General features: G+C 43.8%; 1 protein-coding gene and 1 non-coding gene across 2 annotated transcripts; both read right to left on the reverse strand.

Annotated features, from left to right (window-relative positions):
• Window positions 1-53,636: 53,636 nt before the first annotated feature.
• Window positions 53,637-117,289, reverse strand: EPM2A (EPM2A glucan phosphatase, laforin). The gene is made up of 4 exons (XM_090031466.1): window positions 116,457-117,289; window positions 94,206-94,380; window positions 57,930-58,171; window positions 53,637-55,536 (listed from the first exon to the last, which is right to left on the reverse strand). The coding sequence occupies exons 1-4, from the start codon at window positions 116,716-116,718 to the stop codon at window positions 55,262-55,264; spliced, it is 954 nt and encodes a 317-aa protein (XP_089887592.1). The 5' UTR covers window positions 116,719-117,289; the 3' UTR covers window positions 53,637-55,261.
• Window positions 60,643-60,725, reverse strand: TRNAL-UAA (transfer RNA leucine (anticodon UAA)). The gene has a single exon. It is a non-coding gene; the product is annotated as a tRNA-Leu (tRNA).
• Window positions 117,290-144,179: the final 26,890 nt, after the last annotated feature.

Consider the following 144,179-nt stretch of genomic DNA (forward strand, 5'->3'; position numbering starts at 1 on the left):
ACAGAAAGTTAAGTGCATGCTTTTGCTCAGTCAGGATTTGTATAGAAAAGCACAGAACAGAACAGAACATAATATACCATCAAAAATGCAATTGCAAAAAAATTAGTAATCAGATTATAGCACCTTTTAAAATAACTATCACTCTCAGCAGTACTTCACTACACTATCACTCCTTACTAGCATAATTAAATATTTTGCACCTGGAAAAACATTTTTACGTATATCTGAAAAAGTACAATATCATGATTTTTGGTTTCATTTGAGAAATGACATATTATCATTCACTCAAAGAGTGTTCACATTGTGGTTATATACACAAAGCGTACAAATTAAGATTGCATATATTTTGGATAGAATTTTTTCAGATTTCCAATCTACAATTTAATCTTAATGTCCAGTATAGCTTGCCTGAAACCTTTCAAGGGGCCTGCTTGTATAGGTGAGGATTTGTATCCTGTATGAGAATGTCGGGTCTGTTCTTAGACTCACAGAGCTGCTAAAGAAATAGTCCATCACACCAATGACACTTTCCCTTTGTCCACAAAACTCCCTGTGGGAATCTGGGAAAATTGCAGGGCAGTTTCTACTTAGTACTAATCCAGTTCAGGCTCTTGAAAGACTATCACATCTCATTGTAATTTACCTGTTTTACATATGGATGCAATTGCTTTTAGAACTGGAGATGGGATAGTCAAAATATGTGCTAAATTTAACAGTGCACAACTTTATTTACTTAATGGGTCTTAAAACAGCATATAGTATGGCTGATGTAGCACTTCTTTATCAGGTACTCTGAGAGAATTACACTGAGTAGTTATTTCTAAGATACAAATACTCACAATTTTTATATATGTATGTATGCACACACGTGTGTGTGTGTGCATGTACGTACACACACACACACACACATATACACATGCATACATGCATATACACACTTACAATTTAATACACACACACATTTCCAGGGAATTTGGAACAGCTTCTGATTCCATTTATTTGACAAATTAGACAGTGTTTCAGCCACTTTAGAGACAAAGTTAGGATGACAATGATTACTTTCCTGACAGCCTGTAATAGCTTCTTCTAAAGCCATCAGTGTATCAGGTAAATATGTACTTGAGTACATACAGTAATTTCAGCAATGCACATTATGTACTCCTTCACTTGAAAAAGGTCTAAGTTGGTTTGGTGCATCACGCCAATCAGTCTCGTAGGTAGAAATGCTGATTAAACTTCCTTAATGGTGTGCCTCCTGCCAGCCACACCACTATATTTTTAAACCTTAGCTATTGTAAAATACCAAGGAGTCTGTAAGTCATATTCTAGAGGAAATCACTTGTTTAGCAAGTTTATACAACTAAAAGCCCAATTGTGCCCTCAGTTCCAAAGGTGCAATTTCATTGACTTCATAGGAATTATAGTAATGTGACTGAAGGAAGGCCTTACCATAACTAACAGATTAATAGGCAAATAGAAGTGATGATCAACCTTTAATTGTATTGATCTCTTCAAATCAAAGCCCCCACATGATACAGTGAACTTGGAATTCCAAGAGCACAGATTTAGGTACAATATGGTAATCAATTTACCTGGAGAGAATTTTTTTTTAATTTGAAATTGATTTAAAATGGTATATTTATGAGCTAAGACAGTTCATGTCAAGGCTCTACTTACAGAGAATGCCTTAAATTGCTAATAAAATGGGTTTGTAATGGAAACAGAAGCAAAGTAAGCTTCAGTGGCATTACACTGATCACAATAAGCATAAAGATGTTAAAACATATTTGGAATTGAAAACAATGCAATTTTTTATTATTACTTATAAAATGTCCCTGCTGCTTCAAATTCTGAGATAGGTCAGCACCGTCCTTGGGTATGCTCCTGTAGGAGAAAATTTTATAATGATACATTTTAACTCTCTAAATTTAAATCTTATTAAAGCTTTCTGGAAGCTTTAGAAGATTGCCAGCAACATCATTTCAGCTTGGAATGACTACAGTCAGCAACACCTTCTTCACGCAACATATAATTTATTTGCTTCTGTTATGAAATGATGGGTATGTACAATCCTCTATTTTCAGAAGACTTAGAGTAAAAGTCTATATTCTTTCTGCCTCTGATGGCAGAAATGCTACATTGCATTTTATGCAGGATAGATAACTAAGAGTTAAATAGAAATTAAAAATAAATATAAATAATAATTAAACATGGGAAGAACCTGAGTCCATCTTCTTCCCCATTCACCAAAATTCAGATAAATTGAAAGCAATTCAGGAATCATATATTCTTAACCCATGACCTGCCATTAACTTTCTTTGTGAACACAGGCAGGTCATATCCCTGCTTTTTGCCTCTTCTTTCCCATCCCATTCTTTCTCTGTCCTTCCTATTAAGGTTGTAAGCCCATCAGGGAAGGAACTGTCATTTATTCTTTCCCTGGTACAATGGTACTGTAGTTTGATTTGGAATTACTGGGTGTGTCTACATGAGACACTTTACTCAAGATTAGAGCAAATTATGGCTTGCTGGGATAGCTTGCATGACTCGAGCACTGTCATGGATGGGTACAAACTACTCAGGAAGGACAGACAGGGGAGAAGAGGAGGAAGAGTTGCTCTGTAAGTAAAAGTCATATGATTGCTCAGAGCTCCAGTATGAAACTGGGGACAGACCTGTTGAAAGTCTCTGGGTTAGGGTCAGAGGAGAGAGCAACAAGGGTGATGTCATGGTGAGGGTCTTCTATAAATCACCAGACCAGGAGGAAGTGGTGGATGAGGCTTTCTTCAAACAGCTAGGGGAAGTGTCCCAATCACAAGTCCTGGTTCTCATGGGGTACTTCAGTCATCCTGACAACTGCTGGAAGCATTGGCAAGGAGTAGGGGGTGCATGTGGGTACACGTGGACCTCCTGAGATTGGCAGTGCACCTCCTGTGAAAAGCGCTGCTGACACTGCTGGTGGAGCCTGTGGGTGGTTGCTGCTCACCACCCCAACCCCCCCCCCCCCAGCAACAACACCATGAGTGGCATCTGTGGGGGGACCCCAATTGCTGACAATGCTGCCAACACTGTCAGTGGCATCCGTGGGTGGTTGCTGACCACCAATTGGTGCTTCCCACCCCCCTCCCCACCACCAACACTGCCACAGCCACCTGCGGGAACTCCCTGCTCACCACTGCCATGCCCTCATCACTGCCACTGCCACTGCCTGTGGGCAGTCGTCGTGTTCTCCCCAACCTCTGGGGGCATACAGCATTCATGGCTGGAAGGGCAATACAGCAGCATGCAGGCAATCCAGGAAGTTTTTAGAGAGTATTGTGGACAACTTCCTGGTGCAGGTGCTGCAGCTGCTAACTATTGACCATACTCTTCCTGATCTGCTGCTCACAAACAGGGAAGAATTGGTGGGGACTGTGGTACTGGATGGCAACTTGAGCAGCAGTGATCACAAGATGATTGAGTTCAGGATCCTGAGGAAAGGAAGGATGGAGAGCAGCAGAGTAAGGATCCTGGACTTCAGAAAAGCAGACTTTGAATTGCTCAGAGAACTGAGGGGTGGGATCCCCTGGGAAGCCAGACTGAGGGGGAGAGGAGTCCAGAAAAGTTGGCTGTACTTGACAGAAGCCTTACTGAGAGTGCAGGAACAGACCATCCCAATGCACAGGAAGACTAGCAAGTGTGGCAGAAAACTAGCTTGGCTTAGCAGGGAACTCTTCAGTAAGCTCAGTCACAAAAAGGAAGCTTATACAAAGGTCAAATAACTAGGGAAGAGTATAAGAGCATTGCTTGGGCATGCAGGGAAGAAGTGGACATGCAGGGGTGAAGTCAGGAAGGCCAAAGGGCAACTGAAGTTGCAGGTAGCAAAGGAAGTGAAGAGTAACAAGAAGGGTTTCTACAATTATGTTGGTGGAAAGAGTAGAATGAGGGGAAGTGTAGGTCCCCTACTGAATGGGGGAGGCAACCTTGTGACAGAGGATGCAGAAAAAGCTGAAGTGCTCAGTGCCTTCTTCATTTCAATCTTCACAAGCAAGGTTGGCTCCCAGACTACTGCACCAGGCAGCAAAGTTTCGGGAGGAGGTGAGCAACTAACAGTGGCAAAAAAAAACACATTAGGGACTATTTAGAAAAGCTGGACATATTCAAGTCCATGGGACTGGACAGGTTCCATCCAAGGGTGCTGAGGGACTTGGCTGATGTGACTGCAGAGTCACTGGCCATCAGTTTCAAAAACTCATGGTGATTGTGGGAGGTGCTAGATGATTGAAAAAGGACAAATGTAGCGCCCATATTTAAGAAAGGGGGAAAAGGAGGATCCAGGGAACTACAGAGCAGTCAGCCTCACCTCAGTCCCTACAAAAACCTTGGAACAGATCCTCAAGGAATCCATTTCTAAGTACTTGGAAGAGAAGAAGGTGATTAGGAACAGTCAGCATGGATTTACCGGGGCAAGTCATACCTAACCAACTTGACTGCCTCCAATGATAAGGCGACTGGCTCTGTGGATGTAGGGAGATTGGTGGATGTGGTGTACCTTGATTTTAGCAAGGCTTTTGATACGGTCTCCCACAACATTCCCACAGCTAAGGAAATAGCCCAGAAGACTGGACTGTAAGGCGGATAGAAAACTGACTGAGCCATCAGGTTCAGAGAGTAATAATGAATGGCTCAATGTCTAGTTTCATAGATTTCACAGACATTTGGGCTGGAAGGGACCCCAGAGGATCATCGAGTCCAGCCCCCTGCCCCAGGGGCAAGAAGTCAGCAGGGATCATAGGATCTCAGCAAAATAAGCATCCAAATGTGTCTTGAAGGTGTTCAAAGTGGGTGCTTGAACCACCTCTGGTGGCAGTCTACTCCAAACCTTGGAGGTCAGACAGTGAAGAAGTTCTTTCCTATGTCCACCCTGAATCAGTCGCGGCAGAGTTTGTGACTATTCAATCTCATCATCCCTTGGGGTGCTCTGGTGAACAGACAATCCCTCAGAATCTAATGAGCACCCCTGATAAATTTATAGGTGGCCACCAGATTACCCCTGAGCCTGCACTTTTACAGGCTGAAAAGCCCCATGGCTCTCAGCCTCTCATCATAAGGTTTGTTTTCCTGACCTCTGATCATGCAGCTGGTACCAAGTGGAGTGCCCCAGGAGTTGGTCCTGAGGCTGGTTTTGTTCAATACCTTCATCAGCAACCTAAAAGATGGTCCTGGGGCCAGTACTGTTCAATATCTTCATCAATGCAGATAGCATAGAGTGCACCTTCAGCAAGTTTGCAGATGACACCAAGCTGGGGGAGTAGTTGATAGCTGGAGGGTAGGGTCAGGATTCAGAGTGACATAGACACTTGGAGGACTGGGTCAAAAGGAATCTCATGAGGTTCAACAACGAGATATGCAAAGTCCTGCACTTGGGATGGAACAATCCCATGCACCAGTACTTGCTGCGGGCTGACTTGCTAGCCAGCAGATCTGCAGAAAAGGACCTGGGGGTTACAGTGGACAATGAGGTGAATATGAGGGTGCACTCAGGCTAGAAGCCAGGGGGCACTAGAGCACAGCTCACTGGCTGTATGTTTATTTCCTCTTCCTGCTATGATTCTATGACATACCGATCTGAATAATGTTTAAATGCCTGTATTTAATAAGGATGACCTGGGAGATATATTGGTCCTGAATGTGCTTTCACTTGCATTGTGAGCAGCTGAAGACACCACAGTTTCATCAATGTAAAACAGGTAGAAATATTCAGGCTCACATGGTCCACCATTATACTGTTCTAGCTGTCAATCAGTTAATGGTATCACCTACATTCTCTGTGTTCCATGTAAAAGACTGTCCTGAAAACTTTGTATTCTAACAGGCCAGAATGATCCAGAAGGGAGTAAAATCCTCATACCTCATCCATTGAAATCTAGTCCATTATTTTTAAAAATAACTGAAAATTGCTCCCTGAGTTGTCCTGATGAGTTCTGTGCTGTACTAATTAATTTTTCTGACATATACATATTTTTAAATATGGTATTTCCTTTCTTGCTCTGTAAAGGGCTCCATCAATAGACAAAATGGACAAACTGACTATTCATGGAGAATTTCAAAGATTTCAGGTTTTCATTTCAGGCCGTTTCTGGCATAGCACTCTGAATGGATTTTCAAGTAGCTCTTGCTTGATTTGTTAATAGAAGGATTCTAAAATAGCCTGAATATTTTTCCCTTGAATTTTTTTGAAGGATGCAAAGGACAAAGTGGCTTGCTCTCATTTATTTCCTTTTCTAAGGAAAACCACATTCTCTTGTAGCAGGAAGTCAAGCTCCCCTACCCTTCCCTGCCCCTCCCCAATCGTTCTTTGTCTTGTTTCAAAGCTGATTGTTTATTTCTGCCAATTTGTAATTGCACAGAAAGGTTGATGCCTGTGAATGTGAAAGGAGGTTTTCTATCATTATGTCTAATGGCTGTTCTGCTCGGTTTGTGATTATTCATTTACGTCTGATGTTTGCTGCTCTTGGCGGCAGTAACTAGAAGACTTGCAGCAGCTCAATGTTGTTTCCTATATGTCTTTCACAGAATCATTACTTTCCTGTTCCAGAAAAACATCAACATCTTAATGCAATTTGTTCCTCTGATTAATGAGAGGAGTAAATCCATCCATTTTTTTTATTTTGCACTCTCTGTATTCAATAAGCTACAGTTGTATATATCCAAGACTATATGAATTGATAATATGCCTTGAAATTTTCATCCTTATGCTAAAAAAAGAGAGAGTGACAGTTATTGCCTGGCTACTCTTCTCTTTTTTACCCTTGCACCTTCAAACAAAAGACAAAATGTGAGGAAAAGAAGAGTTGTGTGACAGCAGAATATCTTTTGGCCAAGTGATGTTGCTATTTTTGTGTTCCTGCCGTGCCCCATTGCTTTGCAACTGTTCTCTGACTGCTGTAGATAAGGGTTCTGTCACCACGGCAAATGAAGGAGGACACCTTTCATGAAGAGTGAGATTGTGACTAAACCGTATTTGTAAACCACTGCCATCCATTTCAGAAGCTAGAGACTAAAACTCACATTTTTTAATTCCCTGCTGAAATCCTACTTAATCAAATATCCTCTTCTTATCAAGAAAAAGCGTTAGATTAATGCTTGGAAGATGTCTGTGTAAATGTAAATGAAGCTAAAAATCATACTTATAATATATGGCTGCAATTCCATTGACTGCAGAGGAGATGTCTATATTTTCTAAAGGGGCTCAGTTTGGTTCATTTGGTTGAGTACAATTGAAAGATATTTGATCTCATTATAACTCCTATCCTGCCATCCTGCATATTTTAGTAATAGATTCTGTGGATGATGGATGGCATTTTGTCTTGGTTTTAGTGAAGATTTTCATATTAAAAAGGAAAAGTTCATCTATATGATCAAAGATTAAGCCTTTTCCTTGAATTTATTGTAGGAAGAACTTAACTGTCCCTTGCTGAATAAATAATGATTCAATACATCTTAATCAGAGTGTATGTCCTTTAGGGATTGAAGGTCTTATGAAGCTTCACCTAAAGCCCATTTATAATTTCTGTTTGACAAAGTTCAACACTTATGCAGTATGATCAAAAATACACAATTATTTTGTCATCTTCTCCCACCAACTCACACAGAAAAGAACATTGCTGACCCAATTTTCACCTTAAGATGCATATCAGACATATGATTCCCTATAGCAATTACTCGTTGTTTCCCTCCTTTCTTGCATGTTTTAGTGAGGCACATACTAACTGCTGATCGATGCAAATGCTCTTATACTATTTTCCTTTTAAATTTGTCTCTGGCTTAGTACCTTTATCCACAATTTTCCATCATGTTGGAAGCAATTGCCAATTTAGTACAAATATCATTGAGAGAAAGTTTCTTAAAGTCCAGTTCTTGAACGGTGACTCAATCTTCCAGGTTCAGTGTGCTCCACCTGAAGAATTTTAATTTTCTTCTCTAAGAAATTAATATATAAATTAATTGATCTGTCCATTCTTACTGAGTGGAGAATAATTAATCCCCCAAAGTAAACCTATGCATTTTTCCATAATATTAGGAGATTTTAGCAGATCTTCTCCTTTATTACAGTAAGTTTTATTATGAGATTGTTTATAGGCAGATAATATCAACATGCCGTTAATACAGTCAAAGTATACTGAATCCCAAATATTGCAATGCAAACCCATTACTCAGGAGACTTAAATCTCTGACATACTGTCAATTCAGTCAATGTTAGGGCATATGGTATCGAACAGAGGAAACTAGAAAGTTTGGTACTGGATGAATTTCAAAGTTTTGTCAAATGTAGAAATATTCTGTGTCACAGATCATTATACTCACGCTATCAACAAGAGCAGTATCTCTTTTCAAGTCTTAAATATGATTAGTACTAGAGACCAGAAAATGTTTCTATCTGATGTCAGTCAGTATATTGGTAAGCCAAGACCTCTCAAGCAGAAATCTCAAAGGCCTTAGGCAAGATGCAAATCATGAACAGTCTGAATTGAAGTTCAACCCATCTTTCTGTGCTCTCCTACCGTTTCTCTCCCCTCCCACCTCTGTTTTATAATGACATAGCACCCAGGTATCTCAGAAGGCTGCACTGTGGCCAGATAAGTGCTTTGGCATGCACATATGTATATATGGATTGATTTGATTTTTATGCTGCCTTTCCCAGAAAAGGATTAGGCCAGTTTATAATAGAAACCAAACAAATGAAGAAACAGAATAAAACACTAAAATAAAAAGATACAACAAAACAAGCCACGAGCCCTAAAATTCAAAAGCAATCTATCCCACTGACTCTATGGAGAGGGTCCCCCCCCTACCCAACCTAACCTTGCCTCCAAACCACATTCAATATCTTCATAAAGGAAAACAAAAATCCCTGGTTCCCTCCACACCCCATATTCCTCCCATCCCTATCCACTCCTATTCCGTCCTGTGCCTCATACTCAGGGTAGTTTTTCTTACCCTCACAAAGCGCATCCAGATGAGCTTGCATGTGCCTCTTGCCACATCTCAAAGCAGTTTGAGATGTGGCAAGAGGCATGCTAGGAACAAAAAATGGTGCTTACGCTGAATAACTACAGCGCAGGCTCAACTTTTGATATCTGGATATCCAGGTATCCAAAAAAAAAAAAAACAGAAAAAAGTGGGGCAGGGCAAGGGTTCATGGAGGCAGGATCCAGCCTGGCATGATAGGTGGTCCCCATGAGTGGCACGATTCCCCTGGCATGATAGGTGGTCCCCATGAGTGGCACGATCCCCCTGAGTGACAGCCCAAGCGGCCTGGAGCTGCCTGAAGGCACACAGTCCTGCACTGAGCAGGGCCAGACCTGTGCGACATGGCACAGGCAGCGTCAGGTGCCAGGTGGCCAGAGCCGAGCCATGCAGCCCCATGGCACACAGCAGCGGGGGAGCTGTGCCTGGAGGGCCCAAAATGCCCTAATGGCTGCTGCTGCTGCAGGTTAGCTGTGGGCCATGCAGAAGGGCTGCGGACCATGAGGGCCCTGTGGGGGGCCATGTGAGCCCTGCAGGGGGGACATGTGGGCCCTGCAGGGGGGACATGAGAGCCATGTGGGGGGGGCTCATGAGGGTCCTGTGGGGGGGCATAAGGGCCCTGTGGAGAGGGCATATGCGACCTGCAGGGGGGGCAGTCTGTGGCCCTGCAGGGGGGAGCTGTGAGCAGTCCATGTGCTGTGTGGGGGGACTGTGCCCTGTGGGAGGGCATGGGACCCACCCCTCCTGGGAAGCCCCCCCCCACACAGTCTCCCCACAATTCCCCCACACCTACCCACAAACTCCATATCCCCCCACACCCACCCGCACACTCACCCACATCCCCCCCATCCCTTCCTACCCCCGCCTGCAAACCACACATCCTCCCATCAGAGGAGATTTGGCCTGATTCAGCGGTCAAATCTCTGAATCTGAATTGAAATGGGAGAACCATTAAAAGGTCTGAATCAAATTGGAAGCCTCCAAATCAATTTGGTGAGGTTAGGTGCCAATTTGGAGATTTGGCCATAGACTAAACAGGCAGCAGTCCTCAACCACGCTGGACTCTTTGAATTGATGCCAGAACTTCAGATCCAATTCAGCTGAATCAAACTGCGACAGTGACTAAAATCACTGAAGTATCCCTGAACTGCTTGCCAAGGCAGCTTTTTATACCGCTGGGGCCAGCACTGAAATTTTATTGCATAAAAAGATGATATTATTAATAATAAATCAGATCAAACAAAATTCTTCAGCCATGAAAACTCAACTGGGCCCCCATGTTTTATAATATATTAGGGATGATTTAGGTATAATTAAATCAGCTCTTTACTGATACAGGTGAATAAATAAAAACGCCCACAACAGATTCCGTCTAAACAAACTAAGACTTGGATTTATGTACCAAGGTGAAGGGGTCCTGTCTTGAAATATTAACAGATAATCCCTTCCACAATTTAAAATGGACTTGGTTTTATATGGAAGAAAGAACAGTCTGAAATTTTAATCTATATTCCAAAAAGTGTCCTTTCCAAATGTATCCTGTGCAGTGGAGAAAGTTATGAAGGCATCTCAAATTCTACTTGCCAATGACAAACCAAGATGGTGACTGTCTATTGCCATACAACAATTTATGGAAATTTTGCAGAGGTTGATAGTTATCCTTGGTATATCCCTGACCCAGTCCAAATTTCAGTAATTCTGTTCTGCCCACAACGCCTTCTAAGGTTTCAAATTAAATTAGCACCTTTAATCTCTCCTAAATTGCAGTTTGCTATGAAACTACTGCATTCTCCCTACCCCACCCCTATTGCATATTGTTTATATTTCTGTTGTGGAAGACATAATAATCCTTATTCTTATTATCATCCACACAGCCTGCACAATTAACTGTTTAATAATATTCTAGTTTTGCTTTTCTCTGACATTTTATACTGCTGGGGCCAGCACAGGTGGCAAACACATGGACCAGTACAGGTGCTGGCCCCAGGCTCTAGCTCCCCCTGGCTGCAGATCCAGTAGGAGCCAGGCAGGGTTATTTTGCCCCAAGTGGCACAACTTGCCCCACACCAAAGTGCATGTCCAGGCATGTGCACTAAGGCAAAAATTCCCAGCTCAAATTTGTACAACTCCTATGTGAGCTGCTGCAAGTGCACGTGCCTGCACGTGTGGACATGTCCACAATGTCTGTTCCAAGGCAGGAGATGCTGGGAAAATCACAGAAGAGTAGCCAAAGAGAAAACACAATTAGCAGGTGCTTCATATAGATAGGGATCTATCCTATTTGTGATTTTGCAGTTTTCATGGAAACTAAAAAAAGCAGTTTCCATGAGCTCCATAAAAATGGTGATCCCCATTATTCTGGCAGTGAAATCACCAGGAAGAAAAACAACTTAATAAAAATAAAATGCTGGCTCCCCAGTGGGAGCCAGACGTCCTCAAGGCCACTTCAATCCAGCCTTACAGCCCACAGGGCAGGGGGAGAGCCACCAGCATGAAATGGTGCAGCAAAGATAGCAGCCATCTCCCCCCACACCCTTCACTGCTGATTGGCTGAAATAACCGCCTGTTGTGCAGCCCCTCCTGTTTCTGCTAATCAGCAGCAAAGAGTGGGACTGCATGATGAGCAGCCCACTTGGCTAATCCGTGACAAGCAGTGGGGCTGCCAGGACCCCTTGGCCAGTCGGGGAAGGCCGCTGTGAAAAGACCGCAAAAATTTTACTGTGTGCTGTGAGTGGCTTGCAATTTCCCCTCACCTCTGCAGGAATGAAGTAGATCCCTACATATAGGAGGATGGCTCTCCCACCTTCTAGCCTACTGACCTAGTGGCTAGGGCACCTATGCAGGGAACAAGAGAATCAGGCTGTAAGCTCCCCTCATGCCAGGGGTGGAGGCAGTTCCCAGCAAAGTGCTCTAACTAACTGTTTATGGGAAAGGCTCCTCATAAAGCTGACCCACTGGGCACCCAGAAGAGGAAGGTATGTGAGACCAGAAGTATAGCAAACTAATGTCTTCTTAGTCTATATGAGCTGTAACTAGAGATCACCAGACTGAAATTGTCCTGAGAGTGAGTATCACGTACTGAGGTCTAACATCCAGCTACGGCTGCATGGTCATATGATTGTACTCAACAAAGTTAAAATAGAGCCTTACCCTTTTCTTCCCCCACATTGTTGTGATGTTTAGCCTAAAAGAGAGTTGTTCCCTAGAGGAACAAACACTGCAAAGACAGGGAAGGCAAAAAAACAAAGAGGTGATGGCTCAGAGACATGGTAGCTACGCTGGATTCTGGCTGCCATTTCCAATGGCTTTTGTGCATCTTATTTCTAATATTTATTGGACAAAGAGCAGGATGGCCAAGGCCAAAACTCCAGGCCCTCTCTCCTGTATGGCAGTCTCTATCCCATTGAAACATCAGTGTCCCATCTATCTTTCTCTTCTGACTGGAGAGTTCTCTGTGCCAAGTCTAAATCATGGCCTGGTGGTTAGATCTTTTTGCTGGAAATTGGGAAATATGAATTCCAGCCCCCTTTGGCTAATAGGGACATATAACTCTCTGCTCCCTTGGCAAGTGCCCCAACCACTAGGTTATTGGGCACCTCCTCCAACCAAGAGGCTTGTGGCACCTCCTCATCTGGTGCCAAACATCTAATAATTGTGCTTTTTCTGCCACATAAGATGCAAGACTTATGCACTGTTATGTATGTACTGAGACGGTTCTATTTCACTTAGCGGGTACCTGTACATGTGCAGGGAGGCTCCTCCGATGCACTCCAGTGGATTTACAGCACATTGGAGCAAACTCATTTGATCACCAGGAAAAAAAACAACATACTGAAAATAAAATGCTGGATCCCCAGTGGGAACCAGACTTAATTAATTGAGTCTGCTGGAGTGTGCTAATTAGCACACCCCAGCAGCCTCTGTGTCATGTATCAGTGTTTTTGTGCTTCAAAATGGCGGTGGGGGTGCTTTAACTAAAGGTAGTTTGATGCGCTTTAGTTAAAGTGCCTCTGCTGCTATTTTGAAGTGTGGGGATGCTGACACATAAGATGCCATAGGCATTTTAATTAGAGCGGATCTTGAAGCTGTTCTACTGAAGCACTCCCTCCACCCTTGAAGTACATGTAAAAACTCTGTAAGTGGCCAGAGAGGAGATTTCTGAGCATACTCAAAATGGAAATGCAGGAAGGAGAGAGTAGCTATCATTGTGACTAATGTGAAGAAAATTACCCAATCCTCCCTTTGTATCCTGCCCCTGATGAGGAGGACAAGAGGACAAACAATGACATTAAACTTTCAGACAAATGAAAGGGAATCATGCTTCTGAGTCCAACCTGTGGGATTTACTGGTGTGAGAGGTCAGAATCTACCAATTGTGATTGACTTTTAAAAGAGATGAATCAAGTTTCATGTGATTATTAACCACCTTTTACAGCATAGCATGCTGACATAATAAGGGCAATTGAATATCATGCTTCGGGGTGTTAGCTAATTGCCTGCAGGGTTCTGGAAGGAAATTTCTCCCCCATACAGTATAGAGCATAATTGGATAGGTAATAGGCATTATGGGAGCATTCCACCTTCCATCTCAAAATTCACTTCAGAAGGCAAAATCTCATGCTAGATGAGCGAATGATCTAGTATAGTAAGTCCTCGGTTCTTTTATCACTATGGTGGACAACCAGGAAGAAGCAGAACATACTGCTATTGTAGAAAATTATTTCTCAAGTAACTTGGGTTGCCATTTTTTTTAACCTGAGATGCCAGAGTGGGTCCCAAAAGGCTTAGAATGTCGATTGCTATGGCAACATACATATAAACCATTGTTCAGCCACAGATGAATATGTACTTATGCTCAAAGGGGATCCAGAGTGAATACTTTGTATTTTAAAAGCACAATATCCCACTGATCCCTTTAATCTTCTTTCTGCAATACTGAGTTTAAGGTAATGGAGAGGCACAGTGTGAGCTCAATTAATTTAAAATGTTGTCAATGTAATTGGGCAGGATGACCTATATTAGTCCATCAAAGAGAACTTCACATTTTAAAGTTACTAACTCAAGTTTACAGTCAGCCAAATACAAATAACTGAGTAGCATTTAGTAACTGATATTAAGTAATAAACAGTGTTTCTACATAATTATTTCTGATACTTATCAGCAAATTACTTCATCATGATTTATTAGGGGTTTGTTTATTACAATGAATAACATGTCTCTGGTTAGACTCTGCAGAAAACTGAGTCAACTGAAAATAATTATTCTCTCGTTACAAGTAGCTTAAAAACACAGAAATAAAGTGTCACAGGGCGGGGCGCAGGGGCGGCCGTGATCCCTCTGGTGCCCCTACCGTGCCTAGTAGGGCGACTCAGCACCCTCTGTCTCTCCCGCCACGTCTTTGATCTTAAATGGTTCCTTATGGGAGGCTGCCTACTTGTCCTCTTGGACACGGTGCCCAAGTGTCTCCCGTCCCCTGTCCTGGGTGTACCACCCTGGTGCGCCCCAGCTTTATGGGCCACATGTGCCTCCAACCTCCCCTTTAGCACGCCCCAAGCCTCACAGCTGTACCGGATGTTCTTGTGTCGTGTGCTTGCCCCTCCCGGGCTTCTGTTCCCCTCTTGCCCTTCCTGGGCCTCTCTCCTATAAACTCCCTCTCGGAGTTTTTCCCAATACAAGCACCTGTCTCCCGGGGCCTCTCCGATATATGCACCCCTCTCTGGGCCAGTCAACCGTACATGCAGCCCTGCCCGGGCTTCTGCCCGCGCGCTCAGCCCTGTACGGCTTCTAATCACGTGTTCAGCCCTATCCAGGCTCCTAGTCGCGCGTTTGTCTCTGTTGGGTCCCTATCTGCACATCTGCCCCTCTCCAGGCTTACTCTCACGTGCCTGCCCCTCTCCAGGACTTCTACCACGTGCCTGCCCTTCTCCGGGACTTTTGTGCCGGTAGGAGACCAGTCGCTCACTCTGGAGCCTCTTGTCCTGATCTGCCCTCTCTGGGGCCTGTGCCGTGCTTCCCTGCCCTCTCTGGGGCTTCCCAAGTTTGGGCTTAGGCGGCCTTAGCCCTGCCTGGCCCCCAGACCCACTTTCTCAGGCCTACCTCGTGCATCTCCCGCACTCAGGGCTCAGGTGGCCCATAGCTGTGCCGGGCCCCCTAACCCTTTTCTGGGTCATACGCCCTACTGGGCAAACACCGCCCTCATGGGCTGGGTCTCTACACCCCACACACCATGCCTCTCCAGCGCCCGCTCGCCGTGCCAACTATGGCGGCAATTGCTGTGTCGCCCTGGCACCACTTGCTGTGCCCTTACTGGGCACCAGAAACCCCCAGATTATTGGGGAGCTCCTGTGAGGCCTCCTCACACCCCTACAGCCTCACCCAGTCCTCCAGTATTCACACAAACAGCCCTACCGCAAAGCAAAGCTACCAGCCCACTGGCTCTAACTCAAAACAAGCCTACCGGCTATAACATAAGGGTCCAGGCCCAAACTGGCCCTCTTGCAAAGACGTCTCAATCAGGGTTCTCTTCACCCCCACCATGGTGCGGTCTCTTAGGTGCTCAGGCAGCACCGCTCGTCTCCGCTCTGCTGGGCTCTTCTGCAAAGCTCCTGCACCTCAGGCTACCAGAAGGGAACTGCTGCTAGGCTTTGGCTGTTTATAAAGGCCTAGCCCTGCCCCTTTCCGGTCATATGACCGGCCTGGTTGCTCCGGCAACCAACACCTGTGCTGCCTTAGGGAGCTTCAGCAGCCCTTATTCCTAACGTCAGTAGCAGGCACCCTAGTGCCCTGCTACACAAAAAATAAACCAAAAAAGCCCTTCTTAACCACCCAGTGCTAAATGTTACACCAAAATGTCTCACCCCTTCCACCTCAGCATAGGGGTGCTTCATAGAGTCAGTAAAGTTCAAATGATAAATAGTACACCTGAAAGGCCAGCCATATAAATGACCTGCTTGCTTTCCTCATCAGTGAAAAATTGACCTGTCCTCTGTTAACATTAAACTTTGATTCTTCAAACTTTGTATTTCTAGCTATTTTTTCTGTATGTGTCAGCTAGTTGGGATTCAAATCTTCCATATTTTTTTTACCAGGCATTCATTCCTATCCTTGTAAATGGAATCATATTCTCTATTCAGAGTCAGAAAAATCTGTGGTACAGAAAATTAAGAGTTCATTAAGCACAGAATGCTGCCATATCCAAGGCATCTACTTTTTAGCCCAGCCCCAGTCAGATGCTGGAGGGACTTGCAGTAATTACTGAGCAAGTGCTGCATTTCTTTCTGATCTGTTGTTAAACCAAGGCCTGAGAACATATTGTTATCCTGCTTTTGGAAATACCATTCTTGATATCAACTGTTATAAATTTGCTGCATTCTAACTCATTATGGTTACTTATCATCCCGTACCAATCCCATGAGAATAAATAATACCTACTGCTACCATTCCACTGTATCTTGGCCAGACACTAGTTTGAAGTAATGTATTTTTCATACCTTATTGATGGCTACAGAATGGTATTTAAAGGTTTGCTATTGGGAATTGGCTTGTCGGTAAAGTAGATTGCATTAGAACAATAGTCTAGGGGAATGGCAAGGGTTAATTGATTTCTAAAAGCCTGTTTGTAACAAAGTTTCCTTCAAGGTCCACTGTGTCTGAACTGAGAAAACACATAGGGTGGGAAATTGAAGACATGTACTACTCTGTTTCATAACATGAACAGTGTACCCAAACAGAGATAAGGGACTCTGCATCATTGGTACCGGGTCACAGTGCCCAACCACAGAGCCATTGGGATTTTCAGTTTTGGTGAACAGACCAACGTAGAAGACCCAGTAAATAACCATGTTAAGATATGTGCATGTGATGGGTTTGTTGAAACAAAGGAATATGCTGACAGAACAGAATGTAGACAGTATAATGACCATAGGGAAACCAGTCAATGATGCATGAAGATGAAGAGTCATCAGAGGGGAGAAAGAATACAAAAGAAGGGATTTCAGATCAACAAAGGGTCCCTGAGAGGGAAACCCAAGGCTACCATGGACAGAAGGCACACCACCATCCCATCTCACCTACCCCACGGAGGGTAGGGAGTAGGAGAGGAGCCTTGGCCCTTGACCACCAGGATGCTGATATTTGATATTCAAGAGATAACTCCAGGGTGAAGATCATGTGCTGGCCAGACATACCTTCCGTCTGTGACAGCTCTATGATTGGTAGGTATACAATTGTTTGCATTATTCTTATCTGCTATCACCGTGTATCAATAAAATTTACCTATTATTAAATGCAGAGGTTGTGATCAGTCTGAGGGTTTGGGTCCACCAAGAACAAGGTATCTGGGTCATAAATCCAGTGCCAACACATTACATTTTTTTATACTGGCCCAATTTTTCAGAAATGTTGACTGATTTGGGGTATCTACGCACATTCCTACCATGGTAATTAGCCTTAGCAGTGGTGTGAAAAAGTGGAAGATAAATGGCAAACCCTCACACCAAGGTCACTTTAAACAATCCAGAGAAGAATTGCTTGTGAAATAATTGGGGATAAAACTACAAGTGTGAAAGTAAAACTGCAAGGGTGAAGGTGTTGTAAGCCTATAGCACATAAGAGAGTAGCTGTTTGCTCAGTTGCATAACTAAGGTGGGGAGAAACTGGGGCAGTAGCTCTGGGTGCTGCTTTTGTGGGAGTGGAGGGTACAAAAATTGGTGCAACCACTATGACAGCTGATTGCACTGCTGTACCCAGCACTGCCCTGGGCTTCACAAGAGTCCAGAGAGTAGAGCTGCCAAACTACTTCTCTGTGTTTGCTCAAGGCAACCAAGCTATTATATTACTTGTTCAACTGCCCCCTTGAGACACTGAAATAGCCTATTACATAGAGTAAGCAAGAGAAAACTGCACATTTGTCCACTCAAGATCCCAGGGGTAACATATTTTGGTGTACAAAACCAGTATAAGTTACACTGGTGTGCATGTGTGATTTGTCACAGTCCTAACTTAAAATACCTAGGGCTTGAATTTGAGAGAGGTGGAAAACCCAAGTCATTTTGATGTGAAGTGGAAATGTTGAGTTCAACTGCTCTGAAATTCAGTGCTCAATAGTTACCTACGGAGTAACAAAAAATTGAAATGTCCAGAAATTAGTGAACACCTTTGCAAATGTTAGCCATAGTGGGCACTTGTACATGTGATGAAAAATGCCCTTTTGTGTGACTTAATGGCATTACACTTTACACATACACAATTTTTTTGAGATTTAAATTAGTTTATGTCATCATAAATTAATCCCCATCCTGATGTAGGTTAGTTTGCAACAATGCTACTTGGAATGGTGCAGCCATTAATCTGTCATGTGTACATGGTAATTCACTGAATGACAAGTGGTGACGCCTTTTGTCCATCGGGTGTTGCTACAATTTTTGTATAGTAAGCCCCTTTGTCCACCAACTGTCACTACAATTTGCAGGTATTTGTATGTAATGAATGTTTTAAGACACCCTTGGCAGGCCAGGGGGGAGCCCTGTTGAATGCAGCTGACTGGCACCAAAACTTGCAACATTTGCAGAGCATAGCTCTTATGTTCCCAGAAGAAATCCCCAGACTTTGCCAGGCAACGCCCATGAGGAACCCTTGCTCCCCTCCACCCTGCACCTCTAATACATCTCTTTTCAGCTGGCTGCAGCATGATTGTCCCTCAAATGCCATTAATTCATACAGTGGTTTTACATAAACCTGACAAGTGGAGTTCTGTGAACGTTAAGCATGCCCACTATAGATTTCATAGATTTCATAGACATTAGGGCTGGAAGAGACCTCAGAAGAACATTGAGTCTAGCCCTCGACCCCAGGAGCAGGAAGTCAGCTAGGGTCAAAGGATCCTGCAAAATAAGCATCCAAAAGTTTCTCAGAAGAGTCCATGAATAGCGGGTGAGTTCTGTCAGCTATGTTTGAATTGCTCAGCAGTTCAGACCATGTCCTGCTGGGAATGGTGTCTTGACACATGGGTCACTGGGTAGCCTGCTGTTGTGCCAATGCTTGACAGGGAGCCTGTGGGACCCATCAAGGGCCTAACTCTCAGTACATGGCTCATTGGGTAGTCTGCTACTGTGCCATGGCATACACATGGCTAAAAGACCTAGCCTGGCTAAAAGACATCCAGAACAAGTGTGCCTATAAAATACAAAGTTACCCCGGTGCAGACCCCTCCCCCTCTCCCTGCCTTGACCTGCCTGGGGCCAGTATGTCCAATATCCAAACTTTGCCAAGTAACAACAGGGTGGAAGGGGGATGAACTTCCAGTGTCCCTGTCACATCAAGATGTATAAATTGAGCACACAGCTCCCAGGGGTACCCCTTATTGGTCCAAGATGTCTGATGTTTGGGGGAAAGCAGGGTGGACTGGGGCATGTAGCTCTAGGTCCAGTTGGACCTTCGCTGAAACAAAGAGATTTGTGTGGGGGACCCTGAGGTCATGCACCAGTTTGCCTGCAGCCCACAGGCCAACTGGCACATCTATATTGTTGCTGCCAAGAGAATGGGCAAGTGGGAGTACAACAGGATAGCAATCCCATACCATGTCAAGGCAAAGATGCTGCAGGCTGATTTCCACAGAGATGTCACCAGAGCACAGTGGCAGGGCACCCTACTGCATGATGTGGCCCATTACAGATACCTCCAGCCACCAATGGAGGTACTGGATCATTGTGAAATCACAGAGACAGAGACCTCTGGGGTGTCCTTGCCTGCTGAGACATCACCAATCACTGCTGTGACTCGTAAGGGCTCCAGAGGAGAAGGTAATGCCAGGGTCCCAGTCATATCACCTGCCACTTCCGAGGGGGGTAATAGTCCATGCAGCTCGACCTCCACGACCAGTGTGTGAAGCCTTGGGGACCCTTTAAGTCACCTGTCACCTGAACTGACAGCTGCAATTAGGCTGTGCTGTGAGCTGAAGGGGAGGAAGGGGATAGTGTAGGACAATGCTTTGAAGACTCTGGGAGTGAGTGGGTAATGCAGGTAGATACAGGGCAATGCACAGCATGGAGGCACGTTGGTGGCCAAAGCAGGTGGGCACTTGTTTGCAGCCACTCAGGGCCTGCTATCACCCATGGCCAGGCACCCCTTCTTGGTCATTTTGGGCTGACTGCTTCTTATCCCCTCTCAAGATTCACTGAGTGCATCTTTTTAGAGTGCTGAGCTTCCTTAATTCACTCAATTTCTTGATTTTCAGCTCTGCTTGTAACACTGCCACCAAGGACATGCAGGCTACCAAAGCAGGCTGCCACCAACACGCATGGATGGATTGTGAACGCCCTCAGGAACTATGAGCACTGGCTGCATGAGATGGTGAGTCAGATCTGTCTGCTATGGATGGATTCATGGCCATCCAGCATGATAGGAATCAGTCCATGTCCAGGAGCATTCCCAGATCCTGGAGAACTAGCAAATAATGGCCAAGTTCCTTGCAACAATTCAATGCCTGCCAGTCTTTGGCCCTGCTCCTGCCCGGAGGAGAGACAAGCTGGTATGGGTCTGTGCTCTGCCATCCACCAGTTCACAGTCAAGCTTGGAAAGTCCACCTTAAAGCTAGAAATGGTTATTGTTTAGATTGATTTTTTTTCACAAATCTTGCATCATTCTGGTAGTAAAAAGAAATGTCTCTCTTGTAGTAATTAACATTATCTTAAAAGCTGATCTGTGGTTTGTTTAATTTTGGTTAATATCTGGTTTGTAAATAAAGGTTTCTATTTGCTTTGTTCAATTCTTCACTTCATAGATTTCATAGACATCAGGGCTGGAAGGGACCTCGGGAGATCATCGAGTCCAGCCCCCTGCCCAAAGGGCAGGAAGTCAGCTGGGGTCATAGGATCCCTGGGTGTAAGAAGGGAAGTGTAGAAGGATGGGAAAGGGGGTTTGCTGGCTTGTAGAGTGAGGGGATTGCATGAGCTGCTGCTGGGTACACCTGTCTTTCAATAACGGCAATTAGCAGTTAGTCAAGCCTGCCTGCCTGGTTTTGAATTTGCTTTGTTCTCCTCCATTGCCAATCACCAGCTGTACTCCTGATCCCTGAGAAGCTGCATGAACTCAGAGGAAATATTATATGCATTGAGCGGCACCCACCGAATTACTGCTCCCCACATTAACAAAATTCTGGGACAAGCCACCACCACTCAGCCTTGGTTTGGCTGCTGTGCCTTTTTCTGGTCACAATAATAAAAGCCTGGGCCTTGACAGCCCCCACCCACTACAAGCTACCCTTTGGGTAGGGTGGCTGGGGACACTGAGAAGCTGCATGTGCTCAGAGGAAATATTATGGGCACTGTGCAGCACCCCCAATTACTGCTCAGCACCATACCCCATGGTACCCACATTCTGGGCAAACAACCCCCTCCCCCCATCTGTCCAGATGTGGGTGTGTCCCCTTTTATTAGAGCAATGTGTCTGAAACAAGCCTTGTGGCAGCCTGTATGCTCCACAATAGTTGCAAGACCAGAGGGGAGGTTTTCACAGAGTCCTGGTCTGACAAAGTGTGGAAGGCAGCAGCCAGACACAGACATAGGCAGGCAGGTCATGGTGTCACCCACGATCCGCATGCAAGTGATGGTTAGAGAGCCGTTGTGTGGAATTGCCTGACAGCACACATTCTGGCTGCTGTAAATGGCGAGGGTGTTCTGGAGGCTACTGATCGATCAGTGCAGAATGCAAAAGCGTTCAGCAGGTACCATTGAATGTTTCTGTAGCTAAAATTTAAAAAATAACAAAATAAAAATTTAGTGCAGCACTTCTGTCTGTCTCATGAGTACATTGTCTCTAGTGGGGGATTGGTTCAAGGGCTGAAATCTACAGGATTTCCTTCAGAGAGGGCTGAAGTTTACAGGTTTTTCTTTGCTTTGTGTGCATGGTGGGGGGAGGGAGTGAAATACAGCAAGGACATTAAAATGCATTACCTACTTCTGGTCATGTTAACTCAACACCCAATATGCAGGCAGAGAAATAAGAAATTCATGGAGTGCTGATTCATGCACATGTAAGTGCTCAGAGAATTTCAGCACCATGTTCGGAGAGGGGGGAGATGATAATGAAGTGACTCTGTGCTCCTGTCTCCTGGGGGGTGGGGGAGATGTTCAGTCAGAAGGCCAGGACCTCATATTAGCTTGTGGGGGAGCTGGGATGATTGGTATGTGGATTTGAATTTGGTGACCAGAGCACGGGGTACAACCTAATGAAACTGGGACTTGTGGGGCTATGGGAACAGAGACCTAAACACAGATGTGGTGATCAGTGTCTGGGGATGGAAGGGAAACATTGAATGAAACAATAATCCCCAACCCCCAATTTGGGTGCAGAAGGGCAGGCTGCAGACGTATTCCAGGATTGGGACCCCTGCGAGATAATGCAGAGAGCACATTATCGGAGCTCCAATTAGTGCACCACAACACTCCATATGCACATGCAGATATATATAAGAAATTCATGGGGTACAGATTTGTGTGAATATTATAAATGTTTGGAGAATTTCAGCGCCCTATTCATAGTGTTGGCACTGGATTTATGATCCAGATACCTTGTTCTGGGTGGACCCAAACCCCTCAGATCGACCATGACCTTTCCATTCAATAATAGGTGAATTTTATTGATACACAGTGATAGCAGATAAGAATGCAAACAATTCTTTATCTACCAGTCCTTGACCTGTCATCAGAGGGAAGGTACATCTGGACAGTATGTAAGCTTCACCCTGAGGTTCTCTCTTGATGTCAGCAGCGTGGAGGTCAGAGGCCAAGGCCCACCTCCCCACCATGGGGTGGGTGAGACAGGCTGGTGGTATGTCCTCTGTCCCTGGTGGCCTCATGTTCCCCTCTTGGGGACCCTTTGCTATTCTATAATCCCTCCTTTTGCATCTTTTTCCCTCGTCATCTGTGGGCATCGCTGATTGGTCTTTCTGTGATTGTCATATTGTCCATGTTCTGTTGTATCAGGATATTCCTTTGTTTCACAAACCCACAACATGCACACAACCTAATTTGGGCTACCAGTCTTCTCTTAATGTGGTCCGGTCCCCCAAAACTAGAAACTGCAAGGGCCCTGCAGTTATCTTATGGAACAGTGTAGTACCTGGCTTCAATTCCCAGCCTATGTGTCTGCTCAGTGCTTGCCTGTATCAGACACAGTGGGACTTGAAGAAACTTTGTCACAGACAGACTTTTTAGAAATCAGTTAACCCTTGCTGTTGCCCTGGGCCATTATTCGAATGCATATCTACTTTACCTATAAGTTAATTCCCAAAAGCAAACCTCTAAATACCATTTTCTAGCCATTGGTAGCGGTGGTTATTTGAGTGAAATAAAAACAAACCAACAGATTTACACATGAAATAAAGTTTACTTGTTGACATAAAGATAGTAAAATAAAAAAATAAGATACAAATAAAAATAAAGATAGGAATGACAAGAATAAGCACAAAATAAGAATAAAAAATAAAAATATTGGTGTACAAAATTAAAGAATTAAAATGTGTAAAATATGTGTAAAATTAAATTAATGTAATTACACTTCATTCAATTAATGAAAGTAATTAAATCACAACACTTTTGGTCATTTGTACATATCAGCGAGTTGTGAGCTTTAAACATCACTGCTCTGTAGAGGGGATTAGCAATGTGCCACGCCCCTTGTTGTAATTTAGTACAAAGAGATCAGTGGGGTGCACTGTTATGTGGCACCCCCTGCAGTAATTTACTATGACTAGCGCACTGTGCATTTCGTGAAATTTAAGACCTATAACATGTAAACAGTGATAGAAAAATAAAAACATTATTGCAATTCAGGGGGCATAGAATCCAACCCTGAAGGACTAAACCTTCAACACGTGTACAAGGGCACAGTGTTCCTACTCACTTACACCCAAGTAAGTGACAAGTCCCCCCTTTGTAAGGGCTCTTAAAGTACAAACAATGAGCAAAGGATGAAACAAAGAATGCTGTTCTCACGTTGCAACTTTAGCTCCATATTAGTTTTAAACTCCAGTTTTATCTAATTTCCCCCTCAAGTTTCCACTGAGTTATTGTTTACTTCTCTTCTTAACTTTAGGGTAGCATTGCAACACACTGGGAGTATCTACACATGCACCTTAATGTGCATAAACATATTTTAAGATGCATTAAAGTGTCACAGAAAATGTGTGCTTTCACTAATACACATTAAAATAGGCTACTGTGCCTTTTTTAGTACCTCACAATGGAGGTACTAAATTTAATGTGAATCAGCAAAAGCTTATTAATGAACATGTAGATGTGCCCACTGTTAACAAGTTGCCATTTTCTACTCTTGAACTTTCTAGTGGTTGCACTTCAGTACTGGCTGAAATGATTCTTATAAACAGACCAGGTAGATAGTGAAACGCTGTGGGTCCTTTGGGATGACAGGTGCTGCAGAGATATAGGCTGTTACCCTCTAAAATGGAAAAATGGATTGACAGCCTGCTGAAAGGAGGGAAAACTGACAGAGGGAAGTATAGCCCTCTGCCAGTGTATATCTAACAGACTGTGTTGGCTTCATTTTGGAGAGAAACAACCCCCAACTAATGTAAGGAGTGTCACCTTCATCAGCATTTGGTCCCATTTTCTTCCAAATAAGTGATAGTAGAGAATCTATATTAGAAACACATCCAAAATAAGCAAATTATCTTCTATAAGAGACAAAGGCTCCCTTCAAGGGCTCACAATGAAGTATTTAAAAGTTTTCATTTGCCACTTTAAATTGGAATCAAGCTTTTCAAAAAACCTCAGCCAGTGTAGCATAGCATTTAGTCTGACACCAGTAAAACTGCAAGATTCCCCAAATCAGAGAAAGACGTAGCATGGGTACATTGCAGGAGAGAGCGAGAGAGAGAGAGAGAGAATGCGGGGAAATCAAGTTAATTTGCAAGAAATGTTAAGAGTAATGAATTAAAGAATATGAATGCTCTAATGGCAGTTCTTCTGGGACACTCACTTGTGCATACAAGTCCGTAAGGAAGGATGATTCTGATATGCATTTCAACATTAAACCCCTATTTTAAAAAAAGGTTTGTTATTTCTTTCCTTGTGAATTTCTTACTCCTGGTAGTGAACTGTTCTTATAAACAGCTTTGCCAAAGTCAAAAGGAACTAACTAAGTAAATACCTGCTCACTTGTCAGGTTTACAATCTTGCCCTTTCTGTACACATTACAGCAAGACTCTCCAGTCAGCCAAGCTGACATTCTTCTACAACTGACTCCTAAGTGATACATGTAAAGGGCAGTGCTCCCAGGATTGATATACTGATGAGCAAGTAGTGAGAATAACAACATTGTGGGATGTGTGGACACCAGTTCTATCTTTTCACAATGCATAGCCTTAACCCATGAAATGACCATTCAGACCTATGTAGTGTGTTCAAACAGTACACCTTAATAGGCCTCACAAACTCCCATACTTTCTTGCATAGCACATCTCTAGATAAGACACACAAATTGTTTTGTGAAGGCAGAATGAAGGAAAAAAAGATTTTTCCAGAGCCATGGCTGAATTCGGGCCACCTGGAGCAGGGTCAGAGTTTACTTATCAGTGCGTTACTTGTCCTCCCTTTCTTGCTCAGCCAAAAGCTAGAAATATAATCCTCACAGCTGCTAAATTGGCAGCAGTTTTTAGCCACTTAATATAAACTGCCAATTTGGCAGCGGCTGTGAGAGGGTTACGCCTTTAGCTTTTGACTGCACAGCAGACTCCATGCCTTTTCCATGTGGTCAAAAGCCAGCTCCCAGCAGCCACTGCAGTGTCTCCATTCCTCCATTCTGGTCCACCCATTCTCCATCAGCTTCTTCACTGAAAAGGCTCACTCCAATTTTGTAGGGTTCATTTTGGGGGGGGGAAGTGCATGTGGTATAAAAGCAAATATGGTATTTTTATTTGTAACACCTGGGAACACCAGTCATAGATAAAAATCCCTAGTCATAGACAAAAAGCATTTTACTAGGTGCTTTATAGACACAAAGGAAAAGGTTGATCCCAGCCCCCAGAACTAAATGCATTTACCTTCTCTGAAGTGCACATTGTTATCCCCATTTACAGATAGAGAAATTAAAGTACAAGGGAATGTATCACCATGTAGTTGTGTCACATGGAAGGAGAATGATCTTGAGAAGCACAGAGAAAGGAATCTTCTCCTGGACTGGAGCAGCTTCAAGGCTATTTAGACCCATCCAAACACAGAAAGGAACAACTTAGGAAGTTAGTTCTCCATGAGGTGCGTCTACAAGCACTCCTGACTGTGCAGTACTTGCCAGTCCCGGCAGCGCAAGGGTTATTTTCAAACCTACTGTGCAGTAGTGGTGGTGTCATGGTTAGTGCCCACTGACGTATAGACGTGCCCATAGCAGTTGATCCTTCAACCTCACCCACCTATTACTTATGTATTCAGAGATCCTGCAGGTCTTCGTGCGGCAACATTCAAGCAGCAGGCCTTCCAGGTGAGTCTCTCTGAAGCCTGCCTACAACACAACAGTTTCACAGTTCTTTCTTTGCAAAATACTGCTTGGGGTTACCACAGAGAGCAGGGCTCTTTTCAAGGTTTACATTCAAATGATTTAGCTGAGGGGAAGATTATGAGGATTTATAAAATATTGTAGACTGGGAATGTGCCATCACATTAGGAAAATGAAAAGACAAACTAGGGGCTTTGTTACACATTCATTTTAAGCAACTCCTGGAGCTCTTAACCCTTGGATTGTCCACACATTAACGCATGAGACTAGTTTTAGGAACCCGTTCAATAACTTAAAGCTACGCCACTCCAGGGCAGGTTTATCTGTGATCCATGTTAGCCAAATCATGTTACACTAACCTGTGGCCACTCTAGGCTACACATCAGTATAACACCTAAACCACCCCCCTCCCCTGCTAGTGCAGATCAGGCTTACCATCCCCCACCACCATCCTCCACCAGACTGGATTGGACCACTGTCTCCTGCTCCCCCAGCCCCCCAGATCCCCACTCACACCTCCCACCCCGCTTCCGCAGCCCTGGACTTGCCTGTTGCTGCCAGCATTATCCCAGGGGGCCAGGCAGGGAAGGAGAATCTGCCTGCCCAGCTGCTGCTGCTGCCAGCACTGCTGCTACTGGAATCACCACTGCTAACCAGGGGTGACAGCCAGGCAGCCAGTTCCCCTTCCCTACCTGGTCCCCAAGGACAGAGCTGGCAGCAACAAGTAATTTAGGGGACACAAGGTGCTCAGGTGAGCCATAAGTGCCAGGGGAGATGGGGAGAGCCTTGGAGCACGAGAGGAACCCCAAGGGGCAGGAAGGAGACACAGAGGTGAGGGGGGAGCAAGGGGGAGCCCAGAATGGGAGGGGAAGGCAGATGGGGGGCATATTGCCTTTCAGTCCTCAAGATCCCAGCTGGCCTAAACATGTGACTGATCCAAACTCAAGCACGCATCAACATTTGAGAAGCTTAATGTGGAATGTGTAACAGTGCCCTAGGAGAACACATACCTGGAATTAAGAAATATTTCTACTTGGAAGACAAAGAAACACAGCAGCCAGTTACAAAATGGCTTCTTGAAAGCTGCAAGTGCTACTCTTTCCCAAATTTAAATGGGAAGCCCCTGGAAAGGAATGCTGGGAAAATGCTTATGATAAGGCAAACCCACACTGAAGAAAAGTTGTAATGTTAAAAGAATACGACTTAGTAGGCACATCTACACTTGATGCTAAATCGCCATAGCAATGCACTATGGCGAAGTAGCATCCACAGGCAAAAACTATGATGTTACCGCTGTGTTGCTGTAGTGATGCACTCCTTCAGTATAGGACACTGCTACAGCCTCGTAGCAGCTAACAATAACCATGTGCCATGGTAACAAAGAGCCCGGGGCTCCCTGTTACTTTAAGATAAAGGCAGTCCAGCCAGGGAGCTCTGCAGGCTAGGCAGAGTATAGCAGCTGCAGGTTGCTGGGGCAACAAGCTATTGAGCTATTAGGAGGGACCTGCAGATGGTCAGCTGACTAGATGTAGGCAGGGCCCTGGGAGCTTATAAACCCAAGGCTGAGGCTGGCTTGGGGGAGTCTCTCCCTGGTTGCTACCAGGGGAGGTCCCCTTTTTCCGGGGGAGCCACCCGGGGATGCTGGGCTGATCATTTGCAGCCTACAGGAACTGGGAGGCTCAGGGAACTTGCAAGATACTGTCGCAGGGCACTAAGGTGCCTGGTCCTTTAAGGACTGAAACTGCCTAGGGAGAGAGCCCTAGCAGTCACTCAGGAACCTCTCAGCTGCAAGTTACCATGGCAGCAGGAATGAGAGAATTAGCCTGCACCTGCTGGTGGTCGGCTGACTGAAAGAGGCAGGGCCTGGGGCATATATAAACCCCAGGGCTGGGACCAGGGAGTGAGTTCTCTGCCAGCAGCCAAGAGGGAAGGAGCTTTCCTAGAGGAAGCTAAGTGAAGAGGCTTGATTGCCCATCTCGTATTTCTGGTAAGATTAAGGGACTTCGGGAGCTCACCAGACCCTGGCCTACAAGACATGTCGTACTGGGGGAAGGGTCATTCATTTAAAGGGACAGAGCACACCCTGAGCTGTTTGCATTATGTTATAGGCCAGGGGCTCATATTTTGATTTCTGTTTGTAAATTTGAGGATTGGGTTGAGGCTATTGGGGAAGGAGGAGGCCTCATTGTGGGCCCACTACAATGTGGAAACCCCAGCGCCAGTGTGGGCACAGTATCCGCAGTGCACAGACCCCAGAACCAGTGTGGGTGCAGTGACAAAGGGGGTAAGCGGACCCCAGCATTGAAGGGCACAGAGAGAGAGAGACAGGGCTGCAGAGAGCCCAGCACTGACCAGAGGCCAAGTGAAACTAAGGCCTCAGAGGGACACTGTGTGAATGCCATCTGTGAGGCCTGGGGCATGGTAAAGGGGCAGTTTGGAGCTACACATCTAGCTCATAAGGCTGAGGGTGTCCTAAGAGGCATCCATTTTTGGAGCAGGACCCAGAAGGGGTCTGAGAACCCACAGGGTTCAGTGGGGTCCATCAGGACCATGTCTAACAATACAAACTCGAGAAGCAGCCTCCCCATCTACTATAGTTACAGCAAGACGTGGCAGAAGAGAAAGAGGGTGCCCATGGGACAGGATTGGCATGGTCAAGGAGCTCTAGGGGTATCATGGCCATCCCGGGGGGCCCCATTCCATGACATGTACCCTGGCTAGGAGGTACACTATACAAGGGGTAAAGGTTTACCCCCTTAAAGGTACAGAGGGCTGCTACTTTGTTATTATTAAGGGGTAGGCTCAAGGCTCAAGCAGTTATTGAGTCCAGAACAAGCAGAGTTGGAAAGGTGCAGCCAGACATGAGCCAGGGGCCTGGTGACAGAATGGACAAGCAAAAGCTAGAGCCCCAAAGCCAGGCCTAATTCAGTAGACCCAGGCTAGAAGGCCTAGCAAGATTAAAGGGGCAGAGGCTGAGGAGGCTGAAACCCCACACGGGGAACAACATTTCAGTAACACCTGCAAGGCATGGAGTATGGTAAAGGGGATGATTTGGAGCCATGCAGTTGGCCCTTAAGGCTTTGGGTGTCTTGCTGGGCACGGCGGATTAGAGTGAAGCCCAGTGAGTGGCCTGGGTGCAGCAGAGACCAACGGGGTCCAGTGGGAATGAGTCCTAGCAAAGACCTGTTGGCAGCCTCCTTATATTATAAATTTATATTATAAATAACACCAAGGCATGGCAGGAGAGACAGGAAGGTGCCCTAGGGACAGAGTAGGGCATGGTTGTGAAGGCCACCCCTGAGACCCCAACATGTTACAGCCACACACAGAGTACAGTACAGGCTGTTACTGCACTGTCATTGAGTACTTCTAAAAGGAAGTACTAAATGACTGAAAAGTAACAATGGTGCCATAGGGGTAGGGGCATGTGTAGATGCACCCTGTGTTGTGGGAATAGGATGTTTCCTAACTTCTTAGCCCCATCCCACTATCTCATGAATAACTTTCCAGCATGCAAGATAGCCAGGGGTCCTGATTTTCTGTTTAAAAATCACAAATTCTCTGCTTAAAACCCCCTACATCTGTTTTTCTATTATTAATATGAAACTCATATGAATTCCATATTATATATGCAGGTATCAGTTGAACATGATATTTTATTGATATATTTACAATTTTAAAGCAATTTGGAAGCCTACCAGTGCCTCAATCACTGTAATAAAATAAATTATAAATACCTATACATGTTGGTGTTGGATTTTGGGATTTTTCCCAAAATCCCAGGTCTGTAATCCTCTACCCCCTGTAACAGCACCTAAGCCCCCATGGTACTGCAGCAGAGCAGAGCATGGAGCCCGGCTCCCTCTCCCCCATGGGTGGCATGGCTGGAGCAGAGCCTATTGGTGGGGTGCATGCAAGCTGTCCACTGCAGGTTTGGGGCTTCCTGCCCTGCTGACCTCCCTTGGGGCCTCTGCAGACCAGTGGGTGGGACCCGGCAGAGCAAAGCAGGACTGGGCAGGGAAGCTTGGTACCACCACTAGGAGCTCCATGTCACCATAGCAAGGCACCCCCTTCCTGTCCAGCAGCAGCAAGGGGCACAACTCCATGCTCCCATCCTCACTACTGCTGGGCAGGCAGGAGGCACTTTGCTAGGGTGGCATGGGGCTTGTGGTGGTGGCCTCAAGCTTTCCTGCCCTGCTCTGCCTTGCCGCACTGGGTCCTACCTGCTGGGTCACAGAGGCCCCAGAGGAGCCCACCTCCCTGTGCATAAATCTGGAAGGCATGTGCCCCCATGCCTGGGCATAGTGGTGGACCGATGGAGGAGTGGGAGGGTGCCATGACCCCTGGGTGCCAGCCTTGCGGGGACGGGGGGCAGCCACATCCTTCAGAGTTCTTATCACATGACATGACCAAGGCTGGCCTGTCCTATCTGCAAAACCTGCAGCTGCAGGGGCCCCCGCAGAGCCCGTGGTGGTGGCAGCTGCATTTGTTGTGTAATCCACCAGCCCAGCCCATGGGCTGGATGTTTAGTTAGCTGTTCCAGCTGGAAATTCTGGCTGCCACCCCTCTCCCCATGTCCAGTGTGCCAGGACTTTCATTTCCTTCTCGGCCAAAGCAAACAGGTAACCAAACAGGGCTGGGGCAGGAGACTTTAAGAATTGCTATGAGAAGGACAGAGGGGTGGGGGGAGTGCAAATGCAAGCATTAGACCCCGGGTGCTGGAGACCCATGGTACGTCACTGCCTGGGCAGCAGCCCCAGCCCTAGCCCTGCCCAGTCCTCCCTGCCTCCCTCCCTCACTATGGGGGGCCTCGATTCTGCACCCCCCGCCAGACCTACTTGTGGGGAGCAGCTCTCTAGGCTGCCTGGCAGCTATGTGCACGTGTACGTATGCACATACACATGATGCCCCCTGCTGATCACCTTTCTCCGGCTTCTGCCAGCCTGCAAGGGGAAACCCACTGTTTCCTGCATTTTTCTCCTTTAAAAAAGAAAATCCATGTTTTTCTCCTTAAATTGAGACGATCCGAGTTTTACCACATTTTTCTGTGGCAAACAGAAAACCTGGATCCATGAAGATAACCATGAGCAACAATTTTGCTTTCCATATCAAAGATAGAGAACTTTCATGTTTGAATCTGACAAGGATCCAAGCACCAGAGCTCATGCACTCTTTCTGGTATGTAGAGGCAAATGTGCTCACCTTGTTTGAATGAAGTTGCAAGCACGCAGGTGTCCCTATAGCACCCCTCCACTTTTTGTTCTTGTTTTCTCCATCTTGTTTCATTCCAGCTTTTTTCCCTTTGTCCCCCGTTTTCAGTGGAGCACAATTAAATTGCCAACTTTTGCTTTGCTTCTCTGCTTCCTACAGAGCCATTCAGCATGGGATGCAGGGGCTTTATATATTGCCCTCTGAAACATCACTAGGGTGTATGCCTAGCATTGGTTTATACTGCGATATACCAACCTCATTTTCTACACTTTTCAACACCTTACTTTTATGAGAAGGTTAATGCATTTTAGCCTTAATTTGTCTCTCTTTTTGCTCCAGCCATAGCTATTGCAGCTGACATTTCTAAAAGCTCTCTTTAATGCTAATCCCTGCTGGCTGAGTCTGTAGAATGTCATGATGAGTAATGGTTTCTGTGCACTGACATTGCTCCAATTTTCTCCTCTTTCTTCTCTCCAAGGGGAAGTATGCACAGTGTAAGAGGCTGAGACTTCCACGGCCCAAAATACTGCAGCAGTAGGCACTCAAGAGCCTGGGACTAAAGTCTATAAAGATTGCCTAAAACTCTGAGATGAAGATCAGGTATCTGCCTAGCAGGTGCCATCAAATCAACTCCTGTACCACAATGGAACTTTCTAGCATATGAGTCAGAGTTCATTCATGCAGGAGACAAGAGTTTTTTTCAGGGGCCGATCTGATACTTTGAAATGAAGTCCCACTGGAATTAAAGACCCTCACAAATCTTGACATACATTTTTCAATGGAGTACTATGTCCTGATTTTTTTTTCTGGTTCCACATATTAAGGATTTAGTTTCTGGCTTTGTGCCTGTGAGATGTTTATGACAGATGTCATAATGCAGCTCATATCCCAAGAGTATACACCACATAGCAAATATAAGGGAGAGTTTCCCTCCTACACTTCTATTCCCACTTGCTTATAAAACTTCTCATTCAGGCAGATGCCTTCTAGATTTCTAGATTCAGTCAGATTGCTTTGTGCCTACAGAAGAATTCATTTTATTTTAAGACAGATTGGCCACATCTACACGAGCAGTGGACCACACAGTAACCAGCATTACTGCACAGTAGTATCCCTGCATGGTTTTTTACAGATACTACTGCACATTGTTACTACTGCACAGTACCGTCATGTCACAGTTAGTGCCCACCAACACTACTGAACAGTAGCAACTTGTGTAGACACACACATTAAAAATAGTTCAGCTGTTTGGGAAAAGAAGGAAATGGAAAAAATGCCTCCCTCCAGTTATAAACTAAACTTACACATTTTCTCTGTTCAAAAATAAAACTTGGAACTTGTTTTGAACAGCTCATGGAGTAAAAATGATTCAAGTGTGTAGGGATAGGGAGGAGTAGAAGTATCTTATCAGCTAAAGAAATAACCCTGACCAGAGAAGAGTAGGATTTTAGATATGTCCTTGTCTTTAGTGTTTTCTATTTGGTGGCCCTGGACAGCTCCCCAGTCAGCATTCAGGCTTATTCCAAGTCCCGCTATGAAACACTTGCCTTTCTCAGGGTGTTGTGCAGATATACTACCGAGGGCTCTGCACTCCTTGTCAGAAAAAGTGCCTGATATTTAGGCTAAGTACAGACAGTCATAAAGCCTGAGGCTGAATCAATTCAGTCTTCACAGGTTAGTCTAAGCTACATAGATTGAATCGATAAGCAAATGAACAAACATTCACTTTTGATTCCAGAAATGCAGCCACGTGTCTGCAGTGGACCAGACCAGAAGCTAGGGGGAGCTAGAACATGCCTCCCTGCTCAGCTGGAGCAGACAGGTTGGGCCAAGGCTAGTCTACCCACCCTGTGAAGGTGGGGATTGCAGGGGAGGTACAAAGCATCTTGGGATGCTGGGGGATTGTGAGTTAACTTGAATCTTGAAAGGATCTGAGCCAGAAGTTCAATAAACTGTTTTAAACTAAATCAGTTAAGTCTGATACATCCAGGTTTATCTTAACTGGTTCTGGCTAATTTTGAAAGTGGTTTGTGTGCACTGAACTTCTGTTGTGTTACAGATTTGAACTGACTTCCGATCACTTATACAGGTTTATGTGTAATTTCTGTCCCTAGCTTTAGAGGCTACAGTACCAAACATGTAGGTGGCCTGAGACCTTTATTTGTTTAACCCCTACCCACTGAATTGAGGCATAAAAACAAAGATAATGTAATTATTTCCAGATCCATATTTTATCTAAGAATAAAAAACTAAACAGTAGGACTGGAAGGGACCTCTCGAGGTTTTACAGTTTCATAGTGCTTAGGGTCAGAAGGGACCTAAACAGATCATCAGGTCTGACTCCCCTGTCCCAGGCAGGAATGGGCACTGCGGTCATATAACCCCAGCCAAATCATATCACCCCAGCCAAATATCTGTCCAGCCTCCTCTTGAAGACTCCCAAGGTAGGAGAGAGCACCACCTCACTTGGGAGCCTATTCCAGAGCCTGGCAGCTCTGACTGCAAAGTATTGTCTCCTGATGTCCAGCCTGAACCTTCTGTGTAACAATTTGTGGATGTTATTCCTAGTAACCCCGGGTGGTGCCCGGGGGAACAGAGCCTCCCCCAATTCTCGCTGGTTCCCTCTGGTGAGTTCGTAAACAGCCGCCAGATCCCCTCTCAGCCTTCTCTTGTGGAGACTGAATAGGTTCAGGCCCTTTAGCCTCTCCTCGTAGGGCCTGCCCTGGTGCCCCTTGACCATATGAGTGGCCCTTTTCTGGACCCTTTCAGTGCTAGCCCAGAACTGGACACAGTACTCCAACTGCAGCCTGACCAATGCTGCATAGAGGGGAAGATTGACCTCCCTGGACCTGCTTGTGATGTATCTGTAGATGCATGACAGGGTGGGGTTAGCATTACTGACTGCTTCCTCGCATTGGCAGCTCATGTTCATCCTGGAGTCAACAATGACTCCAAGATCCCTTTCTGCCACCATGTTAACTAGAAAGGTGTTTCCCAGCCTATAGGTGTATTGCTGGTTCCTTCTCCCTAGATGCAGCACCTTGTACTTCTCTGCATTGAACTTCATCCTATTCTCATCCACCCACCTCTGCAACCTGTCTAGATCTAGCTGGATTCTGTCCCTTCCCTCCAGTGTGCCTACCTTGTCCCACAACTTGGTGTCGTCAGCAAATTTGGACAGCTTGCATTCCACACCCACATCCAGATTGCTGATAAAGATGTTGAACAGTACAGGCCCCAGGACTGAGCCCTGGGGGACTCCAGTGCCCACATCCCTCCAGGTTGAAAATGACCTGTCCACCATTACTCTCTGGGTACGACCATCTAGCCAATTTGCCACCCATCTGACTGTGTAGGCATCAATCCCACAGTCACCTAGTTTTTTTAAGAGAATGTGGTGGGAAACCATGTCAAATGCCTTCTTAAAGTCCAGGAAGATGACATCCACCCTGACACCTTCATCCAGGGACTTTGTGACCTGATCATAAAAAGAAACCAGGTTAATCAGGCAGGATCTGCCCTCAGTGAACCCATGTTGGTTGCCCCTGAGCATTACCTCCTCTGCTGGGCTCTGCTCATTGATAATTTTCTCAAAGGTCTTCCCAAGGACTGAGGTAAGACTGTTTAAAAGCTGACCTTCCTTTACATGGTTTCAGCTGTGTGCAATGGAAGCCTTTACATAGAGGTTTTTTTTACTTGGTGATCCACATTATCAAGAACCAGGTACCTAGGTTTAGGTCATCTAGCCCAACCCCTTTCCTGAGGCAGAATCATCTCTATCCAAACCATCCCAGACAAATCCTTCTCTAACCTGTGACTAAAACTATACAATCAACTCTGTCACACAACCACAAGGCATAGCATCATTACCTGCCAAAGGTAAAGTAGGGAGACAATGGTGCTCGGTGACTTGCTGCTGCAGAGTTGTTAAAATGCATAAGAGATTGAGGAAGAGGGCCATGCTACAACTACATATGAAGGCAAAACCCCCCATGGTCCATACCAATCTGACTGTAACAAGGTCTCTGTCGGGAGCCCTGTTACTTTTGGACAAATACCTGGGGGCCATTAATGACGACACCCAGGCAAGTGGGGGGAAATTTTCCACCTAACTCAGGACTGACCACCAGATTTAGCTCCCAGGGATAAAATCAGAGGCAGGACCTGGGGAGAATGCCTTTGGGCATGAGAAGGATGGTAGGATGGTGTGGGTCAGGCACTCACCCAAAGACGTAGTTGCAGCGGTGAGTCCAAAGGGGCTGAGGCTCCTTGCCATGGTCTGGGGAGAAATCCTGTGATCAAAGGAGGACCCCAGCTTGGGAGAGACTAGGATTGGCTGCAAAAAACAACCAGGGACATTCCCAACTCCGAGGAGGGAAGCAGGAAGCAGGGTGCAACGAGCGGAGCTGCAAACCGATTGATTACCAGCAGGGAGCGGTAGCGCGAGTAGAGAAGAAGAGAAAACCATGGAAAGTCTCGGTAAAACGAGGGAGGCTGAGCACAGGCTGTGCTGACCAGCCCCAGAAAACTTGTTAGAGTAACCAAGAAAAGGGATTGCCAGGGTTTTATGCCAGCAACAGAGTAAAGAGACTGTAGCCGCACTTGCTAATGAGTTAATTAGCACCACAGAGTACCGGCAGGGACTTACCTTAAGGTCCTTGAGGGCGAGGATCATCTCCAGAACTGACGATCCATTCTGAGAGAAAGTTGAGGAGGCTGTTGTCTGCAACGCAGGCTGCTGTAAAAGAAAAGAGAATTAAAAATCCATGGCGTGACTTAACGTGTCTGGGGAAGTCATTCTGTGAATACCGACTAACATCATACCAATCTCTTTTCTCCCCTCAGAGTCATGGCAGGTGACTACAAGAAGAAATGGGTGGTATTATGCAATCCGGACAACACTGACCACGAGGTAAAATTCCTTCCTGACCCCAGTGTGGCAACTGGTCTGACCCTGAGCAGAGAAGAAGCCTTATGGTGTGCACTCTGTATCACAGGCACACCACTGGGGCTCCTGCGGGTGACACCAGAACGTGGAGGGCTCTGATAAAAATATCAATGTTTTGGAATATACTGGAGACTCATGAGCTTATTCTTTAAAGCTTTACTCCACTACCTCTAGAAATATGTATTCTCAATACAATATAAATATACAATACACAGGCCTGTGTCTATAGCATTGGAGTAAACTCACATTAATACTGAAGTTACTGAGTTTTGTTCCTTTACCTGTAAATTTAATCACTTACAAAAGCTATTTACTGTGTCCAGTATTTCCCCACCCACAGACCTTTCTGTGGTAGGCAGCTATGCAGAATTGTTCACATGTCCCCTTGCTTTCGCTGATCAAGAGCAGCAGAGAAATGAAAATCAGAAAGAGATAAGCAAATGTTAGAATTAATGGCCTGTGGGAACGATGGCTGTCTCTTTAGGCACACACATTTATATTTTATACCTTAATATACTGTGGCAAGAGAGGCTATTGAGGTACTGCACAGCAAATATGCATGAGGAACATATTGCTCTTAAAGCAAGGAAAAGGTTATGGGAATGGAGCTATTGTATGCTTTCCCCACTGGCAGGAGAATAATGAACGGGAACAGGAATAAACCTTGTTTCACAGTTTAGTTTCCCTTTCTGTGGCCCTTATCAGCCAAAGCATTTGCAAATGTGCTTAACTAAGTATGTGCTGAAATCCCATTTACTTCAGTGGGACTTCAGCAAAAACATAAATATTTAGCTGAGCAGGGATGGACTTCAGCACATGCTTAAAGTGAACTGCTCCGCAGAGTCAGAGCCTAAGGGAGGTCAGTCTTATTACTCCCACACATAAATGCAATGGCTGAGAAATAAAAAATGAAGCCCCAAAAACCTGTTCCCAGCTCAAGTAGCTAAGCTGTGCTAAGCACAGAGAGTAGAAAGAGAATAGTTTTCTCATCAGGTAGTGGAAAGCTGAGTAAAAAGAAAAGAAAAGAATAAATTCAAGCTGTTATTGATTGCCCCTATTCTGCTACACTCCGTTGTACCATTATCTACTCCTGTCCACCAGCTGCAGTCTAGCATTACAAGGAAAAAAGTTTTTCTTTCGCCCTATTCCCTTTACAATCTCTTATTCTCAACTCAGGACAAACCAAAGGCAGCGCACTGAATGTGGGGTGTATGGAACGACCTCCACACAACTGGTGCGTTATTCAGTTCTGGCACATGCCTAATACAGAAGCACGCTTGCCTAATGGTTGTGCAGGGTTAATTGATCTGATTTTCTGAAATGGTGAGTAGGTTTTAAATAAAGGACAGAACAGATTTAAATACTGATCTATCTGCCTCATGAACTGTTCCACCTAATTGTGGGCAATGCGATCAAGTCACTCATGGTGTGAAGACTTAAGCATGCTGCGTTAATGGCATCATTGCTGGCAACCACCATAAAAGTTCAGTGAAAAATGAGTTAGCATAAACCCCGATCAAAGTGCAGTAATAATTAACGGTAATCAGGGAAAAGCTCAAGCAAATCCTTACCAAAAGTAACGTATAATAGAGCGGCCACACATGACTAGGCACCATTCGATCTGTCTCATGAACTGTTCCACCCAACTGACGGCAATGCAATGAAGTCACTCATAGTGTGCAGACATGAGCATGTGGTGTTTTTGGTGTCTCTGCTGAAGACAGCCAGGAAAGTTCAGAGAAGAAGCTTTAGTATAAAGCTTCAGGCACAGGAAATTTCCATCCATTGGGTGTCTAGCATGCAGGGACAGGTGGTTCAATGACTGCAGTACTTCAGAATTTGGTTTTGTTTCTTTGGCAGGGATGCCAAACTCACTTGGTCCCCCAGGTTGGATCTGAAGTCTGGGGTTCCTTGTGGACCTACTTCAGGGAGGCGTGGAATTAATGCAGCCATCATTTACATTGCTGCTGCTGAAATGTGTCCCCACAGGGGTCTATGCCCCAGAATTCAATGGCAGCCCCTTTCCCTGCTCATCCTGTCTCCAAATTCAGGCAAAGGAAATTTCCATCACTCGGGTATCTGGCATGTAGGCACAAAGGGATATATGACTGCAGGACTGCAGGATCCCTGAGGGCTGGATCACAGGGCCCCATGAGCCAGATCCAGCCTGTGAGCCATTTCTCTGACATCCCTGATCTAAGTGAAGCTATCCACAGACTCTTTGCTTACTGAAAGATCCTGCAATGCTCTCCAAAGCCACAGGATCCACTTGCTGTAACTGGGAGAAACACCTGATTATGCAAAGGTGGTTATTCAAAGGTAGCTATTATTGGCAAATACAAAGACATTAATGCAGACCGTACCATCAAAGGCTGGAAAAACTGAAGGACAAATTAATGCCAAACTGTAGCTGACACTCAAATCCCTTCAGAGATGTAGGCACATTGCCTAGATAGTTGTGTGGCCACAGTTAGTTTGCATGTCTGTCAGATAAATCGGTGATCCAGATGCACTTGGAATCATTACGTGGATTTGTGACTCTCCCTAAAGGATTTTGAAGCCATAAAGGAATAGATTGCAAGGAGGCAGCACTCAGCTGTGGCAGATATAATCTTGCTTTGGTATTTTTCAAAATCCGGAATAAGCCCTTATTGTCCATTGGCTGCCTGGGATAATTCAAGAGAGACTTTAGGGGAATATAAAAGCACACAAGGGAAGGAATCTTTCTCAGAGTATCTGTGTTGCATGGGCTTGTCTCAAGTGTGAGGGAAAGCAAAAGAAGTCATCAAACCAGAGAAAATGCATGCACATGTACATATAATACAGCAGAGGCATTACATACTTAACAACTGCAGCCTCTGTGTAAAGGTTGCCTAATGATCCTGCCAACAGGCAGTGTGATAGTTTGAGTTTTAAGCTATTTAAGTGTCAATTAAGCACCTGGAGCTCATCCTTTTCATTTTCAAAATGCTCTGTCAATCTCTGAATCTTTGCTTGGTCAGCAGGTTTTCCTCCTCTTCCTGTGATTTGTCCCTTTTGGGCTGGTGCATGCATTCAACACCTGCAACTTATGAATATGGATGTTTCGCCAATGCTGTTAAAAAGCTGAGTACAGATTTCACATGGCGCACAAGAAAATAAGTAAGAGAACAAAACTTCAGCTGCTTGTAACCACTTGTGTCTCCTCCCTCCAAAATAAGCTTCTTCATCTGATCATTTGTAATAGGGATTGTTTTTTATAGTGGGATGATGACTTCAACAGCAGTGTCCTGGGTGTGTTACTAAGTGCTTGACCTCATGGCCCTTGCACAGGAGATTCTGAGAGAAGAGGCATACACATTTAGAAGTTATTTCATCTAAAGGTAAAGTTGTGATCAATTCAGCAACACATAGGTGATGTTAAACTTGATGTCCATCAGACTATCCTCACACTTTAGGCTTAGGGTAGCCATCGTAAAAGACAGTCTGGTTGTCCTTTGTCCTCTATTGATACAAAACCCAGCGCCTTTATGTCCTCTATTTTTCTCTTTAAGGCGTTGGGTTTCATATCAATAGAGGACAGAGGACAAGAGCAGCAGAAAATGAGAGTGTCCTCCATGATGGCCACCCTATTAAGCTCATTGTGTGCTGAAGTGCTTTGCTGAGTCAGGTGCCAGCTGAAAGACCTATAAGAAAAACAGAATTTTAAACAAGAAATAGCTGAAAAGCTTACCATCCTTCTCCACCCATCGCCAGAAAAAATACGTTTTTTTCAGTTTGAATGCTCCCTATTACCTTTCTTCTTATTGCCTATTACTTTTCTCACTGAAGTTGATTTCCTAGGATACTGCCAATTGATTTTGATATGGTGAACTCAGTGGCTTGACAGCAGCCCAGAAAGATGCAGATTTGGGAAACACTTTGGGAAGCAGCTTTTGACAATATTTCCCTGGGCTTCAAACTGGAGGGTGTGGGGGAGAGGAGAGCTGTGACGACAAGGGAAGAGAATATGGTAGCTATACACAATGAGCCGCAGAAACATCAATATAAATCGAGAATAGCTCCATTAAAAGTAGTTGAAATGACTGTCGTCACTAAAGAATTCTGGAATCCAGAAGACCAATATTTGACCCTATATTTGGCCTTTAATCCGGTAGCCTTTGGACCCGCAGTAATGTTGGGTACGATTCATAAATGCAGAATAAGAAACCAATTCACAAGCAAAATAAAATTCTCGATTTTAGTTTCATAAGCAGAAACATATGAATGTCTTGGCTCAGCATTTTCCAAAGCATATTCAGGTCATGTTCTCAGTAATCAAGAGAGGACTAATCCAATTTTTCTCTGCAATAATTATCACAGCAGATTTTGTTGAATAGCTTGTCAGGCTTCGGCTTTTTGTAGATGTTTTATTTTGTTTTTCTGAAGTCTTGATTGTGGCATTTCCTCAAAAACTTAGTCCCTGCTTGCATGTCTACCAAACATGAGACTAGACAGCAGTGAATGGCTGACACTAAGAAGGCAGTGAAATGAGCCTTTCAAAGCAAAAAGAAATAATCATAACCTGAATGTTGAGGTCACACGGCTCTCAGGAGATGGAGCCATCTGTCATCCCATCCTCTCGTACTTTCACCCAGCTCAGCTTCATTTAGACCTGTCCTCCTGATTTCCTTAGCTCTGCATGGGTTCTCTGGCTTCTGCCTGATTACTCTATTTCGCCACCCTTATCCTCCTTTCCCTCCTCCTTGTTCTTTCCATGTGACCTGGCACCACCAAAAAGCTATTCAGCCATTTGTTCTGCCCCATCTAACTGGAACATTCAAATCCCATTTTCTCTTACTCTGGCTTTCCAGCCTTCTTTAATACAGGCCTGCCTCTCATATTGAAAATGTCCTGCGGTGCTTTGTGTAACAAATAAATTATTTTACAAATGCGATGCCACTTCCTAGTTGTTTTCCATAGCAGTCATGTACATTACAGAGCGGGGTTCACATTCTGAATTAGGTCACAGGTGACTTGTAGTGGCAAACTTGGAAACATGTTTTTGGAGAGGCGAGAGAGGGCTTCTGTGACAGCTGAATCAATCATTTAGAACCTCAAAATAATTTGCCTAATTCTAATTGCCGAAGTAGATGGCACAGAGACGGGTCTTCAATGGAGCGCACACTACTGCTGCAGGGGGTGACACTGAGCTGAGAAGGTCCTCTTCCTATCCAGATATAAAATTATCATTTTAGAGACAAGGTACCGCAGGCACAGCCCGGTGAAGGGGTCTCACCAAGTTTACTCATCAAGCCAGTGACATAAGTGGGAGCAGAAGCCAAGTCTTTTATTTCCTACTCTGCTTCTCTTATTTAATTAACTTAATTCCTTGGCCCTGAGGTGGCACGACATTAGCGGTGTCCTTGTCTCTACTGCTCTGTTTGTGGTCCACTAAGTTTTAGAGGGTGCTTTGTGACTGTGGTGTGCAAGAACAGATATTCTTGTGGACCCTTCTGGATAAATGGTTATCTGTGAGTGTGGGGGACAATCTTCACAATCATATACTTCAGTTTACCAGATCATACAGGACACTTCCAAGCTTTTACAAATAACAGCTTTATGGCATCCCTTCTTCTCTGAAGGCAGCTAGCAATGCTGAACAGCAGATAATGCCGGCACCACTTCAAAAATGATCTAACGTGTAATTCACTGACTTTGAAGCCACTGTTGAGACAGCTGCATTCTCCATTCCTAGAGCTCCAGCACCATACACTGACCTCCTCTTTCCCAAATGTAGCTGAGAGGCTGTGATGTCGTGGTATTGTATTATACAGCCATTTCCGGGTGACAACAAAGACTCCATTAAGCCTCTCTTAGTTCTGTTTTGCCAATTGGGGCAATTTAGAATGTGATTTTTATTCGAACCTACCTACTCCAAAACAGAGCCTCACACATCCAAACTTATCCCCCTTGCTGAAGATTGACTTTTATTACCAAAAATAACTATAATGAAATCCATTATTATGCTAGGAATCCATTTTAGTGTAGCACCACATGTTGAAGTGTACAAAGTGTAATTATATTTCCAAAAAGTTATGTCTAAAGCCTGAGTCTTCTTCAAATTTACCGCTCTGGACTTTCCCTCCATTCAGTTACAATATTGCTCCCAAACGTTTGTCCTAAACATTTTGATGGTGTTGCCTTAAATTACCAATTTTAATAGCTATATTTTATCCTGCTATAGTGATTACTTTGGCTAGTTTGAAATGAGTTCGTTGCTATCATATTTTGAAATAATATTTTCATTGGCTATTACACACATTTATATTATGTGCCTTATAGGTTTCCTTTTCTCAGCTACAATCTACATATTCATTTTTTATCTCGCTGTTTACATTTTTTTATTGGCTTTTTAGTGATCACATTCATTTTTCAACATTTGATTTGTTGCAATAACATTGGGCTTTCTTCCCAAATCAAACATGGCTACTTCTCTTGGATGGCTGCCTGACTGTTAATTATTTCACTACTGAAATTGTATTACCATCAAATAAACCTGTTTTTTCTACAAGAATGGCTCAGAACTTACTTATAATGACATTAGGTAAAGCCCATTGAAAGCCAGCCTAGTGTTAGAAAATTTACTTGGCAGCTTTTCCACATTTTTTCATCATGTCACCTAAATCAAGAAGGATGTGTCATTTAATTTCTTCCAGTCCATGAATAAATAGTCCTTCTCTTTTCCAATGTGTGAATATAATACGATGATAATGTCAGCACTGAAGTAATCAGCCTTTTCAAAGCAGAGGATTTACTCTGCAATCTTTATGAAAGTCTCCCAGCTAAAAAGAAGAATTACAGAGTTCATACTCATGTTCATAATGTTGTCCTTACTTTATAAGACAAATCTAGTCTAACATGGTTTAATGCAGACCACTTCACACACGTACAAGACGTTTTATAAAGTTAATTAGTTTCTCTTTACTTATGTGATGACTTATAGCTACACATTTTCCTAAACTAGTAAAGATCAGATTAAAGCACCAAGGACTAACACGATGAAATAGGGGGAAAAGACAGCTAACTTCTCTGATGAAAATTTATAGTGAAGCAACAGTTAATTCAATGTTAACATGACTGAAGTGTCAATAACAGGGCTGGTGGTGAGTTAATTATATCACAGTTAGGCTTACACTACTACAAAGCATTATTATTCCTTTTAAAAATTTGCATCCCTTAGCTAAAATTAGCTCTGAACTATCTCTGCCAGTGGTGTTGTTCTGTTACTTATAGCAACAATAACAGGGTCAACCCTTTAATACATATTCTATTCAAAGCTATGGATACCAGAAACACTGCCTTTCCATGTAGATTACTACACCCAATAAACAACACGTAAATTCTAGGGCTGTGCGAAGCTTCAGGTGGTGATTCAGTTCAGAGGAGATTTGGTCTGATTCTGTGGCCAAATCTCTGAATCCAAATTGAATCAGGGGACCAATTTAAAGGTCCAAATCGATTCAAAGCTTTCAGAATCTTTGGAAAAGATTTGGTGCCATGAGCCCACCAACCCAAGCCGTTGATGTACTCCCCCAGTTTAGTGGTAAGCAGCTACTAAGTCCCCTCTCAGTCTTCTCTTTTTTAGGCTGAAGAGTCCCAGATCCCTCACCCGATTTTCTAGCCTGTCTAGGTCTGCCTGTATCTGTAGCTTATCTTCAAGCGTGACCATGAGCCCCCATAACTTGGTGTTGTCCATAAATGTGGCCACTGAGCTCTTCACTCCCACATCCAAATGACTGATAAAGATGTTGAAGAGTACTGGACCAAGCACCAACCCCTGTGGGACACCGCTGCCCACTTCTCACTAGGACGACACGCATCCGTTCAGTAGGACTCTCTGGGTCCTATCCCGCAGCCCATTTCCTAAGCACCTGACTGTCTCGGAGTCAAGCCTACAATCCTCCAATTTTCTCTCAAGGACATCATAGGATACCAGATAAAAGGCTTTTTGGAATTCAAGATATACAATTTCAACCTCCTCTCTCTTGTCCAGGCGGCAAGTTAACTGTCATAAAAGAAGATGAAATTGGTAAGGCAAGACCTGCTCGTGACAAAACCATGCTGGCTGTTGCTCAGAATCCTACCTTCTGCAAGCTTATTGCAGATAGACTCCTTGATGAATTTTTCCAGAATTTTCCCTGGGATTGAAGTTAGGCTAATTGGCCTATAGTTACCTGGGTCCTCCCTCCTGCCCTTTTTGAGGATGGGCACAACATTGGCCCTCTTCCAGTCCTCAGGGACTTCTTCAGAGCACCACGAATTTTGGAAGAGTTTCACCAGGGGTTCTGCAATGACTTTGGCCAGCTCCTTCAGCACTCTCAGATGAAGTTCATCTGGTCCTGCTGACTTATATATGTCAATTTTTTTTAATTGATCATACACCAGTTCTATGGCAATAGTAGGAAGGCAGTAATTCCTACCCTGCTCATTCTGCACCCTACCTGCCATGATTTTCTCCTTGGCCCGGTGAAACACTGAGGCAAAGTAGTCATTCAGGAGTTCAGTTTCCTCCCAAATGCTGGTAATCAGCTGTCCTGAGTTGTTGAGCTATGGCCCCACACTCCCATTTGTTTTTCCTGTTCCCTATGTACCTAGAGAAGGACTTCTTGTTGTCCTTGATTCTCATTGCTAATTTGAGTTCAGTCACTGCTTTAGCCTTTCTGATCTGTTCCCTACAAGTGCAGGCCATCATTGTATAGTCCTCTTTGGGGCCTGCCCTGAGCTTCCATTATTTATAAGCCTCTTTCTTCTTTCTTAAGAGGATCATGATTTCACTGTTTAGCCAAGGGGGCTTCCCAGCCTTTCTGTTTCCTTTTCTCCACATCGGAATGGACTTCCTTTCAAGGATCAAGGATCAACTTCAAGGATTGTGTCCTTAAGAAACAACCACTCTTCATGCACGCCTTTCACCTTTGGTCTTGATTCTGCAGCATTTCCCCTACTAGTGACCTGAGCTTGTTGAAATTTGCATTTTTGAAGTCCAAGACTTCAACTCTGCTATCAGAAGTCAGTCACCAGGTCGTCTCCTTTGGCCAGGATCAAGTCTAGCAAAGTGTTGCTTCTGGTTAGCTCATGCACCTCCTGAGTCACAAAAAGCTCCTTGACACAGGTCAGGAAGGAATGCGACTGATCTGATCCTGGATGAGTGTTTCTTCCAGGAGATGTCTGGATAATTGAAGTTGCCCATGATGACCATGTCTCATACATGTGTGGCCTCAGTCAGTTCTTGGGCAAGCTCTAGATTGACTTCCTCCCCCTGGTTTGGTAGTCTCTACTATACACCTACAGTTAGGTCTCTCTCGCCATGCCCCCTCACCCCGCACCCGCAGCTTGACCCAGAGAGTTTCAAGCTGTTCTTTTTTGGAGCTGATGTCAGCCACCAAGGAGGTGTTCTGCTCTTTCAGGTAGAGAGCAACACTTCCACCTTTCTTCTCTACCCAGTCCTTTCTATGCAGGGTATAGCCCTCTATGACTATGCTCCAGTCATGTGAGGAGTCTCACCAGGTCTCCGTGATCCTTACTAGATCATACTGTCCACTGGAGAGAAGGAGGGCTAGCTCCTCCTGCTTGCTCCCTATGCTCCTGGCATTGGTGTACAGGCATCTGAGTCCTCCTACCAAGACCCTCGGCTTCCTGGCATGCTGAAGTAGAACTGTTGCCTAAGCTCTGGCAAGAGTTGCTCTCCTAGTGTCCCTGTCTATGGAAATTTCTTGTATGTTGGTCTCAAGACAAACTCCTGTCAGTGTTTCCCCATCCCCCAGCAATCTTAGTTTAAAGCCCTATCTAGAAGATTGGCCATCCTGGCCGAGAAAAGGAACTTACCTCTCCACATGAGGTGGATACCATCTCTTCCCAGGAGTCCTCTCTCCCTGAAGTACACACTGTGGTTGAGGAAACCGAAGTCCTCTCAGTGACACCACTGTTGGAGTCATCGGTTGACATCCTCAAGGCATCCTTCCCTCCTGGGACCATGGACTGTAACTGGAGCACAGAAGAAAAGACTATTTGAGCTCCCGACCCCTTGAACCCAGCCCCCAGAGCCCTGTAGTCACTTATGACCCGGTCATAATTACTCCTGGCCATATCATTTGTTCCCACATGGATAAGGAGCAATGGGGTAGTAGTCAGAGGGCCAGCTGAGTCTGGGGAGCCTCTCCACAACATCTTCGATGCAAGCCCCAGGGAGGCAGTAGACCTCTTGGGCTAGGGGGTCCAGATGACAGATGGTTCCCTCAATTCCCTGCAGGAGGGAGTCCCCCCCACAACCTTATGCCTCCTCTTGGGGGATGCAGTTCACTGCTTACCTTTCTCCTCCTCTGGTGTCATCAGAGCCTCCTCATACATGGGGGTGGGAAACATACCTGTTGTGCAGTGCCAGGGGAGGGTCAGCCCTGATCCTGAGTTTCCTGGAGTGTGAAGTGACTGTCATCCAGTTAGCTTTGGGTGGGTCTTTGTGGTTAGCTTTGTTGGTGGCCACCATCTGTCTCCTTCTCTTCTTCCTACCTCTGGAGAAGGGCCTGGCAGTAGTCATCAATGAAGTTTTCATGGGCCCTGATGGTGTGGGGGTTTCAATTCAGCCTCAGGCTTTTTGACTGTACTTAGCCACTATCTCCAACTAATCTAGGGCACATCTACATGTGCAACTTAGGGTGAAGCAATAAACTCTGGCACACAGAGTTTATTGCTGCCAGGCATAGCATTTACACAAGCCAAGGACCGCAGCACATTGAGACAGGTTGTAAGCAGCACGCAGTCCCCCACACTGAAGCACCCTTGTGCCCCAGCCAACCAGGTCAGTGTCTATACGTGCATTGCTGTACACAAAAAAACTCTACAGCAGGATAGTACTTGTATTTACAAGTGCTACCCTGCTTCAGAGTTTATTAGTTTCTGGTTTATTAGTTAATAGGGTTGCACATATAGGTGGCAGAAGGTTGGGGCCTAATGGGGCTTAGCCCTCCCAAATGCAGGGCAGCGGTACGGCCTCAAGGCAGCCTGGCTAAGGGCTTCTGGCAGTTGTAGCAGGGGTGGGGAGGGAGTGGGGCTAGGGCTGAGGGGGGGACAGGCACTGCACAGCCAGTGAGTCATAGGACTGAGCCAAGAGTGGCTTGTTCTGGGGGTGCAGCTCTTGGCTGCATGGGGGGGCACACGCCCCCAGTTCTGTGTGAGGCAGAGTAGGCTGCTGCTGGGGGCTGGGGCCAAGGCTGCGGCAGTGGCATTGGAAGGCGGCTGGGGGGTGGGGGGTGCAGCCACTCCAAAATTCTCCATAGTCCACCTGATCCCCCTCCCAGTGCCACCGTCACCCACCCTGAGTGCAGCCCCACCCCCCCCACCAGGATCCAGGGGCACATGCCCCCCATGCCTCCCAGGACACATGCAGTGGCTGTCACCCACTCCCTGTGCCCTCGACATGAGCTGTGGCTTCATCCTGCACCCTGCTGTGACTTGTGGTGGGGCAGGTGCAGGGGTCCCAGGGGCTCTGCCCCCTCTGGCCCTAGAATAAATTATTAGAATCCAGTGTAGAATTACTCCTGCAAAACTCATAGGTAAAACGAGACTGGTGTATTACATTCATGTATGTCATGTCCCTACTTCTAGCACTTGGTAACTACTCAGCAGAAACAGGCTGTTTCTCACTCCCTGCCCACCAACTGGTAAGGTACTGTAATATGCCCACTGCAAGTGCTACCCAAGGAGAGCTGGTTCTCTGTCTGTTACTTACCTCAATATACAAAACTGATATGAGTTACACCAGGCCCTTTAGATGCAAACACATGACATGTTTTCAGTAGTGTAATCTGCTCTACACCAATGTAAAAATGGATCGTACTCAATATATACAACTGTACATCAGTGTAATATACTCTCTACCCTATACCTTCCAAGAAAACATAGGAACTATTTACTGATGGAAATTTCTAAGTTACATGGCTGCAGCTCCAGCCTATTTCAGATGACTATCCAAGGATTGTGCTTTGCTTAAGCTATTACAGGCTCCCCCATCATCTATCAGTGAGATGTTGTAGTAGTGACCTAGAGTCTGCAGTTCTACAATATTTTAGTTTTTTATCTATTCTGGATCCCTGTGGAATTTATATTAATGTATAAAAGAAAACAAACAGGCGTGTTGATTGTCCATACCCATGTTGGAAGAGATGCTCTCTCCAATTCTGCTCCAGTTCCATAGATGTGATTCTCTTTTAACTAATACTTTAGGCTGGGTTCATTTTCTTTTAAAAGGTTGAAATGTTCTTCCCAAATATGTACCTTCCCTGAAGTTATTTTGCTTTTAAATACACCTTCCTGGCTTCCCCTTGTATAGCTTCAGTGTTTCTTTTATCATCTGTATTTTTTTTAACTCAACACAAGTTTTGCAATATCTCACTACAATTTAGTGTGGATGAATAAAATGAGAAATGGGAAGAATTATGGCAAATTTCTCCCACTATATTGAATCATCAGTTTATTTTGATTGCCAAACAGTGAAATCTGTGTAATCCTATAACTCAGAGATGAAAAAGCCTATCATGGAAGGTAATATGGTCCATCCTCATGCTGGAGACAGATTATTCCCTACAGAACATTTTTTAGTGCATTGTGCAGTCTCCCTTCAGCAACTGGGCTTCCATTATCTCCCATGTGCAACTAATCCAGATGCATAACTCTCCCATTTCACAGCACCACCAAATTCAGAATGATGGATTAAATTAAGTCAGAGGAACCTCAGAGTTTATTTGGCCGCCTGATTCATCTCCATGAGTTTTCTCAGCTACCTCTAAAGCATGCCCAGGGACAGGGACTGTATCTTCAGGGTGTCTCTCTGTGTTCTCCTTCTATGGTGTTTAATTGGCAGATATGATAATAGACATAACCATTAATTACTTCAGTATTTGCATTCTATCAAATAGAGACTCCAAGCAAGACAAGGGTTTTTTGTGCTACGTAGTATACAAACGCAATGTGAACCCCAAAGAGTTTAAATAGAGACAAGTTAAGCAGACAAAGGACATGGAGGAACACAGGGTATAGCTACCCAATGTAATGCACTGCTATGTAGAGATATCTAATTTGCACTGGAAACACTATAGCTGCATTAGTAAAGAGCTCTACCCAAGCTAATACACTCTAATAATGCTACTTAGCAGAGCTAATTTGCCTGGGCAGAGTGCCACACACACAGATTTCTGGTTCTTCTAGAACCCAAGTTAACTTGGTCTGAGTTAGCTTGTGTGTATCTCTACTTAGCACAGCTAAGTAGGAGGACTATGCTGCACTGACATACCCAGAGAAGTGAAGTCTTTTTATCCATGATCATGCTGTAAGTTGACCCCAAACACAGGTCCTATATCCAACGGACAAGAGTGTCAAACTTGCAGACCAGATCCAAACCCACCTCTGGAAGCAGAGCTAGTTGTCAGGGAGCCACAGAGGTTAACACAGCCATTGCTGGCCTGCTGCCACCAAAACACACCCCTAACAGAGGATCTGTACACCAAAATTCAGTGGCAGGCTGCACCATGGCACACTCCACCCCTGAATTCTTCACCCCTCCAGAAGCCCTGAGGGGTGGATGACACAGCTCTGTAGGCCAAATGTGAACCTCAGGCCAGATGCTTGACACCCCTGCAGTAGACATCCCTGGTTTCTACCCCACCCAGTTTTGTTAGCTGTTGTATATTAGTATTTTCTCATCAGCTACATTCTGGTCACAGATTGAAATAACAAAGCTCAAGTTTTCAACATGATCCTACAGTATTAGGGATTGAATACCCATTACAAAAATGCTCAGGTGAGCTTAGAGCACCCGTCAGAAATAAGTATGCATAACTTAAAAATAACGTTGCGGTCCTGGTAGTAACCTGCAGTTATGAACAGCCCAGTTTCATTCAGACAATTTCATTTTTTCTTTAATTAAACTAAAAAATATATTTAAGAACTGTTTCCCCCCATCCCATGCAGAGCTCAAAGAATGCTCTATGTGCCAAATCTAATCACCCCCCATGCAATACCCCTCAAAAAGATACTTTCCAATGATGAGCCCTATGTGAGCTTGTGTCTCATTTGGGCATTCACTCAGTTTATTTTCTCCAATTTAAAATAACTATTTCTGTTTATCAACTCAACTTTCTTTTTAGGAATTATTCTGTTCTAAATATATGAGCCCCTTTAGAAATAGTCTATTGAAAGGAAATACATACAGATATTAACAACTGAAATATCCTCCTCCTTTTCACCCAAATTACATTAAATAGTCTAGTATGTGGAAATGGCTAATGATCCAATCAGCACAAGAACATGTTTCAAATTAGGATTTTAATAGATAAGCACTAGATGCAGACTTATCATGTAATTATGCAGCTGGAAAAATGGAATATTTTGAAATGATTGCTTTTTTTGTTGCTGTAGTCTCTTGCAGGAGGTTCTTTATCATTTAAATTTGTGGTGCTTACTAATTGCATTTGATAGGCAGGACGTTCAATTAATGTTACCTGATACGGTTGGTTTCAATAAGGATGGTGGAGATTGGAACGCTGGTGGCAACAGGAAAACCAAGCATTTTATGGACTTGAATAATGGGACCACAACCCACAGGAACCTTTATATATTTTACTTGTACATTCTTGGGAGGTCATTTTCGTCTATTTATTCATTTTATGGCATAGCCCTTATTGCTGTAAAATTTGAGGGCTTCCTATTTAAAAATACACTGATATTTACAAATACTATACTATCTAGAAGCAAACGTGTGTAGCACTACAGTTCACTTGCTATTTGCAGATGACATCCTTCAAATTCAGTATCATTTATGTTTTTGTCACACAAGGGATGGAACATAAATCCATCTGGGATCTGCCATATGTTAGACCACTGCTCCATTTAAAGCAGTATCCTGGCTCCAAAATTAGGAAATTCTTGATGAAGCATACACCAATACCACAATGACCCTACTTAACTGTGTACTGGAGTATAATTGGATATGTCAAACAGTGGAAACCCTGAAATATAAAATGTGTTGGCTTTAGCTTGCAGCAATTACAGCATAAACAGTGAAAACATTAGTTTTACTCAGCCCTCTGGGTATACTTCATGTTTTAAAAGCTTATGGGGTCAAAAGTCCTTGGACCAAACTAGAATTAGTTCTCTGGGGGCATGTCTCCATGTGCAATTAATGTGCCTGAATTTTCTGTGTAGAATTTTTTGCACCCCAACATGCATCTGAACGTGTGCCCATCAGGAGCAAATTTGCTCCCAACACGATTTCAATCCAGGGCTGCTCCTGCCCTGCTCCAACCTCCTGCAGCAGCCAGGGGGAGCCCCGGGCTCCCTTGGGTGCCAGACCCAACCTGGCAGGGGGCACAGGTGCTGGTCCTGATATCCATGAGGCAGGAAAGAGCTGTCCTGGCTACCAGGCAGCTGCCTCCCTGGCCTGTGGACATCAGGATAGGTCCCAATCTCCACAGGGCTGGGAGGCAGCTGCCTGACAACTGGGACAACTCTCCCTGCCCTGTGGAAATTGGGATGGGTCCTGATCTCCATGTGGCTGGCACACACCATCCTGCCAAGCTGGGACAGCTCTCCCTTCCCCTTGTGGCCTCAGGCTGATAGGCACCCAGCAATTTGCTCCTCATCAGGATCTACACATGCACTTTGGCACATTAGTTTAATGCACAGATTTCTAGTACCTGTATCTACAGGTACTAGGAAATGGTGCATTAGACTAATCTACTGCAAAGTAATTGTCATGCATGCTTAGATGGTAACACTTTACTGGCATTAGATTAGTCTACTGTGCAGTAAAGTGTCTCATGTAGATGCACCCTAGAATACTGAAGGTTACACTGTATACCAGGGGCAGGCAATCATTTTGCATGGAGGGCCACTTCCATAGAACCCTGATAGCCCATGCCCTGCATTCCTGCCACCCTGCTCTGGGGCCCACCAGCACTGGCCCCAAGGACACCTGCATAGGCCCCAGACGCCTAATCTCTTCCACTCCCCACAATCCCCCACCGCCACTTTCCCCACTTTTCTGCCCGCCCATTGGCCACTCCTTCCACTCCATGGCCATGCTCCTGGGTGCATGGCCATGACTGCAGAACTCAGCTGGAGCTGGCCTGGCCCTGAGGACGAGGGAAATCACCTGCGGTCCTCCCATGCCTCCCTGCCCCCTTTCCCCCACCATTCTTACCTGAATTTCCTGCTCCACTCCAGGCAGGCACAAACAGCCTCACAGTCCCAGGCCAGAAATGTCTGTTAGGCAGGGGCTTCTGGTTGCAGGGGGTGGGGGTGGGCAGGCCTTGCTGCTGCTGGGTCCTGCCATGGCTTCCCCTGGGCCCTATTACCCCTGCCTCCTGTCATCTCTGACAGGCAGCCAGGGGCAGATAAATATTAATTTTCTGAATGTTTGGGGGCCTTGTGGGTTGGATAGAATGGCTTGGTGTGCCAGGTTTGTCCCACAGGCTGTATTTTGCCCACCCCTGCTGTATACCCTTAAAAGGGAGTAAAGAAGGATGAAGGATCTTCAAAGTATAATGGCCCAGATAGGAATTATCAACATAATTCCTCTAGTTCACAAATTTCTGGAAACTAGAAACAAAAACAAGACTTGGTCTTTGCAGTATAGTTAACTTTTGAATGATGTTAACATACCAAAACACTTGCAGCTTTTCCCTTGCAGCCACAGGACACCAAGCACCATTGTCCTGGTTTACTTGTGGAAGATTAGGACCTTGTAACTGTGCAACAGAGTTGATTATTTAGTTTGAATAACAGGTTGGAAAAGGATGTGTATGGGATGGTTTGGAAAGGGATGAGCTTGCCTTCAGCATGGGGCTGCACTAGAAAGCCAGTGGAGGTCCCTTGAAGCCCTACTTTCCTATGATTCTAAGGTAATATGGGGCAAAAAACCCAAAACAAAACATGAGACAACACGCAGTGATAGACCTGGAATTGGGTTTTATTTAACAAATATTTTAGTTTTATTTACTTTTTAAACAGATGATTATTATTTCAGAACAGAAATAAAAAATAAAATGATGTTTGAACAATTATTTTAAATAATTTTCACTAGCATTTTCACACTTGGGAGTGTTTGGGTAGAAAGTAAAGGGAACAGGCTATGCCGGCCATTCTCCATGAACAATTCAGAGAATATAATAATGGCAATAGCAACAATAAGTCTCCAATGAAAGCTCACCATATCCTTATCATGAAGGACACATGCATTGGCTAAAACAAACTACACTGGCACCAAATAAATCTTCACATGGGCAAATAATTTGGCTACAAAAAAGAGAAAAAAAATTACCTAAATCACTGGCCTACAAAATTACTTTCTTTAATCATTGTGCATCTTTAATGAGGAACTTGGGCTGCTTCCCTTCTACTCCCTGCTCCTATCCACTTCAGATTCTCAGCAGACGAAATTCTCCAATCCCTTTGCTCAGGGTCATGAGCATCTGTACCTATTTTTGTCTGAGATGGGCTGGTTTGTGCTCTGAAGTCTATTAAGGCCACTTCTAGTTTACCAAAAACAGCAGTGTCTGAACAGCAATGGGAAGTCCTGTCTCCCACACAGACAAGATGCTCTTGCTGTTGCAGAACATCCAGACCAGGCCAGCCAGGACAATGAGAATGCCTATTACATCCGGCAAACTCTCTCTGGCTGTTATCATGGCAGCACAGACTGCAGAGAGCCTCACCAGACCAACTCCTATCACTTTAACTTAACCCATTATTAAGTTCTAAAAGATCAGGGCCTCGATCTGTTAGATATGGCACAGACAGTTGAGGACAAAATGAGTTCCTGACCTAGAGAACTCACAGTCTTGGATAACCTAATAAATAGTAGCGCCCTCTTGCAGTACAATAAGTCTGTATAGGTGAGTTTTTCTTCTTTTCTTTATGCTGAACACCAAAACATATACGTCACAATAAAGTGCAGCTGTAAAGTTTAGTAAATCATATTGATTATAAACCTAAAGAGAGAAAAAGCTATTTTTTTTCCTCAAAGTGAATTGTGTTTAGCTTTCTGTTTGTTACAGAAACCAAATTGAATAAATTCATTTTCTTTTGCACTTTGTTAAAAATACCATTTCATTATAAAGTCCTTGGTAAACACACCACTAAAGCACTTTGTAACAGAAATGGCTCAAACCTCCTAACTACCAACTCAAAGATCTCAAAATCACACAGTCCCCTTTTATTTATCTAGCACCTCTAAGAACCCCTGCCCTTCTCCTTATTGTTGTGCTGCCAACTCCTACAATTCTATCATGAGTCTTTCGATATTTGGTGTTTTTCTTATGGCTCCAACTCTTGAACCAGAATATCAGAATCTGAGCTTTCAGCTCCCACTGTTTCAGAGAAACCCTTAAAAACACACAAAAGCTTAAAAAAAATCTAGGGTGTCTCTGAATTTGCCTTCTATTGGATATCTTTATTTCTTTATATATGTCATGTTCTTGAAGACAAGTTTCTAATTTTGCAGCTCGTGAATTTTCAATGTTTGGGGTTGGCAATACTACTTCTCTTTCCTCCTCACCCCTGTCTGCTGTTCTACCCCTAAGGTTTGCATGAAGAACGAAGAGGTCCAAATTTCTGATAGAAATCATCTTCAGCACGAACCAGAGCTTCCTCATCTATGTAGACAGCTGGTCTTCTAGAGGCCACAAAGTACTGCACCTTTCTCAGGTTCCATCCCATCACATACTTTAACCAACCACAGATTGCAGCTGTGGACCTGCCAACGCCGGCATTGCAATGAACGTAGACAATATGTCCATTCTCTAGCAGCCCATGCAGAAGGCAGACAGCCTGAGGTAACATCTGAATTCTTCCTAAGATTAAAAAACAAGGTACAGTTCATATGCATTCAAGAAAGTTAGAACTGCTGTTAAAAGTACGTCTCAACAGCCTGTTTTACGTGAAATTAGACTGGCAGGCAAAGAGACATCTAGTAAAGCTTGTTTCCTTTTTTTTTCTTTGGTAGGGAAATATAATGATATATGTAGATGTTATGGACTGCCAGATAGCAAACACCTTTCTAGACAGCCAAGGGCCAACACTTTCAAGAGAATAATCTGAAGCATCTACACTGAGATACATTACAGATGCTTAATATTAGGTATGTGCTATGCTTTTTCTAAAAACTGGGCCCTCCTACTGGTTGTTCAGACAAAAATCACAAAACAATTTTGGAAATTTTGGCCTAGATGTGAAATTAGTAACAATTACTATCAATAATCATCAATTAACTGGTATTCATGTCAATGTTCCCAAATGCCCTTCCTCTCTAACCATCTGCTTACTCTTATGTTAGAGGTCCAGGTAATATGAAATTCATTTAAAGCTGGCCCTCATACCTTCTTGGAAAACAGACTATGATCTATCCTAAAATGAATATGGCAGGTTATATGTCATCCAATATGGACAGAAATTATGCAGCCATTGAATTCTGTATGACATCTTGTTTTGTTATTAAAGCTAGGGAGCCAGAAGTTTTGATATATCATGTCTCTGAAGCCACTCATATTCCCTTTAATTGCTTATTTCATTCACAGAACAAAGACAATAATAACAATAATAAATATTTTGCTAGCAGAATTATAAATATGTTTAACAAAAATAACACAGACAATTTAACATTCACTGATCCCAGAACTATAAAAGGAAAATAAGTATTAATTTGATTTGTGTTCTGATATGGTCATCTTGAATAACACATATGGTACAACACAGCTGATAAGATGGTAAATTAATTCACTGCCAAGAGATCCCCTATAGATGTTGTTATCAGTACAGTCATAGATGAACTATTGCCTTTAATGGGAACGTAGTGCCTCCTCCAAAAAATCAACTATCACTGAAATATAACTGTAGTCTTGCAAGTGACTGGAAAGAGCCATTTGCATTTTCAATTTAAAACTAAAGTACTGAAAATATATTTTGTATTTTGTGCAAAATACATTAAAAAGAGCATCTTTATAAATACATGCCTCTGTGGCATTTTTTTTCTTTTAGAAATCTGCAAATTAGCAGCTGCTATACATTAAACTGTCACTAAAAACCTCTCTACAAAAATGTTGTACACTGGAACATTCAGTACCAAGCCCTGCCCTCTATACCATGCATAATTTTGAACAGAGACAAAATGACATAATCAGACATCTTGCACTATGTATATGTGTTATGGCTTGATCATGCTCTTACTAAAATAAACAGCAAACCTCTCACTGCCTTAAACTGGCATAGGAGGAGGTCCTAGGTAGGTAATTAGCATTTTTAGAATCATGAGGTTGCCATGACCCATTTTCTCCAACTACTTTCATATGCTACTACCATGTTCCAAGGCTCTGTTTTGAGGGCTGCGATTCCTTTAGTTGTCCATCAAGTGACGGTGAACAATCTTTTCACCCTGAGGGTGAAGTATATCGTATCTCTGGAGTTCCCAGTCCCTATTACCCTTTCAAGTCAGGCTACAACAGAGCCTATTTAACCTATGGAACATCTGAGCAAAAAACAGTAGGTCAATTCATATGCTAGTTTCAAAGTTTTATCTTCAGGAAAGGTATCTAACCACAATTACAGTTCTCTACTTGTGGCTGCAACATTTCACTGTATAAAAATGCCCTACATATATTGGAATACCACTGATGTAAGGAAGCCCTGGAGTTTTCCAGCCTTTTGGTTAGAAATAAAATGTATCTAGTCATCTATTTTCACTGGTGAACCCAGGATTCTAAGCGGGAAAATACAAACCCTAATTTGTGTTATACTTTGGTGTCTTCTATTTATCCTAAATAAATTCAAAACTATTATACTTGACAGTCCAAGGAAGTAATGGACTGGCAGACAGCTGAAAAGAGACAGAGTGCCAGAACAGGATGTCTAGCATTGCCTCTCAGCAGGTGCAGCAATTTCAGCGTCCAGCTGCGTAAGCCAGCAACCACAAATGTGATGTGCATGTTTTCATGATACAGACTGAACTAAAGCTGAAAGAAAAGTTTCAAAGTGGTTACCAGTTTTTGCTGGGTTTAAATGGACACCCATACACACAGACACCATCAATAGTAGCTCAGAGGATCTCTCTGCATATGACAAATCACAACAAAATTACCATTACTACTGCTATGATCCTAATTAAAAACAAACTATTCATAAAAACCACATCAAAGAAAACATTTTATTGAAAAGCTTTGCTAATACTTTGCAATACCGCTTTGAGCATTACCTTCTGTACTCATGTCTGGAGTTGGCATCCAGACATATGCGAGCCCTTCCTCCTTATACAGTTTCATGAGGATTTCTGGACTCATGGGTTCTGGATAGCGGTTGCAGCCCCATGAATTCTGGTTGATATCCCATTCAGTCTGGAAATTCATTACAGCTGTAACACCCAGTTCATGTTTTAGCTTGATAGTCACATGCTCCACCTGCCGAGGGCAACTTCCCAGCCAGATGTTTGGCAGAATTCTAGCACAGAGAAAACATTGGAGTGCAGGTCATTAAAGTCTTTCAGCAAAAACCACACCCTCATTCTCATACAAAACACAAAATTTCTGTCAAATTAAGTGGCTCAAGATCCAACTAGAATTATCATATGAAACAGATTGTTAACAAACTCTTATGTCATACACTAAAAAGCTTCTAATTTCTTTATGGCATAAGCAGTAATGATGTATTCTGAAAACCAGATTATAAACCAAACACCAGAGCCAGATTTGCTTGGCTTGTGTAGATGGCAGCTTAACAAAATCATACCATAATTAATAGCAAAGGTACCAGTCATCAGCTCCTACAGTGGAAGCTAACAAGTACATAAAACCCACCATAAAACCCAGAAGACTCGCACAACCTTTGTGAGACTGAAAGGGAGACAACTGTGGAAAGCTACAGAAATAAACCACAAGCTATGGAACACTTGCTACTTTACAAATACTTTTGAAGTGAGCAAAACGAATCAGGCACCAGTTTAAACCAAATCAAACCTCTTGTGGTTTTCATAAAAGTCTGTATTTGAAACTCTGAACTCCAGACAGAGAGGGATGAAGCATATTTGGCCTCCTTGGAAACTAGAAAAAGCAGAAATATTGCAAGAAAACATGAGAGGTTTGAAGAATTTGGACGAACATCCACATTTTGGAGGATTACCCAAACCAAACCTTCAAACCTTTTGGGGTTTGCCCGCAACTAATTATCATGAAAACTACTAAATGCCTTGGCAGTCTTTGGTGCACAAACTGAAATAGCAAGCGCTTTATTCTGAGAAAGGATTTCTAATTTTCACACCCAAGTAACATGATTTTATTCACATTTTCACCATGCCTATGTAAGTGCAAACAATTAACTGTGCATATAACTAGTCTTGTACACACTGAACTATCAATTTTGCATCCGTAATCACAATAACCACAGATGTAAAATATGCAAACTGTGGCATATGTAAATTTGTGAATCAGAGAGTAGGCCAGCATCATGCCAGTGACAGTGAGAATACACCCTTCAAATATGAAATAAGTCACAGATTTTCTGAATTTTAATAATTTCCATACAGGCTGTGGAGCCCTTGCTTCTTCTGATACACACATTCATGTTCACATGAGTAGTCCAACTAAATTTTCATATGGATAGCCTCATCACATTCATTGAGGCTATCTCAGGGAGAAGTGCTTGCTAGCAGAGATAAAGATCTGCCAACCAGTACTTGATAGATTCATAGGTGCTAGGGTCAGAAGGGACCTCAACAGATCATCGAGTCTGACCGCTTGTCTAGGCAGGAAAGAGTCCTGGGGTCAGATGACCCCAGCCAGATTTCTATCCAGCCTTCTCTTAAAGACCCCCAAGGTAGGGGAGAGCACCACCTCCCTTGGAAGCCCATTCCAAATTTTGGCCAGCCTTACCGTGAAGAACTTTTTCCTGATGTCTAGCCTAAATCTATTGTCTGTCAGTTTGTGACCATTGTTCCTTGTTACCCCAAGAGGCACCCTGGTGAACCGAGCATCTCCAATATCTTGCTGCATGCCCCTAATGAATTTGTAGGTGGCCACGAGATCACCTCTCAGCCTTCTCTTGCAGAGGCTGAAGAGGTCCAGGTCCCTCAGTCTCTCCTCATAAGGCTTGGCCTGTGAACCCTTAACCATATAAATGGCCCTCCTCTGGACCCTCTCAAAGCTATCCACATCCTTCTTAAAGTATGGCGCCCAAAACTGGATGCAGTACTGCAACTGCGGTCTGACCAATGCCGCATAGAGGGGAAGTATCACCTCCTTGGATCTATTTGTCATGCATCTGCTAATGCACAATAAAACGCAGTTAGCTTTGTTGATGATTTTGTCACGCTGACAACTCATGTTCATCTTGGAGTCCACTATGACTCCGAGATCTCTTTCCGCTTGTGCTGCTGACGGGGTCATTTCCTAGCTAGTATGTGTGCTGAATACTTTTATGCCCTAGGTGCAGCACTCTGCACTTGTCCTCGTTGCACTGCATCCTATTGTGTTCTGCCCACGTTTCCAACCTGTCCAGGTCTGCCTGCAATTGTTCCCTACCCTCTGAAGTGTGCACTTCACCCCACAATTTAGTATCATCTGCAAACTTGGACAGAGTACACTTCGCACCCACATCCAAGTCACTGATGAAGATATTGAAGAGTACAGGTTCAAGGACCAAACCCTGCAGGCCCCCACTACCCACATCCTTCCAGGTCAATACCGACCCATCTACTACCACTCTCTGGGTGCAACCCCCCAAGCCAATTTGCCACCCACTGGACCATGTAAACATCTAAGTCACCGCCTCTTAATTTATTTATGAGAATGGGATGAGATACTGTATTGAAGGCCTTCCTAAAATCCAGGAAAACAACATCTACCTCTACTCCCGTGTCTAAGTGTTTTGTGACATGGTCATAAAACAAACCCAGATTAGTCAGGCAAAAAAACAACTACCAGGAGTGGGGTTTGAACCCACGCAGACATACATCCATTGGATCTTAAGTCCAACGCCTTAACCACTCGGCCATCCTGGTATGACTATATAGCACGCTCTAATGACTCAAATCCTTCAAACTACTCTTACAAGATTACTAGAACACAGAATTCAGTATCTCTGGGATTATACTCCTTGCATATTTATAAACAAGCCAGCTTGAGTCAAAAAAGGCTGACTGAGGGCAGCTTATGCAAAAAAGATAAGATTATAAAGACAGATAAAATAAAATACGTAATAGAACAAACTCCCCGAACAATGCCACAATTCATAACCCTGCTTGCTGAGGGTTCACCTAAATAAAAAAGTCCTGCAACTTCTGGATGATGCCCAGGCTTGGGCTCTGATGAATCACATGGAGAAAGGAGCTCCAGAGCTGAGCAGCAACTACTGAGACTAATCTCCCACGTTTTTGTCAAATGAATGTGGCATGCAGATTGTAGTAGGAGCAGGATGCTTTTGGCTGACCTTAGGGATTTCCATGGGACACAATGGAAAAAGGGGATCCCTTAGCTATGTAGGGCCAAGACCACATAAGAGTCCTGGGTGGAGACCACTTGAATTAGCCAGGTTACCTGGAACAAGTTCTTCTAGACAGCAGCACTTTACAGATGCAATGGCAGTGGGGAAGAAAAAATATTTTTAAATGCATTCCTGTAGTGACAGAAACACGAGGCTTCAGCTAAATGTACACCAGAGCTCAAGAACTAGCTGAATATGAAGATAAAGACCACAATTCCAAAATATGGGAAGTGCAGCAGGGGGCTATATCCCAGGTTTATAAATAACAGATGAACAGACCCACTTTGGGGCATATTTATTAGACAGCAACCAACCGTACCTTGAGGATTGTCAGCTCAAGTTATGACAGCAATTTCTATTCGTGTCACCACAGCTTGTTTGGCTAGACACAGTTCATTTGGTTCAGCCTTAATGAGACTGCTAAAGTGATCAGTATAACATGTCCTAGAATAGACAGTGATAGCTCTGCCTTCCCTCACTGGTGCAGGATGTTGATGGGTGTAACACAGGTCACCCAGTGCTCGCTAAACATAATCAAGCTTTAACACTGTAGCCCAAGGAAACTAACATTTATACCACAGAAAACTCATTTAATTTGTCACTAGTCTTAGTTCTACTGCCTGTTCTGCATACTCTATATTCTTTGACAACTAAGCAGAGAAAAGAAGAGGAGAAATGGGAAGCTCAGATTTTGAGGCCCTTCCTTTCTAAACCTACAGATTAAATTTATTTAGTTTTATACAAAATATCAATATGAAACCAAACCAACAGCTGTGCCCACAGACTCCCAGAAAAAAATCAAAATAAGGTACAGGTTTCCGTATTGTCAGTAGGTCAAGTCTGAGCCCGATTCTCAGGTATATTAAGAAATCTTGGTATTGTTCCCTACATGGATACCTGTCCTAAAGCTGGCAAAATCAGCCACAGTAGAACTCTTATTAATTTCAGGGGAATGCTTGAGTGACAAAGGCTTACTACAGGGACTGCTACACCCTACCATTTATACCATAAGGCAAATAGCCTAGAGAAGTGACATAGTCAGGACTTCCTTACATCCTTGTGACCTGCCACAATCATAAACCCTTAACGTCATTGGCAGCTGATATAAACTGAAAGTGGTAGCTCAGGCTCCCCTGGTCCAGTAGGCCTAGAGCATTTCCCGGATTGTCCCACAAGTGGAAGAGCAAAATAGTGGCTGAAAGACATCTTTATGAATCCCCTCTCTATTCTAAGTGGCATCGAGACCATGGACTGACATTATGCTTGGAGTGCAAAATATGTATTTGCTAAAAGTGAACGTACAGCCAATCAAGCATGTCAGAGGGGAAGCAACATGGACAAATGCTACCTCTTGGCAGCGAGATGATTTCTTAGTGAGTCTCCCTTGGGCCTACAGTTTCCACCTGAGTCCAGTGAACTAAATGCACAGTGCCTCCTTTAAACACCTGCACTGGCTTTGCAATGCTACAGCCCACTGCAAACCAGATGATTAACAGCACCCCTAGCGGCCTCCATTTTCCCCCTTCTTGCCTTTCATCTGACATAAACAATATAAGAAATATAAGTTATTTCTGTATGAGACTTTCTGCAGAGCTCTTCCTCCTCCAAGTATCTGGGCCAGAATTAGCTTATATGGCCCTGAACTCCACCCTTCTGGTTCTCTCCATCAGACACATGGGTTTCTCACTGGCCTCATCAGCAGGCTTACTGCTTTGCAGTCTGACTTCCCGCAGGCTGTGCTCTGCACTTTTTGTAGTCACTTAGCTCTGCTTCTTCTGTCTCTCCAGTAACAGGAGTTAGGGGGCCCTGTTACATGGAGGGCTTTGTGTCTTGTCTTCCACACCCTGCTCAGCTCCAGGGTGTTTCTGACTGACACCAAATTCTACTGCCCCAGGGAGGCAGAGCCAAGGGCACACATCACCATGCCAGATTGCTACTTGCTGCTGTCTCTATTTATGAGCAAGATAGACTTCTTCCTTATCTGCATGGAAACAGATTCCCAGGCACTCCCAGAGGGCTGCCCAATTTGAGTGGACTTGGGTGATTGTTTTGCTCATTCTCCAAACTGAATCAGACTAGCAGCTTCGCTCAGAACCAGACCTCTGCCATCGTTTAAAAAACACAGCATGAATCCATCCTGCAAAACTTCTGGCCATGCATTACAGGGCAACATCAGCCTCTCTGGCCCTACCTAAAACCTCAGAGCAAGAAGCTGTGAGCAGCTGATTCTGTGCATGGGTACTCAAATTGGCTGGGCACGATTCGAGGCTGCTGTAATGGTTAAAGGCCAAGGCTGGGGAGAAAGGACTAAATGCCTCTCCTGAGGCTAAGACTGTCAGAGCCCCATGGGGCATTGCTTACCAAAGGCTGTCACGGATGTCTCAGCCAGGTGCATATGTGCTTCACAGCACAAGTCCGGAGTGCTTTGACAGTGAAGCCTCAGCCAGGTCAGCAGCTCTGTCCCCCAGCAGTTTGGTGAGGCAGGTCAGGCACAGTGATAGTGCCCCCTGGAGAGTCCTGGATACTTCCTGCGCTACCTCATCTGCACAGGCCAAACTGGCTAGCAACAGACCAGAGGGGTTGTGGGCTTCCAAGTGGCAAAGGCAATGAGCTTCTCCATGGTCATGGATGTCCTTTTGCCAATGCCCTGTTACATGTGGGTGGGAGTCAGCTCAGTAGGTATCTCCAAGATGCTCAGGCACATTTTGAACTCCTGTTGCCACTGCTCATCATCCCAGGATGATTCACTCAGTGCTCACTTCATACACCCTAAAGTGCCAGCATATGGTCTGTAAGTGGGCCCAGCACTGTGGTGAGCATGGTGTCCAGTATGGCATTATTAATGTCAGCCATGTTGCTTGTTGCCAGGAACAGGGAATAGAGCTTGAGGATGTGTGTAGTAAGGGCCTCAGTCATACCTGTATGATTGTGCATGGCGCTGCACACTAGCCTGTGCAGGACCTGAACAAGCTTGCCAAAGAAGTAGCAGCAGGCCTTGATTCTCTGCAGGCAAGTATACAGCCCTCATGACTTGCTGGCACTGCTGGGTCATGAGCTAGAGGAGGCCTGGATCCATTCAGGAGGCTGCAGGGCTTTGGGAGTAGAAAAATGACCAATGGAGCTCTGGCACTCTCAACTGTCCTTGGAAACATCAGGACATGGGGACCCCTGCAAAGCACATTGGGATTTCAGCACTCTGCATCCCTAGCTCTAGAGCCTTAGCAGTACATATTCTGGCCGTGCTTTACAGCAGCACAGACAACCAGGCACTTGACCTCTTGCATACACTTGTCCTGTCATATTTTTTAGTGCTACAAACAGAAATTTTTAGTGCCTCAAATGCCTGTCCATGTTTTATTTATTAACAAAATTATGACAATGCCAATATATGTTTTTACAATGTATTCTGCCAGGAACTTAAGGCACTGTCTACAATAAGTTCTGGATCTTCTAGAATCCAAGTAATTCCACACTGCTGTTATAGGCTCATAACCTACAGCTGTCTTTGGCTCAGATGTCTCTCTAGGTCCTTATATCCAAGCTATGTTTAAATTTTCCCAGCTACTACCTTGAAATATGGCCTTCCCATTCTATCAGTCCAGCACACTCTTGTTCAAGCTGTCATCATCTCACATCTAGATTACTATTACATGACATTCTTGGTTTTGACAAATGAAAACTTGTCCCCTAATATCCATCCAGAAAGCTGCTGAAAACATTTTTCTAGTGCAGCATTTTAAAAATATCACAGCCTCTTTGCATTTCTTCTCTAGCTCCCCTTTCTCTATCACATAAAATATAAGCTACATTGCTTCCTCTCAAGGTCTTCATAGTCCCTTTCCTACTTTCACCTCTCATTTAATATTGAAAAGTTGACTTCAACTGTCAGTCAGCTCATAATACCAGCCTTCATCACCTTGTTAAAATTTCAAGCAAGTTCCTTTGTGCTTTTTTTCCTGCTGTCCCCGTAATTGGGAGAAGCTCCCAATAAACATCCATAAATCACTTCTTTACTCTCCTTTAAAACCCATCTTAAAATCTTGCCAAGATGCTTACAAAAACATTTGCAATGGTCAGGTTGCTAGTGTGCTGAGACCACTGCCTATGATTCTGACTAATGGTGTTTTATCATTCCCTTTATTCCCTGCTCTGATGATCTCTTCTATCTTTTACGTAGATGACAAGCTGTTTGGAGCAAGGACCATCTTTTTGTCCTGTGTTTGTAGCACAGTGGAGTTCTGGCCCACAACTAGGGCTCCTGAGCACTATAATGAAATGTTCTGACATTTAGTTAATTGTTCAGTTTTGTTTTTTTTTTTAATCATTGAATCTCACGCTATTTCTATTTATTGTGACTGGGTGAAAAGCAAAAACACAAAAAAGGACCAAAATGACAGGTGGCACCTACCATTACATGGCCCAGGTGACACTTGTGAATTGGGTCCTTGAGACCAACTCCATTATTTTTACCATTCATTTTGACAAGACCAGAATTTGCCTGCGAGTCTCCTGTACCATCTCTATTTCTCAGTGATAATTGTAGAGCTTTAGGCCATGAACCAGCATTCATTTCTAACGATGGAAATTTCCCAGTCTGGAGAAGAGGGGAGCCTGATGCTCCCCTTCTCTCCCAGACCAAGATTGGCAGGGGAGCATACAGGCATCCCTTCTTGTATAAGAGTTTCTCTCACGAAGGAAATCTTCCAGGTGTTAAATCTGGAAGATAATTCTCCTGCAGAAGGCACGTTTCCCCTGGGAGAAATTGAATGAATACCTGCATGTTCCTGGTGATTCTCCTGGTAGAAACATAATGCTTGTATGTGGCCTTAGAATCCAGTTCAGGTATTGCTTAATTGGGCTTAACTGTTCTTTTATAAGGAAGATAATTTGTTGTAGATATCAGCGCTGTACAATGAGGCAGAGTTGTTTTGTTTATATAACCAATTTATTTAAAATATCTAATTATGACAATGTTACTATTTGGTTCCTGTGTTTTCTTTTCGGCTTTATTTTCTCTTTACTTAATCAGGGGTTGGGGGTGGGCAGGAGGACGTTCAGTGAAAAATACAGCCACAGATGCTGATAAACAGTTTAGTAACTGTTTTCTAAAGACTTCCATATATTTATCCCACTAGTCTTAACAAGAGCATCATTACATGAGAGATTATGAAAATTAAAGAACTGGTAAAGTTATTTTAGTCTCATGATCTCTTGCTTTAGAAAATGAGCTGCTTGGCTTTATTTTTAATATGAACTCTCCTTCTCTTTGACAGTTGCCACTGTATGTCATGAGGTAATCAGATTTGGACTGGGTCAGTATTTGGTGAGCAAAACTTCATTTTTGCCTCTCTGAACTTATCATGTACAACTGCTTTGAGCTGGTCAAGAGTTTCTGTCTTCCAAACCTGAAGTGGTTGCTCTGCAGATTAATAGATCCTTATATATAGACTGAAAAAAAGGGAAAGAGGAAAATGTCACAGATAAGGGAGAAAATGTCATAGCTAAATGTAAAATTATTTCAACCATTACATTTTTCTCTCCCTACAAATATGTTGTTGAATCTGGCTGCTTTCAGTATAAATTAAGCCATGCCTACTTGGTAAAGTTATCATGAGGCCTGCAGTGAAGCCAAGCTGTTATTCATGGCTGCTTTGTAAATCAGAAGCTGCAAATCCAAATTTGTGAGGTGCTCTGGTCAGGTTAATTAGCATTGTTGCATGACAGAAGGTGCCCATATCATAATACTGATACTACACTGCTTCCTGAAGTACCGTGCAGTTGAGGGTACCACTGCTGGGCACAGTGGGCATTTCTACACATGCTCCAGGGTGATGGGGCAGGTGCTTAATTAGGATGTCTCTGAAAGCTACTATAATTATATAATTCTCGTGCATTCTCACACTGACTGTGTCCAGACTGTGGAATAAACTCCCTCCACAGGTGGTGCAGTCACCTACACTGGAGGTTTTCAAGAGGAGACTGGACAGTTACCTCACTGGGGTCACCTAACTCCAGCTGTTTTCCTGCCTGGAGTGGGGCGGCTAGACCCAATGATCTGCAAGGTCCCTTCCAGCCCCTAACAATCTATGAATTTATGAAATTCATTAATCACAGAATCATAAAAAAATTATGTTTGGAAGGGACTCAGGAGGCCATCTAGTCCAACCCCCTGCTCAAAACAGCACCAACCCTAACTAATGAATGTGAAGAACTCAGATCCTACAAGTGATGAGGGCTTAAAAGATATTTCTTAAACTTTACTCACCAGAAAACTTTATTGCCACTATCACTGCAAAGATTTTACAGATTTCATAGACATTAGGGCTGTAAGTATACCAGTTCTACCTTCCAAATGGGACCAGAGGAAGGCTTAACTGAGACCCTGTGGGTCAAACTTCAAGGAGGGCAGGGGGAGAGGGATCTGATGGCAGGGGTTTACTACAGGCCACCACACCAGGAGGAAGAGCTGGATCTGGAATTTTCCAGGCAGCTAGGGAAGGCTGTGTGTGCAAAGGATGTTGTGGTCATGGGTGATATGAATTACCCTGACATCAACTGGGAGGAGCAGTCAGCCAGGTCTAGCCACTCAAGAAGGTTCCTGACATGCGTACAGGACCTACACCTTGTGCAGGAGGTACTCGTCCCCATGAGGGAAAACGCCATACTGGATCTGGTGTTAGCCTCTGGGGACGACCTGGTGGGGGGTGTGCTAGTACAAGGGAGGCTAGGGGACAGTGATCATGAAATGATCCAGTTTGCTATTCAGAGAAAGGTGGGGAGGGTAACTAGCACAGCGCAAATGCTTGACTTTAGGAAAGCCAACTTTGATGTGCATAGGGCAGTAGTCAGGGAGGCACTTGGAGCCCAGGGGGTAGCTAGTATGGGGGTCCAGGAAAGGTGGTCCTTCCTCGAGGCTATCCTTGGGGCGCAGTAAGACGCAATTCCACTGCGCAGGAAGGTGGGAAAAGGGTCCAAGAAACCTTCATGGCTGAGCACGGCTATCCAGGCTGGCCTAAGGGCAAAGAAAAAAGTGTACTGGCAGTGGAAGCAGGGGGCAGGGACCAAGGAGGAGTACACTGCCCTGACCCAAGCTTGTAGGGATTTGGTAAGGAAGGCTAAAGATGTATCCAAGTCGGTGGGCCCAGATGACCTTCATCTGTGGGTGCTGAGGGAATTGGCTGGTGTCATAGCGGAGCCATTGGCACAGCTGTTTGAGAACTCCTGGTGCTCAAGAAGGGGAGGAAGAAAGAGCCTGGCAACTACAAGCCACTTAGCCTCGCTTCTATCCTGGGGAAGTTCTTTGAAAAAATTACCAAAGGCCACATTTGTAAGAGCCCTGCAGGGGAAGTGATGTTGAGGGGTAACCAGCACGGGTTTGTGCCAGGCCAATCCTGCCTGACTAACCTGGTCTCTTTCTATGACCAGGTAACAAAGAGCTTAAGATGGGAAGGAGGAAGTCAATGTCATCTTCTTGGACTTCCAGAAGGCCTTCGACACAGTGTCCCACCCAATTCTGGTGGGCAAGCTGAGGGACTGCGGCACTGACGAATGCACAGTCACATGGGTGGCAAACTGGTTCCAGGGGTGCACCCAGAGGGTGGTGGTGGATGGGTTGAAGTCAACCTGGGAGGGTGTGGGCAGCGGAGTCCCCCAGGGCTTGGTCCTTGGGCCAGTGCTGTTCAGCATCTTCATTAGTGACCTGGACGAGGGTGAGGAGAGCACCCTGTTCAAGTTCGCTGATGACACCAAGCTGTGGGGTAAAGTGAATACACTGGCAGGCAGGGACCACATCCAGGCATACCTGGATAGGTTGGAGAAGTGGGCGGATCTGAATAGGATGCGGTTCAACAAGGACAAGTGCAGGGTGCTGCACCTGGAGAGAGGAAACCAGCATTATGGTTATAGGTTAGGGGCTGACCCTCTCAGCAGCACAGAGGCAGAGAGGGATCTTGGAATCATGACTGACTCCAGGATGAATATGAGTCACCAATGCGATGAAGCAATAGGCAGAGCCAACCGCACCCTGTCATACATCAACAGGGGCATCACTAACAGGTCCAGAAAGGTCTTGCGCCCCCTCTATGCGGTGCTGGTCAGGCTGCAGCTGGAGTACTGTGTCCAGTTCTGGACACCGCACTTCAAGAGGGATGTGGAGAACCTGGAGAGGGTCCAGAGGAGGGCCACTCGTATGGTTGAGGGCCTCCGTGGCCAGCACTATGAGAAAAGGCTGAGGGACCTGAATCTCTTTCCAAGGTGGAGAAACTTGCATTTTTCAGTGTTAAACACCATCAGGTTCTCGTCCACCCATTTGCTGAGCCTGTCCAGGTCAGCCTGGATCACCCACCTGTGTTCTGGCGTGGATGCTTTGCCCCAAAGTTTGGTGTCATCGGTGAACTTGGCCAGTCCGCTTCTGACTCCAATGTCCACATCATTAATAAAGATGTTGAACAATATGGGTCCAAGGACAGAGCCTTGGGGAACCCCACTGGTCACAGGACACCATGATGAGTGACTTCCATCAATTACTACCCTTTGGGTCCGACCACGGAACCAATTTCCCAGCCAGTGGATTGTGGTGGACCCAAGGCCACAATTGGCCAATTTCGCCAAGAGGTGATCATGGGATACCAGATCAAAGGCTTTGTTGAAGTCAAGATATATGACATCAACCTCTTCTCCCTTGTCCAGGTGATAGGTCACCTGGTCGTAGAAGGAAATGAGATTGGTCAAGCAAGACCTACCTGCAACAAACCTGTGCTGGCTATCCCTTAGGATGTTGGCGTTCGCCAGTCCATTAAGAATGGCCTCTTTAATCAACTTTGATCTTCTTCAGCTGCACCCAGACCACAGGATTTTTACAGGTGATGATGCAAGAACCAGAAAGAGAACAGTTTGTATTTCACAACCCAGGTTGAGTTCTTAAGGCAAGTAGTTAATAGATCTGCTTTTTGACTTAAAAACTGAGACACCCAATGAGGACACATTGCTTCTAGTGAATAAACATGGCACCCTAGGAAATCACTCTTACAGTTTCTTTTCTAACTGTCACCACACTTTAATTATTTTAATGATGCAAATAAATATATATCATGCTTGAATGACTCTCCTCCAGGACTCTGAAGCCTTGATTAAATGTAGATGCAGCTGAAACAACAAATTTATTTAATTTAATCAATACATATGCAAATAGTCTTTTCACCCATAAGGACATAATGAGTCTGAAGCAGTAAAAGATTAGCATTCTGACACTATTTTTTAAGCTCAGATTGCAGTTTTCAAGCAAATTAAAAATGTCTTCCAAAGAGCCAGACACTTTGCCTTGAGATGCAAGGTCCTCACCTACAATACAAAACCAGTTTCAGTATTGGAAGCCTCAGAGAAAACATCTGACTCAAGCTCTCCAGGTGACACATTTTACTAGTTTACCTGTTATCACTCAGGAATGGTATTTCAGAAGGTCTGCTCGCACCCTTCATTGCCAACTTCAGTCAAGGAATAGTATGCTAGTAGAATAGGCTACTTTGCACATGGCATTTGCAATAGCCACTTCAACAAAACCATTTTTTCATATTGCAGATTTCATTTTCATCAAGGTCCAGTATATTAAACAATGGGAAATGGATTCTTTCATCAGTGCCAAATCAAAACATAAACTGAAGTTAAAATTTGCAAGTCATTTCACTTGGCTGCACTATACAATCTCCCATGGATCAAACTAAGAATATGAGGATGGTAAGAAGAATACTAATATAAACATATAAGCAATCAGAGTGATTCAGCTGAAGCAACAAACAAAGCAGTCCTCAAGCCAACCATATTTTCCCTCAAGGCTTTTATTTCCTGAGGGTCTAAGGATGCAGCAAGAAGAACAAAAATGTATTTTACATTCTCAAAAAAACCATATAACTAATCCAGTCTGAGTTACCAGCACAGTTCTATGGTGACTATACACTGGTCCCTCCACTTCTGACAAATACTACATGCAGGAGCCAGAGGTAAAGAAAAGAGAGGGTGCAACTTGGTCTCATTTACAAAAGGCTGCAGCACTCTGCTTCTGGCAAGTGCTTCGGTTCAGAGTGCATCTCTCATTCCTCCCCAGTGACAGCATGATTAAAGCCAAATCAGAAATTTTCTGGTGAAACAGTATTTTATTGGAAAAAAGCTGATTTATCTAAACTGAAAGTTTGTATAAGAACATACCAAATTCTAATTACATTTTAATTAGGAAAGGTTTTGTAGCTGTAGAAGGGAATTTCTGGTCAAGTCTTCTTGGGGAAGAGGACCAAAGGAGAAACCTGCCTGCTCACCATTTTCCCCTAGTTTCTCATTATTAAAAATAAATAAATAAATAAATAAATCCCTTGGGTTTTGTACTAATGTGGAATGAGATCTTTTGAAATCCTGTCTAGCTCTGGTTGATGCTCTTCCCTCTTCTCCCTACCTTCTACCTAGTGGCATTATACTTTCATAATGATACAACATTGAAAAGCAATGTTGCTACATCATGTTGACCCATAATTAACATCCTCAGTTAGTTGGCAGTGTTAACTATATTTACGGATGATCTTTTTTCAACCTCAGCAGGCTCTTAGGAATATTTCTGCCTTCCCCTGAGTATCTAACTGGACCTGTCATTTCTGGGTCTTCCCAGTTTCCTTCCACTGAAAATTTAGGGGGAAGTCACAGAATTAGTTTACTTGCTAGCATTTAAGCAGGGTTTTTGCACTGTACCATGATGCTGCTAACAATAAAAGAGGGAATTTTCTAAGCAACCTAGAAAAAATATTTAAGCAATAAACTTATATCCTTGGATAAATGTATAAACATAGGAAGGAAGGGGAATTTTCCAAAGAGCTCAGCTTTGACCTGTTTCCTTGAAGTCATAAGAAGTTAGGGATGGGGCCACAGGCAGGTGGGAAGCAGAGTCCAGAAGCAGGATGGGCAGGTGGGGCTGGGATGCGCAGTGGTGACAGTGCAGGGCTGGGGCCTGGGGCAGAGCTGTGGTGCACTCCCTGCACCTCCCTGTGACAGACACCGGTTCTGTGGGCAGTGGCTAGCCCCTGCCTGTGGAACTGACACCCACTGCAGGGATTGCTGCTCTGCTGCAGGCCCTGGACCCATGCTATTACCATCCTGTGATCCCAGTCCCAACCCCAGCCCTGCGTGTCCATTGTGCTCCTAGACGCTGCTCTCCGCCCATCTGTGGCCCCATCCCATCCATCCCATCCTGCCCATGGGATTCCCATGCTGGTCTCTCTGGAGACTCTGCCTGTCTACCCGCCCACTCCCTGGTGCCCCACATACATGCCATGGTCTAGGCTGCCCCGCACCTGGGCCGAGCAGGGCTGAGGGACCTATTGTGGGACAGACACAATCATTTGGTGGTCCCAATCCAGACGGTGTTGCCCACCTGAATCAGATCTATTACAACAATTTATCAACACTGATACCTGTGCATATACTGACTAATTCTACTAATGGACTTATTTCATATTTTCATTACAGTAGCTAAAATAATATGGACTGCTGAGTCTACTCAATACCTCTCCCAGTGTAAGGCCATCTGCTTTGTCCAGCTTAATTTTAAATGATCCAAATGATGTGGCTTCCACCGACTTTTTCTCCAGCAGTGCTTCAAGATTTAAGTCCATGTAGCTGAGACTGGATTGCCTCATATCAAACAGACTGACAACTATGACGACATCATGGTGGACCTGTCTTAGATATATTCTCTCTCCAGTCAAGAATTGAAGCCCACTGTCCTGTGGTCAGCTTTGAATGGCCAGTGCCTGCTATACCTGTGAAGGAATTCAGTTTCCAAACTTACATGTTAATATCCTTCACAAAAATGAGACAGCGAGAGAAAACGAACTGCAAGATGACACAATCCATAATCAAGTGCAACATAGAATTATCGAGGACATTCAAGACAAGAGAAGCTTGTTAAGAATTCTAGCAGTATCAAACACAGCTGGATGAATATGTAACACAATGGAATACGTTGCACAGATTAAATTCATTGTTGACAAATGAAGAACAAGAGATCTTGGGATAAATAGTCTGAAGAACTCATATATATCACTGTATGAGTGATAACTGGGTTCTAAGTTAACTATAATCAATCAGAAAAGAAAACCAATCCATCATTGTGCACTGCTCCATGAAAACATTATTCCATGAAGCAGTAAAAAAACATGCAGTAACATTATACTGTATGAAACACTGGATTAAAAGTAATACATTCCCCCCCCCTCAAATGCCATCACGTAAATCAATAATAAACTCACACCTTGAATCCTACAATCCAGTCTGGTCACCCTACTTTAATAAAAAAAAAAAAATCAGCAAAAATAGAACATGCCCAAGAACAAGAGACAAACATTATTAGGGTCATGAGAAGACTTCTTTATGAGAACAGACTGATAAACAAGACTATCTGAAAGAAAAGAAAGGACTACTTAAGGACAAGGAAGAGCAAACATGATAGAGGGATATAAAATTATGAGTGGCATAGGGTAGTTAAATCAGTTAATTCTATCCACACCTTCACAGTACGTGCACAAAAGGATATTTGATGAAAATGTGAAACTTACAGTCAAAAAATATCACCATGGCCAAGAACTTATTAAGGTTCAAAAAAGGATCAAGGATGTTTTATGACTGATGGGAGAATCCAGTTACGTTACATAAAATAAAAGTGTAAAAGATGTAAATAGCTATGCTTTAGGCACAAACCAACCATTAAGAGGAAGAATGGACAGGTTGTGACCCCCTTTTCCATTGTTGCTTCTTTATCTGAAGTATTAAGTACTTGCCATTAATGAATGAGTGCACACCCAACTAGAAAGATCCCTGAACCGATCTAGTAAAACATTTCCTGGTTCATTAAATTCACATTAAACAGATGAAAATAACATAAGGAAATAATTCCTTATATAATGAAACAGCGGTAGAACTGGTCAGGCCGCAGCTGGAGTACTGCGTCCAGTTCTGGGCGCCACACTTCAAGAGGGACGTGGACGATATGGAAAGAGTCCAGAGGAGGGCCACTCGTATGATCAGGGGTCAGCAGGGCAGGCCTTATGAGGACAGGCTACGGGACCTGAACCTGTTCAGCCTCCACAAGAGAAGGTTAAGGGGGGACCTTGTGGCCTGCTACAAACTGGTCAGGGGGGATCAGCGGGTATTGGGGGAGTCCCTGTTCCCCCGTGCGCTGCCAGGAGTGACCAGGAATAACGGTCACAAGCTGGCGGAGGGTAAGTTTAGATTAGATATTAGGAGGCGCTACTTCACAGTCAGGGCGGCTAGGGCCTGGAACCGGCTTCCAGGGGAAGTGGTGCAGGCTCCTAGCCTGGGGATTTTTAAAAGGAAGTTAGATGAGCACCTTGCCGGGGTCATCTGACCCCGGTGCTCTTTCCTGCCAAGGCAGGGGGTCGGACTAGATGATCTACCTAGGTCCCTTCCGACTCTAGCTACTATGAAACTATGAAACTATGGAGGATGAGGGCACAGATATTTTAAAGTGCATCTCAAGGCTTCTGAGTGACTGTAATATCAACAGCTTCCACTGGTGACTTCCTGGGAAGTCTTGCTGCTGAAACTTTGTTTGATCAAATCTTGTGATGAGACTTGACTTGATTATGACTGAGTGAATGTAGGCAGACGTACTGAACTACAGACAGCATGGGGAGAAGCACTAGTGACTGTAGAAACACAACAAGATTTGTCAGTAGGGCGGTCCATTCATTGAAAACCAAGATCTAATAATTAGGTTTGATAGCATCAATCTGATCAATAAAGACACATGAAATAGCCCTAGCTTGTCCAGAAGCAAACAGAAGGAGTTGATTAATGATATAACTGTATTCTGCTGGAATAAAACAGCTGCAAACTTTGTTAATACTAGTTGTGCTCCAGAGCAAAAGTTTACTATTCTCTAAAGGTCACAAGTATAAGTCAGTGTTTAGAAATTTGTTCTAGTTTGCTGCTGAAGCTGTATGGTTTATTTTTAAGTAAAGAATTCTACCTCAGGATTTTAATTGAGGAGAATTAAATAGACTACAATGTAGTTCCAATGTTCTTTTCCCCCTTCTCATTATACATGGCACTCTGATGGAAAGTAATTAAGCTCTGGCAAATTTTCTTCTTAGATGTAATTTGGACTACTTATCTGGGACTCTCACATGGGAGCAGACTTGGCATCTAAAAGGAAACACCTGTTTCTATCAGTGTAGAACAACACTTTGTCAGCTAAGCAATATGCAAAAATTTGTGAAACCTCTGAATGCTGGGTGCAATGCTTAATAAAGTCTTATTTATTCACTGTTCACAGATTTATTTATGAAATGTGGCATCAAACAGCCTAGTTTACTGATCTGCAGGGTGAACAAGCCATTAAGATTCAAGCTTAAGTTAATAATGCAGTAAAATGAAGGCAAGAACTAAGAAAGACAGTATTACACTGATAAGTGAAGTATGAGGCTATGCAGATATCAAGATGCTAAGCAACTCCAATAAGGACAAAGCACACTCAAATTCTATCGTTTTCAGGAGGGTAAAACAATGGGGTCTCCAAGCTGCAGCCTGCAGTGGAGTATAGAGATATTTGAGCTGGCTTTAAATCAATTAGCTTAGGTACACAGCTTGCCAGAACAGTATAATCTGCATTGCCTATAAACCGTATGCTAGAAAGTCCCAGAAACAGAAATAAAAATAGTTTATTAGATCCTTTGCCCTCTTAAATGGCAATAACAGGCCAAACTGATAGTCCCCACTAGTGCAATGATGTAAGATGGATGGAAAGCTGCCCACAGTGATTACGGATCCTCCTTTATGCATTCCCTGACACCCATATTGTACTCTGCTCACGGCTCTTCCATGAGTGGAGTGCAGTATGCTCCACTGATCCTCTATGGTTAAAATTACTTTCAAGGGGTAATTACTGCTGACATAAAATAAAGTAACTATTTTATGTCAGGGTCAGAATATGTCCCTGGCTTACTCCTAGAGAAGTGTAAAAGTCAAGTTAAGACAAAACTCTTCCTCTGAACCAGTCACAATTCAACTGAGCCCTAATAATTTTCTTGGTAAGACTTGCCACTGCTGAATTCAACGAAAATATTTCTGCTTTTGTTTGCAGTGCATTTGATTGTAAGTAAAAATACACCATCACACCTTTGTTTCCTCACTCCAACAGAAGCCTTAATGTCAATGTATTATGTTTTACATAAGCTCAGGTTATGGTCTTATGAAATATCAGCCATTCTTATAAAATGGTACACAGCTGAACAAAATACTTTGATTTTAGTTTTCTGCTCTGGGGATATTTTAACACAGCTAATCTTAGTTGAAAGTCTTTAGCTTTATGCCCATCCTAACCTGTGGAGAGCTAAGTGTTATCTTCACCACTCTGAATGTTAATCTCTCACTTGATATTCTATTTAGTATCTGTGCAACAAAGCTGAAACCAACTCTGTTCTACGTGGTTACTGTATTCTTGCCATTTTGTTTATACGCACTCTGCCACTATACAGGACTTGATGGCCAGCATTAGCCCTGCAAAATTCTGAGTCAAATTTTACTCTCAGACATGCATGCTCAACTGTCCACTGACACCTGAGGAGCTATCTGTATGCGGTATACAGAAGGCAGAATTTGGCTTTCTTTCCTTACCCCTTCACCAGTATAAATCAGGTTTAGCTCCTCTGGAACATGTGGCCTGTCACTGGTGATAAGCTAGCGTGAGGGGAAATTCAGGTCTTGTGGACTTATCCCGAAAGATCTCAGGAATTAGTTGTGAAGATAATTTCCACGAGCCAAGTGAGAAACTAATTCTTAAATGCTTTAATTACAGAACACTGCCTCATGCATCGGTTGCCAATGGTTACTTCCTACATATGTCTCTGTTAAATTGCCAGCGTTCCAATTTGTTTTGAATTAGAACTAATAATCATGGATGTGAAGAACAACAGGCTGCTAAACTAAGCCAGATAGTAATGAGCCATGAATCTCTTGGCAACAGGAACAAGGATTTCTAACGTTAAATGCTTAGGAAGAGGAGTGATACCACTGCTGGAACCTTTAAGTTAAAATGTCTGACAAAATTGGCGTTGGCCACTAGGGAATGAACTTTAAGTACTTAGCTCAGAAGACTCAGACACTGCAGGTGAATAGTTCTGATTTCATCCTTGTGGGTGAATGTATTTACCAGCAGTTGGTTAGACACCTAAACTACTCAAATAATAAGCTGCAACTGCTCAAAATACAACTGGTGTGATCCACTGGCAATGTGTTAGAAACAAGCACTTGAAGATAAAAAACATGCAGTTGGAAATTAACTTTGAAGGTTGGCTGTATAGGCCATTGGCTGTATATAAATATACAGCGACGGGTATTCCTGCTGGCCTGAGAGGGGCCAGATATCAAAGAGAAGGCATGTTCAGTATTGGTGGGTGAAAAGGATAGGAACAGATCACTCTATGCTGCTCAAATGCAAGACTCTTAGCAGTTTTAACACCTGCAAAGATTTAGACTTAAAATGCCATATCCATTTTCTTCAGTATAGAACAACAGTGTATTGTAAGGTTATTAGGAAACCCACAAACATGGTAAAGAACCGAAGATGGGAGCACCCTATATTTTAAATATTGATAAAGAAAACTGAAATAATTCATCTAACTGCAAGAAAGTATGTAAAGGTCCAAAATCATAACACGGAACCCCAAAGGAGTACAAGGAGACAAATCAAGGAGACAAAGGATTTGTGGACATTATAGTAATGATACATAAAAATGTCAGCAGGGCACTTCATTTCTATACAACATGCAGGAGTCCAGGATTGATGATAGTTATGTACTGCCAAAATTTTAGCAAGGAGCTGTATCCATTTATTCTACCTCAGACAAAAATATAAATATCACTTCACACTTGAAGAACCAAAAGGAATCCATTCTTCAACCTAGCATATCAGAGATGATCAGATACCCAACTAGTTATCTCATAGCCAAAGGCTAAAAAATATTCTAAAAGTCACTACTACCATCATCCTACCTGCTGGGTAGGGAAGATACCTACCAAAAGGAGCACTGAAGAGATATTAGATAGATTGTGAAGTAGAGCCTTTAAAAGATGCTAGATAGATTTTGAAGCACATCAGATTTTGGAGTACTGGACTGGGTTAGCTGTGGGTGAACTGATGGGTTTGAGCAGTGTTCCCCTTTCTATTGGAGGTGTACCCCTAGTGGGCTAGAGATGAAGAGAAGGGAAAATAAGGGCAAATCACTTCCACCTACTTCTAGAATGGTGGGCTTTGAGTAGAGAGCAGTATTTCCTTTCCAGTAGGATGTCTGCAGATTCTGGACTAGGTAGACTAGCAGGCAAGCAGGCAGCAGTGTGGAGAAGGGTGACCTGCACTCCCATTCCCATTCAGAGCAACAGGTGACTGCACAATCAGTACATCAACAGATTAGCCTGGTCTCCTCTTCTCTGGCACTTAAAGAATAGCAGGGGTGAGAATGTGACATGAATTCTTAGAGGAACTAAACAGATAGCACAGGAAGGTAGTCCTCCACATCAGTGGGAAGGCACAGACCTGGTCTGAGGGAGAACTAAGAGAGGTAACAGGCAGAGCAAAGAATGATGGTCACACAAGGGGCTTCTTTTTCCAGGGCTGCCCTCCATACTGTGGACTCTTGAGAAAGGTTTTGAGGTCAAGAGGGAAAAATAAATGGGTCAACTATAACTTTTAAAAGTTGACACACTGCAGGTGTTTTATGGGACCCCAAAGATTACCTAGAACTGGTGAGAGAGAATGGGTTGTCTACATTAAAAAACCTTTTACTTAGATTTACTTTTTTGCCTAAGACTGTAATTTTACCTGCTTTGAAATAGGAACCGCAGGCACTTTGATAAACGTATTAAAAGTGATCTATTGTTACTGTATTTTATGTAAGTACTTTCATATCCTCTGCTGATGCACTACTTTGTAACTGTAAAGCATAAGTCATCACACAGTAACAGATGTCCTTGCTTTCTACAGCACGAGTATATTAGGGATTTTTCCCCCTTTATCTCCCAAAATAGAACACCCCAATGTTACAGAAAATCCAGCAATACCTATATACTTTCTGTGCTAAAACAACAGGTAATAATGTGCTCAGGGTAAAATTTCTACAAATAAAAGAGCCCCTCACAAGACTTCCCACACTTCTTAAGCTTGGATGCTACATATTGTAAAGATACTGAAGTAAGTGCGGGATGTGTACCGCAGTGCACTTGTTACTATATCGTAACTTGAAAATGATCCTCTTATTATATCTATGCTGACAGTGCCTTAACTATAGTACATTGATATGCATGCAGCATCCACAAATAGACATGCAGTTATTTTTCCTGAACATGCTACTGAGAAGAAAAAAAACACAGTATTATTTCTAATTTATCACTGCAAAATATGGAAATAGGGGAGATCTAACAGTTCACAATAAAACAAAGTTATTTTGGAGAAGTCTATTTAAAGATAATGATTTTTACTTTAAATACTCCTCATATCTGATTGGTCTTGAAATGCGTTCTAAACTTTAATTAAGCCTTAAAACATTTCTTTAAAGTAGGCAAGCATACCCCAATTTGGCAGGTTGCTAAACTGAATCAAGGTGTGCAAATCAATTATTTTGGTCATTTTGTTTATTAAAAGGAACAAAAAGTTCATATTTAATAGTTCTCATCATTGTTACATAGCAGGTCAGCATTAGAATGGAAAAAGAAACTTCACTCTAGCTGCGTTATTCGGAGCGACCAAACTATAATCATGGTATTAAAGTAGACACTGGAAAATTTTCCTAAATAAAAGATCTTGCAGTATTTGGCTCAGAATCATCCAGTAATATTAGTTCAGAGTAGGATTTGTGCTCGACTCATCAGTTGCTGAACTCCTGTTATTATCTTCAGAAAATATTCTATTAAACCTCATAAATAGCCACTATCCTGCATTTTGCCAGGTTTATTGTGTGCTGTGGTGTCAGCAGGACACAACACATTACCTAGACATTGGAGTGACAGTGTTGAATTAACTACTGAAGAATGGCAAATTGGACAGATATAATGAAAAAGGAGAAAAACTATTTTGGCAACAAAATGGGTCCATCTAAAAACTTTGCAAACTCTGTCAACCATTAATTTTTTATGTCAAACCATTGTTAAGTGACAGGCATCACTATTAAGCTTTCCTTTTGGGGGAACGTTTTTTTCCCCCTTTCTTTTATTCCCATAGTTATCATGCATATGGCTTGCATTATATATTTGTAGTCTAATAAATATTAGATTTAATTTGCAATTTAATTTCCTTTGGACTTTTCTATGGCTTTGGACCATTGAACAATTGGAATAATGCTTCACAATTTTTCTAAGAATGCTTCACATTGATACCAATAGATTTCTAACCACATCTCTATTATGACGAATATTTTTTACAGTTGGGAAACAATTAAACCCCAGTAAAATAATGTCTAGACTCAATACGTGTTAAAAAGAAATTACATTACATTTTCTTTACTCTTTCATTTTTTTCCACTTATCTCAGTGTTCTTTGGGGACAGAGAAGAGGTTGCCAAACTTCTGAAGGAATGTTCTGCCTGCTCATCTCCCCTCTCTGCACACACAAAAAAGCAGCTTTTGATTGTTTTACTTTTAAAGAAAGTGTGCCTTGATCAAAATTTCTTTCAAGATAAATGAATAGCCATATTGCTCAGCAACAGAAGAACCAGCTGGCTCCCCTGATCTCGCATAGATTGGGAGGTAGTATGAAGGCCCTATATCTTCCTTACTTTATTGCCTTAGACTATGCAGCTCCTGAAGGACCAGCCTGTGGGTCCTGCACTTCCAGAATGGGTACAACTCCTCCCTGTCTGCAAGCCTCCCTTCCTGGCCCAGTTGCTCCCCTGCTGCAGCGGCTGGAGTCTCCAAGCTCCCCCTGCAGTCTGGGGTAAGGCAGCACAGCCCATGGGGCTGAGGGATCTCTGGCTAGGGGGCTCGGCAGAACCAGTGTAGTGTAGCAGGCAATGTACTCATGTCTTATGCAAAATCCTTCCATTGATTCGACTTCTTCCAGAAAATGAAAAAGCAAAGGATAGAAAACAATCCTTAATGGGAAAGAGACTACAAAAGCAAGCATCTGTTTTCAACTGTTTCTATCCTGTGCACTACAAACATGTTGCAAGGGCAGGGGAGGGGGAGGGCTGCCTCCATTCGTTACCCATGTTAATATGCCTCCCTTCACCTCACGTTAGAAAATACAATCAGAAGGGGGGAAAACAATTTTAACCATCTCTTTTTTCTCTTTAAGGTTCAGTGCAAGAGAAAACAGCACTGTGCTTCAGTACAGAAGCTGTTTTCCTACATTGCCAGCTGTGAATGAAATTGCCTCTGATTGCAAGATCCTTGTCAATTTAACTCACAGCCAGCAACACGGGTACTTCCAGGCTAGAAAACAGACCTTAGATTCCTCAGCATCTGACAGTTCCAGTTGTCTGAAAACACTATTTGCTCGCTTTGTTTTACTTGCATTTCAGTTTGTTTTAGGTACCATGAAGTACACAGGCACTCTTAATATAGTTTTGTATCACAATTATATGATTGTTTCCAAAATCTGGGGCCATATGCTCAGTCTTCTTCTGCAGCAATCAAATCAGTCTTCCAGAACAGAATAGCTCTTGGATGTTACCAAACAAGTAACTTCATTGAGAAAAATGCAACAGCAGGAATGAGAAAAGTGCCTGAGCATAGGGGGTGATTTTCCAGTGTTTTAATACTGTCCAGATGCAGCTTTTATGGATTTTCAACTGGTACAAATTCCAAAAGATGCCTCAGTAAGATTATCCTTCAGCTGGCTCTTGAAATTCTTTCTTGGAGGCAAAGAGCAAAAGCATTCATGCTGAAAAGGTCTTCAGTCGTGTACAATGAATCTCCAAATCTGAAGCTTGACATAATCAAATAATCTTACACGTTTGCAAGCTTTGTTTTTGCTTTGCATTTGGTTGGGTACGTGCTTTGGTAGGGAATTAATAACTTCTAAATCACAAAGATTGGGAAAAATAAACAAACAAGCATTGCTTAGGTATTATATTTTGTATTCTATCAAGAAAAAAGATTAGGAAATTTCACTTAAATAGTAATTAACTACAGCTAAACTGTAAACTCTGAATTTCTTCCTCATGCTTTAATTTATAAAACAGATTGCAAATCCAAATGCAGATTTTCATGCTTAAAAGCCCTGGGTATTTGAAAGATGAATTTCCTTTGTATGATATCTGAAGAATCAAACTTGAATATTGCCTCTGGTATCCCTACAGTTTAGTCGGAGAAACATTTCTGTTGTATATCCTGGGAGTGAATAAATATTACAGAACTGCTGCTGTATTTCTCTGAGCCTTGGTTTATTTCTGCGGGAAAAATAAAAACAAAACAAATGAACTGCCGCTGCCTTCCCAGGGACCATGCTAAGCGAATCTACTGAAAATCTTTCATTCCCTCTTTTTATGTTGTGCAGTGGGATCTTTCATTTCATATTCAGAGACTTAGGTGTATAATTCCTGTTACTGTTAAAGAGCATTGTGCAAGTCCTCTGTGAACTATGATAAAAAGTGAGATAAATGTCATATAGATTGCCAACCCATATGAAATATAGATTTCATCTCTTCTTTACTGGCTCAAAGACATGAAGATTTGCAAATCAGAATGAAGTGTCTTAGGCTTCTCCCATCCCCTTGGAACAACTGCATTACATACAAATGATTATAAACATCCAGCAGGGAAAGAAAAAGCGGGAAGAAATTCAAAGAAAACAAAATCATTCTTTCAAGGCAAAGAAATAGAATGAAAAGAAGATCATTATAGTGGTGAACGTTTCCGAATGCTGTGGTAGTTCCTATGATTTTATATTGAAGAGTGAATTTAAACCTCTCCCTACACAGAGCAGAAGTAAATTGGAAACTGTCTGAGGGAGCAGCAGTAGAATGGTCTGTTTTACCCTGAAAGTTTGTGCTGGGCTGCAGGCTTGTAGCACAATCCCTCAGTGGCTGCTGGTTCATAAGCTGTTTTGAGAGTTTCTATCTCTGGCAAGATAGCAAGGAAAAAATTCAGCCTCCAGGATGAAAGATCACATTTTCACCTCAAATTTCCAGGCTCTACAAGATGTTGGTATTAAAACTATAGTTAATTATTTTAATTGTTTTGGGCCTTTAAAGTACTAAAGATTCTCTACACATTATTAGCTGGTTTTGTATCATTCGAATTCTAATCCTGCTCCCTCTGAGCAGATTTTTGGTCCCTCAATGGCAAAACTTTCATTGACTACAAAAAGGCAGGAGCAAGTCTTTAGTGAGTTTTAAAACAACCCTCTTCTTGCTCCTTGCTTTTAATGAGACCCATTGTCTGGATTATATTACGTGCAGTACAATGGAGCCCATTATTTTTTATTCTGGTACTGATGCTGTTATGAGTCTTCCCTAGACAGAGGGGAAATCAGTCCTTAGCTTTTAGTTCTAAAGGTGGAATTCCCAGAAGATGTCATTGCTCCACTCATAATTTATAATTTAACCACAGAGTATCATTTCCATTTTCAATTTTATCCCATCATTGCACAGTTCATTGAATTATAGTCAAAAGCTGTGCTAGCTTCCTTACTGGAGCTCATTTTATAATTTAGTTAAAAAATTCACTCCAAGGCGATACAAACTATACAAACTATTACAAACAATTGAAAGGTGGGGTTGAGCTGGGTGGGGGCAGGCATCTATTCAAGGTAAAGAAATTAAAAGCATTTTTTTTATTTAAGATTTTTCTTGTAGTAACATCATTCAAAGATGACATTGCTTGAAATGTGAACTCAATGGACTTGAGATGTTTTAAATTTAAATCTACCCCAAATCTTTATATTGTTCCAAAAGTCAGGTTTTATTCCTTGTTAATACAACTTATGTGACCTGATCAAATCAGTGCCTGCTACAATGGTTCTCATTGGTCTCTGCAGGCAAGATGTTGCCATGCATCTTAAAGTTTCTCTGCTCTACCTTAAAGTTCCTAAATCAAACAGGCATCCTTCCTTGAGAAAGAATTACCGCAGCTCCAAGGAAAACCAAAGTACAACAGTTGAACGCTGTATCAGCTACTGTAGCTTCATGACAGTATGCAGAAAGCATCATTTTTCTTTTACTCAATTCCTCACCTACCCAGAGCTATCCTCTAGCCTTGGAAAGGAGTGAGAAGGGAGACATGCTGCATCTAAACTGACTCACCCAGCAAAAAACAGTATTTACTCAAATCCAAGACAAGGTTGTTTCCCCCTGTTCAAGTTGTCATGGTGTTTGCCCCCTGCCCGCCCCTTGCTTCCCCACCACCTGCCCCCATCACTTGCCTCCCTGCCACTGCTTGTCCTACTGCAGTGGTGTTTTAGGGACAAATTTAAAATGACTCTCTAATAAGCAGACTCCATAGTTTATAATGTTCCACGCATAGAAACTATTTACGGGGCAGTGGTCTTAAATTTGAAACTATCTTAGATTGAGGTAAATACAGTATCTGAAAAGCTTTAAATAGTTGTCTACTACCTTCAGAGAAAGGTAAGTGCGTAGTGTCCTTTCTGAAGAATTGGAATCTGTGAAACATTTAAAGCCCTTGGTAGATCCAAGATACATTCTTCCCTTCCTCTCTTTGGGGTTAGGATAGAAGTGGGAAAGAGATGTCTGACTTAAGTGAATATCTAAAACCATCTTGTACATGAAGTTTGAGTAAAACACGACCTTTCTGGAAAATGATCAAAATTCTTGACAGAAAAAGTTTGGTTTCTGACTGGGCTGAACTTAAATTCACAAGATTAATGACCTGTTTAAAATAAGATTATGTTTCTGAGTATAGGTTCTTTCAACTTTTAGGGCTCTAAAAACTGGCAACTGCAACACCTTAATCAGGTCGACAAGTTATTTGCCAAAACAACTCAGGTAAAGGCAATCATCTCTATTATAGTCACTTACAGGAACTTATATTTGGTACACTGACTGTCTTATTTTCATAGCATTTAACTTACCAACAGCTATTATTATTAAGCTACTATTATAAAAAGCAGCCAAAAAGTATCTGCAGGGATAAGAACATAGGAATTGCCGTTTACTGGGTCAGACCATAGGTCCATTTTGCTCAGTATCCTGGGTCATACAATGGCAGAGAGTGGATGCTCAAAGGGAGCGTTAACAGGGCATGACCAGGGTTTTTCTTCTCTCCTGTTCCTCTCTCACTTGCAGCCTCCAGCATTTAAAGTATAGCAAGTTCCAATTTCAGAGGCCATACTCTTAACTCCCAAGCTTAATAGCTTCTGATGCCCCTCTCCTCCAAGAATTTGTCCAATCCCTTTTTGAATCTGGCTAAACTGTCATCTTCCACAACATCTGGTGGCAGCCAGTTCCACACTTCAATTACACACAGTATGAAAAAGAAATTCTTCTTGTAGTTTTAAACTTAGTGCCTACCAGCTTCATTTTGTGAGCCCTAGTTCATGTGCTGAGAGACCTTCTCTAGTTCTTCTGTATTCTTTTTCAGATATGGGGACCAGAACTAGGCACAGTATTCAAGGTTTGGATATACCATAGATAAATGAAGAGGCACAATGATACTTTTGGTGTTGTTTACAATTCCCTTCTCAATAATCCCTAATATTTTGTTCACCTTTTTGACAGCTGCTGAGGATTGCGCTGATGTTATCAGCAAATTTTCCATGATGACTCCCAGATCTCTTTCCTGTGTGGTAACAGCTAATGTAGAGCCCATCATAGTATAGGTATAGTTGGGGATATTTTTGCCCAGATGCATCATTTCATACCTTTCTACCTTGAACTGATTCTGCCATTTAGCTGCACATTCGCTCAATTGTGCCAGATCTTTCTGCAGTTTATCACAATTTGCCTTGGTCTTTGAATAATTATTTAATAATTTTGTGTCATCCATACATTTGGCCACCTTGCTACTCACTCCCTTTTCCAGATCATTAATGCACATGTTAAACAACACCGGTCCCAACACAGATTCCTGGAAGAGCACATTCTATACTTCTTCCCATCCTGAAAACTGACCATTTATATTCACTCTTTGCTTTCTATCTTTAATTTCTAATCCACAAGCAGACATGGGTGACTTCAATCACCCTGACGTCTGCTGGAAGGGCAATACAGCAGTGCATAGGCAATTCAGGAAGTTTTTGGAGAGTAGTGGGGACAACTTCCTAGTGCAAGTGCTGGAGTGGCCAACTAAGGGCCATGCTCTTCTTGATGATTGAGTTCAGGATCCTGAGGAAAGTAAAGATGAAGAGCAGCAGAGTAAGGACCCTAGACTTCAGAAAAGCAGACTTCGACTCACTCATAAAACTCATGGGCAGGATCCCCTGGGAAGCCAGACTGATCCAGCTCCCAAACTACTGCACCTGGCAGTACAGTTTGGGGAGGAGGTGAGCAGTCCTCAGTGCTGAAAGAACAGGTAAGGGATTACTTAGGAAAATTGGATATGTACAAGTCCATGGGGCCAGATGGGATGCACCTGAGAGTGCTGAGGGAGCTGGCTGATGTGATTGCAAAACCACTGACCATCATGTTTTAAAACTCATAGTGCTCAGGAGAGGCCCCAGATGATTGGAGTAGGGCAAACAGTGCCCATATTTAAGAAAGAGAAGGAGGATCCAAGGAACTACAGACCAGTCAGCTTCACCTCAGTCCCTGGAAAAATCATGGAGCAGATCCTCAAGGAATCCATTTCCAAGAACTTGTAGGAGAAAAAGGTGATTAGGAAAAGTCAGTATGGATGCACCGGGGCAAGTCATGCCTGACCAACGTGATTGCCTTCTATGATGAGATGACTGGCTCTGTGGATGTGGGGAGACTGGTAAATGTGTTGTGCCTTTATTTTAGCAAGGCTTTTGATATGGTCTCCCACAGTATTCTCATAGGAAAGCTAAGGAAGTATGGACTAGATGAATGGACTGTAAGGTGGATAGAAAATTGGCTGGAGCATCAGACTCAGAGAGTAGTAATCAATGACTCGATGTTTAGTTGGCAGCCAGTTTCAAGTGGAGTGCTCCAGGGGCTGGTCCTGGGGCTCATTTTGTTCAGTGTCTTCATCAACAACTTAGAAGATGGCACAGAGTACACCCTCAAAAAGTTTGCAGGTGACACCAAGCTGGGGGGAGTAGTAGATATGCTGGAAGGTAGGGCTAGGATTCAGTGTGACTTAGACAAATTGGAGGATTGGACCAAAAGGAATCTGATGAGGTTCAACAAGGACAAGTGCAAAGTCCTGAACTTAGGATGAAACAATTCCATGCACTGCTAAAGGCTGGGGGATAACTGCCTGAGCAGCAACTCTGCAGAAAAGGACCTGGGGGTTACAGTGGACAATAAACTGAATTAGCCAGCAGTGCACCCTTGTTGCCAAGAAGGCTAATGGCATACTGGGCTGCATCAGTAAGTGTTGCCAGTAGGTCCGAGGAAGTGATTATTCCCCTCTATTCAGCACTGGTGAGGTCACATCTGGAGTACTGTGTTCAGTTTTGGCATACCACTACAGAAAGGATGTGGACTAATTGAAGAGAGTCCAGCAGAGGGCAACAAAAATGGTGAGGGAGCTGTGGGACATTATTTATGGATTAAAGATTGAGAGAACTGAGCTTATTTAGTCTAGAGAAGAGGAGACTGAGAGGGAACTTAATAGCAGCCTTCAACTACCTGAAGTGGGGTTAAAGAGAGGATGGAGCTAGACCGAGAACGGTGGTGGCAAATGACAGAACAAGGAACAATGGTCTCAAGTTGCAGCAAGGGAAGTTCAGGTTAGATATTAGGAAGAATTTTCTCACTAGGAGGGTAATAAAACAGTGGAATAGGTTGCCCATAGAGGTGGTAGAAGCTCCATCCTTGGAGGTTTTCAAAACCTGGCTGGACAAAGCTTTGGCTGGGATGATATAGTTAGGGATAGTCCTGCAGCAGAGGGTTGAACTAGATGACCTTCTGAAGTCCCTTCATACCCTAACTTTCTATGATTCTATGATTCACTGATATTTCCAATAGAGTTAATGAGAGCTGCTAGAATCAAGCACCCATCCCAGATAGACTGCTTAATTAGGTGCCTAAATATATTTAATAAATGTTAAGGCTCACAGCACCCATGAATTAAGGATTTATCACTTCTCATGGATGAAGAAGCTGAAACAGATGCACTACCTTTAGAGACTCCAAAGTCATCCACAGAAAAAGATGTCTATAGCTTTCAATCACTTCAAGAAATTGCTCTCTCTCAAAATAGCACTGCACTCCTGCAATGTTGTAGTTTCCCATTTCAGAAATGTCTAAAGGATGTTCTATGTTAGATTTCAGTGATGTTCTAACATCGCATTTCCAAAATGAGAGAACTTTCTGACATTATAGAGGCACCAGTTGTGAATCCAGAGTTAAGCCTGAGTCCCATTTTGTACTTTATGAAAGGATTTACATGCTCCCATACATATGAAACACACAGCATAATATCGCCAAGCTCAGTACAGAGTGAAATTATCAAAATTTTAAGTAAATTAAATTCAGTAAAAATTGGTTAAAGAACAAATCCTTCTGGGTCATCTTTGTTATTCAGCACAATTTCAACAGAATAATACACTCTTCAAACTTCTCATATCAATTAACCTCACCAAAATCTTGGCTGTACATTATATTTGGAAAAAGCAGGTTACCATTAAGCTATTAATCACTGTATCAAACAGTTAAGTTTATAAAGCTACCAAAAAGATCCATTCAGTGGCTCAGGTGGAGCCATTTTGAAAGTGGAAACAAACCACCTTCTTACTATAATTAAATTCACATGCAGCAGTGCTATTAATTGCATTAATATGTATGTGAGGGAGACTGGATCAAGACTATTTCGTGATAAGTTACTTGGCCCAACTATCACTCGTCTTTAAGGATTCCATGGCTACATACTAGTTTCAGGGTCTGCACCACAAAGGTTCCCTGTGCTGCAGCTACTTCAGCTTCACTGAGCAACAAAATCAGCTCAGCTAGGGTACTAAGGTAGAGCCTTAAAATGCAAGCACATAAGGACTGATAAAGTATCCACCCCCTCCCTTTACATAGCACTAGTTTCCTTTACAGTTCTCTGAACCAATAAATCAATTGCAAATTAAGGGACAGATTCATCAGCACATTTCAGTTGCTTTGTGCTGCTCTAGTGATACAAAACAGCGCTACAGATAAGTAACTTTCCTTGCTCCTTCAAATATTTGTTCATATGTATACACTACTCTTAGTAATTCATAAGCAGTGGGTATTTGGAGCCTACCTAGCAAAAGAATACAAAACAGCCCTGCCAGAAAAAGCATCTGCTCTGGATATTTCCATCAACAACGAATGCTTGGTCAAATTATGTATGGAACCCTAAGTGGCTTCTTTGCAAGTGTCAATGGTGGAGATACTTCTTAAAGAAGCAGTAATGCAAAGGACAGAAATAGCTTCAGGGAAGCTCTGCAGGCCTTAGTTCTTTGTAGATAAAAGGCTAGGGCCCTACAGGCAGAGAGGCTGAAGCTCTCTGACGAGAACATATGTGAGGGAAGAATATTAATATAGGAATATTTTTATTTAAATAGAACTCTGGTACTACTTTTGGCAAGAATCTGGGATGTTACCTAAGAGATACTTTATCACAGTGGAAAACCATGTGAGGTCCTACAATGAGTACTCATAACATCCTAATCCTCCTAAGAAGAAGTTACTGCCACTAGAAGGGAGGTTTTTACAGGTAAATGAAAGAACACACATAACACTACTGACAGGCTGGGTTCTTTGGGTAGATGTGATATCTTTTATTAGACCAACTGAGTAGTTGGAACAAAGTTCTTTGCAAGCTTTCAGGTACAAGCACTCTTCTGCTTGTGCCTGAAAGCCTGCAAAGAACTTTGTTCACACTACACAGTTGGTCTAATAAAAGATATCACATCTACCCAAAAAACCTTGCCTGTCTATATCCTTAGACCAACATGATTACAACCAAAACCACTGCATAATGCTAATGGGTCCTTCACTGGAACGCTGTGGCTTGCAAAAAAATTGTTGAATCACAGTCAGAGAGAAGAAGGGCTGGAAGGGAACTCCATAGGTCACCTAGTCCAACCTCCAGCCTGAGGCAGGATTATCCCTATCTAAGCCTCCTGTTTCAGAAATGCCTAAAACCATGCAAAGGGAAATGGATGATGTATTTTCCAGAGGATAGTGAGACAGTTTATAGAAAGAGCCTTAGAACTTCTGCTTTACCACGTAGGTTTCCTAGTAGAATTTCCTACTACTCTTTAAAATGTTTTGTACGTGTTCTTTCTCCTTCTGATATCCATCTACCTGATAAACTGTGAGTGGTAGGGAGGGCAGGTTCAAGTGTAAAACGATTAATTTTTCTGGAAGGAGTAAGTGTGCTGGAGGACAGCTCACTAATTGCATTTCTGCTGGATATTAAACCACAACTCAGAGGCAGGAGCTATGAGGATGACTGTCTCTGTCTTCTGTGATCTGGGTATGGTGGGGAACAGCAAGATGGGTAAATAAGCATATACCAATGTATAGGTTCAATGAATGAGGAATGCACCTGAAAGCAATGCTGGTCTTGACACTTTCTGTAGCACAAGATTTGATACTTCTTGTTTCTGTTCTTGCAACCAGACTTATTGAAAGATTAACCCTTTCTCTTAAAATGATCTAAATCATAGAATTCCTGATTGTCCATCTGTGATCTGATGAAAAATGTCTCCGTTTGGTTAACCTCTCAGACCCAAAAAGTGAATTGCTGTGAGAGGTAACTGATATAGAATGAAGCAACTGAACCTCCACTTGGCACAGTGATAATGCTCTTACATGCCTGTTTATATTAAATGTGGCACCTGCACTGTCAGTCATCATTTGGATAGGGAGTTCTTCTCACAGGCAATAGTTCTATAAAAAGTGACCATACGTCTCAGTTTGGCCAGGACAGTCACTGATTTCATAGGTTGTTCTGGCTGGTTGGCTAAAATTGAAGCAAAAGTCCTGGATTGGTGGTGCCACGCCACTTGCACATGCCCCACCTGGCCCCTCCTGGGCAGTGGCTGGATACTGGCAGGATGGGTTGTGCTAAGCACCACTCCTGTCTGGGCTGTGTATCTGCTGGGGCAGGAAGGGCCAAGAGAGAGGCCCGGGGCACCTGCGCAGGGCAAGAAGGGATGGCTGCCTACTGCCAGCAGCTTCATGCCCTGCAGCTGTGGCTGCTGCCAAGCCCCAGGGTAGGCATAATGGCCCTGGGCAGCTGCCATTATTGGTAGCAAGGTGCTGTGTGTCTGCACAGCCTGGGCTGGCACAGCCTGGTTGCCACATAATCCCCACCACTACTGGCAGCTGTCTGAGGCTACCACACGCAGCCTGGGACCTCACCAACAGCTGCAGTAGCCGGGCATGAGGCTGCTGCCAGTGGGCGGCTATCCCAGCTTGTCCCACAAAAGTACCCAAGCCACACAGGGCACAGAGCCTCGCTGTGGGCCTCTACGTTGTCCTGCCCCACTGTCAGGGCTCCTGGGAGCCACGGGACCATGGTCAGGGAGTTTGTATGGGTACGTGGGTCTATGGGTCCATGCCCCGCATCCCAGATTTCCTTCAAAATAATATGGTCACTCTAGTTCTACATATGCCTAATAAACCATTCTCACAGAAGTGAGGTGTAGGTGTAGAATGAAACTGTACAGAACAACCAGTTCAGAGTCCTTAAGTGAATGCAGAGTTTGTTAATATCAAGGTCTGAGACTCTCGGTCTCTAATCCACAAGAATTTTTAATTCACAGATCTTAACCATTATTGGTTATAGGTTGGTTTACAAGTCAATGTAGGTTGGTATGTGGAGGAAGATACTGCTGAAAGTTTTCCTCCTGGAAGCACTACCTTTTTGTAAATGAACCAGCATTAATAAATATATTCTGCTCAGACAGATGCCACATGCTATCTTTTGTTGGGTTTCTTTGAGGCTGGAGTGAATGCTGCTGGTATGCCAAATATTCTTGACAGGTTCCAATAACCTCATTAATAAAAAAAACAAAAAATTCTTCCTAGTGAATTTACATATAATGACTGTATTTGCATGCAAGCTTAGATGCCTCTTCTCACCTCAAAACTCCATGTCTCTAGAAGAATAAGCAAGGGATCTCCCACATCGAGCTGTGAGTTTGATTAGAATAAGGAACTTCCACATCTAAATGTAGGGCAGCAGAGGTAGGAGTACTGATCTTCGCAGAAATTGTTAGTGCCATTGAAACAGTGGCACATGTATGAGAAGAATGTTAAGTCAGCTGAAATCAAGGAATAAGTTACATACTTCTCCAAAACTAGGATTTTCTTTGGGGCAATTCATTCCCCCAGCACAGATACAGATGGTTTTGCAAAATTATCATTCTACAGATGTTAGGGTTGCTTGTGTGACAGATGGTGCTGAGGAAGAAGTTGATATCCATACCAAAGCATGAGAGTAATACATTGGTCTCATAAATCGTAGTCTCAGTGCTGGACAACAACAATCTTTTCTCCTGATACAGTACAGATGTGCGAGTATTGCGTTCCATCAGTTTCCAATTCATGCCATGGAGTCTTACCGCAGTGGGAACAAAAAGGCAATTTAGTCCCATTTTTTTTTTAGCAGATGCTTTATGAAAGATCTGCTTCTGGTCACAGAGGACCCTCAAAAGGGTTAACAGGAATGATTGTACTAGAGTCCCACTAAGCCAGAGCCTTAAAAAATGAAGATCTAGAACTAATAAAAGCCGAGCTAATGAGGGCAGTTCTAGACACAACTTGTGCCATCATTAGCAGGATTCACTGCTTTGCAAGAGAAGTAATATTTAAAATCCAGGATCTTAAGATGTTGCGTACTAAAGTCCTGGGACCAGGAGACATGTCATATACTGCCACAACAAACAGTACTTGGCAAAAGATTCCAAACCCAAACACAAAGGACCAAAGGCTAAAGGGCAGACACTTTACCTGCATAAACGGTGTGAACACATGCAATACAAACCGCAGTTTCATGGCTGTTTTCAGCTGGATGCAGTAGGGCTGTGCGAAGCTTCAGTCACTGATTCCATTTGAAGGAAATTTGGCCCAATTTGCCAGCCTAATCTCCGAATCAAATCAGGAGACCCATTTATTTTTCTGAATTGAATCGGAAGCCTCTGATTCTACTCAGAGAGATCTGACGATTCGGCCAGACACAACTTTATATATGCTTTTTCTATGTACCTCGAGGTACCAGGCATGGCTCGTGAACACTGAGATGGTGGGGCAGACAGAGTATTGGAGCATCCCACGGGAGCAGGGGCAGAGGGTCTCCCCCGTGCGCTCGGTGACAGACCTGGAAGTGGACCAGAATTAATTCTGGTCCACTTTCAGGTCTGCCGCAGAGTGCACAGGAGACCCTCCCCCCTGCATCCCAGCTCAGCCACTGGTGCCTCCTGGGTCTGGGCAGGCACCCAAGGTCCCCCCATGGCTGACGGGTCTCCACGCTCCCATGGGATGCTCCATCTGCCCCACCATCTCAGCGTTCATGAGCTGCACCTGGTACCTCGAGGTACGTAGAAAAACAAACAAACATATGCTGTGTCTATGGCTGAATCGCTGATTCTCCAAATCAGAATCAAACCTTCAGATTCAGCCGAATTGAATTGGGACAGTAAACTGAATCAGTGAATCAAATCACTGTCCCCTGAATTGAGCTTCATCCGAATCAAATACTGCCCACACACCCATGGCTTGCAGCAGCCGGCATGCTTTCAGGGGCTGAAGCCCAGTTGCAGCTGATAAGTGACTGACAACAGGCTTGCAAAGATGAAAGACTGCATGTCTATGCATATCCCTGAACCTGCTACAGGTTGCCTAAAAACTGACCCATGTCTTAAGAATTAATATATTATTCTTATTACCTGGAGTAATGCATGGCTTGATGGCCTGCAATGTTAAAATAGAAGTCGGTTGTGTGCTTCATCTCATCAGTGTGTCCAGAAACTTCAATCCAGTGTGCTATTGGGAGGCAGTAAACTCCATCTACAAAGTTGCTTTCATTGTAAACGCAGCATCGGTCATGATGAGGTCCATTACCTGAAACAAAAGGAGCAATGCAGACAGCATGAGAATTAACACTGTCTTTATAGACTCAGAGAACATGCAAATGTAAAGCCTTTTGGGCCAGGACTATTGTTTGCTATTTGTCTGGACATCATTTAGCAAAATGCAATGCTTAGTACATCACTTGGTTGGCCTCTACACACTGCCAAAAAAGTGTATTCAAGAACAACTGAAAAAACACCTTGTAGAATAAATCATAAACAGTGAACAGAATCCCAAATGATTAACACTGCATGTTTTAAGTTATAAAGGAGATATAAAAAAGTTAGATGCGTTTTAAAAAACAAATATTTCCATTTAAGTTCCACCTTTACTTAACTGCTAATATCCAATTTCAAGGCTCTGTATTTCCTTTGCAACATTTGAGGAGTCCACTGATACTTAAAGAAGGCCTAATCTTGAACAGGAAATTTTTCTACTGTTACCAACACCAGTTCAGCTTCTATTGCAGGAGCAATGATGAGAGCTCTAGTATAGATAAGGTACTAGATTCTGAGTCCCATCCTGTGCAGACCTACCTTGGGAAGTAAAGAGGAGGAGAGGAAGAAAGGTGGACATGCAGCCATGCCCATATTAGTACTCACATTACTGTGGTATAGACACAACACTGAAAAAAGCAAACTCTCTGTCCAATTTTAGACACATATATAGGTTCTAAAAATGGTGCAAGAGAAACTGCACATTAAAGTGTGGCAGCTTAAAAAAAAACAAACCTTCCACTTCATTTTATAAAGTTTCTAGCTGTCATTTTAAGACCAGATTGAGAAGGCTAAATTATGCTACCTTCTACTGCTAAAAAACAGAGATGGCCAAAAACATTTGTAACTCTGTCTCCACAACATGTTAACAGAGTACAACAAAATCTACATTTCTAGAACATAAGGACACAGACTGGGTAACTGTCATCAGTACTGGCTGCCTAAAAAACTGGTTGGGCATAAAAAAAAACCCAGTATGATAGCTCAGGGGAGAACAGAAGATGTATTAGTAACCCAGAAGTAACAAAGTGCACTCCTCACAGAACCCAGACCACACCGCAACTTATTTAGAGGTGTTAATGTCTCCAATGGCTGTTCCTAAGGTAGCACACCTTGCCTTAGCCTCACAGCTGGACTCCTCATCTGATCGTTATATGGGACTTCAATTAAAGGGCATACATTTTCCTCCAAGAAAGCCATCTTTAAGCTGCACATAAAATATGTGGTTCAATGAATAACCAAACCAACAGCACTGCTCTCTCGTAAATGCAATAATATGCAATAAAACAGTTCTAAAAATATACAAATGCAAACTCATATTTATTTACTTTCCTCTTTTTTTGGTCTGGAATAATGCTTAATCTATCATTAAAACTTCTGATAAGAAAAATCAATTTTCAGAACTATTCTCTTCAAATTTTCAGCTAACAAAAGAAGAAAACATTCTGAGATTTGTATGCATGTTTTCCAATATTAGAAAATTAGTATGGAGCAAAAGAAAGTCCTAAAGAAGATAATGATTTGTATTTTGCCACTTATTTGACAATCTAACAAAAACACTATTTTGCAAAGGTCTAATAAATGGAGAGTCTTATTGCAGGGAAATTGTATTTGTAAAGTATAATTTATAGGGACAAAATAAAAAGAAATATTTCAGTAGACTCCCTGAGGTTGTTAAAATAGACTGAATAACATAGGGGTCCTAAAAGGTAATAGCTTTATAATGGCTGCTTGTATAGAAAGATAATGAGCACACTGCTTTCAAAGCACTAGTACCTAGCAAGTAACTGTGTTTTAATCCATTATAGGGAATGAATATATTAATAATAATAAAAAAAGAAAAAGAGTTCTAGAAGCTCCACCTTGGAGACTGCAAGTGGCAGATGTAGCATGGAGGAAGAAAGATGTATGAAAGAAAGACTGAGTAGGAAAATTAGAAGGATTAGAGATGAAACAAGGCTTCTGATTTTATTTTATTACATTTCTAATACATGAATGATTGATAAAATATCCCTTCTTTATACTTTCTTTGCCTTGATCTGAAATCTACATTTGGGTAGGTAGCTTCAATGTGTCCTAGAAAGGAAATATGAGCAGAGGACAAGAGCGTTAAATAGATTCCCTGTATCAAAATGAGAGAGAGTCTGTTTTGATCATAGGCAGTTTCAGGACCACTAGTGCATTCATCTTGCATAGAGATCTCATTTCAAACTCTTTTTATTTGAGCTGAATTGGGTCATGTTTGTGATGAAAAGGTTTTTCAAACACAAAAAAAATCATGTGACTATATATGCTTATTTGTCATGCTCATTCTCTTTTTATTTTTAAACAGTGTAATACTCACAGCCATGTAGGAATTACGGCAGATTAGAAGTAATCTAGTGTATAGTCTGGTTTTAATATAAACCTGTTATAGTTTTATTTTCTTAACGATGTCAGAACACTTCTAAGTAAAAAATACGCCTGAAGGACTAGCAACTCAAGGTGCAGCTCATCTATGACCCCACTTCCAAGCACCACACTAAAGGAAACTTCTTAGTCTATTAGCATTGAAGGAAAAATACTAAAGCAAATGGTTAGATAGCCAAGCATTTTAATAGTATAGCTCAATTGTGAACAGCACTTTTATGCTGCTGTTTTTAAACATAAAACAAGGAACACAAACATTCAGCATGAGAAACTACTTTTCTTCTTGCCTGCTCCTGAAACATTATATTCCATACCCAATGATATGATATAATTTCCATTAAAATAAAGGTAATCAAGACCAGTTTAGAGCTATGCATTTTATATATTTTTATTTAATGTTTCATTGTATGTGCTTTTTTCTTACCACTTCAAATAGCATTTCAAGACAGCAGAGCACATCAATAAGTACTATTAGTGGGGAAATACTATGAAAGTTTATGAACACTTAAAGCACACACCAACTGATCCGGGATTCTGGTTTTCTTTGTTTAAAAAAAAAAATCATAAATTCTCTGATTTAAAACCCCATATTTTTCCACTATTAAAATGAAACACCACTGTGTATATAGGCATCGGCTGAACACAATATTTTATGCCCTTCATTCCCCACCCACAGCCCCCTGTCCTCTCCAGCCCTGCTGGAGGGGGTCCCCCACTGCCAAGGCTACAGGGCCAGGTACCCAGGTCCAGAGCCCCCTTCCCCCACAGCAGCACCTGAGCCCTGGCTGCTGGCCATCAGAGACAGCAGCCGCTTCAGCTGAGTAGTGTGCGAAGCCCAGTTCCCCCTCCTCAATGGGAGGCATGGCTGTAGCAGAGCCTGTGGGTGACGGAGCAGGGGGGCAGGTGCAGGCTGCCCATTGTGCACTCTATCTATCTATAGATAGAACACACTCCCAAACATGCCTTTCAATTTTTAAAACCATTTCAATAAATGGAACTCTATTGTTTAGCTTCTGTCACATTTCTAAGTCCTTTCTGTTACCTTTTATTCTTTTTCCTTTCTCATCCTATGTCCCTATATCATATGATTATTCCCTCTCCTCTCTCCTGCTCCCAATCCACTCTACAATCTTATCTCTTCTCTCATATTAGCACGGGCACACCTCTCTCTTCTTTTCCTTGTAAACCATCACCACAACTCTTTCTCTTTGTTTGCCTCTGACAATTTCTGTCTAAACCCTGGCCTTTCCACTCTCCCAAGTCCCTCTCCTGCTCCTTCCTTTACCTGCTTGGCTCACCAAACTATTACTCAGATTCCTTTGCTCTGCTCCACTCTAGAACACCTGATTTAAGTTAGAAAAACATCGGATTTATGTTCAGGCTTCCTTCCAGTCCTATGAATCTATGATCTAGTTAGGGATGGTTCTGCTTTGAGCAGGAGGTTGGACTAGATAACCTTGGTTCCTTTCACATCTCATTTTTTATGATTCCCCCGCCTGCTGCTCCACATTACCTAATTTCAGAAATGTTGTTCAAAACAGGCTGGGATTGGCTGGAAAGGGGAGGAGGGGCGGGGGTGGGCAAGAGTGCCTGTAAGGCAGGGAGGCACGTTGTCACCAATGATTTAGGTAGGACCTTCCCTACTTATAGGCTGGGGCCCTGGTCTTTGGAGAGCAGGAGCTCAGCAGGTCTAGAAAATCAGGGCCCTTTCAAGTGTCTCAGCTGAACCCTGCAAAAACTGGAGTGCCCAAAACAGTGATTTGTAACCAGAGCACTCCTGGTTTGATGCTATGCATCAAAGCAAATGTTGGTGGGGGGGGAGGCATGTCTCCCTTGCATGGGGAAGGAGAGGTGTCCTCTGCATCCACAGAGGTTCTGCTAAATTCCAAGCAGTTCCAGAGTCTAAAAAGGTGTCTAAAAGCCTTGGGTCTAAAAAGGTGAGAACCACTGTCCAAAAGGGAATGGCTGGAGGTGGTAAGTGGAGGTCACTGCTGTCAGTGAACTTGGTGGGGACTTTGTGCAGAGCTCTCTGGGCAAGGAATGCTTTGGTTTGCTGCTAAGGGGTCCTAGGAGACTAAAAGAAAGGTTTATGGTCTCTTTACAGAACATGATCCTGACACATATTAAGAACCTTCCAATTCATATTGTGACTTTGCAGCTGCTCGGTATCTGTCAGGAGAAAGCCAACACTTCTCACATTAGTGATAAATAAAGCTTCAAAAAATCTGTTTTAAATTCTCTCTTTATAATGAGAGTATGCCTGGGTATCCTAGGCACCTAGTTGAAGTTGTACCCACACATATATATCAAATCTTTGCAGCTGAAGGAAAGGGTTGCTAAATTTTCTCTTTGCAATTTGTTGTTGTCTTCAGTTGCTTAAGGCAGTGGTTCTCAACCTTTTTAGACTCCAGATACCCCTCATTAGACACCCCTCATTAGACTCGAGGCACTCCTTGGAAAATGTCAGTTCTTAGTTTTCACTTATTTTTTGACTACAGAAAAATAGAACACTTTTTCTGTTGCAGAGAATTCAGGAAGAGCACAGCAGGTAAGAAAGTTTTTGACACTATTTTTATCGAAATCTCTGGGTTTATCTTGTGAATCATGTTTGCACACCTAACAGTACTAACGTTGTGTTGCACCTTTGAAAGGATCTCAAGGCACCCTGAGTGCCTTGGCAACCTGGTTGAGGGTCACTTTCTTAAGGTTTCTCTCTTTTGCCTTTGTTGGATCCTTTACTTCTTTAATGTTACATTTTGGATTACTTCATCTGATTTACCATGACATCTTTTCTGAGTTGCTTTTTTCTCTCCTCACCCCTTATGCTAGTGCTGTGTTTCAGCTGCCCAGAGGTCTTTGGTTCTAATCTTATTTTTAATACACCCAGTGACTTCTTTGGTATTTTCTTTTGATCATCTTCCATGTGCATCAAGCCTGGAGCCATATGTGTAATCCTGCAGGCTTTGAAAGAATCCTGTTTGTGAAGATGGATTTGTAAGCAAGATTTTGCTGATTGCTTTGTTTTTGAGCAAATCCCTGTGCTAGTGGATTCCACTGAACAGTGTCTGGCAGCAGAGAGAACCAGCAAACAGGATGCAAGATGCAGATCCTGGTAGCTCAATCATCAAGGACATATTTTATTTTGACTAAGTTACTCTTAAGGATAAGTACTTTTGCTTTGATGTGTCATTCTCAAAGATGGACTTGTAACAAATCAAATATAATTATTCTAGACCTCATTTAGACAGAACTCCAGAGCACTGTATATCATTATTCCAGAATGTTTATCTGCTCATAAACTCTTTTCTTCTTTAATTAGAAAGGCCTACAAGATTGATTAGAGAGGTGTTCAGATGATAAGAGCTGGATTAAATATTTGAGCAGCATTGTACCTAGCTGGATTCTGTTTCATAATTTTTTTAGAAGGGTTGAGAGTTTGCTTTCCAAAAAATTAAGCCAACATTTTTTCACATGGAAAAAATCAATACAATCAAGATTAAAGAAAGAGATTAATTTATGGAGTGGTCTTGACTTTAAAAATATCTCCTTTTTGGTGTTGTGCATGGCCCATTTCCAAAATACATTTGTGATTTATTCCCTAAAGAGAGCTGAGTTTAAATTTAACTTAGACATATTTTTTTTTAGTGCTGGATGTTAGGAAAAAAATGCGTGAAAAACTGATGTTTTGGCATTAATAGGTCCCCAGAACTTTGCTGTTGCTTCATACTGGCTTTTCTTGAACGTAAAAATAAAACTATCACATTGCACCAGAACCATTATTTACAATATGTTTTGCAGCCTGATCAGTGGTTTGGTACCAAGTGCTCTGAAATATCATACAAGAAAACAGCCTTCAGTTTTGAGTCTGAAGCTTCTGCACTATTAGAAGTGCTGCTGAAGCAGTAGTACACACATGCTTGGCAGAATCCTTTTGCCTGACCCTAGGTAAAGTCTTTTGGGAGTTTTTAGGAGGGGCTGCATGGGGACAGTGATAGAATTGTGCATTGTTCATCAGTAGCAGATGTCCCTCTGATACTTGGATGAGCTTGGACACGTGTGATTTGTCACAGAGTTGCTGTGATCTAGGTAGGTGGTTCTTCCAACTCAGACACGGAGAGTAATTGCACCTTCTTGAGTTTGACACAGAAGATTTAAGATCCCGTAAATCCATATGCATCTAGACCTTTGATTGTGTCATCTTATTTTCCCAAATGCTTTGGAGCTTTAAGAAATCAATAAATAATGCTTTGTTTTGAACTGCAGATGTATGCTGGCTTCCTAAAGGAAACTTTTACAAGGACCAGTGATATTGAACTGGGCCCTGGTTCATGAGTGGGAACCAGGGACTAGTGTGAGAGCTGGTGCAGGAAGCCAGATGTGTCATCTAATGAGGATATTGGGGAGGAATTAAATTAAGCCTGTGGCACAATTTGACATGCTTGCATAGCCTGCATTGGAGAAGAGAAGTCAAGGCAACCTTGGATGTTGGGGCAGGGATTATAAATGGAGTGGGAGAGGAAGAAATAAAGGGATCATCTGTGAATGATCTCTGTTAGTCTCCTAAATTATCCATGTTTTCCAAGTACTGGGTGCATCTACAATTTAGTAGTTCACCATAATTACAACACATTAAGTATAATACCTGTACTCAGAGGTACTAACTTCATGTGTCATAATCAGTGCTACTGCATGCACATTAGCACCAGTGCACACTTTCTAAGTGATGCTAATGCGCAGTAGACTAATTCTGCTGCATGTTAGCGCATTAGCACAGTTTTTTGTGCCATGCTAATGCTCAGTAGAATTAATTTTCATGTCAACACGCCCACTGTGTACTGCAAAACTGTAAGAGACTGATTCTAGTGATGAGCATTTTTTTTTTAAATGAACTGGTATGATCAGTTACCTCAGAGGATAATATTGCTTATATTTGCTGCTATTTGTGTTGATAAGAAGGGCAAAGGCTAAGAGATGTAAATTTTACGCCCTTTTAAAAACAAGTTATAAATTGCAGATGAATGCTGCCTCACTCCTTCAAATTTGTGCCATACAGCTCTGAATAAGTAGAACCATTTTGTTGTGTTTGTCACTTTATAGTACCTAAATAATTAACAGTCATCCCTTGAGAAATTGTGATAGTAGAGACATCATGTAAACTGATCCAGTGATCTTTCCTTTGTTTTTACATCCCTTTGAAACCATATATTGTTTATCTTGTAAAACAAGCATGTGTTGGGAGAGATTTATCCTGGAGGTGCCCTCATTTGGATTAGATTTTAAAACGTGAGATCCTGATTGCTTGTGATAATTAAGGTCCCTTGGCACTTCTCAGAAGAGAGAGGGGTGTGAGTTTCAGTGTCTTAGCAAAGTACTGAATGATTAGTTTTATTCAGTGTACTCAAGTTAACTTTAGTTTCTCTTGGATACAGTAGACTTTCCCTTCCTGTTTATGCCTGAAAAGTAGGTTGTTGCCTATGAAAGCTCATGCATCTCTGAACCAGTTGGTCTCTAAAGGCAGTGGTTCTCACCCTCTTGGGACTCAAGGCACCCCTCCATAATTTTTGTGTACTGAGTGGCACCCAATTTCAAAAACAAATCTATGTATTATATTACAGAGGGGCCAGACAGTGGAGGTGGGGCATTGGCCAGACAGAGACCAGCTTGAACCTGCCCTTGCCTACTTATCATCTTACACCTCTCTTATCACCTCACATCCCATGCTCCCTTCAAAGGATCACTTTTATAAAGTGCTTCCCTGCCCTGTCTCCACTTCACTTCAGACTAGCATGGCTAACTACCTCCCGTTCTGTCTGGAGCTTGTTCTGTGCTCTATACCAGGGCTGTCCAACTTACTTGGCCTAGTGGGTCAGATCTGGTCTGTGGGGTTTCTTGTGGGCAAGAGGATCCACTTCTGATATTAGGGTGGCAACTTGTCAGTGCAGCTCTGGAACTCGGGGAGTGAATGCCACTGTCATCACTTGTCTGTCCCCCTCCCCCTTTTCCTCCTGTTGCTAATTTGAGTCTCCAGCAGTGACCCTGAATTTGGTAGTGAGTAACAGTGCATGGGAGCTAGCAGTTCACTGCTGGTTTCTGGATCATCACAGTGGTTGCAGGCACCATGCCAGGCAGCAATTTAACTCCTCTCAGGCTACAGGAGGGCTGTCAGTTAGACAGCCCTGCTCTTTACCACTGACACATTTCAGTGTGTGCAGGGGGGATTCATATCTGTATATAATGCAAATGAATAATAGCTGCTGAAGGAATATGGTGTTGTTTTGAATTAAATAATATTGTATGCATGTAAGAGACTGCAGTTTGTTTAAAAGCTAAATTACAAAAGGAATTAGGGCAAGATGAGGTTGATTTTTAAGGTCTAGAAAGAACAGGAGATTGTTTTGTTTATTTTCCTAGCCCACTGATTGTTAATAGTGGTCAGGGAAAGTCAGTTCTGACTCCTGACCCCAGTGGCTTTTCTCCACCTATTTATTTAATATTTATTGGGTAAACAGCAGTGGGATAGGGTTCTTTTTCCCCTCATTAACAGCAGTGAGTAGGGGCAGAAGCTAGGGGCCCCTCTCTTTTAGGGTGGCATCCATCTCACTGAATTACCCACCTGCTGGCTTGGTTTTCTGGCCCATGTACCTTCCCTGCCTAGCTACCTAATGGATAGTCCTACAAAAAGTGGGTTGGAGACCTCTCTGTACAATGCCTTGTGCTCTAGTTAGAGCACTTTGCTGGGAAGCAGGAAATGCAGGGTCAAATGCCCTCTGGGTGCAGGGGCTTTAGAACCAAACTTCCCCCGGAAGTAGGTCTGTTTTGGGGTGCTCTTGCACTGTGGTGCATAGATATTTTCCCAAATTAGATTTATTGCTATGGTGTTTGGCCTCTATTGGTATCTAAAGCTAAGCTGTGTTTAACTTTATCGTTTCCATGTTGGTACGAATCCTAATATTTGCTTTGAATGTATTTCTATAATGTGACTGTCAAGCAATTACTGAGTCAGTCAAGTGAGTACTGATTAGGCATCAAGGCTGTACCACAGCTGTTCACACCTAAGAGGAACAATGCCTGGCTCACTGAGGAAAAAAACTCCGAGAATTCAACGTTTGAGGTGGCTGTGCATATTGGTCAGCCAAAGCGCGTGAATACATATGTGAGCCACGCTTTATCTCAAACAGTGGTGGTTTAGATTATAAATGGAAGAAAAATTAGCTGAGGAGAAGTCTAATCAGGCTGATATTTTACTTCATTAGGGAAAATAAATGAAAAACTATTTCTCTCTGGAATAATTAATTGTTAAGGATATTGGATTAGTAGTCTATATGTCTGAAAGGAAGTAAATATTTCCTAGATATAGTAGGGACAGGAGATACATGAACACCTGGCCTAATAAATGGATGTGTATCTGGAGGGAGAAAGTTATCTGCATAATATACATATACTCCCCAAGAATTGAATAGAACAATATAGATGGATGGATAAGAAGAAGATAATTAAGGCATGTCTTGAGATGGAAATCGTTATCTAAGGATTCCTGGGGTGATTTAGCCCCCCTGGCTGACAGAAGCTGGGTGGTACAAGCTGCTTGCAGAAAATCCTGATGTAGTCAGATCCAAAAGTGGTATTTTTAAGGGGAAAGTTCAGGGTAAGTTCATATCTAGTTTTTTTGTTCTCATGTCTTAGTCTTAATGTACAGTCACTGTTTTTCTGATGTGTGTCATTTATTCAGTCTATCTTTTTGCTGTCTCTTATACCTTACTGATAGTCTGTGCTAGCTGGTATTTTGGAGCAGCTGTCAATTCCAGACTAGTTACTCCTGTGGGGATGAGGACCCATATTCATTCTGAACAATCCAGACAAGGTTGTGATTCATTAACCTACCAAAATGTCCTCTGTTAGAGCTGGTAGGAGCTGAACTGAGACAGATGGAACTGAGTTAGCTCCTTTGTAAAACTCAGTTTATTCTTACTGGTCCATCGTCAGACAGTGGAGAGATATTTGGACCTAAAGGACAGCCCTGAAGGTGAGAGAGCAAGTGAGAGAGCAAGCGTGTGCTGGGCAAGTACCCTAACCAGTAAACTGTTGGGCTAAAAGCTGGATGTGACCTCTTCTCCTCTTCCAACCCCATTTCTGCCTAGCACATGCACACCTGAGGATCCTAAGTCCATCACAAAGGGAAATTGAATCCAAACTGTAAGTGGCAAAACTTGGATTTCTGTGGGTGCATCTACATGTGTAATTAATGTGCATGAATAAACTCTGGAGCTTATTGTAGAGCTCCAGAGTTTATTGCTCCTGGGTGTGTGTCTGCATGTGTGCCTGGGAGTGCAGTACATTGATTCAGGTCAGAGCAGCCCTGGCTGGCAGGGGGTTCTGGGGGTCAACCTGACAGCCCAGGGCTGCTCTGACCTGGCTTAGCATGCCACAGGAGGGGCTGGCTGGGGCATGAGGGTGCTTCACTGTGGGGCTAGCCAGCAGACAGCCCTGCACTGAAGCACCCTCGCGCCTTAGCCAGCTGGGACAGCATCTACATGTGTGCTGCTGTGGAATTTTTTACTCCACAACGGGAACTTGTAAACGCTGTAAATACATGTACTATCCTGCTGCATAGTAAATAAGTTGACTCCGGGCACACGTGTAGACACACAACGTTTACTGTGCAGCTAGTTAGTCATCTGCACAGTAAACATCTCCCATAGATGTGCCCTGTGAATGTGTACATAACACTTAGGTACATAAAGGTGAAATAGGATTCAGCCTTAAGTTGAAAGAGAAAGGGAATGTTTTTGTGGTTACAGTCTGAATAGGAACATAATGCCAGAATGGCTAAGGTGTGAGACTGAGCCTTGTACCAAAGGCTGGCACCTCCAGCCCCACCCCCTGGTCAGCTCTGCTATAAATGGGTGCTTTGATTTTGAACTGGGACATCGAAGGTGGCTGGATGTGATGGTAAACCACATCACTCCCTTATGTACCAGTAGCCACATATATTGATGGTATCTTAACTATATGAGCCCTGTGGGTTACAGGTTTTGACAGACTTTTAATCTGTTTTTGATATATCCAGTGATGTGGGAAACAAAGAAAAGGATCTGAACAATGGTAAAGTCAGATAGATCCTTAGTAAGGAGGCTTATGCTATTAGGAATCAAGGCTGTGAATTTGTGGGAAAGTAAAAGGATCATTGGGTTCAGCCCCCTGCATGAGCAGGAAAAACATCTGGGGTCAGGTGACCAGTCATCTCAACCAAAGCTCTGTCTACCCAGGTCTTAAAAATCTCTAAGGATGGAGATGCCACAACCTCTCTGGATAGTCTGTTACAGTGTTTTATTACCCTCCCAGTAAGAAAGTTTTCCCTATCTAACCTGTTTCTCTTGCTGCAACTTGAAACTTTTGCTCCTTGTTCTGTTATCTGCTATCACTGAGAACAGTCCAGCTCCATCCTCTTTTGAAGCCCCCTTCAGGGAGTTTTAGGCCACTATTAAATCCCACCTTAGTCTTCTCTTCTCCAGACTAAATAAGCCCAGTTCTCAATCTCTCTTCAGAAATCATATCCCCCAACCATTTTCACTGCCCTCAGCTGGACTCTCTTCAATTTGTTCACATCCTTTCTGTAGGGGGGGCCAAAATGGAATAGATTGGACACGAAGCTTTCTTGAGCCGTAGGCGTTCCTGCCCCTAGAAACTCTCAGTCCTTTCACGGGCTTTGATTAATGAAAAGGGAGGCTGCCTTTCTGTGAGGTCCTGTTGCTTGGACCCTCTACTGCCATCCAACTGAAGGCTGCTCCTCCTTGTGCTTGGCATTGCTCAGGGAAGCACAGTTCAGGGTTAAACTGTCCCATCCTGTCACTTCCCTCCTCTCTTCCTCCCCCCCAGCCAAGTATGGCTCCTGCCTTCATAAGGTAGTCTCCCCAGATCTCCAGCAAACTCTGGCTTCCCTTACAAGGAACCACCATTCCTTCACTACTATGCATCCTGGTCCTGAGAGTCAGCTGGCCCCAGGGAGCAACTACGGAGGACAGATCAGGCTGCTGGTCCATGGAACTGGCATCCTCCTGCCATCTGAATTCAGCAGGTCTTAGGAGTTACAGGAAGTGATGCAGCAACCAGTATTAGATGGATCAGGCAGCAACACTGGTCCTCCATGCTTCTCCTGGAAACAGATGCATGGGATAGGTACATCTATCCTACATACCTGTTTCTGGGAGACACCACATGAGGTCAGACTGGAAAAGGCTGCAGTAGGACCAGGGACTTCTGTCTCCTTAAAACTTGTCAGAGAACCCTAATGCAGGCAGAGTGACCTTCCAGGTTGTGCAACACCCCTAAGCCGAGAAGCACCCAAGCTGAGAACCACTTCTGTAGCAGGCAGGAGACAGTAAAAAGCACCCATGGAAGCTATTCTAGGCCCTTGGGTAGAGTGGCTTCTTAAAAGTAGCTGTGGAGATACTATGTACCCTATAGGAGAAGGGTTCCTGTCTTACTCAATCCCTTTGCATCTGACCAGAGATTTTTTGAGTTTAGGTGCATAAATTTTTCCCCTTGCTCCCCACTCCAATCAGGGTCAGAACAATTTCCAAATTGTATTGGAACAGGGACCCACTCTTAGAGTTACTGTTACATCTTCTGGGGACATAGCAGAAGTTATTTATGTATAATACTTGTGGATACCAGCCGTTATATATGTCATCTTAAACATTACCCAAAAATACATTAAAAAAAAAAAAAGGTTCTTTTACCAGGAAGAAGAAAATCTGAGTTTACAGTAAGACTTCCCCTAAAACTACCACAAGCACCATCATAAGCAACAAAAGAACAGAAAATCTCCAAAGACATTTTAAAAAATAGGGGAAAAAATTAAAAGATCAGTAGGGAATAAAAGTGGACAGAAAATACTCTTCAAGATGAGGGGGACTGCTCCTCTGAATGTTTCCTTGATTCCTCCTCCTAATGTTTGTACTAGGGGTGCACTGATAAAGATTTTTTTTTTGCTCATACCAATGACCAATTATTAACCAGCCACATCAGCTAATAGATCGAATAGCCAACATGCAGCCTGGCAGGTTAAGAGAGCATTGTCCAGCCAGTGCTCTCCAAGCTGCTGGGCTGCATTCCTGGCAGTATGCATGGCAGCTGTATGCATGCATGCAGCATTTATTGGTGACATTATCAGCTACACCGGCCAAAAAAGGTCAATTGCCAATAACGTCAATTTTCCTTTTATCAGTTCCAGTCTGATATGGACCAATATATCGGTGTACCTCTAGTTTGAACTGCTCTGGACAAAACCCTTGGGTTTTATTTTGGGCCTGATTCTTTCAATTTGGGCCTCACTGTCTGCAAGCAGTACAGCATGGTGTCATTATTACAGTTTATTATAATTGGACTTCCACTGATACATATACAAAAGTTTGCTTATCTTTTACATCAGACCCTGTTATGAAAGTCTCCCTGCCTGTTTAACTGTTTGAGTGAAATTCAGTCTTGGAAGGCTTCAAATAAGCTCTGCCTCTATCCTACCAAGACCAAATTCCTATTGACTGTTAAAAAAAAAACCAAAATACGGAAGGGCTGAATTTCCCCCACCAGAATTTAAATAGGTCAGCTATTTTGGCAATTGCTTTTGGTAAGGATTCTTAGGGCTGTTTTAGACTCCTGACTCTTTAATGTCTTAACAGATTAAGTCACTGAAAATTCAGTTTGTTTTGATATGTCTGCCAAATGTTGCCAACACAGCATTTGATTTCCATGTGTCAGACTGAATTGTTATTCCTGTGTTTAATAAAAGTACCCTAATTACTATGTTTTTAATGCTGGCTGTCCTGCAGTTTCAAGAGTGTACCTCCATTAGACTCAGGAAGTAGCAGTTGGATCTCTTACACTGGTTAAGTAGAAAGACTATTTATTTGTTGCATTAGCAGCACTAACTCCTTATTGATTGTCAGTTTTCTTTTTGTTTGAAAACCAGAAGATTTTTCCTTTATGAGCCAGAACTATATGACTAGTTTTCTTTTCAAACAAAGTATCAAGAATTTGAGCTTAGAGCTTCTGAGACTAGAGAATAAATTTAACAGATTTCTTGCTATCTGAGGGACTTAAAGGAAATCACAATTTCAATCCCCTACTGATTCAGAAGACACATCTGGGAAAGTAATGTACTCATTAGTATCTGATACTTGCCGATCAGGGAAAATTATTTTTTATTAGAGGAAGCAGGGTTTTAAGTTTGTTGGAGCCCATTCTTTGGAGAGCTGACATATTATTTTATCAGAAGGATGGGTAATAATAGAAAATTTTACCCAGACACAGGTTGGATCCAAGATTCAGGCCACTCAATCCCAACAGCCTCCTTTTTAAGGATACATGTATTTAATACCTTTGATCAGATTTTAAGAGAGGAAAAAAGGAAAGACGAGCACATTTCAATAATCAAACTCCATTATCTGAAATTAGAAACACAAGAAGTTTTAAAACAATTATCAAAACCTCCTGTTTAAGTATCTCTATAGGTGTGAACAGCACAGGTTCGTCTTAGTAGGAACTGCTACTTTACTCACAATGCCTAGTCAAATGTCCAGGCTAATAACAAAGATCTAACCAGAAAAGCAATTCGAAGAGAATTCAACTAATGCAAACCACAGATACTCCCAAACAGATGGTGCAGACTGTGATGAAGCAAACAGATGCTAGAGGAATGCATGACTAAGCAAAATTTCTAAATAGGGTCTACCTAACCACTTGAAAAATTGACATGGCATTATTTTCCATACAATGATTTATTTTCCATTCTATATGGAAAAGCTATTACAGCACAGGTAGGCTATGGGCTACTACAAAATAACAGCAACATAAAACATTCAACAAGCTTTCATCTACCTAGTTGTATAAGTGAAGTTTTATTAGTTTATCTTAATAGTACAGGCCTAGACCATACTCACAATCAGATATAAAGGGATAATAAACTAGTTCTCAATGCCATCATAATCAGTTCTAATGACGCTCCCTCAAGGAACTACGCGATATTTTAGATTTGATGTGATAAAACACTATATGCTATGGTAAACTGAACATTTACCTGCATGGGCTCACTAAGACATGGATTTACTAGCAGTTACAAAAGAGGAAAGTATAATTAATTCTGTGACTGATTGCAAAATTATTCTTTTTTTATTCATACCAAAGTTTTCACAAATCTGAAAGTCATTAAAGTGTTTAACATTCTCTCTCTCCAAGTGGCAACAGACACACCATAAAGCACTGTATATTAACAGAAGTATTCTGCTGTCAATATCCAATTACATGTTATGTTCCCTCCCTGATATTATCTGTTTAAAACTAAGTTATGTAGGTGGAGCAAATAAAGTCCTAACATGCCATTAAAAACAAAACAGATCACTGTAAACACTGAAACTAGTTAAGAATGTCATTAATCTGTACAGGTTGTGGAGGCACTGGCTCTACACCAGTAAGAGGGTGACACCTAGTGGGAATCAGACCAGCAAATAAAACACAAATAGTAAGACTGAAAAAGTGTATTTGTTATATATAAACAGCAATTTTTTTGCCAGTGAGAAGCCATTAGCTTCACTCAGTAGATCTGTGGTGGGCAGAAAGAGGCATAGGAGGTGCACCTCAGAAAATAGGAAGAATGACTCGTCTAAAATTCTTCTTCTCCAGAGCTACTGTGCAAGATCTTCGCTTGTGTTGTACCCCGCTACCTTAAGGGTTTAGAAGGGGAAGTGGTTTTTTTCCAATTCAAAGCACAGCTAGGCAACCATCTGTTCCTTATTCTTGTTCCCCTGATCCATATTATAGCACTTGATATTAGCTATTCCAGTATGGAGCTACAAGCTCCACAGGAACCCCATAGGTCACATCTTGGGATCTCTTCCTTTGTACTGCTCACAAGGATGATAGCATATGGCCCCACTCCAGAGCAAAACTGCTGAAGCTACACAGTCTATGTACCATGTAGCCTTCTGCTGAGTGAGCAAAACTGGGACAGAAGAGCTAAGAAAAAAAACAACAGAAAATGAAAGAGCAAGTAAGACAGGAGTAAAGGATGCAGAAAGGGAAATGAAAAAAAAATCAATTGGAAAGCAAAAAGATATTGGAAATGTGATGGAGCACAGTCTCAGGAGATGCAGGGAATGGGAGGAAAGAAAGGACATTCACCAACCCATCACAAAATGATCTCCAAATTAAACCAGTTACAGGGCTTCTTTTTCTCTTTACATAAAAGCAGCTTTGGAAAAACTGCAATTTTATCAAGAAGCTATCTTTCAGTCTGAAATGGAATGGCTGCAATCAAGACAAAGGGATGTAGTGACTTGCAACATGGATAGGATTTGAAAAAGATGGGCAGGGGTCCCCAGAACACAAAAGTAGGCAGATTAGCATGAACAAGATATAATTCTTTTTCTTAAATGGTCACTTTTTGCCAAAGCACTTCAAAAACAGAAGGCACCATGCACAATAATTATATGTATTAGGAGAGCAGAAAAAATAGTGTGACCGTAAATGGTAGATCTCTCAATCCTGGCTGAGACAGGCATTATGCACTATCACACATTTCCCCACACACAAACTTGTCAGGCTCTTCCATACCGGGAGCGTATACGCAAGGCATTTACTATGGAGTTGATGAATCAGCTCTGCAGTGAACATCTTGGCACCTACACATCTGACCCTATTAGGCTGAGTAAACTAATAAACTCTGCTACCTGGTAGTACTTGGTGCAGCTGGCTATGGTATGCTTCAGTACGGGGGGCTGCCTGCCAGCTAGCTCCATACCTGGAGCACCCCCATGCCCCAGCCAGCCCCTCCACAGCACACCAACCAGGGAGGGAGCAGCTCTGGGCTGGCATGCTGACCCCCATGGCCTTCTGCCATCTGAAGCTGCTCCGACCCAGCTCAGCATGCCATAGTCCCGGCGCACATTCAAACAGTGCACCCAGGAGCAATACGCTCTGGACTTTATTGCTTTGCATTAATTGCAAATGTAGACACACTGACTTGCACCGCTCTTTGCCGTGCCACAGGCAAAGCCTACCAAACTATGTTAATCTAATGGTTGTGTGACACGAACACAATTTAAGAAAAACGGAATCAGCATTTTAAAATACAATCTTCAACTTCTTGAAAAAAATTTACAAGAACTACTCTGCAGCATGGTATTTCCAGGAGACAATTACAATTGTATTCCTTGAAGTTCAAAAGTCTCTTAAGTGCAGACAAACAAAAATTTTAAATTTTCCTTATGTAGAATGCAAACCCTATATATTCTCTATGGTTTAAAAATAAACTGAAATTCAGTGAGGGAAAGTAAGATAGGCATCCTACATTGCTATGATGTTGGACTAAGAATCTAAACATAAGCCAGGAAATTAAAACTCTGTCAATTATGGTAGCAAACCACATGATAGTATTTTATAAACTAAAAAGAAGGTACAATCCCAGCTTTTATGATTTGATACAAAGGTGAAAAAGCAGAATGTAGGGAGACATATAGGATGCAGTCATTGGAAAGTTATAAACAGAAAATACTTCTCAAATTATTTGCTGTTATCTACCAAGTCTTCCACAGATATCACGTCAGAAGTAGGTCAGCAGAAATGTCTGACTATAGAGAGTTAAGAATCTTTCAAGTGAGATCAGAATAAAAATAAAGTCAGTGACCTTATTTGGATCACAATGCACATGAAGATTTCTGTTCTAAGGAAAAGCAAGCAGATCCTGCCGCCTGCCTTTAATGCTTACTTGTTTCTGTGACTAGAGAGAATCATACTCTCTCTGCCTAAATTTTCTCAAATACCAATTCATCCCAAAACAGTGTTGTGGTTATTAGGTAAGTCTGAGTTTGCAATACAGTGCAACTAGGTAAAAAAGTATTATACACATAATATTTGTGGTTACTGTCAAGATTGTTACATGTATTATTTAACAAATATAAGCAATTTAAAAGTATATTAAAATAGTTTTCTTATCTAAAGCAGTTGCCTTTAACAATTCAGTATTATAGCCATGCTGTATCCAGTTTAACATAATCAGACAGGAACCTGGCAGATTACAGTGAAGTGCCTCAGCTTCTATAATTCTGAGCTCCCCAGTATCAAATCACATTTCTCACTGTGACTATGCCGTCAGATTATTTGATGTTGTCACAACTGGGTTATATTGTTTCTCCAAGAGCATTTTCAGTTAAACATAGGAAGTACTGACCATCGAACACAAGACAATTTATCTTTCATAATTTTTTTCTTAAAAGTACAGGCTAGAACATACTCAGTATACCACCCATTAAACAAGCATCTAAGGATAAGCTACAGTATCTTTATATATTTTGCATACAAATACTTGTTTAATGGGTGGTATACTGAGTATGTACCATTTTGTACCTTTAAGACCAATCTGTATGAATGTATCCACTATAGGTTACTCATGGTATTTATCAGCCAGCACTTTCTGCTTGGCTCTGAAGATGGAAAGCAAACTGAGGAACATCAGCCTATGATTGATCTTTTATAGCAGTCATCCAAGTCAGACACTTTTTCATCTTTTTCTCTGTTTCCAGCTACTCAAATTGTTAAGATCTTAAGTCCTAAAATTTCTGGCCATCATTTTCCTTGATACGTTGGAGAAAGGATTTTGAGTATTTTTTTCTGATCTACTAATTAAAAGAAGAAAAAAAACTTGCATGTCAGATGCTTGAAACTTTAACTGTGCTCCTCTATATATTCCACTAGGCCCAAATGGCTACAGGATCCCTGCCTAATTGGCTCAAGCCTATCACAGAAGAATGAGGAGAGAGATGTATTTTCCAATGGACATAGGTCTGCCTCATTGTGACTAAATCATCCTTCAACTTTTCATAAGATTCAGTAACACAACTGAAAAGAGGATTGCTCACTTTGGATCAGTGATTCTGAACCAGATTGACTTGAGATCCTTTCAAGGGTGCTCCAGGGTACACTGTTAGGTAGGAAAACATGACTCACATGATAAACTTAGGGATTTCAAATAGGAATCCATAGCACTAAAAATATGCTGCCCTTTGGCAGTCTTTCTGGGTTCTTTCAATAAAAGAATTGCTCTATTATTTTTCTGAAGTCAAAAAGCAAATGAAAATAAAGAGTTGTGGCATTTTCAAAAGGATGCCTAGAATCCATTCCGGGGTACCTCAAGTATAAATAATAAGGTTTAGAACCACTGCTCTAGATAAACCAGCCTTTTTATTTTTGACTGAAATAACTCAGCTTCAAAATCGTAACACTTGCATGAGCACTGCTTCTACAAGGAGCAAGTCAACCACTGTCAGTATATCTGCTGTTAAAATTGCCCACGCTTCCACAGCTTTCCCTTTCTCGTACAAGCCCTGGGGCAATAACTTCAGACTGACACCAAAGCCAGCTCAAAACACGCAGCTTTATTTCTTGCTATAAAATGTGTAAACTTATAGTGAAAGTCTATCTATGATACATGTAGAAGAACCTAGCAAAGTATTACACTGAACTTGGCACCTACTATAGATCCTTTGGATGAGTGAGATATTTTGATTTCATAAATTCACTTTTCCAGGACTTCTGCAAAAGAAAGATATTGTCAACACAGGTAGAGCATGCTGTGTAATTTAGTTGTTAAATGCAAGAAACTGAATCAGTGGCACATCTTATTTACATCACAAACAAACGTCATTCTCAAAGACTGAATGTTAATGAACTATTATCTCTCCTCAGTGTATTTATTTTGCTTTCTTTTACATACAATTATGGCAACTTGTTTTCCTCCAAGCAGGTGCAAGTAACTCCTGAGATTTTGTATGTATCCCTCCAAATGTGCAAAGTGCAGCTGTGTTGTCCCGGTTCCTGTGTGTAGAGTCAACTTTTAAGGAACTACTATTTTTCAGACCATAAGACGCACATGACCATAAGACGCACCCAGTTTTTATGGCAGGAAAGACTATGTGTGCCGGTGGCCGGCCATTTTTATTGCTGGCTCCCGGCGTAAACAAGCGGCGGATGTCCCGCTCGGGCTCCGCCGCCTCCGCGGGCAAGCTCCGCCCCGTCTCCCCGGGACACGGCATAAACAAGCGGCGGGTGTCCCGCTCCAGCTCTGCCGCCTCCGCGGGCAAGCTCCGCCCCGTCTCCCCGGGACACACACCTTCGGACCATAAGACGCACCCTCGTTTTCCCCCCACTTTTGGGGGGAAAAAAGTGCGTCTTATGGTCCGAAAAATACGGTATCTAAAAAATAAATGGATGGTCCTTATTAAAAGAGTAGGATTCTTACGTCCAACTCTGGTCCCTCCACTATGTATAGTGTCTATTGCTGAGAAAAAGATCAGTTCAATTTTTAGTTGGTTCAGTAAATGTCAGGATACCCGTTCTCTCCTCTGTACAAGATACTACAGTCATATTCAGTGAAATAGCCCAATTAACATGACAAATACTATGCAACACTCGATGGCTTTGTGCAGTGAGGGCCAACTTTATTAGCAGGTATACCACAAATTAGCCCCACGCCCCCCTGTGAGTGCCACTCTGATTCCCTTCCTTTATTAAATTTACTGCTGTGCTTCCTCTTCTCTGTGCTGTGCTCCCTGCTGGATCTGCTGCTCTGCTTTCTGCTCTCTGCCCCATGTTTCCTGCCTGATCAGCCACTCCGCTTTCTGCTCCCTACCTCTATGATGCCTCTCTGCTCCGATCCGCTACATGTTACGCTCTGCTATTCTTCCTGGCATTTGTGGCTCCCGAGCCACAGATTGATCACACCTAGCACTAGCACGAAGTGGGGAAGGAAAGAGAAAGGCAAACATATCTAATCTAGACTGGGAAGAGAACGATGTCAGAGCCAGGCTTGATGCTCCTGGTGATGCAGCTTGCCCGATGCAGCAGACCGTGCTGGTGGGGAAGCTACAGTTGCATGACACCTGACTGCACACCTGCACAGGGCACGGCTTTGGCACATGCCCGGGGTGGATGTCGGGTGCAGTGTTCGCTGGTCTGAAGGTCCTCCCTGCCCCTCTTGGCTTCCACTTGCTCCGTGGATGCCAGAGCCCCGCTGGGCACAAAGGACAGGGCCAGCTGGACACCTCCAGCTGAGGCAGGCGGAGGGGTACCTTGTGGCTCACCTGCCATCATGGGGGGCGGGGGTGGGCCTGGAGGAAGACTGAGCAAGGCGAGACCTCCTCATAGCTTCCTCTCAGGGCAGCCCAAGTTCCACAGTGACATCATCAATGGGGGTGGAGCCAACAAGCCACCTGCCAAGTTGCACCTCATTTGCATGTGTGCATATTCATGTATATGTAAATGTACTACGTGAGGGCAGAAGGGAGCCTCCAGCTCCCAGGGATGTGGTCAGCAATGGTGGGGGGACAGGGCAACCAGCAACGTGCCAGGTGACACCTCATTTGCATACACGCAAATTCATATATATGCAAATATATGTAAATGCACAAGGGCGAAAGTATATATGGTGGAGGGGCAAAACAAACACTGCCCCTTTTTGCTTTGGGGCGGCAGATGCCCTGCCCCAGCATTCGGTAACCGAGGCGGGGCCGTTTAATCGCCATGGGGAGCCGCCCCGCCCCGCCCCGCCCCGCCCGTGACGCAGCACGTACGTCACAACGAGGAGGGCGGGCCGTCGCGGTCGCCCGCCCTTACCTTCCCAGGTGACGTCACCGCCTTGCCGCTGCAGGAACTTGTACCAGAAGGGGGCGGCGGCCTCGTGATCCGGCAGCGCCGCCTCCGCCAACCACAGTGCGGGCTCCTGGGCGGGTCGCGGCGCTGTGGGGCGCGCCAGCTTCATGGGCAGCGCGTGCTGGGGGTCCCACTGGCCCAGCTCCGGCCGCGAGCCGGCCACCAGCAGCGCCACGCCGCCCTCAGTCATCCGCGCCGGCACCACCACCCCGAAGCGGAACAGCATGGCCGGGCCGGGTCTGGGAGTGAGGGGTGCAAACTCAGTCCCCTCGTGGCCGCTGGAGGGATCGCAAGCTGTAGCGTCTTCCTGGTTGTGACGTCATGACGCAGGCGCACGGACGTCCCCAAAGAACGGGGGTTCGAGCCCCACTAGCCGGGCGACACGTGACTGACTGGCTGAGCAGGCGGCTGTATGTTGTGCGCATGCGCGGGGCTTGGAGTTCCACCAGCGGTCCCGGTGTCAGGTTACGCGCACCCGCAGCTGCAGGGTGTCCGCAAGCGCAGGGCATAGGCGCTTGCTGGTGTGCAGTAAGCGGGCGGCCGCCGGGCTGGTGGTGCGTCCTTGGTAGCGTTGCCACGTGCACGATCAGCACTGTATTTGGATACTTTCAACCGCTGCACGAAGTAGGATCAGTAATAATAAGAGTGCTCAAGGTACATGTAGGATAAGTTCTGAGGCAGCTGATTGACGCAACATGTGCAAAAACCCCAGTCACTCTCGGGGACTCAACCCCTTTGGAGTCTGCTGGCAGCATTTTCTTACCACTGCTTGCCTGCAAATAAATGCTTCAACTCTGATGACCCAGTTTTCACTTGCTCGCTGTTACAGGGCAGGGTCCTAGGAGCTGTCGTGATCTCTCCAGACACCCCCTACTGTGCTAAGTCCGAGATAAAGCACCCTCGTTCTTGCCCGCCACGTCTTTGATGTTAGGTATTTTATAAGGGAGGCTGCCTTTCTGTCCCCTTAGACACAGTGCTCTGGTGTATCCTGGCCCCCGTTGTGTATTGACTTGGTGCACCCCAGCCTTACAGGCTATGCATGGCTCCTACCACCCCTATACCATGCCCCAAGCCTCACAGATGTACCAGATGTTGTATGGTCACTCCCTTGCCATGCACTTACAGGTGTCCCCAGTTTGTCGTGCAATTGCCTGCACCCTCACAGGTTCCCTGGGCTCGTGTTAATTGCTTGTGCCCTCCCGTGGACGCTCCCTGGCCTCTCTTGCAGCCATGCCCACACTGGGGCCTCTCACAATTGGGGCTCAGGTGACGGTAGCTGTGCCTGGCCCCTGAATCCCCTCCTTGAGTCTTAAGTGAGTGCCCTCTGGGGCTTCTCGCCTGTGCCCACTCTGGGACCTCTCACAATTGGGGCTCAGGTGACCATAGCTGTGCCTGGCCCCCAAATCCCCTCATTGGGTCTACAAGTTCCTGTGGGGCTCAGGCAGCCTCAGCCTTACCTGGCCCCCAGTCCTCTGTGCCCCTTCTCAGGGCTGGAGTCAGTGCACCCCTGAACGTTGTGCTCTCTCTGGCACCAGGGCCCCCACACTACCATGGAGCCCCTGTGAGGCCTCCTCCAACCCCTAATAGCCTCACCCAGTCCTCCGGTCTTAGAAAACTCCAAACAGAAAAGCTCCTGGGCTACGACGTAAACTCTAAGCCAACTGGCTAACCATCATTCAAAATCCCTACCAGGGCTTCCTCCACCCAGTATCCTTAAGCAGAAGCTGCTCAGGCTTCCCTCTTCCTCAGCTGCTAGCAGGGAACTGACTCCCTGGCCTCAGCCTGGATAATTTATGTAGGTCAGGCCCTGCCCCCTTCCAGTCAGCTGACCAACTGCAGTTGCCCCAGCAACCAGCACCTGTACCTTTTGTAGGAGCAGGGCATTGAAGTGCCCTGTGACACACCTTCCCCCTTAAGTTCAAAACTCTCTAGGAGCAGGGTACCAAAGTGTCCTGCGACACTCACTGACACCTACAGGGAGCATTATAAAGTAAATAAGCCTAATTTGCATGCTTTTTCAGTGTGATAATTTCAAGCTTCCAATATAGTAATTTCATATTTAAGACCTGCAAAGCTATTCCCTGGGCAGACACTGCTCCAGCTGCTCTGGGATCTGGGCATGGGGCCCAAGCTGGCACTAGCTCAGGTGTGCTGGGGGGATAGGGTCCACCGGCAGGGTACAGCTATGGGTGCATCGTGCCCTGCGTGGGTCTGATTAGACCTAGGGACCAGGTGTCTGACACCCTCCCCCTCTTCAGCCCCCTCTCTAGCATTCATCACTTGGGCTAGAGATGCCACAGGAAACCCTCCAGCCTTTCTGTTCGATAGCCACGAACAGATCTGTCACCCGCAGTCAGTGTGTACCTAATCGCCCAGCCATGCACCCACAAATGCATCTAGCCCCTTTTTGAACCTGTCTTTGCTACTAGGCTCCACCACCTCCCGTGGCAAGAAGTCCCAAACATTAACTGCAGGTTGCAGAAAAATGGGTCTTTCCCTTTTTAGTTGTAAACCTGTAACCTGTTTTGGCAGGTGCTGCATAGCTGGTGGTTATGTAGCCACAGTAAGCTATGAAGTAACTTTGGCAAGATTGTTGGGCTGCTCCCTGCTCTGACTCCTGGCGCTTCACAGAAAGCCCCATGAATCAGTTTGTCATCGCCCCCCAGGCATTCCCTGTTTGGTCCAGTGGGGGTGGGAGAATAGAGCTGCACTTTGGAGCTGATTTAGGGGAGGAGCTGCCTGCCTGCAGCTTCTCTCCCCTAGCCTCAAGCCCCCTCCCAGCTCTGGTGCTCTCTATAGGATGAGAGGGGGAAAAAGGAAGGGAGAGGACTCCGGTCTGGGATTTGCCCAGCCTGAGCTGGAGGGGAATGGGGGAGGGACTTTGAGGCAGGGGTGGCTCCAATCCATGCCCTCACTTCTGGTTCAAGTTGGGCAAACCCCAGCCCAGAGCTCCCTCCTCTCCCTTCTCCCCCATCCCATCCTGCAAACAGCAAGAGTCTGGGGGTGGGCTCAAGCAACCCAGCCCCAATTGCATGCAGGAATTGAAGTGAATGAAGGCGAGCACATTGGAGCTCCTTCATCTGAACCCTCATTAGATGAGGGCTAATTTGTCACGTCATCGAGCACTTCTAAGGAGCTCTGCAGCCATGCACTTCTATCAGGGCATGGCTGTAGAGTGCTTTCAGGGGACCAACTGTACAACAAATGTCACTTCTGTCAGTGCCCTGCAGTGACTCTTGAGTAATGCTGTAAACACATGATTCAGAAGCGGGTACATGCACCACTAGAACTCCCAAAGGACAAAACTCTTCGTAGCTGAGCTCAGAACGCCATTGGTTTCTGCTGCTTCTTACACTCTTGTCCCTGTTGCACACAGATAAACAATCTCCTTAATCTGAAGATATATACTGTTTTCAGGGGCTTTGATAATAACAACAGCAATAATTATTATAATAATAAATCCAAATCTCCCTCCAGCCTCCTAGACTCAGCATAACCTTGGCAGCATAACCTGCTAGACTCAGCATAACTGTGTGTGTGTACTTGTGAAGAATGTGCAACTGAGAAGGGCTCTGTGCTCACAATATTCTTAGGGCAAGCCCTGGCTTGAATATCAGAAGATCCCCTGGAAAGGAAGGAAGGACCAGCTGCTGGATGTTTGGATCAGTCTTAGGCAGCCTCCTGCTGGCACTGGATGGAGCCTTACAGTAAACCATATAAACTTCTGCTTCCAAGACATGGCTGCTTAGACCATCTAGGCACTTTGAGGTGCTTTGAGAGCCTTTCAAGGGGACTGCAGTGCATTGGCATGGCTGGTATAGAAACACGATTCACAAGATAAACCGAGAGTTAATAGGAATCCATAACAGGTCAAAAACATTCTGACCTGTCATGGTCTTTCTGAGTTCCTTGTAACTTGCTCTGTTCTTTTCCTGTAGTCAAAAAAAGGAAATAAAACCAAGAGCTGGCATTGTCTGAGGGATGCCTCAGGTCTAATGAGGAGAAGGTTGAGAATCACTGATCTAGATGGATCAAAATCCCAGCCAGAGGCGTGCTGCTCTTCTGACAGGAGACATTTTACCAATGGTCTGGATCTTTCTTACATGAAGTTCCTTTCTAACCATTCTGTTGATGAGGAAGAAGATTGCTTTATACCCTTTCCAACACAATCCACTTCATAAGCTTGGCACATTAGCAGGTACCTACAGATAGCATGAATGACTGGTGCCTCCCAAGACTGTGGGGACACCATTTGTAGGCAGCAGCATTAGCGGTGAGTGGAGACCACCTGCACAATACCAGCAGTAGGGGGGGTGGTGAGCAGGGGACTGCCTGAAGATGCCAGTGTCAGGTGGGCCAGGGGGTGAGCAGCAACTGCCCACGGAAGCTGGTGGCAGTGTTGGCTAATCTCGGGGGGGGGGGGGCATATGCCCCCCCATGCCTCCCCTCTGAGTCACCTATGACAAATAGTGTCAAAAACACCATGTTTTTGTCTTAGTCTCAATGGCCTTCAGCTGACAGTAGCTTCAGTTCATCCTAAAGCTAGAATAATGGGTTCTGCAGAAAAGTTAATAAAGTTCTAATGCTCAAGAACAGTAGTTCCCAACTTTGGGGTCATGACCCCATCTGGGATCTCAAAGACACTTGACAGTGTTGACTGATTATGATGAAAACCATAGGAAAAAAGCAGAAAATTATGGGTTCCCCTTGCAGGCTGGCAGAGTTTCAGCCTGCAAGGGGCTGCTTGGGGCTGGGTGAAGTAGGAGGAGAGCGATCAGGCAGGATACATCAGGTACATGAGTGCATGCATGCACGCACATGGTGGCATGGGGTCATGTTGAGAAAGAGGTTGGGAAACACTGTTCAAGAAGGTGAAATCAGAATTCTTACATCCACAGTTTGAGCAACTAAAAATCTCTCCTCCCCTACTCCCCCAGGTTTCTGATTTTATATAAGTTCCCACTGAAACAAAACAGCAGCGCATTCAATACTTTTGAAGACTAAGAAGAAAATAATATCATGCGTGTATGCCAGCTTCTGGCTTCTTTACTATTCATTCCACCCAGAAAAAGCACACACCAACTGCAGATGCTTCCTCAGCCTGATGAAGGGCATTTATACCCAAAAGCTTGCAAAGAAGAATTTTTCCAACTATCCGAGTTCATTTAATAAAAGATATCAGATTTATCCAAAGAACCTCATCTGCCGAGAATCTACATATCTAATTGTTGAAGATACTGAGCTCATGCAGCTCTTGTCCCTGTGGATGATCAATACCTCAGGGAACTTAGACCCTCATTTTTCATTCTAATATGCTCTAATGTACCATGTTTACAATTTCCCTGTGGTATACAAATTTGTCTAATTTCTTCTATTGCTTCTTCCTGCGCAAAATATAATAGCACACAGAATTGCTGTTGAATTTTTTCATGAGCTCAGACGCTTTGAATAATTTATGCTTCATTAAGTCCAGTCTTTTTATATTACAAATAATCTAGGGATTCTGCTTCCTGCTGCTGATAAGCACAAGATATATTGCTATGAACATATCCAGCAGAAGCAAGGCCTTCTGAGCAACATTTTAGCACTATTGTGGATATTTGATTCAGCAAAGCTCTCCATGAATAGATGCTTGTACATAAAACAAGGAAAGCAAGATTTTCATACAAGTCAACATAATGTTTGCAAACTGAGGTTTCTGGATTGCAATTTAGTCATTTTGTTTTATGAGAGCCCCAGCCCTGGCCCTGCCTCCCACCTTAACCTGTGCAGTACTGCAAGCCGACGCAGTCATTTGCCACCTCCCAGCTGCAGCCAGCATGGCTTCCATTCCATCTGCCCAGGTGAGGCTGCTCCCAGTGCCCTAAGGCTGGGGCTGGGGTTTTTTAGTACATGAATGTATCTCCCAGACCAGCCTCTCTTTCCTTAGCTGAACAGTTTTCTTTACTTTAAAATATGTGTAGGGAAGCTGTAACAAAAATACTGAGAGAAGATCAAAGACATAAATAGAAAGATAGTATTTACATATAAACAGTCTCTCTCAGGAGGAATGCAAAAACATTTGTCTTATTTGTATAACTGATACAAGATGTATTAATGAACTGGGTAATTTGGAGCAGAGAGATTTCCTTGCTGAAAATTTAGATCATCATTATTTTTCTTTTAAGAAGCACCATAAATTGAAGTAATATTAAAAGTAATATTAAACAGTTAAGCTAATAAGAGAAACCTGAAGCTAATAAGGAACTTGTTGCACAGAGGATGAACATGTCCAACCACTATAATTAAAGTCTAACTACATGATTTTCATGTTGGATCTGACTTGAAATTACAGTACCAGAGAAAAGCAGCAGATTGTTTAGTTATTATACTGTGAAATCAGGTGGAGAAATATTAAACATATTAAGAATCTGGCTATCCCATAAAACTCTGCTGAAAACGGGAATAAGACTGCTTAGGTGCTATAGCACAGCAGGTAAGAACTCAGAGGCAACCTAAATTGGCGTATAATGCATGAGTGTCTTTTTTGCAAGACTGACACTATAAATTATGGCAAGAAAAATATCTGGTTTTAGTGGCAACCATCAGTCCTCCTGGATCATGGTGTATGCATGAGGACCACCCAGATCTTTGATGCATATGCCTGGGCAGAAATTTTTTTGAGGAGTGGAGGTTGCCCAGACCTTCCATCTTCCCTTTAGGGCACTGAGATAGAATCCACAAACCAGACTGAGTCCAGATGCTTGGTGCTTCCATGGCTATAGTTGCATAAGTGCCTGGGAAAAGGCAACTGGTACCTCCAAGTCTGGGGGACACCAGCTCACTGACAGGCCGGGGGGGGGGTCCCCCATCAGCTAATCACCAAGCCAGCAGTGAAACCAGAAGTCCACTTCTGCCAGCACTTCCAGTTTCACAGCTGGCACTTCCAGGGGCTGCATATGCAGTCACATGACCCCCTACACACCACCAATATGGCTGGGAATTGAACGCAGCTCTTCTGTGTGGTAGATACCACTGAACCACAGGGGACTTCCTGTTGGTTGTAGCAATTACATTTAAATCTCAGACTTAAACTGAAATATATATGGGGACAACACTATACACCACTCTATGTTTTATTCTTTAAAAATGTAGGATAGTTTGAAAACCTGGTAATGTTCTTATAGAGTAATACTGTTCCTGTTTTGAGTATGTGTCTGATTTTCCAGAAACCTGTATTACTAATAAAATTCAAAGCCTGACAATACTATAGAAACACTAATATCACTATGAAAATATTTTAGCCAAATTAAATTTTATGCACCACAGATTTTCACAAGAGCTAATATAACTTTACTTTTAGGATTTGGCTTAATCCTAGGGAAAAAGAGTATTAACTGCTTTAACAAAATTAATTATTTTCATATTATACTAATATAGTTATTTTCATGAGAACAACTGTCTGAGCTCACTGGCTTCAATTAAAACTTGTTTGCACAGTTGTAAGAAATACTATTGAGCAAATTGTATTATGACTGTATGTACTACCTAATAAAGGATTCTTGTAAAGACATTTTCTTTCTTTTTTTAGGCTTTAACCACGTAACTTCACACTTCTAACAATAATTACTGCTACAAAGACACAATAAAATGTCCTTTGATGTGCTAATAGTTCCTTTTATTTTTAACATTTAAGCTGTTCAAATGGATGCCGTGAATGAATATGATGGAGAAATGTGTGTTCTCTACTGAATCTAGTCTATAGATGAAAAACTGTTCCCTTAATATAAAATCAGTGTCACTGGTATAAGATTTCACTGTGGCATTCATAGTAAGACATGAATTGTTAAGGACTTATTGCATGGGTGGTATAGTTTATATTTAATTAAAACAGACAGACATAAATAGTAGTTGCCTGGTTCATGTTTCCTTTATGGTCTTTTTCATGACAGTTCTCTTAATTATATTTTCTTGGTTTTGGGTTTTATTTTCTTGGTTGTGATTTTGTGAATAGTAAGTAATGCTAAATAGGCCTCATCAATGACCTCTGAAGTCAGAGATGCCTTATTGGCTTCATTGCATGTTGGAGGAATAAAAAAATTGTAATGATTTATTTAAAAATGTATCTTTTAAAAATATATATATCACTCTTTAGTGCTTTTACTAAAGAAAGGCAAGAGAGGAAAAAAAGGTAAGTACTTGATTAAAAATTTCAGGAAGGAAGAGGTCACAATAAACCTTCTTATCCCTGCGCCAGGACTTAGGTACAACATTAATACTTGTATTGAGTTCCACAATAGACAACTTAGGATGGAGGTCTGAGTCCTAACCCTCACCCCCGGCCTCTCCTCCCCTTTTTACCAAGGTACTTGACCTCATGCAGGAAAGTGAAATTCTAAATTTAATTGCAAAAATAACTTTGAAGCTAGAAAATCTTCCTGGCCAAGTGCTTTCCAGCAAAAGACACCATAATATAGACCTAAGGGGTGGAAGTGATGCATCACATAGGGTATCCAGCTTCTCTGGCACTCATGAATTCATTGCCCTGCTCGCCGACTCATGCAAATCCACAAATGAAGTGAAGTGCCTTGGGTGTTCCCCTACTTGAACTCTCTCTCTGACATGTGCTTGACAGAGGTTGTGGATGACACCCTGCAGAGTGGATTCACCACCTCAAATCTCTGGTTTTGGCATGTGCAACAAGAGTCAGGGTGCATAGGGCTCTACTGCTCAGCTATGCATTCAGGAGTGCTACATAAGTGGTATAGATATTCCCAAAGATTTCCAGCATAAAACAAAGGTTCATAGGTTCATAGATGTAGGGACAGAAGGGCCCTGAGCAGATCATCAAGTCTGACCCCCTGCCCTGGGCAGGAATGAATACTGGGCTCATATGACCCCTGGTAAGTTTAAGCTTATATGACCCTAGCTAGGTAATTATCAAGCCTCCTTTTAAAGACCCCTAAGGTAAGAGTCAGCACCACTTCCCTTGGGAGCTGGTTCCAGATCCTGGCCACCCTAACTGTGAAGTAGTGCCTCCTGATGTCTAGCCTGAACCTACTCTCAATCAACTTGTGGCCGTTATTCCTTCTTACTCCGGGAGGTGCTCAGGGGAACCAAGTCTCACCCATTCCCCTCTGGTCCCCCCTGGTAATGTTATAGATGGCTACTAGATCCCCTCTCAGCCTTCTCTTGTGAAGGCTGAACAGGTTCAAGTCCCATAGCCTCTCTTTGTAGGGTCTGCCCTACTGCCCCCTGATCACGTGCATGGCCCTTCTCTGGGCCTTCTCCATGCTGGCCACATCCCCCCTGAAGTGCAGCGCCAAGAACTGGACGCAGTACTCCAACTGTGGCCTGACCAGTGCCGCATAGAGGGGGAGGATCACTTCCTTGGCCCTGCTTGTGATGCATCTGTGACTGCATGACAAGGTGCATTTACTGACTGTGTCCTTACATTGGTGGCCCATGTTCATTTTGGAATTGATAATGACTCCAAGATCTCTTTCTGCCACTGAGTTCCCCAGCCTGTAGATACACTGCTGGTTTTTTCTGCACAGGTGCAGCACCCTGCACTTGTCAGTATTGAATCCCATCCTATTCACATTCACCCACCCCTGTAAACTGTCCAGGCCCCATTGTATCCTGTCCCTCCCTTCTAGTGTGCCCACCTTGCCCCAAATCTTGGTGTCATCAGCAAATTTGAACAGGGTGCTTTTCACCCCCTCGTCCAAGTCGCTAATAAAGAAATTGAACACTACAGGCCCAAGGACCAAGCCCTGGGGAACCCCACTGCCCACATCCCTCCAGGTTGAATCTGACCCATCCACCACCACTCTCTGGGTGCGGCCCCCTAACCAATTTGCAACCCATCTGCCTGTGTACGTATCAATGCCACAGTTGCCTAGTTTTCTAATGAGTATGGGGTGGGAAGCAGTGTCAAAGGCCTTCCTGAAGTCCAGAAAGACTACATCTACCATGACACCTACGTCCAATGATTTTGTGACCTGATCGTAGAAGGCAATCAGGTTGGTCTGACAGGACCTACCCTTAATGAACCCATGCTGGTTGCCCTTGAGCATCATCCCCTGCTGGTCCCTCACAGATGTGCTCCTGGATAATTTTCTCAAAGAGCTTCCCCAGAACTGAAGTAAGACTAACGGGCCTCAAGGATTTAAACATACTAAGCTTTAGGGGGCGGAAATCATAAAGGGAAAACTAGCTAGCAGTTTCAGGAGTGGTGCTAGGAGTCAAAATAACTTCAGGGTTTTATTTGCTTGATACACAGACTTGTTTAAATTCTCACTTTTCTTTACTGATCAAGAAAATACATCTAAAATTAAACCTTGATGTTAGAGACATTGTAGGGTGCCAGCGGAAAGAACTTGGCACAATACAGCATGGAATTCACAGCCCATGAAGTGAGGGGTTTATGTTTTAGCTACTTCCAGGATCTATTGGTTGCAACTGTCCAAAATTAATGCAACAGTGCATTATGTAAGCCTGTCCTCAACACGTCCATCCTTCCTTATACCAAATTAAACTTCCTACACTATAACCTATAAGAAGGTCTTTGGTGGACAATCTTACCATAGGCAGATTAACTCATAGTTTCTAGGGTCGGAAGGGACCTGAGCAGATCATTTGGTCCGACCCCATGCCATGGCAAGAAAGAATACTGGGGTCAAACGACCTCAGCAAGATGTTCATCTAACCTCCTCTTAAAAACCCCCAGGGTAGGAGCCTGCACCACTTCTCTTGGAAGTTGGTTCCAGACCCTAGCCGCCCTGACCGTGAAGTAGCGCCTCCTGATATGTAACCTAAACCTACCCTCTGCCAGCTTGTGACCGTTATTCCTGGTCACTCCTGGCGGTGCTCGGGGGAACAGTGACTCCCCCAATGCCTGCTGGTACCCCCGACTAGTTTATAACAGGCCACAAGATCCCCCCTCAGCCTTCTCTTTTGGAGGCTGAACAGGTTCAGGTCCCATAGCCTCTCTTCATAGGGCCTGCCCTGCTGCCCCCTGATCATGCGAGTGGCCCTCCTCTGGACCCTCTCCATGCTGTCCACATCCCTCTTGAAGTGTGGCGCCCAGAACTGGACGCAGTACTCCAACTGTGGTCTGACCAGTGCCGCATAGAGGGGAGGATCACCTCTTTGGACCTGCTCAAGATGCATCTGTGGATCCATAACAAGCTGCGGTTGGCCTTCCTAACTGCCTCCCCACACTGCCGGCCCATGTTCATCCTGGAGTCAATGATGACCCCAAGATCCTTTTCCGCCTCCGTGCTGACAAGAGGGGAGTTCCCTAACCTGTAGGTATGGTGCCGGTTGTTCCTCGCGAGGTGCATCACCTTGCACTTGTCTGTGTTGAATCCCATCCTATTCTCGTCCGCCCATCCTTGTAACCTGTCTAGGTCTGATTGTAGCCTGTTGCATCCTTCCAGTGTGCCCACGTCCCCCCACATCTTAGTGTCATCACCAAATCTGAACAGGGTGCTTTTTACCCCCTCGTCCAAATCACTGATGAAGATGTTGAACAGTGCGGGCCCGAGGACCGAGCCCTGCGGAACCCCACTGCCCACGTCCTTCCAGGTTGAGAAGGACCCATCTACTACCACCCTCTGGGTGCGGCCCTCCAGCCAGCTGGTGATCCATTTGACTGTGTGGGTGTCTACACCACAGCCCCTCAGTTTGTTAATGAGAACGGGGTGAGAGACAGTGTCAAAAGCCTTCTGGAAGTCCAGGAAGACTATATCCACTGCTACCCCTGCATCTAATGATTTGGTGATCTGATCGTAAAAGGCCACCAGGTTGGTCTGACAGGACCAGCCACTGATAAACCCATGTTGGTTGCCCCTAAGCATGCAGTCCCCTGCTGGCCCCTCCTGGATGTGTGCCAGCATAATTTTCTCAAACAGCTTGCCTAGGATTGAGGTAAGACTAATCGGCCTATAGTTTCCCGGGTCCTGCTTCCTGCCTTTTTTGAAGATGGGAACCACGTTGGACCTCTTCCAGTCCTCCGGTACCTCACCAGAGCACCACGAGTGCTTGTAAAGCCATGCCAGGGGGCTTGCAATGACCTCGGCCAGTTCCTTTAGAACTCTAGGGTGGAGATCATCCAGGCCGGCTGACTTGAATACATCCAACCCCTCCAGAAGCTCCCTAACTAAATCCTCGCTAACCCGTGGTCCAGGTGTGCCTCCCCCGGGGTCCGAGGGGGGCCCAGCAGGGAGGTGGCTGTTCTGGTCCCTACTTAGGAAGATGGAGGCAAAGAAACGTTAAACATGTTAGCTTTGCCGTCTGGTGTGACAACCAAGTTTCCCAACGCATCCTGCAAGGGCCCCACATTACCTGGGACCTTTTTACCCCCTATGTATTTAAAAAAGGACTTCTTATTGTCCTTAATCTGGGAAGCTAGTCCCAGTTCCATCTCTGCCTTGGCCTTCCTAACTACCCCCCTACTTCCCCGAGCAACTACAGAATAGTCCTCCCTGGTGATGACCCCTTCTTTCCATTGGATGTAAGCCTCCTTTTTAGCAAGGAGACATTCCCGGATGCTTTTGGTGAGCCATGGAGGCTTGTGTGCTCTCCTGCTCCCTTTGATCCTCATTGGGATTACCTTCCTTTGGGCTTGGAGGATCGTTTCCTTAAGGAGCGACCACTCTCCTTGGACACCTGGCTTCCCTCCCTTCTGGGACCTCAGCACTTCTCCAACTATCCTCCTTAGCTCACTGAAGTTTGCCCTCCTAAAATCTAGGGCTGCTGCCTTACTGCATGCCTTTGCCACCTTGCGCTGGATGGTGAATTCCAGCAGGCGATGATTGCTGTCACCCAAGTGGTTGAGCACCTGCAGCCCCCTCACCAGGTCATCACCTGTGGCCAGCACTACGTCCAACAAGGCATCTCCCGTGGTGGGGCTGTGCACCTCCTGGGTTAGATGGAGGTCCTACACTCTGGCCAAGAACCTACATGAGCGTTCAGACCTGGCTGACTGTTCCTCCCAGCAGATGTCCGGGAAGTTCAGGTCCCCCATGACTACCACATCCTTAGCCTTCACTACCTCTGTGAGCTGACCCAAGAATTCCTGGTCAAGCTCTTCTCCCTGGTTGGGAGGTCTGTAGTAGACTCCCACCACTAAGTCTCTTTCCCCTCGACTGCCTTGTACTCTATCCCAAAGCACTTCAGAGTGCCCCCCTGACTCCTTGCTAATTGACGAGGATGTGTATTCCTTCTTAATATAGAGTGCCACGCCCCCACCTCTTTCCTAGGCTGTCCCTCCTGTACAGCCTATAGCCCTTGACATTCACCGCCCAATCATGCGTTGTGTCCCACCATGTTTCCATAATCCCCACTATGCCCAGGCTGGTGTCAGCCAGCAGGAGGGTGAGTTCCTCCTGCTTGTTACCCATATTATGAGCAGGTGTCCCTGGCAGTTAGGGGCCCTGGGATGCCTTGGTTTCCCCTTGCAGGTGGGCAGTATTCCAGCCTGCAAGGGGTCCTGCTTGGGGCTGCCGAGAGATGCAGGGGTGGCACCAGCCTTTTTCCCAGCAAGGGGGCTGGGCTTAACTGGGCCAGGAGCATAAATGGCACATGCCCCTGGCAGCTGAGGGGCACAGCTGCATCAGTGGTAGTGCAGTGTTGGTGGCAGGAGCCCAGCGTTCGTGAGTGGGGAGCTCCTGCAGATGCTGCTGTCAGCAGCAGTGGGTAGGAGTGGCGAGTGCCGGCCAGGGGTCGGTGACCACCCACAGGTGCCACTGGCAGTGTTGGCGGCAGCCAGGACTGCCTGCAGATGCTGCTGGCAGTGCCGGTGGCAGGGTGGCAAGCAGGAACAGCCCGCAGGCACCGCCAACAGTGTTTTGTACCTGCATACATGCCCTACGCATTGTCCCTGGCCAGGAACGCTATGCCTCTGCAGGCTGCAAGTGGAAGCAGGGTGGGCAGGCAGCAGTAACAGCACTGGGAAGGTGGCTGGGGAGCGGTGCTAAGGCAAAATTTGGGGTGGTTATAGTTTCCCCAAGCCGCTCCAGTGCATGTGTGGCTGCCCATGGCCAGGAACACAGCTGGGCAGCCAGCTCCCTGCAGGTAAGTGTAATAGGGGGGAAAAAGTGTGTGTCTGTGGGGGGGTGCAGATTGAGGCCCCACAGTATGTGGGGCAGGGGCTGGGAGCAGGACAGAGCTACAGGTGGCTCTGGGTGTGATGGAGAGCCCAAAGCCCACAGCAGTCAGCCCACATTTGCCCTTGCCCTGCTGGGCTCTGCTCTGCTCTGCTCTGGCCGTGGCAGGGGAAGGAGGGTGCAGGGAGCAGGGAGGAGAGGCAGGCATATGCTACCCCACCCGCAGCCCAGCTGAGTCCACCCAGGCAGGTCACAGAGGCCCACCCTACCCTTGGCAGAGGCAGCACCAGGAGGGGAAGGGGGCCATCCTGCTGCTGGAGTCCAGCTCCTGCCAGGGGTAGGGGGACTCCAATTTTGTGTTTGCCCAGGGCCCCAATAAATTTTAATCCACCTCTGAATTTTATAGATTAATTTTACTGTGTCTGCCACTAGAAAAATCCTCCCCCGGGCTTTTATAACCCCTTTCATCATTTTGACCCTTTGAACTAGCATAAAGGGGCCAAAAGAGGAAGAGGATCTTGTTCATTAAGTTTGTATAAATAGCACTTACCTACTTCACAAGGGTGCCAAATCTTCATTAATATTCACAAAACACTTTGATATACTCGGATGAAAGGTAACATGCAACAGCAGATGCAAACATCATTACAAAGCCGATTTAATTATAATTTACAGGATTTAAAACATGTATCTTAAAAGCAGAAGGATAAAAAAGATATTGAGCCCTCTAAAAATGAGGCACCATACAGAAGATATTTGACTGTATGCAACACCATAATATTCTTCCATTAGTCAGCAGAGAGCAAGCTGACCTGAATTTAATGTGACACATACCATATGACTGCATAAAAAGAAAAATGTGTTTCTTTTGCAGACATATGTTATACAATCCTTTCATTTCGAAAGCAAACGTTCACTTAGGAACCATGCTTCAACAGTGCCTAATTAATGCAGTGTCTGCAAGTGTTCTTTGTTTCCGTTTCCTTAGAAACAAATATTCTTTGGCAACTTCAACTGGTTGTAGAAAATTCCTATATTTTACCATTCTGTCAATGCGTAAAGTAATTAACCCTGCTTAGTTTCCACTATTCTTTACAGGCCTTTACTGTGGCAAACAATATATCAAGACGTCCCTGGTAGAAGGGAGCAAAATATTAGGCACTATCTTTCTGAAATCTTGGTGTTCATTTAGTTGCATTAATTGTGCTTCAATTGCCTCTTTAATGTAGAGGTAGATACATTATTGAATTCAGGATCATTAAGTGTTTTTGGGTACACTAAGTATAAAAAATACACTACAGCTGTGAAGATGCTGTAGTTGGTCTCTCATGTCAGCACACAACAACTTTTTTCTATTTGCCTAAAGAAATCTAGGCTTAAAATCTTTCCCTATTCTTGTTTTTCTTTATACTGGCACTGGGAAGAGATTGTGTACCTAACTACACTGTGAAGGACAGTGTGGTAGGAAAAACAACCGCACAGATCTTTGCAGAGGAGGCACCTGTGTCCAGTGGCAGGGAGATCCAGGACAGCTGGGGTTCCTCTTCCACTGCAGCCTTCATAGCTGTTAACAATGCCTTTTGCATCTACCTGCTCCACTGTTGAGGTCTTTGTGTTGTGTTGGACTGCTCTTCAGCTGATACCTCACCTTTGACCTTACCGCCATGGGTGACCCTACCAGGAGTAAAAGACCCAGTAGTTTTGCTCTTAAGGTTATCAGTACACACAAGCCTCTCCACCCCATCAAGGAGGCAGTCCATAGAGGCAACAGCCTCCTCACATAAAACATGTCAAGCACAGGCTTCTTGTACTGGTTCAACAGCTGTACAATAACAAATACCAATACCCATAACTTATTACAAAGTCCTGCAGCAATGAATGAGTGGTGACAGGAACAGATGAAGTAATATCCAAGAGTCCCTAGGCAGCGGTGACATGGTGGTTGCTTCACCTTTGGTATGGGACAAGAGGGTGATTCAGCAGATTCAATCACAACTGAGCAGTCCTTTTTAGGAACCCCTGTGCTTACTCTGCATGGAGAGGGACCTAGAAAAGATGCCCCACTTTATCTTACCTGACTGGAGAGGCATTTCCAGGGGGATCGCTCAAATTGTGGTCAAAATGCAAAAATGTCCTTTGCCTCCTGGAGCGTATGAAGCCTACTATGTGACCTGAAGTGTGACAGACCTGAACATAGAAGAGCTATAGGCTCCCAAGAACTCTTGTGATATAACATCAATACCACTGCTCTCAGTGACACCAAACATATAGATGAAAGCCATCTGAAGGAGGAAGTGGGGGGCTATATGTTCTGGAAAGGGAAACCTGCAAATGACAGGCAATACACGGTGTTGGTTTTGCCATTAAAAACCAGATTGTCAGCCAAATGACTGAATTCCCTGTTGACACTGAGTGCCTCATGACTCTCCGTCTCCAACTGGCCAATAATTTATTTGCTACCATCATCAATGCATATGCCCCAACACTTGATGCTGAGGAAAAACACAAAGAGCATTTTCATTGATTGTAAGGGGCTGGAAGGGACCTCGCAAGATCATCGGCCCAGCCTGACTGCACTAGGCAGGAAGGACAACTGGGGTCATGTGACTCCAGTGAGATGACCGTCCAGTCTCCTCTTGAAGATTTCCAGGGTAGGTGATTGCACCAACTCTGGAAGGAGTTTATTCCACAGTCTGAACACCCTAACTGAAGAAGTTTTTTCTAGTGTTAAGCCTGAAACGGTCTTCCAGGAGCTTGTGGCCCTTACTCCTGGTTTTCCCCAAAGGTGCCGTGGTGAACAGTTGTACGCCAAGCCCTTGATGTATTCCTCTGACGTAGTGGTAAACTACTACCACGTCTCTTCTCAGCCTTCTCTTCTTTAGGCTGAAGAGGCCCAGGTCCCTCAGCCTTTCCTCATATGGCTTGCCTTGCAAGTCTCTGATCATACAAGTGGCTCTTCTCTGGACTTTCTTAAGGTTTCCCTTGAGAAAACCTTGTTGAAGTGTGGTGCCCAGAACTGGATGTAGTACTCCAGCTGCAGTCTCACCAATGCTGAGTAAAACAAAAGAATTGCTTCCTTGGTTTTGCTTGAGATGCATTGATTGATGCATGCCAGAGTATTGTTTGCCCTCCTGGCTACAGCATCGCACTACTGGCTCATGTTCATACTATGGTCTATTATTACCACTAAGTTCTTTTCAGTCCTGGTGCTAGTCAGTTTGGTGCCACCAAGCCTGTAAGTATGTTGGGGATTCTTCGTCCCCAGATGGATCGCTTTACACTTCTCAATGTTGAGCTTCATCTGTTCAAGTTTTACGCTGACTCTAATGAAATCCTGACTATCATCCCGAAAAAGGTCAAAATTATCCTCTTTGGAGACTTCCATGAGATAGTTGGCTGGGACTTTAACATGTGGATGGGCACCACTGGGAAGGAAGGAGCAGGCAAGGTCAAGTCCAACAGCATCCTTTTATACCATGCAACACTCCTACTCAAAACAGATTATGTTATTGTAAGAGTGCATTATCTAAAAGATACCCATATCACATGTGTCATGAGAGAAGTCAATGACTGCTGGACTGATCATCATTTAGTGAGATCAATCATGCACATCTGACTTGTGTTGAAACATCAAAAGCAAAGCAAATCAGTTAGAAGACAGCACAACATCAAATGCCTTCAGATCCCTAGACACCATGAAGCCCTCCAAACATATCTAATAAGAAACTTGACAATCTTAGGATTAAAAGTGATAGCACTTGCATTGAGGAAGATTGGCAAGCTCTAAAAGAAACCACCTATGAGGCTTGCACAGAATCAAATGGCTTTATCTTCACGACATCATCAGGACTGGTTTGATGAAAATAACACTGAGATCAAAGCCCTTCTTGATCAGAAGAGAAAAGCTTTCTGTGACTGGCAAAATTATCCAAGTCAGAAACAAGGAACTTTTCAATGTTTAAAGCTGAAACCCAGAGGGAGATTCGAGAAGAAACAAATGATGGGAAGAGAAGGTGAAAGAAATCCAACAATCTATTGACAATCATGACATGCAGAGCTTTTTCAGTGCAATCGAAGCTGTGTACGGATCAAGTTCTTGTGGGCTCACCCCACTTAGATCTGAGTAGGGCAGCGCACTCCTCAAAGACAATAAATTCATCAAAAACTGCTGGAAGGAGCACTATTCAAAAGCTCCTGAACTGAGACTTGACTGATGAAACCATCAGACCCATCCCACAGCATCCAATAAGGGAAGCACTTGCTCATCTACCAGCCTCTGAGGAAATCTACCAGGCGATAATGCAGGTGAAGAACAGCAAAGCATCTGGCCCTGACTGCATACCAGCTAAGGCCTTCAAAGTTGGTAGGGAAACTATGACCAACAAGCTCCACACTGTTTCTCTAAATCTGAAACAGTGAGGAAATTCCCTCTGACCTAAGGAATGCCAACATTGTCACTATTTTTAAAAAGAGAAATGGGGCTGATTGTGGAAACCATTGAGGTATCACCCTCCTCTCCGTCTCTGGGCAGATCTTCACTCGAATTATAAACTGACCACCCTGTCCTTACTGAAAAAATCTTTCCTGAGTCTCAGTATGGTTTCAGATAATTGAGAAGCACCATAGACCTGATTTTGGTGGCTCAGCAGATCCAGGAAAAATGCTGAGAACAACACCAGGAACTGTACATGGTTTTTATCAATTTGACCAAAGCCTTCAATTCTGTTAACCATGAGGCTCTATGGAAGATCTTATCGAAGTCTGCCTGCCCAGGGAAATTTATCACCATACTGACTCCTTCATGACCAGATGACTGCCCGCATCCTATGCAGTGGCTCCTCTATGGAGCCCTGTGCCATTCAAAGTGGTGTCAAGCAGGGCTGCATGATTACACCAATTTTGTTTTTCATCTTTCTTGTAGTCATCAAGATGCTTATTTGTGGCCATCTGCCCCATGGCATCAACAGTGAGTACAGGATGGACAGGAACCTTTTCAACCTTTCTCACCTCATTGCCAAAACCAAAGTTATATCAGCCTCAATTGTGGAACTTCAGTACACCAATGATTGTGCTGTCATTGTTCATACTGAGGAGCACCTACAAACAGCCTTTAACTGCTTCTCTCAAGCATACCAGTGCTTGAGACTGACCCTTATCACTGGAAAAACAAAGATGCTTCAGTAGCTTGTTCTGGGTCAATAAACTCCCTTGGCAAAGATCCTCATCGACAGGAGTTAGAGAATGTTGAACACTGCATACCTCAGCAACTCTCTCTCAAAGAAAGCCAAAATTGATGAGGAGATCCAGTATAGGATCTGATGTGCCAGCTCTGCCCTTGGAAGACTGTATCGTTGTGTGTTCAAAGATCACAACATAAAGACTTGGAACAGAGCTCCTATTATACAAGACTGTGGTAACCCCAATTCTTCTCTATGGCTGTGAAGCTTCGGTGACCTACAGGGACCACCTGAAAAGCCTGGAATGCCTTCACCAGCACTACGTCTAGAAGATCCTTGGCATAAAGTGAGAGGATTGCCGTACAAATGCCAGTGTCCTCACCAATGCTAACACCACCAGTTGGAAAGCATTGATTGGAAGCTGCGGTAGACAAGGCATTGCAGGCACATGCCTAATGTATATTTACCAAAACGACTGTCCCAACTCAGCCAAGGAGAAAGGGCATTCAGGGGCCAGAGGAAGCACTTCAAGGACACCTTTAAGGCAAATGCTAAGAAGCATGGCATTGACACCACAAATTGGGAAAATCTAGCGAGCAATAGGGCTACATGGTGAGGCCTTGTGAGAGAAGGTACATCTTACTTAGCAGAAAACCATCTCCATCCTGGAGGCAGAAAAACAACAGAAACAGGAGGAAAGGAAAAGACCGAGAAAACCGCTGTCTGATCCTCCCTTGAACCACCACCTGTGGCATCTGCCAGAGTGTCTGTGACTCTAGAATCAGCTTTTTAGCCATCAACAGACTCCTCCGCAATCCTTTTACTTGACCCATGGGAGTGATCATCCTCGACTGTGAGAGGTCACCAATGATGACAGTAAAAAAAAAAGAGCCAAGGTGATAAAAAATGGGATTCATAAGTTAAAACTGGGAATAGATAGTAGCCATCAAAACTGAGGTGCAAATCTAGTCACCATCTTTTCAAAAGTGAACAGACAAGGACTCTAAAAAATGGCTTAGCTTTAAAGAAAGTTAGCCTTAAGGTCACTGTAGGTTAGTCCAGAAAAGGGATGCAATCTACGGCTTGCTTTGGTAATATCAGCAATTTGGTGCCTCAGCCAGACTGTACATGTTCCTAGACAGCCCTTCACTGGAAAATGAAAATTGTATGTGGCCCTCAGCTGAGGCTAAGTTGTGCACTTCTATCAGAACATCCCCTAAATTGTATTTTCATAAATGGAAAGTCACAACACTTAAGTTGATTATATATTCCTCTACACTTAGACTGTCAAAAATGAAGCTGAAAGAAATAGGCTATAACATCTACTAATTTAAATATTTAGCAACAGCTATCAAAATAAGACTAGAATGTGGTCGCAATTAAGCAAGAGCATTTAGCATTTATTTTTAAATTCACAATGTTTATTCCATAGATATAGAGACAAAAAAGAACTGTCATCATATCTAATATACTTACCTTTATACGACTACATTGCTCTACCAGCCTACTTTACACTTTCTATCAGTATCATCTAGTTTCATGTGTTCAACAGTCTTTCAGCTGTAGAATATGTGGCAGAATTCACTGCAGAATTGTGCTCCACTGCTCCATCTTTCATTTAAATAAAATTATAGACCAGATGTATAATATATAGACAAAGGATATATAGCACAGCTCCATGAAATCCAATGGATCTACATAGAATAGCAACAGCTGAGTAATTTCCAACATATTGCAAAGAAAAACTTCAAAATATTAAGCTAGTGTATATCTGAAGCTTGCAGGTAACCTGAATCAATAGTGTCAGGGAGGTACAAATGATCAACTGACCATTAATTCTGAAATTTAAAAATGACAATTAGTAGTAGGCTGAAAAATGAACTGTGTAAAATAAATTAAATATCAAAATAAACACAGGAGCTGTGGACTTTTACTCCACATTTAAAGTGAAACTTCCATTTTATACATTAATTGGACTCCACAACTGAATTTGTGCTTTAATTATTTCAGAAAGTATAGGCTACTGCAGGAAGCGTTGTTTGAAATTCTGGTATTAGACTGAATGAACCCAATGATCTATTTAGGTTTTCAAATCTATGAATTTAAGTCTACTTTTCACAAAGAACTTATGACTGCTTATTATACTACCAACATTCATGACAAGGATCTCATAGCTTAGAATCTTGATTCACAAGCCACTTAACCACAGATTCTTTGAATCCTGGAGAAAGGTCTTTATGATATCAAATTTAACACAAGTGGTTTGTGGCATTAGGTCACTTCTGAAATAAAACTCAGTATGTATTCAAGCAAGCCACTGAAAGGAACTACAGCCTCCAGTAGAGGCGTGAAAACTGCAGGTCTTTTCAACATCACTCCAATCCTACTAAGTCTTTCTAGAGGCTTTTAAATTCATGAGGTGGCTTTGAATTATGCAGACTCAGCATGGGCGGGCGAGTCTGGAGCAGGTGCTGGGTGAGCTGGGGCCAGCCTGCGTGCACAGGTTCCAGCTAGTCCACTCCAGCTGGGACAAGTCCAGAGACGGTGTGGGTGAGGGGTGGGCTGAGGCCAGGTCAGGGCTGTGAACTCAACTGCTGCTGGGCGCTGGTGGTGTTGGCGAGGAGGAGCCACAGGGCATGCGGGCTCTGGGCTGTTGCAGGGAGGGGTGTGCTGACCAGCCTGTAACAACTCCCCAGAACTGCCTGTGTGGCCTATGGGCTCAAATAATTGCACTTCCCTGACCTATAACTCATTTATAACTATAATGGAAAGGATTTGAAAATCTTGACCAACACGGCTGATTTATACTAATAAAATATATTAAGCCTTAACAAAGCACTGAACCCCATATTTAACACTAAGAACAATTCCAATGACTGGATGAAGACCTTGTACAACAACAGTACAGTATTTCCCAACCAGCCTGCCGTGGCACAAAAGTGTGCCATCAGAAATGAACAGGTGCGCTGTGGAATTTTGCCATGGCACTGAGCTACAATAGGTATGAGGATGGGGAATGCCTTAACAGGTGTGCCACGGAAAATTTTTTATTAATCTAAGTGTGCCTTGAGCTGGAAAATGTTGGGAAACACTGCAATAGCATACAGACTTTATGAGCATATTTATCCATTTTCAAATGACGCTTATCTGTTTGCTAATTGCATCAAGACCTTATCCACATAAACAATATTCAATGAACATTTAAAACACATTAATCTTATTTTGCTTTTCTGTTTCATAGCTTTTTTCCCCAGCAGGATTACCAGCAACAAGAGCTAATTGTCTTCCTTAACAATCCCTTTTCAGTTTACATATATTTGATACTTAAAATTGTTTGCATATTTTGCTGCATGGGTATTCTCAACAGGAATGATGTCATGGAATACACATGCCCAAAGTTTCTTGAATCTGGGATAAACTTAAGAGGAATTTAGGGATTTACAGATGTAGGGACAGGCACCATTACAACCAACAATAAATGGTTCTTGATTATGTCATTTATAACCTCAAGCACAATTACAGCTATGTGGTTTTCTAAAACCAGTTTAATTCCCAGTTGCTACACTGAAGATAAGTAGAACTGCTTTCCAGAATTAACAGATTTACCTCTCTTGCTAAGTATCAAGTTCCTGATCTGGAAAACCAACTGAATTTTGGTTCAATGTGGCTTAATTTCTCTAATATATTACATTGTTATGACTACTTTTGCACAAGCTTCAATGATTTTGAACAGCAGCTAGCCATTCTTCTTAGTACTTAGCAATTCTTTAATGAATTCCTTGTAGTGGAATGTTGAAACTCTTTAATAGGACTTTGAGGTTGTAAGACCCTTGTTTTCTTGAAAGTATTGTTCTTTATGTAAATTTCTAGTTTTTAAATAATGCCCAGGACCGTATGCAGCCTAGGGACATTGATACAGACACCTCCAGTGGTGCTTCCACATCTTTGGGGAGCCCTTCTGCCCCAAACCCCTCTCTGTTCTTTGCTGTTTGACCATTGAGAACCAGCTGTGATGTACCAGAAGACACAAATAGAAGTTATATTCATCATGCAATCAGGAGCCCCCTGAAAGCACTCTACAGCCGTGCTGTGATACATGACAAATTAACACTCAGCAAATGAGGGATCAGATGCAGGCACTTCACTTAGAAGCACCTTAGAGAACTTCAGGTCCCTAGGGTACAACTGTCATGTGACTGGGGTTAAACCGATGCATCCCAGGCCTGCCCCCAGTGCAGGGAGCAAGTGGGAGGGGAAGGGAGCTGCAGGCTGGGGTGTGCCTGGCCTAGAGGGTAGTGGTTGGATTGGAGCCCGCTCCCCTTCCTTCAGTTCAGGCTGGGCAAACCCCAGCCCACGGCTTGCTCCCCATCCCTTCCTGCACACAGAACAAGAGCTGGGAGGGTGGAGGTGGGCTGCATCAGCCCAGCCCCAATTGCATGGCAGGCAGGCAGGCAGGCTTGATCCCTCCCTCCACCCACCCCACAGGCAAATGTCTGTTGGGTAGTGGCGGGGGTGTCACTAATTTACGGCGTTTCTTGTAAAGCACTATGAATTAGAGCAGGGACTTACTCTAGGTGCTGACAGATGTGCGTCTTTACCCTACCTATCTTGTTCAGCAGAGGGGATCCAGCCCTTATTTAGCAGAAGGGATTTTGCCAGCTAGAAGGATCATACTTTTGTCTAGTCATGAGGTCAGAAAAAAATGGATCTCCCTTTCTCAAGATGGGCATGTCTGTATGATCAAATACCCTGTAACTGCAAGTGTCACTGACATTAAGTAGTTTATAAGAGGATAAAAGATAATAAAAACAATTTATTACAAGAAAAACCAACAAGATGATAAATTAGTAACCATGTGTTGAGATACAGAGAGAGATATAAGAATAAACAAGCAAACAAAAAAAAAAAAATCAGAACAATAACCTGTTCTTACCCTGAACCTTAAAATCAAGCCAGCTTCAATACATTAAAAAGCAGGTTCTCCCTTTGACCTTATCACCAGGACCTCCAGCAAGTTCTTTTACCAGCTCAGGCTAAGACTCCAGTCTCCCTTGTACCTGGAGAGGTTAAAGACAAAGCCATGCTCTCAAACCAGGCTTAAGTATATTTTTCTCAGGCTGTTCACATACATCACCTGTTGGATTTGAAGCGGGGGAGGGGGCAGGGGGGAAGGAGGGGGCTCACAATATGCTCATAACTTCCAGCCCCTAAAAGTGCATGTTTTCCAGACTATAAACTGGGAGAACATGTGCATCCCTTTCAGACATGGAGATTTGCTAATCTAATATATCGTCTCTCTCCTAATTTCCCCTTAGTGGGAAATGTTCTCCTTTAAGTGGCTGGAAGGGACCTTACAGATCATTAGGTCCAGCCTCCCTGACCTTGGGCAGGAAAGACTGCTGGTATCAAAATACCCCAGCAAGATGGGCATCAAGACGCTTTTTGAAGAACATCAGGGTGGGTGACTGTACCACCTCTGGGGGAAGCCTGTTCCAAATGCTCAGTACTCGACTTGTAAATAAGTTTTTTTCTTATGTCTAGTCTGAAGTGATCTTCAATCAGCTTGTGCCCATTATTTCTAGTCCTCCCCTGGGGGGCGTTGGTGAATAGTTGCTCTCCCAGGCCCTGGTGTACTCCCCTGATGTACTTCGGGGTCTTCTCCTTTCCAGGCCGAACAGTTCCAGGTCCTCAGATGACCTGGTTTCTAGGTCTGTAACCATGCACATGGCCCTCCTTTGGACTCTCTCAAGCTTCTCCACATCCTTCCTGAAGTGCAGTGTCCAGAACTGGATGCAGTACTCCAGCTGTGGTCTCACCAAGGCCAAGTAGAGCAGGAGGATAACATCTTTAGCCTTGCTCGAGATGCCTCAGTAGATCCACGACAGTGTTTGATTAGCTCTGCCAGCTACAGTATCGCATTGGTGGTTCATACTTGTTTTGTCGTCTATCACAAGACCCAGGTCTCATTCAGTTGTGGTATTGGCTGGTATAGCGCTGCCAAGCCCGTAAGTGTATTGTGGATTATTTCTTCCCAGATGGAACACTTTGCATTTCTCTGTATTAAATGACATCACGTTGAGGTCTGCCCATCTCGCAAGCGTGTCCAGGTCAGCCTGTAACACCAGCCAGTCCTGGAGCATGATCACACTCCCCCATAGTTTGGTGTCATTGGCGAACTTTGTCAGTTCGCATTTAATACCCGAATCCAAATAGTTGATGAACATGTTGAAAAGCATGGGTCTGAGTACTGAGCCCTGAGATCACCACTGGTGACCTCCCCTCATGACTCAGTCCCATCTATCAGAACCCTCTGGGTCCTACCACGGAGTCAGTTTCCTAGCCACTGGACTGTAAAGTAGCCAAGGCTGCATTGTTCCAATTTAACCATGAGGGCATCATGGGAGACCAGGTCAAAGGCCTTTTTGAAATCCAAGTATATGACATCAACCTCATCTCCCCTACCCAGGCGGTGGGTTACCTGATTGTAGGAGAAGATGAGGTTGGTCTGGCATGACCTGCTCATAACAAAGCCATGTTCAGAATACTACTTTCTGTTAGCCAGTCAGTGATGGACTCTGATAATTTTTCCAGGATTTTACTTGGGACTGAGGTCAAACTTATTGACCTGCAATTCCCAGGACTCTCCTTTCTCCTTTTCTTAAATATAGGCACCACATTGGCCGTCTTTAAGTCTTCTGGGACCTCTCCCAGGCATCACGAATCTTCAAATAACCTGGCCATAGGTTGCGCGATGACATTGGGCAGTTCTTTTAAAATTCTCGGCTGTAGTTTATCTGGTCCAACTGACTTGTAGATAATTAGTCTTTTTAAGTGCTCCCCCACAAGATCGATGCCAACTATGGGAGAGTGGTTGCCCCCACTATAATCATACTGCATCCTGTCAAGCAGGCTAACAGCCTTGGATTGGTGGAAAACCAATGTGAAGAATTCATTCAGGAATTCGGTTTTGTCCTGAGTGTCCATTATCAGCCGTCCCTTTTCAGTCATCAGGGGCCCATGCTTTCCTTGTTTTTTCCTACTCCCTACATATCTAAAAAGACTTTTTGTTGTCCTTAATATTGATTGCCAGTTTGTATTCTGTTTGTGATTTAGCTGTCCTGATCAGCTCCCTACAGGTGTGAGCTATTGCTGTGTACTCCTCCTCTTTGGTAGCTGTTCCTGACTTCCATCCCTTGTAGGTGTCTTATTTTGATTTCAGGAGGTCCATGACTTGCCTATTGAGCCAAGGGGTCTCCCAGCCTTTTTTTCTGCTTTTCTTACAATAGGGGATGGACTTCCTTTGAGCTTTTGGATTTCTTCCTTGAGGAAGGACCACTCTCCTTGTACTCCTTCCCTTGTCAGACCATGGTCCCTCAGGGCCTTGCCAACCAATCTTCTGAGCTTGTGGAAGTCAGCTTTCCTAAAATCAAGGATTTCTACCCTACTTGCTGATTTCCCTGACTTACAGTGGATGGAAAAAGTGATCATCTCATGGTCACTGTCGCCCAGTTTCCCTTCTATATTCATATTGCTTACTAGGTCGTCCCCTTTGGCCAGAAGCAAGTCTTGGAGTGCCTTGCCCCAGTCGGCCCATAGACTTCCTGAGTGACTATACAAAGTATTTTTTTCCAAGGGGAGGAAAGAGGAATTAATGTAATGTTCATGAAAAGTACTAGGGTGACAGGAAAGACAGAACTGAGTGTATACAGTGTGGCAGAAGGCCACCTCTGTTTCTCCCCAAAAGCTCTGCTTTGTGACAATTTGGTTAGTATGGGCCCTGCAGAGGGTATACACCTTACCTTATTTCTTTAGGTAACCTGAGCTGGATACATTCCTGAGGGAGGGGGAAACCTGTTCCCTCTGCCTATGTGATTGGCATCACGTACCCGGGTGAGGGGCTTGGGCTCCCTTGTGGACTAGAGACTGCCAGTCTGCCCAGCGAGCAGTGATACATTTCAAATTGGTTGGCTGACAACCAACAGGTGCTGGCCTGTATTGGACCAGGTAAATGAGGTCATAAGGGCTACATAAGTTAAGGACCGACCAGGAGGAAGGAAGGTAGCCATGATGAAAACTCAGAGAGAGAAGAGCTGAACCATCTGAAACCTGCTCTGTCTCAAAACTCATGATCAATGAACTGCCTGCCTCCAGAGGGACTCTCCGCCTGCCTCTGGATGATACTTGTAAGTAAGCTACCTGAGATCTAACTAGATATATAGCTTGCAGTAACTTCGATGCATGATTAAAGGCTACCCCAGCCACCCTGTTTGTTCTATGGGATTTTTCTGATACTACTCAACTCTGTACCTTATTCCAACCCTACTCCTTGTAACCAATAAAGTTCTCCTTTGTACCTAGCGTGGGAGACTTATGAGGAGTGGGTCTAGATTATGCCTTGGGGTCCCCTTGGTTCGGCT

Source organism: Crocodylus siamensis, chromosome 1 (assembly GCF_052110815.1).
Source record: "Crocodylus siamensis isolate JL-2025a chromosome 1, ASM5211081v1, whole genome shotgun sequence".
Taxonomy (NCBI): Eukaryota; Metazoa; Chordata; order Crocodylia; family Crocodylidae; genus Crocodylus; species Crocodylus siamensis.

What these genes read in the sequence shown, in the direction of transcription:
- EPM2A (XM_090031466.1), bottom strand. Translation starts at nt 116,718, where the DNA reads ATGCTGTTCCGCTTCGGGGTGGTGGTGCCGGCGCGGATGACTGAGGGC. An exon ending in CGGTGACGTCACCTGGGAAG is followed by an intron (nt 94,381 to 116,456) that starts GTAAGGGCGGGC and finishes CTTTTGTTTCAG; the next exon opens with GTAATGGACCTCATCATGAC. An exon ending in TCCAGACATGAGTACAGAAG is followed by an intron (nt 55,537 to 57,929) that starts GTAATGCTCAAA and finishes TTTTAATCTTAG; the next exon opens with GAAGAATTCAGATGTTACCT.